Raw genomic sequence first — 144,179 nt, forward strand, 5'->3', positions numbered from 1 at the left:
TCATTAATGTTTTGTATGACAAGGGTGTGTGAGTATCCCATGGTTCAAGTGGAGGCCTCAGAGGCCCCCTGTGTCATGGGAACTGCACCCGTAAGAAACTGCTGGGCAGACAGCCAGGAGCAGGAGATGAGAGCGAACAGAAGTCAGCCGTAGAATGCATCATCCATCTTAGGAAATTTCTGGGAGATGGCAGCCCTGAGGAACCCACAAAAACTTCAAGATTCAGCATTTGGATAACTGCCCCTCACACTTTCACCTCACATGTATACCCTTGGACAGCCTAACTATGTTGAGATGCAAGAGAAATTCAGAAATAGCAGAAAGGCAAATAAGCAGCGAGAATTCAAAAAAAAAAAAAAAAAGGATGGGCAGTGAAAAAGCAAACTATGCTGTCTTTCACTATTGCAGGAACCTCATCACAAGCCAAGATTCAGATTTATAGATAAGAGGTACTTTAATTTGGATATTAAATTAATATTTTGATCAAGACTATGTTTTAAATACTGAAAGGAGTCAGTCTGGGGGATTTTTCTTCAGAGTACAGAGAAAGATTACCAAGTATGGTTAGATGGTGTGATTAATGGAAAAATAAATAATTTTCTTATTGAGACCATTCCTGAATACATTAGTCTATTTCATTGTCTTTCTCCTACAATATTTGAAAAACAGGACACTAGGGAAGTGAGCTGAAGGACCTGGGCTTGGCACGAACGAGGACTGGCCTACAGCTAGGGGAATCCAGACTCAAGGTGATCTGGCAGACCATGTTTATGAGTGGAACTAAAACTGAAAGCCTGATACTCAGTTTAAATGAGGCATCATTACTAAAGGAAGGGAGACAGAGTCCAAGTAGAGGCCAACAGGATGAGAAATGAGAACACCAGATCTTGTAGAAGTTCCAAAGAAGAGAAGGAAGATGGAGCATTGAGATGTTCTGGTCACTGGAACATTGCTGCAGACATATTTTACACTGAGTCCAATAGCCTTAGCTGTTAAGACTGCTGACCCATCTTGGACTCCACCTGGAAAACTTTCTGTTTCTGGCACTGAAATTCCTACCCATTCTTCTAGGATAGTTATAAAGCCACTACCTCTACAAAATATGCTTACCTGCCTCTTCCTATATTCCCTAGCTGGAAATTATCTCTTTTCCCTTGGACTCCGATAACATGTTGACATTCATGTTTACATAAAATTGTGCTCCTATATTTCCCATATGCATGTGAAAATCAGGAGGGTTTGCAGTTACTTATCACAGGGAGTATTTAGGAAGTATTTGTAGGGTGAATACTACTGTGAAAATAAATTCACAATTTAGAATAATTTTAAGCCTGATTTTTTAAACTGCAAAGGACGTTGCACATGAAGTCAACATCAATAAGTGGTATTTATTAAGCAATCACATTTACATATCAATTTGATAAATAGCATGCCAAGTAAGTTATATAAATTGTTCTCAATTCTATGAAAACAACTGGCAACCTTTTGATTTTGTGAGGTCCAGAAACAGATCGACTGGAAATACATGTAGAATGCTATGAAGCTGAGAAAATTTACAAGAGGAGCCGGATGGTTGATGGTGACTAACAGAGAAAGATAAGATGATAGTCAGGAATACAAATTAGCTGTGGGGTCAAATATAATAAGAAATTATTTTTTTTCTTTTTAGCTATCACAAAACAGGTGGCATTGAACTTGCAGACAGAAGACATACTAATTTTTTTCATGTTCTACCTTGCTGGTAATATTGAATACAACCAAGTCACTTATGTCTGAGTTTCCGTTTTTTCCCTGAGAGTATAAAATCGGATGAGTATACTTTATTTATTTTTTAGCAGTAAACCTTTTTTTCCCAAATGAATTCTCATTCAGAATTGCAATAGAAAAAAAAAAAAAAAAGATAAAACTGGAGCCGCTGTGGTTGAATGGGGCATTGAGCCTCAGGGATTCTGGGCTGCAATTTCTGCTTCCGTCAAGCATTTACAACTGATTCTAGACATTTACATATCCACATAATACAAGTAGAAAACTTTTGGTATGGACCTCCTCTTCCATTTGTTTCTGTATTCAGAATCTATGCTTTACAACAGCCATTTCCTTATATGTGAAGAGTGAAATGCACTTTTCAATCAATTTTCTCACCAAATATTTAAAAGAAAAACAAGAATGAGATTTTAGCAAGTGTAATTCCTGAACTAAAGATATAGAACCTGAAGCCCAAAAAGGTCAGGGACACAAGTCGACCCACTTGCCATCCTGGATCTGCAAGTGTATTTAAGGTTTGTTTTGTTTTGTTTCTTTTGTTCTGTTTTTGTCTGCTGGAACTTTCCGAAAATCCTGTGAATATTTTTTTTTTAGTTTAGTCATGTATTTATATATTGGTGATGTCTTAGGGACTTCATTGATGTTCTAAAATGGAAATACCTTATGAGTATATTTGCATACTCGGGTTTATATAAGCTGTAGGATTAGCCAACACCTGCAGGTGGATATATACTATATAGAAGAATATGAGTTCCAGTACCAAATATTCCTTAAAATTAAGACAATGGATTTAATAATTAGAGAAATTGAACTGACATGCTAGCTTACGTGGAAGACCCTTTATGCTAGAAGCTAGTAAGATTTATAACAACAGGGTCTTCCATGCCCCAAATGTTTATTCCACTGCAACATTTATCAGGTTATCTAAAAGAAGGAGAAAGAGTTATGAGAAGTCTGATTTGCAAAGATTGTCCCATGTCTGCATTTGCTCAAGCTCTCTGCCCGGAGAATTTTAGAGTAGAAGAACGGCCGTAGGCATTGATGCGCTTCCGGCAAAACAACATTTGGAAAATCCTTAGTTTTGATCGACTACCACCAAAAACCATGCTCCTTCCTGCACATTCTTTTTGAAATAGGACATACCCCAGATTTGTGAAACGAAGCACAGAAGAATAATGCTTGTTCTCAAGCCAATTGGAGGAGGGCAGTGTTCAAGTCATCACAAATATTGTTATAAACAGAACAATGACATTGGCAACATCATTTGATCTTTGTGCCAGGGATGAAATTAATGTCATATGCTTATTCCGATGGATGACTGGAAGTTAATGTTTCCACCAAGCACACTTAAAAGCAGTGGTGTCCTCTCCCACTTCCATTTTTCTTTCTGATAAGTCAAGAAACTCTCATAAACAATACTGGCTTCTTGAAGATTTGAAATAGCAAAGGAGGCTCAGAAGTTTAAAAATTATTTTAATTTAGAGGTATTTTGTTCTTCCTTGAAAAACAAAGAGACAGACACACAAAGAAAACCCTCCAAAGGTATCATCTTTTACAGTGAGCAGGAACTTCTTCCATTCTCTCTCAATCTCATGAACCTCCCATGATTGAATAAGTTCTTGCAGGTGTTAGGAAAATATATTATGACATGGGTCCTTGGAGGTTGGCCAGATCAACTCTGGCAAATGCCTACCATTCCCAATCTGGGCTACTTTGCATTTATGATTTTCTTCGTGAAACTTCTCCACTTGTGGTTCAGTGCTTTGTGAAAGAGGTTAGTACTGGATAAATGTGGATTTATTTCCCAAGTTATACATTTTCACTTCCAATTTGTACCTCACCAGGTCACCATGAGACAAAAAAAAAAAAAAAGAAGAGAGAGAGAGACGCAGTTGCTCTCAGGTTGGGTAGGCAAAGGCACATAGACAGCTGTGCTCTGTTTGCACTGCAAGCTTTTGATTCTGTTTGATTCTGTTCGGCCAAGCAGAAAGCCAGATTTGGGTGAGGAATCCCTCACGCTTATACTTGAAAAGCCTGAGGAAGAGCAGTGCTACGTTAGCATTTCCACCCTCCCACCTGGGTGGAGCCTTTAAGTTAGGAACTTTCGAAGGAAGAATATGTATCTGGGAATGGGTGAGAACCAAGGCCAATCAATAAGTAAGGTTTGATGGTGATTCCTTACTGAGTTGGATAGAAATAGTGATCTCCTGAGAGGCCTTGGGTATTTCTCTGTTTGAGCACCGATTTCCCCGAGTCTGAAAAACCAGTCTCACTTTTAGTTTTGGCTGTGGTGGCTAGAAATCCGTAAATCCACATGGCTGGGGTTGCATTTTCCTTGAAATATGCATTAAAAGAAGATTTTCCCTTCCTGTGTTGTGGTGGTTCATTATCTTATGCTAGAGCTGGAACAAAATATGGATGTCATAAATTTTGTCATTTTTAAGGTTTAATTGGTCACATTATTACAAAGGTAGTCTTGGGGGAAAAAAACCCCGCATACCACCTTGGCAGTCAATAACAGCCGGAACTGATAACCAAACTTCTTTAATACGGCTCTTCACAAACACTGGCAGAGATTAGGAAGTTGCTGGAGTTGGAAGGATATCACTGGAGGCTCTGGGAGTTTCTTCTGAAGTCATTCTGAATTAGCAGCTAATGGGGAGCTTTCTTTGATAGCGTTATTATAATTAAATGCAGCTGGATGAAAATCAACCACAAAGGGAACTCGTTTGTTTATCATTACTTCTGACTTTGTTAGCAGATGTTTTCGAAGTACCATAGTAGCCAGCTTAATTTGTCTCTGTGTAATGTGAAGCAGGTAAACTCTGATTAATAAACTGACAAGGACATTCCTAATTTCTTCTCTGAAGTTTCCTTCTGTGACTCTTCCATGGCACATATGTCAAATCCGGAAAGCACACGGATAAACATTCAATTTCTTTTTATATATGTCAGGCCAGCTGAAATGGAGGTGTCAGTCGGCGGTGAGCTGGCTTGTCAAATGTTCATCTTGAGAGCTGCTGTAGTATTATCGCATGTAAGTAGGCTAGTGAGAAAGATAAACACATATGGCACATGCGTACCAGCCTAGGGAACGACAGCTCTCTCCGCTGTAATCACTATTGGCTTTCCATACGGGACTCAATAATTTTCAGTAAATTGGATCCTTTATGGGCTTAAACATTAATTCATCTATTTAAAAAGGGTAATTTTGACATATCCTTTGCTTATAATAAATGCCTCCTCCACTTCTTAACAGGCAGACTTCCTCACCGCCCACTTTGTTCAACGCAGGAACTTCAGTGTCTTCATTCAGAATGTACTTTCTACCTGCTTCCCTTTCTGGGCTAGGATGAAGTCTCCTCCCATTTAAAGAATGCTTGAATGTCACACCCCTCTCTCCAAATGGTTCCCACATACCTGGAAAGAATGTGATTTTTTTTAATTGCTCCACAAAGCTTAAATATGCAGCATCTGTGACTCACATTGCATCCATTCCTAATACAACAAAATGCATGTGCTCTATGAGTTTGTGCTTTCTCTAAGATTAGTATTTGCTCAAGATAAAGTTGCATATGTGCCTGCATGTCCTTTGATTTTTTTGTGTGTGTCCCTGTCAATGTTATCAGTTTCACATTGTGGTGTCTACATCTGTTTTTAATTGCCGTAATACCTAGCACAGTACTAAGTACTTCATATTACTTGAAAATCACTTTAAAAAAAAAATGCCTGGGCTATAACACATCTATTGACTCATTTATTGTTTCTGAAAATTGACTTCTATGGAGACATGTGTGAATGTGTATATTTATATGTATGTTTGTGCTGTCACCTGTTTGCTGCCCAGAGTTCATTTGGACTTAGCAAAAGTGATGAAAAAACTGGCTGACTCTGAAGTTCTTTGCAGATAAGCATAGGGAAATGTAATCTTTGGCACTATTCTACTTCCCTTTCTTTAAAGGCCCGATTGAGTTTTAAAAGTGTTCTTCATGTAGGCAGAGTGGAATAGAAGAGTGAGCATGAGCTTTGTGACCAGATGGGACTGAATCCCAACACAGCTCCCTACTAGTTTCCCAAGCCTGAGCTTTGTCATCTGTAGGATTTAGGACAATACCACCTTGTGAAGATTGGAGATAATATAATCTAAAGATCTTGGCACATAACCGGACCTCAGTATACATTGGCCAATGCTGTTAGAAATAAGCAATATGTGAGGCCCCTGGGTGGCTCAGTCAACTAAGCATCAGCCTTCAGCTCAGGTTGTGATCTCAGGGTCCTGGAATCAAACCCCACATCGGGGTCCCTGTTCAGCAGGAAATCTACTTCTTCCTCTCCCCCTTGCTCTGCCCTTTCTCTCATTCTCTCTCTCAAATAAAATAAATAAAATTAAAAAAATAAATAAGCAATATGATATTTCAGTAGAAGAGAAAAAAGTTAAAATCAATCACTGTTGCAGGGAACAGTGTGAGTTGGCCCTTGGTGCTGATCTTCAGGAACGACTGTTCATAGTGTGTCTTGGAACACCAATTTAGATGTTATTTTGTGCAAAAACTAACTTAAAATATTAAATTACAACTAAAAAACAATCGAAATTCATTAATACTGAAACAGTATATCTTGTGAAAAGAGAACATCTATCTGTGACCAGCTGAGTGCTAACTGTACATTCAGCTCCCAACCACTAGTTGTCATTTGATTAAAAATAATCCATTTCTAGCAGGTACATTTTCTAATTGGGAGACTTTTCAAGGAAGCTTCATTAAATGCCCACTCTCTACAAAAATTTTTGAAATAATTGTCCATATTAGAAATGTCAGGATGTTTAGTTAAATCACAATCTTAATTTGGTATATAGTGGGGACCAAATGTGTGTTTTACCTTTATGTCATTTTGGAATACTTGAGAATTTTGTCTGGACTCTTTTAGCCTTTTAAGCTTTTTCTTTAATGGGAATCTGTCTTTCTTTTCCCTCTCTGAGGTGAGGAGAGCAGGGGTAGAGTCTCAATGTTTTAATAGAACCGCAGATTAGTCAATTTTGAAAAAAAAAAAAATCCTTGTTAAGATGATTGCCCTTGAGGAAAATCCTTCATGTGTGAGTAACTATCTTTATTATTTCAACTACTTTGCTAGAGAATAGAATTAACTGAGAACATTTTGAAGGAGGATCATGTGCTAACTGTAGAGTGTGGCTTACAAACAATGTGGCATGGGCTTTCTGGAAAAATCTTCGTGATGGCAAGTCAGAGAATTAAATGAGGGAGTCGTTGCACATGACTCTGATTCTTGGCTCTGTATTTTAATTTATCTCTTAAGATGACCAGATTCATAGACTAGATAAAAACATATATATCCAGCATCCTTTTTAGAGGATGGAGAATGGAAAGCCCACGGGGGACTGTCCTTCACTTGAAAATACCTAGAACTAAATCACATGTGTCTTTCTTAAAGCGGGGATCAGGGATATCTATTGTGCCAGGATGGGGATTTACTCTGAAATCTAGGGAAATGATGCCACATCTTAAAAATCATTCTCAGTGGTTGCAGCATTCATTAGGCTGGTGTGAGTGACTGTGAGATAGTAGTTTGTCAGATAATTTGTGGGTGCAATTGCTTAAAGAATGTCATTCAAGCAGTTAACAATAAAATAGCATTATTTAAGCAGGATGACTGTTTCACTATCACTGGATCGCAACTTGATGCATTGTGAGATTCAGAATAGATACTGCAATTTTGGATGCCATGCCATTATTGTGATATTTGTAGAGTCCCTTTGAGCAATGCTACTTAGAATGTGCTCAGGGAGATCTTTCTAAGTAAAGAAGAGAGTGATCTAAAAATGTGGGTATAAGGAAAGCTGAGGCCAGGTAGACAGTAGATCTCAAGGATCTTGGGAAGGCCCCTTGCAAGGAAGCAGAAGGTCTTCCACCGTCTGCCACTGAAAATGGATGTCCGTGATTTTTATCTAATGTCTGGCATATGAGGGGTTTTTTTTGGATGCAAATCAGAGGGAGTCAGGGAGAGACGGGTGTCAGAGCTGGAAGCCGGGAGTCTGCAAAGGTGATAGGGATTCTGTAAACGCTATCTGTTCAAATCAGGCAAATCTGGCTGCAGGAAGTTGCTGGAATGTGTAGAGCTTAGTCTTTGTGTTAAGGAGAAAAAAAATGTCTAAAGTTAAGGTGACGAATATGAAAATGTGTGTGAGTAGTGCTAATGGTAATTCTTCTGGTGATATGTGTCTGCTTTTCAATTCCGAGAAGCCCTGACCCTGGCTTCAGTCCTCCCAGCTTCTCTCTCAAACTGTTTCTGGGCTTTCATCCGTTTGCTCTCAACCGGCAGTACTCCAACAGACTGGGGTGAACGTGGCAATGAGCTTGTTGAAGCCCTAGAGTCCCATGTCTTTGCCTCAGAGAGATCTGTCAAAGGATGGACCCTCCTAAGAACTGCATCCTTTCTTGAAATTAAAGAGAGAAGGGGGCCTAATTTGAAGGATTGCTTCTAGACTTTTATCTATTTCTGATTTTTACCCAGCATCTTTTGTGAAAAGTTATACTGCAAAAGTCTGCAAAAGAAAATAGAGCAGATGATGGAAACAGATGACTGAAGTCAGCTGTTCCCTAAAAGCAGCAATAATGTCAGAGTGGTAACTGGATAATCCATTTTGTTTTGGGTTTTGTCTTTTTTCTTATATCTGAATTGTCACTTGGTTGTCTCTTATTTATACTTCAGCGAATGGTTCACAATGTGTGTGTGTGGAGACATGTGAAAAGTAGCTGTATTGTAATATTTATCATTAAAGAGCTGCCTTTGTTTCATTTTACAAGCATCACATTGATGATTTGAATAATAAAGCTGACTGGCTTACTCGCTGAAGGTTGCTTCCATAATGGAGCAAATTTATGTACCGAGGTTCTCATTTTCTTTATTAGATAATTGGACAAAATGCTGAGAAACTGCTACTAATTGAGCACTCATTCCAGCTTTTGTCTATTTTGAGGCTGGACAGGTTTTCTGATGTTTGCAAAAGAATTAAATATCCATGAAGGCTTGCAACAGCTTCTCTCATCCCAGTATGTTTTCATTAACTTTAACTGAGTCCCTGGGCTTAAATGTGGTTTATCCCAGAATTTTAACACTCACCTTTTATAAGAATCACATATTGGAGGATGTTTTCATTTTAGGAAAAAAGTGTGATCAAAGACAGGTCATATGTTTCCTTCTTTGAGGCAGCAGGGGCAAATGGGCAAGGTTCAGATCAAATGTTTTTGCTAGCATGACATTCAATAGGTAACAGTTGCCCTGAAGCAGGGCATGAAAGAGTTAGGGGAAAGAATAATAGAAACTGAAAAAGCTTTGAAAATCCATATAATATTAGGTATTTTGAGAATCAGAAGTTGAAAAAATTTTCTTTATAGGAAATGCACAGTAAAGCATAGCTATGCTATTTCAATAAAGCCTTCCTCTCCCCTCCTCCTGCCCCTGTTCAAGTTTGAGACCTCATAGTCGCTCTTTGTCTTTCAGGGGCACTTCCTTAAGGTCCCCTTTGCTGCCACACCACATCTTGGACTTCAAGTCTGTCTTTCGCAGGAAGTCCAGACTAATTTTCTGGAGGCACATCTGATTCTGTTATGGTGACATTGAAAAATAATAAAAAATTCCCCAAATTTAAAATAATAAATGCATCATGTTATTTAACCCTGACCGACTTCAAGGATTATTTTCTAATCACACATTCAGGTTTGCACCAAACTGGAAGAATTACCCATTCCTCTGAAGCAGACGAAGTAGGTACGCATCTCTGCATTTGTGCTCCTTCTCTTCCTGAAACTGGTACTCTTCAACTCTTTGCAGTTCTGCCATTTGAAATTCTACCAAAATTCTACCAATCCTTTAAGGTGTATTCTGGCATGCAGCCTCTGAGATGGCCCCAGTGATCTTGCCTCTTGGCATTCATGACTGTGTAATCCCTTCTCATTAAGTGTGGGCTGGACCTAGTGACTCCTTTCTAAAGAACATAGTAGGGCAGAAAGGATGAAATGTTAGTTGTGAGATGGGATTATTATGCAAAGACTGTGATTTACATCTTGTTCATTCTTGCTTTCTTCGTCTTTCACTTGGAGGGAAGCCAGCTGCCATCATGGGAGCTGTTCTATGGAAGGGCCCTGATGGCAAGGATCTGAGAAAGGCCTTCAGCCAATGACCAGTAAGGACCAGAGGCCTCAGTATAGTAGGTTTTGAGGAACTGAAGCCTGCCAGCCACCATGAGGGTCAGTTAGAAGCAGACTGTTCCCCAGAGGGCCTTCAGAAGACTCTACAACCCAGATGACACTTGGATGGCAAGCTTGTGAGAGATTTTCAGGCAGGGGCATCCAGCTAAGTTCCACCAGGATGTATGACAGAAGCTGTTGAGATGATAGTTTTTGCTTAATCCACGAAATTTGGGGGGTCATTCTATGGTAATTAATAACTAATAGATTTTGGTACCAGGAGTTGGGTTTAAATCCTTGAAACCTATAATTCCTCTGGCAAGAAGTACTATCTCTCTTTTATGCTCCTAGAATACATTGTGGATACTGGTATTTTGGCCCATTTCAAATTCTGCCTTCTTTCATTTCCATTTGTACATGACTTTTCTCCTGTATCAAACTATAAATTTCCTTGAGGTCAGAGGCTATACCATATTAGTCTTTGAACTCTTTTCTCCTAGGATTTTGGCAACAGATTCTATGCAGTAAGTGCTCAATAAATATTTGTTGAATTGAATTCAGTGAATATATTTAGTCATACTTCAGTGAGCCAAAGTTAGTAAATAAGAACAGTTGGCCAATTCGTTCCTAAAGATTTTACAGCTCTTGGGTTTTGTCAATAATTTGTAGGTATGAAGTCTGGTGGTTTATTCAGGGCCATCTTCCCCAAAATTTCAGAAAACTGAACACTATTTCTTTTTGTTAGAGATGTGATTTATAAGAAAACACAATCTTGATGAACTTTCTATAGATTCAATTAGTATTTTCCCAGTTTGAAACATGAAGACTCTTAAATTTTGTTATATGACAACATCTACTGAACTATCAGGATTGTGAGGAGGTTTTAGACTTAATGATGATCTCTTCCTGGATAATACCAGAGCATCAATTTATCTTTAGAAGTTCTCTTTTCTTTGCTAAATGGTTCAGTGTGACATTTGTTTGCTACCCTATGTAGTGGTTGAGAACTCACAAATTGCTTATGAGCTTTGGTATTGCCATGCAGTAGAATGAATGTTGTTTTTGGAGTGATACAGTTCTGACTTGACCTTGGGCAAGTTACTTAGTCTCTCTGAGTGTTCTACATATGTCTAATGGCACATAGATCCCAAGTCATGGGTTTTAAGGAGTAATCGTGACCATATTCATATATATATGTGTATACACATGAATATATGTATATATAGAGAATCTATATATTGAAATATTTCATTTTTTGAAATATATATGTATATATAAAATAATTGAAACTATATATAGATATAATCTATATATAATGTAGAGAGAGAGACTATTTCTCTCTCCATTCTGTCTATCCAAAGAGTTTACTACAATGTATGGGAATTAGAAATTATTAAGTAAATGGTAGCTAAATACCAGCCTATTCCTTCTCTTGCTAGCTGTTTGATCTTAGATGAGTCACTTAATTGGATTAATCATGAGTTTCCTCAACTGTAAAATGGGAAGAATAATGGCACTGCAAAATGCTGCTATGTTGATTAAATATGATACTCACTATAACATCCTAGGATCATTGTACAGCACTGAATGCTCCACATAATTTAGCTATCATGTACATATGATGTGCATATGTCTACTTTCACCTATTCAAAATAATGTAAATGTACTGTAAACTGCAGACTTCACAAAAGCGGGTGATCATTTGTGATAGCATCTAGGATGGGGTCTATTTCTAATATCTCACTGGATTTGTGGGTGTAGAGAAAAAGCTGGGTAATCAGTAGGTGACCAATAAAGGTTTGCTTTTGCGTATGCTAATGAGTAGATAGGACACCAGGCTCCAGGTAGCACTGAACAAGCTGATTCCTTAAGGTACGGGTCTGCCAATGGACTGTTTAATCACCCTCTTGGCCAGTGAGTACTTTTGCTACCAAATATCTTTTGAGTCCCAGAAAAGAGTTTGATTATTTCTCTGAAGGATGCACACAGGATTCATCTCCTGGCTAAAACACACACCATATATTATAGCAGGCTGAGTGGTCTAGGCTCAGGTAGATGGCAGGGTCATTCTTTAGGCCTATTCACCTCCCATCAGAAAAACTGTCAAATATGCTGGGGAACTTGTTGCCCAAGTTTTTGATGTGGTGACCATGGATATGCACAGCTCAGGTCTCTGTCAAGAGAAGAGCCTACTTACTGCTTGGAGCAGAGTTGACAGGCTGTCCCAGCAGTTCCCACTATAAACTCTACGACCAACCTTTCCCTGGTTGCTCCCACCAGTAGCTGAGTATGGTAAGGGGACTAGTGCAGACCGGCTCACTGAGACTTCTTCCTCTGACCTGGCTGACAATTTCTCAGAACTTCCCCGCAGTGTGGGAGGCTTCCTACCCAACTTTACTTTCCCCTGTCTTTTCATAGGTATCAGACCAGACATGTGATCTGAGATCCTGTCCTATTTAGTCCTGTTCCTTTCTCCTTTACCCAAAAGAAAAATTGAACCCCTAGAATCTTACATGTCAAATTCTGCCTTGGCTTCTCAAAAGATCTGCATTGACACAGTTGGTAATATGTTATCATACCGGAAATAGAGCTCCATTCCATAGGGATGCTATCCTGGAGCTATTCTATTGCATGACCTCACATCCAGGAATCTGTGCCCTTCAGTGAAGAGAATATGTTTGTGATCTCTGCCAGGAAAGAACCTGTTAATTCATGCAGGAAGGAAACTAAATGTTTCAAATTCATTACCACAATTGTAGATCCCTCAACTCAGTCTTATAATTTGTACCTTTGTATAAATATATTTATTTAATATGTTTACATGTTCATATACATTAATTCTCCAGTTAGCCTATAATCTTCTTAAAGGTGACCGTTGTATCCAATTTATATCAATTTGTGCTTTCCTTTCTGACATGAACACTTTCGAAACATGACAAGTAATAAATGTAGAATTAGTAGTTCTATAATGAGTCCAAGAAGAATGTTTGAATATTCAGAGCTAGGTTCAAATCCCAGCTGTGCCGCTTCCTGTCTATACAACCTTGGCCATGTTTGCCTCTTTGAGCCTCAGTTTTCTCATCTGAAAAGTGGGTTTTGTGAGGATGAAATGAGAATGTGTAGTGAACACAGTCTTTGGTGAAGCTAGCCATCTCTGGGTGGTATCAAGAGTTAATTTTACAGAAGATAATGTTAACTATTGTTGTACACTGCAAGTTCCCGTAAGCATGTTTCATAACAACATGTACTTCACAAAATACAAATAAATTTGCATAACTTTTTTGGGTCCCAGTTTTAAAGAAAATTAATCTTTATCCTGGACTCTGCTCTCTAGATGCTCAATATTTGTTATATTGCTAAATTAATATAATATGTATAACAAAACATAATTATAACATACCATAATCATAACATAACTGTAGTATATGTGAAAATATAATTATAACACATTATGATGTCCTTCATTATATTGTTATTAATGCTTTTTACTTATAGTAATTATTAATGAAAAACCGATCAGAGTAATCTTGAATTCTTTCAAAACCCAAACAACATATAAGAAAGCTGTGGTTAGTTGAGTTTCTACTATACAAACATTCATCTTATATAGATTTACCTATCTTATTGTCTTTATAAGCTTAGAATATCCTGAGTGACAGGCTTACAGTAAATTGCCCAAGGCCTGTTCTGTTGGCTATTGTGAAACAGGAGGCAAAAGTTTTCCATGATTTACCTATCTCCTTATCTTATCTTCTCAAGGCTGGGCTCCTATGCCTCCCAAGTTTACCCTGGGCTGATGGGAATGAAGTACCCATGTTGATAAGGGATAAGACTGAAGATAGCTCCCAAGGCCTGCCTTCTCTTTTGGGGTAATGTACAGTTTAACAGTGACCTTCAGAAGATGAGAACCTTGTTTTTGTTTTCCAATGAAAATATCCTAGGTGGTGAGAATATTACACTATATAAGCACAAACCACTGGGGAGTAGATTTGGGTGTGTGACTACATTGGTTAGCCCTGAATCACAGCGGAGGCAGCCACATCTTCTAATCACTTCAAGGTGAGCCTGCAGTTTTCACCCTGATATCAGAGCATTTAATATTGCTTGGGAACATACCCTAATTCCTACAGAAACTGGAGTTTTTGATAACTGGATCAAAAGATACGTGTGCTTTCTGTAAGATGTCTAGTCCTTTATTCTGCAATGGTAAAAATATGTTCTTCCTAAGTACCTATAATCTTCTACTTCTTATGGTATATAAGCCTGAATTATCAAAGAATTAATGAAGATGTCCATAAGTGATAAGCTACAGTAAGAAAGATTCTGACTGAGGGGGTATTAAATCTGCCATGTAAACTTTTTGACAGCTAAGAAAAACATGAAACTAAGAGAAGATATTTCAGTGGGTTCTCTGCCCAGATGCAGGCTGAAGCTTTATATCACAGTGAACAGAAACGATTACCTTCTGTGTTAATACATAGTTTTTAACAGTGACTACTCCCAAGGTTCTTTCTGTTAGCTAACCTGAATATTTTATGCTGTAGCTCAGGAACATTTTTCTTGTTTCCATATTTTTAAAGTACTTTTTGATTCATAGCAGAAAGAATTTTCACATAGTATTTTCCCATCTGCTTTTAATTTGCTACTAGAATACCTCTGCCTTCCACTGATCTAATTCCTGTTTTACAGAGAGCTGCTTTACTCGGCCTCACCTTTGTCACCCTGGATTCCCTTCTAGCCTTCCTTTCTGACTAATATGTAGGAATATTCACATGCATATACGTGACAACTGTAACCATTACATCCAAATGAGCAGCCAACTCTGATGCTGTTTGCTCTGAAACATTCCACAATTTTATCTGTATTTCTCCATGGCTAACAACACACTTTTGTCACTCTTATCCAGAACAATGGAGTTTCCCAGCTTTTGTTTTTCAGTATTCCCACTGATAAACATTTTTAAATGTTTTTCAAATATTTTGAAACATCAGCTTCAGTTATATCGCTTATAAGTGGACTGCTCTATCATTTTATTATATACATTAGAAAATGTATAATTTTATACATTATAAAATGAATGCTAAAAGGTGAGACTTTTTGAAGAATAAGAAAAAAAAAATAATGAGAAATAGAATTTCAATTCCTTTTCTTTCTAAATGAATTGCTTAGTATCTCCTTAAGGGAAGTACATCCCATGCACCCATCTTTGGAGACTACTGTCCTAAGAAAGAGCAATAATAGTATCTTAATCCATGTTCTTATCTTTTAATTTGTCCCCTTAAATTCATCTGTATTTAGCTGCCAAGGTGATCCATTTGAAATGTGTACTTGGCCTTGTCATTTCACTGCATAAAGCAATTCAGGGGTAGCCTCTCCCAGGAGCAAGTCCAAGCCCTCTTGTACAAAACTTTTCACATCCCCCACCGGCCACCCCCCACCCCTGCCGTTACATTTTAATCTCTGTCTTTTGCAACAGACTTCCCATTTTTTTTTTAAAGATTTTATTTATTTATTTGTCAGAGAGAGAGCGCCAGCGAAAGCGAGCACAGGCAGACAGAGTGGAAGGCAGAGTCAGAGGGAGAAGCAGGCTCCCTGCGGAGCAAGGAGCCCTATGTGGGACTCGATCCCAGGACGCTGGGATCATGACCTGAGCCGAAGGCAGCTGCTTAACCAACTGAGCCACCCAGGCGTCCCTCAGACTTCCCATTTTAATAACATGAAAAAGTTTGTAGTTTGGCTCTGCACATTCAACTTTTATATCACTCAGTGTTTTTGCTCATTCTATTCCATTCACCTGGAATAACACTCCCAATCTTGAATCACCATTCCCAGATTCATTCTTCAGAAGTCATCTCAAGTGTTTTTTCTCCTTTTTCAAGAATCTTTCCCAGGTGATTTTAATTTCTAGACACTATAGGCATAGGGAAAAAGCCTATGCGGTTAATCAAGATCTACTGTAAGATTTAGCAACCAGAAGGAGGGAAAAAACCTGCAAACTTGAAATGAATATGTGTTTACTCACTTAAGAACATGACATGTCATTATATCAACCAGTCAGCTGCTATTGCAGCTCAATACAAATGTCCTTTATTTGAGTTACACAAAAATTATATTCATCTGTGATGTGTAGCAGCATTTTAGTATGTTTCCTATGATATGGACTAGGACCTCAAAAAGTAGTAGTGTATCCAGGCTACCAATGTCATAGAATATCCTTGTCTTTGTGGTGTAACTATATGGTTCTGAGCACTCAGATCATTCAGATTTTATATTGAAATTATCTTATATGTCTCTTTTCACTTTTTCTAGAATATAGCAATAATCAATTTAGAGCAAAAGGCTCATATACCAGGATTTCATTTCCTCACTGTATTTTGTATAACAAACTGCTCAGTAATCAAAATTTTGACTGAAAAAATTTAGTGAAATAAATAATATACATATATCTCAAATACAAACATTCTAATCATTAAGTAAAATCAAAATTTATAAAACTATAAATATTATAAATATATTCTTACTCTAACATAGAAAATTAAAATGATACATAAAATACATTTAAAAATTAAAAAAAATATACAAATGAAGACAATTACATAAAATTAATAAAAATATTTGCTCTTTTAAAAATAATGATGTGTGATGCCTGGGTGGCTCAGTTGGTTAGGCGTCTGCCTTTGCCTCAGTTCATGACCAGGAGCCTGGGATGGAGCCCCGAATTAAACTCCTGAGCCTTGCTTCTCTCTCTGCCTGCAGCTCCTCTGCTTGTGCTTGTGCTCTTTCTCTCTGTCAAATAAATAAATAAAACCTTTTAAAAAAATTAAAAAATAAAAATACTGTGTTTCATTTCTTGAGTTTTAAGTATTTTTTTTGAAATTTTCTTCAATGGCTGAAATAATTTTTTTTGAAACTATACTAGTTGGAGAAATGTTAAGAAAATAGGTATAAACTAAAACCAAATATATTACTCTAATTACATTATCATCAAATAAAATCATTTTTGTTTGATAACTAGGAGAGCATTGTAATCTTTCTCTCTGGAATTTCATCCAGTCATTTCACTAATAGTGATATAATTTTGTTTCAAAGAAAGCATTTCTAGTTCATCTTCATTTTCTTTTTTGATTGCATATGGATGGAAAATTCAATGCAGGGTTACCTTATCAATGCTAATACTGGTATGTTTACATTACATTTGTTCAGAAGTTCTCTGTGCAATATCAACTTTGCTTTGTTTGATCTCATTTTCTAACTTACCCAGGGTATTATGAAATTGTAGAAAAATATTTTTAAGTGAGAGTGCCTTTATATCACTTATGATTTTAACACTGTATGTAACTCTTTGAGTGGAAATGATGTTCATTTGACAAGTGATTTCACTACAAATTGGTAAGTTTTCATTAATGTTGATCTCAAGATGTTTTTATATTTGTCTATATATTTACCTTTACTAAAGAACTTGATATTTTCATATGGTTTTGAGTTGCTGTCTGGCATCCTTCCATTTCAACCTGAAGGACTCTTTTCAGTATTTCTAGAGGCAGGTCTGATGTTAATGACCTCCCTCAGCTTTGTTTATCTGGCAATATCTTATTCTTCCTTTATTTATTTTTTTAAAAGTAAGCTCCACAACCTTTTGAAGCCCAACATGGGGTTGAACTCATGACCGTGAAATCAAGACCTGAGCTGAGATTAAGAGTTGGATGCTTATCTGACTGAGCCATTCAGGCAAAACCTCCTTTCTGTCATTTTTTTTTTTAATATTTTATTTATTTGACAGAGAGAACTCACAACTAGGCAGAGAGGCAGGCAGAGAGAGAGAGGAGGAAGCAGGCTCCCTGCAGAGCAGAGAGCCTGATGTGGGGCTCAATCCCAGGACCCTGGGATCATGACCTGAGCCGAAGGCAGAAGCCCTAACCTACTAAGCCACCCAGGTACCCCCTCCCTGTCATTTTTAAGGAGAGTTTTGGTAGATAGAGAATTCTTGGTTGCCTTAAAATTTTTTTTTTCTTTCAGTACTTCAAATGTTTTATTCCACTGCCTTCTGGCCTGCAAGGTTACTACTGAGAAATCTCCGACAATTTTATTAAAGATCCCTTGTATGTGCTGAGTCACTTTCCTCTTGCCACTTTCAAAATTCTCTTTTTTTCTTTTAAGAGTTTGATTAGAATGTGTCTTGGTGTTGTTTCTTTGAATGCATTCTACTTGGAGTTCATTGAGTTTCTTATATTTGTCATGTCTTCTGTCAAATCTGGGAGGTTTTGAGCAATTACTTCTTTAAGTAAGCTCTCTAAATACCTTTTGCTTTCTCTTCTCCTTTTAGGACTCTCATAATGTGTGTACTGATCTATTTGATGGTTTCCTATAACTCCTTTAGAATCTGCTCACTTTTCATAATTTCATTTTTCTCTTCAGATTCAATAATTTCAAATGAGCTGTCTTCAAGTTCACTGAATCTTTTTTCCACTTGTTTGAGTTACTGTTGAACCCCTCTTGTGTATCTTTCTATTCAGTTATATTTTTCAGATCCAAAAGTTTTGTTTCCTCCTCCTTTAATCTCTTGATCCCAAGTGTCCATGGGTATGTAGAATTCTTGCAGTTTTCACAAGTCATGGCTGTTGCTTTCTGCACCTCTTCCTAGACTGGGATCTGAGTCACTTTTGTCCATCTGTGCTTTAAGTTGGGTGACACATAGACCAGTGCCTCAGGCAGCTTAAAGCCAGGTTAGAGAGTTTCAAATTTGGCCCACACTCTTCTCCTCAGGTCACTGAATGAAACTGGAGTCTGATTGGACTGTTGCTTGCCCCAACCTGGGGGAGACAAGGGTGAGCAAAAACCTCCTGAAATTTTCTACTATTTTGTATGTGTTTTTTCTTGGTTGGGTGTTTGCCTGGTTTCTGTAGATGTCTGATTGAATTCCAGAGTGTCTGAAAAGTTATTCTTGTCAGTTTCAAAGGTTTGGTTTAGTGTTTTCAGAATTTTTAAAGTACCACAATAAAGAGTCATTTGAGGGGCGCCTGGGTGGCTCAGTGGATTAAGCCGCTGCCTTCGGCTCAGGTCATGATCTCGGGGTCCTGGGATCGAGTCCCACATTGGGCTCTCTGCTCAGCAGGGAGCCTGCTTCCTCCTCTCTCTCTGCCTGCCTCTCCTCTCTCTCTCTGCCTGTCAAATAAATAAATAAAATCTTTAAAAAAAAAAAAATAAAGAGTCATTTGAAATACATCAGTCTGATTTCTTTAGCCTCTATTGGTGTAGTTGTTTCTTTGGGCTTGAGTTTCCTCCTTCATGGCTCACCTATTTGCTATGGCCTCAGATGTAGCTGGTCAATGGGGCTTCAATATCCTTTGTCATGGTTAACTACTCTAAGAAAAATTTCAGAACCACTGACTCTGGCCAGAGGCTGTGTTTGAGAAATTTTTATCTTTCTGCCAGTTGGAGAATGAAAGACCTGTTTAGGTAGAGACACCACCTAATTCAGAGTATTCTTTATATATATATATATATATATATATATATATATATATATATATATTTAGGTAGTATTTAGGTAGGGAAGAAGAGGTAAAGTGGAGTTGGGATGGATTGAGTGAGGGAATTGCAGGAGCAAAATAGAAAAAGGCCTGAATGGGCTTTAAGTGAAGATTTCAGGGATGGGGGGTTGGGAAGGACAGGGAAAGGGGAATGATGAGCAAAATTATTCACTCATGCTCAGAATATGTTATTTCCTCTATTCACCCCTTGCATTCTTAATATTATAAAATAACATGATCTATACCATATGGCAATTTGATCCATCTTTGTAATTCTGGTATCTAACAGGGCATATTAAACACTTAATTGGTACTCAGTGCATGTTGAGCTGAAATGACAATTATTTAGTCTTAAAAGTAGCTCTGAATACAGACCTTTAGTATATATACTTTTCCCACAAGAAAGTTATTTATTATTAAATAATGTTACATGAGTCTGTCCATAAAGTATACAACTACCTAAGATTGAAATATGTGTGAAAAAATTTGTAAATGCATGTTACTTTTATCTCTATGAAGTAAGAAGGAGATTATGGGGATGATGAACATTACTGTTTCCTTAACATAGAAGTTTTTAATTCTTCTATTTTTCTCTTTCTCAATTAGTCAGTCAGCAGTACTGAGGATGTGTTTGCTCAGGATTTTGCGAAGTGTTATCAGGAATATTAAGAATGTCATAGTTATGGTCCTAGGAGAATAATACAATAACTTGCTCTCATCTCATTTGGCAATGAGTTTATTTTTTTCTAAATAAGAATTCTTAAACTTCTGTCCTGTTTTATTTTCATTTTTGATGAGTGAGATATGGAAGAAAGTGGAAGAATAACCAAATTTAATTTTCTTTTGAGAGACAGTCTTGTGTATAGGAAAGGGCCTTGAACTCAGCAGCAGCATATCCAAGTCCTAGCCTTAGCTCTTTCACTCTTCACTGATCAAAGGAATTTAACTCTTCATTTTTTTATGTTAAAATATGTATAACCACAGTTCCCTTACCAAGGTACTCCTAACAGAGTTTTGGGAAGTCTGAGTCAGAATACTTGTGAGAAGAGGCTGTAAAATGGATTGTTGTGGTGGTCTTTCCCTTCACCCTCTGATTTGTCCTGTTTTCTCTGTCGAAGGAAACACTCAAAAAATTGAAGGGCAGAAATTGGCATCACTGAATGCCCAAGGTAGTAGCCCATGGAGAGCGTAAGTTGCCAAGAAATCTTCATATATTGGAAACAGGAATATTTGGAGAATGTGTGTGTGTGTGTGTGTGTGTGTGTGTGTGTGTGTGTGTGTGTGTTATGAGATCATGTCTCCCCCCAAGCCTCACAATTCTCTAAGGGCTTTCCAACCACTTAGTATAAAATCCAACATCCTTCCTATGGCCTTCAAGACCCTTTCTCTTACCTCAGATTTATTTCCTCCTCATTCCTCTCCACTCCTACATCTTTGTTGTTACACAAACATTCCAAGCCCATTTCCTGCTCAGGGCTTGTATATTTTAATTCTTCTTTCATAATTCTGTCATTTGCATGACTCATATTTTCTCTTTATTCAGGCTTCTACTCAAAGGCTACCTCTTCCAAGAAGCTTTCCCTGATAATTCATCTGAAATATTTTCTCTTGTCTTTTTAGACCCATAACCCCACTTTATTTTTGTTCTTAGTACTTAATGTTACTTCTCTATGTTTTTTTATCTGCACTTTCAATTATTCTTATCCTCCACTAGAATGTAAACTTCAGAAAGGCAGGAGCTTTGTCTGTTGTTTTTCCAGATCTGTGTTCAGTGCCTGACACATTATAGATGTTGAATAAATAATTGTTGAATGAATAAATGACTGGCTGGATGAGTGAATAAATGTAAGTGTATATTCTGTGCCCTCTATGTAAGATTTGCAGCCAAGTCTGTATTTTGGGAAGTATTATTTCTTGTTGTAGGTTAAGCACCTGATCGTAGTTAATAGCACTTAGCTTTTCCCACTATTTATAATATCCCACTCTTCTGCTCTTGCCTCAAAAGCCTGAATGGATTCTTTTAAGCCACTGCTTTGAAGGCATTTGTATATTTTTCTAAAGATGTTTAATGAGTTGGAAATAACCATGCATGAAGCACTTTTAGTGTAGCCTTTATAAAGTTAGCCTTTGCATGTAGAAGTCTTGTTAGATAACTCACTGGATAAAAATGTATTCATTTATATCAGATTGTTTCTTTCATGGATGATTTTTGAGGATGCTTTTCAAGTAGTTTAAAATATGAGGTTATAGCAGAATGACAAGACACAGATCCCTAAAACACAGAAATTCAAACTGGGCTCAGGCCGAACTCTATGGGCAGTTTTCCTGGCAGCATCACCACATAGGCAGTTAGAGGCAACTCTTCGTATGAGGCCGTGGCTTGGCCTGCTGGCACAGCTGTCAAGGTTGAGGAAAGCAAAACTAATCGTAATGGGTGAGATTCCAGATTTTAGTGCCCTAAACACTTATGAGAGTAGCTACCCTGTAAGCAGAGGAGAAATTAGAGAACATAGGAAATTATGGAGAACTTAGCACAGTTGTATTGACTCTGACTTGGCTACCACAGTAGTGCTGAGTTTTGTTATGACAGCAGTAATTTTTTTAGCAGTAGGACATGGCAAAGGGTGCTGAGATACAAAGGTGAGGAGCAAAAAGGGGAAGTCTATAATTCCCTATTAGGTAAAGACTGAATGTGCAGACAATGTGTAGGTAAACAGATGCAACCATGTTTACTCCTTAGTTAAGAGTAAAACTGTATAGCACAGGCACCTGGAGACTTTACAGAGGGAAGGAGACACTTTCAAAAAGTCATTCAAAACTATGTAGAGTAAAAGAAGAGGTGACAGGCAAGAATTTTTCTTTGCAGTCTTTCTTCTTATAGTTGAGGAGAACGGTTTATTCCCATTTTGGCCAGGAAAATATTTATCCTAATTTTCTTTGTTTGCTTTCTTCTTTTGGAAAAGACAACTTTGAAAGAAACGTTAGTCTGCTATGCTAGGAAGTTACTTGCTGAGCTCTGATATGACAATGGAGAGCATTGCTGTGAGCCAATCAGGTGCTGCCTGTGGAGATGTTTTTGTTTGCAGCATTTTCACACATACTTATTCAATAAAGCTTTTGTTTTACTGATATTGGAAAACAGTGCACTGCATTATGCTGTGATTTTGAAGTGACAGTGTCAGTGGGACTAGAGTAAAAGATTTGAAGGGAGCTGAGGCTGAAAACGAAAGCTTTGTTTTTGCTTAGTTAAGAAGGAACGTTAAGTTTAAGATTTTTTTCCCCACTCTTGCTTTCACCACTGGAAAGACAAAAACAACCAAATCGTAAGAGAACAACAGCAAAACCAAACTTGTGTCTCCTTGCACTATTTTAAGTGAGAGACTGTAACTCCAAATCCATCTTTGTGTTTCTTGGGGAAATAAAATTCTCACGACTGCTCATGTCACAACTTATGATAGGCAAGACATATTTAATTCTTAATAAGTAATATAGCTCAATTGAGTCAAAACTTGACATTCTGAAAAGTGCCTGTTTAAATACGATAAATTGATATTTAACCAGCAAAGAATGGTGTCTGTTATCAGAGTTCCTGTGATCAATCCAAATCATAATGAATTTCTTGCATATATCTGAGTTGTATGCTTAAAACTTAGACTTTGAAAAGGTAAGGCAACAAGTAATGATGATAAACCCACCATAGGACAAATCGCCGACCTCTGCTACAACTCTGCCACTGGCATTCTGATTGACTTTGGTGTGCTGCCCAACCTCAGCAGGGCTTCCTCTTCCTCATAGGATTGGATGAGAGAACGTAACTGCACTATGTCTAATACGTCTTTGTGTTTGAACACTCTATGAATCACCTTATTTCAGAAAATAAGTCCTTCAAATGTATGCAGTAAATTCAGAGTTAAATTATTATTGACCTTCACATTCACAGAAAGAGGAGGTGATTGTGGTTTTCCTAACAATGTTCCCACAGTTCTATTTTTTGATCATAGTACTCATGTTAATTGGTAATTGTTTCAAATGTCCTTGTCCTCCATTAAATTTTGATTCTTTGCATTCCTGATGTGACGGCTTTTCCCATCTTAAAAAATAATTGCCCCATGATAATGATCATCTTTTATCACCTTTGTTCCTCTTCAAATTCTCGAATAATGTATCATACTGTTTCATTACTTACCCTCCTTATTTGTCTAATTCCCGATGAACAATCACTAGTCATTTTTTTCAAAATACTTCTCAGTGGCACCTGACCTTGTCACTTGCATCCTACCTTATAGGAATTAGTTCTCAGTCATTCCTAATATTCACTGCAAGCTCCCCAGCTGGTATTTTCTGGGAACTGAGGCTTGACCTCTTCTCCTCTTTACACTTTTCCCCCAGGCTCCTAACTGATACATTTGAGTTCTGGAACCATCAGATAACTTATAGTTCTCAAATTATTGCCTGTAGTCAAGTCATTGCTTCTAAACTGTAACTGCCTTCTGGTTAAATTTACTCAGACACTTACTGGCACATCAGGTTCAATGTGTTTAAACCAGAACCAATGGCATCTCTTTCCCAGATCAGGGATTTGGAAGCTTTCCAGATTCTTTTTTTCTGCGTTATCCTCCTAACATGGTCCTAGCCTCTAATGTATCCTAAATCGTAGACTGCACCTTCTTTTTCTCATGGAATCCATCAATATTACTTTCACTTACACTTCCAGCACTTCACACTGGAGTTATTATTTGGTGTTTTATCAGGTAAAGAAACCTGATTTTTTTTCTCGTCCATTCATTCACCACACTGCAGTCATAGGAATTACTTAAAACTGTAGATAGTATCACACATTTTACCTACCTAAAAACTTTCAATGTTTGCTGTTGCCTTCCAGACAAGTTAGAATATCAGGGCATGAAAGGCCCTTTTTTAAGGTATCTCCTTCTGAAAATAAACGATTGAATTTTCACCACCTGCTTTTAGAAGCTTCACTATAGTCATACACACTACTTAAAATTCTCTGAACTTGGCATACTGCTTTATATTTGTATCTCCACAGTTTCCTTACCTGGACCCAACTGCATGAACTTTTCTATGACATGCCCGTAAGCACAATTGGTTGTTTTCCCTTTGAGTTTTTAGTGCGTATCCCCCATACTTTGTCCAGACCTCATTTATCTTCTCTCATTAACCATGTTTTATCTATATCTGAATTCCCAGTACTGAATGCTGCTCCTGATAAATAATAGTTACTGGGTATGAACAAAGCATCCAACATCTCAGAAAATAATTGGGAAGTAATACTAACAATGCAACCATTTTACTAAGGATTCTGTGATCTTTTCTTGTGGCTCTTTCACCCCATAAAAATAATCCATGAGTAAAATAATTAAAGCAGGGGATAGGTTGGTATTAAAATCCTGAAGGATAACGTGGCTGTCGGTGGGGAAAGATCAAGAGGAGGAAGCTGGAGTATTTTGGGCACTTCTGAGGGGGAGATGGAGACCATCTGGAAAGGAGGATGCTGCAGGAATGAGAGCCAGGACGGAGATAAAAGTGAAGGGAAAGGAAATGGTGGCTGAACAACATCAAAGAGGCAACCCAACTGAACAAGTCACTGTGCACTCACTCTGGCAGAGATACAAGTGGGTGGCATTGGACGATGTATCCCAATGGTTAAGACAAGAACGAAGAAACGGGGACATAATTTGGTTTAAGACCACTTCCTCCAGGGTAGCTGGGCTTATGTGCTCAGGACAAAGTAACAGGAAACAACAGAGTAGGGTTCTGATGTTTTCAATTTCTTTTTATGTGCAAATGTATCTAAGTGTGTGTTTTCTCCTCTGAATAGCTCTAACTTAAACTATTAATTTAAAGAAGTCCTTATTAACATGTTTAGCTCTTTTTCCTTTTAAAGAAATCCACCCAACCACCCTGAGTATGAATATGATTTTAGGTAATGCCCCTCATTTCTGAAAGAAATAATTTCTCTGTTCGGCCATGGGGTTTTTTTTTAGCTGAGCTCAGGTAGACCTGTGGATAGGATATTCATGTGATTGAAACAGGATACTGTATTTCTTTGCCTTAGGAAAAAAGATTATAAACATAAACATCCTCTTCAACCATTTGTTTACAATTAATTGCTAATGATAGATAGAATGCTTTGAGAGCAACAGGAAGTATAAATAATATAGGAAGAAAAAAGAGAAAAGAATAGTGTTAACAATAACAGTTGCAGATGGTTAGCGTTTTCCCTGGAAAGTATTGTTTTAAATTTCTGTTAAATCTTGCCAGATTCTGGGAGATTGTTTGATCTTAAGTAAAACATGTTGCCACTACTTCAGTGATAGTAAATGCTGCTGAAACATTTGCAAAATAAAGACCAAGACACTGGAAACGCATGAACTTATGTGTTTAGGTGATAAATCCATAAGTGCCATAAAGAAATTACTTTTTGTGTGGTTGCGTTTTCAGAAAATCAAGTTGGGTCCTTCAAAGTATTCATACAACATCCATGATCTGAACTGTGGGATTTTACTTGGATGGAATTAAAATTTTTAAAAATCTCCCAAAACCCTTTTAAAATGCACATATGCATATACATTTTTCATATACCTGCAATTAATTCTTTTCTTGTTCTGTAAAAAATGAAAACAAAGCCAAGTAATATTCAGTAATTATGCTGGTAGTAATTCTAGATACTGAGAGACTTTAATAGTGTGGTTGAAAGGAAATACTTGAGTATGTTCTGTAGATGCTCGGCTGACTCACAGCTCAGTGTTTCACACAGCAGTGAAATGATGAGACATTTACTATTGTGTTACAGTCAGACTTATTTGACTGTTTATCTTAGGAATTGTAGAAAGAGATGTTGGCTGTGGCATCTCCAACTTGAGGAGTCATTAATCAATGAGAATATGGAACCAAAAGCCAATTAGTATTAATGTGTACGTAATACAAAGCAGCAAACATGGAAAAATAAAAAACACAAGATAAAGAACTACAAAACACTCTCCAGTAATGGTATGACTACTAATATACTAATTTCCTATTGATGTCAGGAGAGGGTTGGTATTTTAAGTCACTTTCACCTTAAGAGCAATTTTACTTTTGTCTATTTGCAAATTCAAATAAAAACAATAGGTTAGTATCAAGTGTAGCTTCAGACACTGATTTACCAAGGAATCTGAGGAAGAATCTGAAAGACTTTAAAAACGGTTTTAGGGTAAGATGGGTTATTCTAAAGAAATTCTTTGGAAGTTGTCCCTCTTGAATTTACAGTCACAAATTTATATTCCCTTTGTGATAAAAGTGGAAATGATCTGTCTTCTGTTCAGATTGCTGGTCAATATGTCAGTCAGATCAAATGCCACTAATAAGACACTAAAAAGTGCTTCTGAGGAAAGGGGGATTTCTTTAACAAGCCATAAAGTGCTTTTTAATCCATTTCTTACTTGTTAAAAGCATTATGACTCTTATAGATTGTTCTATCATGATGTGGTTTTAATCCTTTATGAGAAGGGAAAATGCATTGTGGAATTCTGAAATATAAGTTAAGAACTGAGTCTGGATAGCCTCCAATAGTAGCCTTACCCCAAGTCTGAGGTAATAACATAGTTCTGGAAGTATTGTACCCAATGAAATGTGGAAGATTTTTAAGGAAGGCTATAAGAATTTTTTCATGAATTAAATTTTTAAAACTTACTTTTGACTTCTAAAGAATTTGGTGTCTCATCCTCTGAATCAAGTCCCTTCTAGAATACCAAACCAATGAGTAATCATGGGAACCCTATGAAGAAGCAAAGATAGTGTTGCCTTGTGGATGAAAGAGACTATTTCATTTATTGTGTTAATTTTAGTTACTTCTGGGAGTAAGAGCAAAATTACCAAGCTTTCCTCATTTCCAATTACTTCTTTTATAGGGACCACCTCTTTGATTAAATTAAGTCAGATTTTACTGATAGCTAAATGTAGAGATACAACAGTGAGTAAAATCCTAAAATTAAGGTAGAAGGATAGAGACCAGGGTAGAAGGCGGTGACAAGTTCATATCAATTTGCCTGCTGCATGGAGAATGAGTTGCAGAAGGGCAAGGATATGAGATGAAATACTATTGCAATTGTCTACATATGGAAATATGGTGGTTTGGAGTGGGATGGTAGAATTGATGATAGGTTTGGGACTGAAAAATACCTCATGATTAAAGTTGTAAGACATGATGATGAGGTGGATATAGGGGAGGAAAAGAGGGTGGGATCATGAGCACTGCCTCATATTACTCAGTAGATGGGAGAGAATATTGGAAGTGGGCCAGGCTGGGGATGGAGAGAATGAGAATAAGAATAGTAATTTATCTTGAAACATTGGTGACATATTTAATCTTTTTCACCTTTATATTCTAGACTCAATTTAAACAGTTATATCTCAGTAAAATGTAAATCAGTTAATTAGTGAGGGTATGATCTATGTCCTTTATACAAATATATAAAATCAAATATATACACACACACACGTATATATATTTGATTTTATATATTTGTATAAATATATAAACATATGTATATGTTTATATATTTATACTATATATATATAGTATATTTATACTATATATATATAGTATATTTATACTATATATATATAGTATAAACATATATGTGTGTGTGTGTGTGTGTGTGTGTGTGTGTAGAGAGAGAGAGTGCACACCATGATAAAAAAGTAAAATTTTACATTCCTTAACATGCCATCACTCCTATTTTTTATATTGTGAAGCTTTTCTCAATTAAGATTTATATAGTTGCTTTTATGACTCTCTTAACAAAGTGAAAAGAATTTGAATTTGAATTCTCCTTGTTTCTTGTCTTCTTATGAATACTGTGTTTATTGTCTTTTGGCTAAAGGTCTATATATGGAGATTCTTACAGTTGCCAATAATCCAATAGATCATGATAGGCATTTAATTTTGAATGTTTGGAAGCAAGACTTTCCAAGCATGGTTTTTCTACTCATATATTTTTTTTTAAGATTTCTTTCTCTTGGTCAGAGAGTGTGTGTTTTTGCTTTAAGAACTTTAAAAGAGACTTCTCTGCTTTGTCTCCAAGCCCACTAACTAATCTAAGGATCAGGAAATAGGACTGACACCTCCCCCATACACACACTCACACACACACATGCGTGCGCGCACATACACACACACACACACACACACACACTCATGAATTCTCTTTTAAACAAAAATCGAATTGAAGAACTATACCAAATATATATGACCAAGTTTGGAAAAGAATGTTAATTATTTGGTTGTGTCTATGCGGGCAAATGATTGAATTTTGTGGTAATTATTTGAATATAGCATTAAGATCTGGGTTCTCATTTCCTACTGAATTATATACAAGTTCTTTGGCATAGCGTTTAAAGCGTTCCACAGCACACCACTGAGCCACTTTTCTATCTTTATCCTCCTCTAATCCTCTCTCTCTAAGCTGTGCTCCAGACAAACTAGACTGCTTGTCATTCCCTACTTTTCCTAATACTACTCTCTAGACCTGAAATCTTTTGCTTTCTTACCAGATCGCTTTCCTTCTTGCTTTTCATTTCCTGCCCATGTCCTATTCAAAATTCTCAAAATTTTGATTGCTTTTCTCTCAAGGCCTGTCTCAAATGTTAGCTGTACCATAACTATGCTTGGTTATTTTTCCTGAAGTATTTTTAATGCTTTGCATCCTTCTCTTTTGCTTTAACCTTGTAAAACTCCTACTCATCCTTGTTTTTCTTGTTGTGACTATCATAGTGACTTGCATGTATCATAAAACCAATAAGTATTTTTTTGAATTAAGTTGAATCATCCCCACTGACAGCCACTATTTATGTTAGACATTGGGAAATTATTCAAATCACGAAATCATCTTGTTTGCATAGACAAAGGTACTGTACCAGGCTCTCCCCATTATATTGCCTCATTAGGCCTCATTCACCAAGCATGGGTTGAACACCTACTAATTGCAGTGTGCTGTGTTACTCTGTCCTGGAAACAGGACCAAATATAATTACATAATCATGTGTCAGGAAAAATATGTAATTATGTGCATCTCACATATTCAAAATAAATTTCTAAAATAAAATAATTAGACTAACTTGATATCAATTAAATCTTGTCCAAATAAAGACGGAACATTTAGCTTTGTTCAATCTCATGTAAATGCTGATAAAGAGAGTTAATCCTTCCACTCGAGAAAAACAATTAACACATATCTAACCCAGGCACTCATTTATTCAAGAACTTTCTCAAACAAATTCATAAGTGAAGAAAAATTTTTCCTCTCAGTGCCTCAGTTGTTTTTTCAAAGGTGCTTCCAAGGATTTTGTTTCAGAATCTGATTTTGGTATGTGTCTCAGGGTTGAGGCAACAGAAGGAGAGTTGAAGTCTGGCAGCAGCAAACAATTGTGGAAAATCTGTGAAGTAATATTGTCCTTGCAACATTTTCCGGCCTACTTTTCAGGACCCATGGGCTTTAGATAAGCATTAGGTATGTGTCCAAAATAAACCACTGGCGTTTTAAAGCCACTGTCCATCCTTGGTGTAACTTTCTCACAAATCATCAACTTCATAAGATACACTCTTTTTCCATGATTAAAAAAGTTGGGGGATGGAGGACTACCTGGGCATGTGTGATCTGACAATGCACTGTTTGAACTGAAGAATTTCTGCCCAACAGTGCATTCGTAAAATGACCACATGATGATTTGCAAGCCAAAAAGCATAAGAAATGCATTATGGGTAAGCAGTTTATTTTTGTTATTCTTTTGAAATATTCAGCTGGTATTAAAAACAGATCTTTTGAGCTGGAACAACAGTGGTACAGGTAGACTTCCTACTTTTGGAAAAGATCTGGTCTTTAGCTTATGGGAACCAAGCCGAAGCAGATGTGAAAAGTTCAACTAAAGGAAGAACAGATTAAACGCACTTTTGTGGTTGAAAAACCAAAACAGATGTTATTATTAAACCACAAAAACCTGGGTACATTTAAGTAACACTAGGTGTCTGAATTTTAAATTTGGATTTGAAATAATGAAGACATTTGAAGTTACACAGGCTGTTGTGTGCCACTAAACTCTTAATCTCAAATCAAGCAGTTTGCATATTAAAAAAAAATTTCAAGAACATCGAGTATCTGTCATTGTTCTTATCATCTGAAAATGAGAAAGCATCTGATGATAAAAAAACAAATTCTTTTGGTGATTTTTAAATCATTTTCCAAAGCATTTTGAAAATGTGTGTGTGTGTGTGTGTGTGTATATATATATATATATAGACAGCTAGGACAGGTCTAGACTACTGTTGTTACAATGTAAATCTTAGAGGGATGGATCAAGTCACAGGGGAGTACTAAGGCGGTACCAATACCTGAATGCACAGACCATTGGCCAACTTCCTGGAATACTTCCCATATTTGACCGCTCTACCATGGGATATAAAATGGTATGGAGAAGCAAATAAAATTCAGAATTGCTCTGCAATGGCATGACTACTCTTCGATATTGAATTTTGTCTTTCTCAATAACTTTTGTTCTAATATGACATCCCTTCTACTTCAACACAAAGAGGATAAAAGCCCAAGTTAAAAGGACACAGGCACCAGGTATTATCCAGTGGAAAATCCTGAATTTTTCACTGGAGAAAAGCCAGCAGAGAGAGAGAGGGTGGGAAAGGGAAGGTAGCAGTGATTTGTGTCAGAGCCTCTGATTGTTAATCTAGGTATGTTTTACACATTAGGCCAAAAGGGATGTATTTAGCTAAAATGGACGTTAAGGATGTGGTCTTTCACCTCTATTTAGAAAAATGAGTGTTGTGTGATAGGCAATGATTTAGGACAGGTCTGAAAGGATGCCAAGCTCTCACATCATATGATCTTCAAACACTGGAAGTGAAAGAGTCTCAATTAATTCCTGTTCAAAGAATTCTCTTTTTCACTCTAGTTCCAAATTGGGAGAAGAAATGGGGTGACTCCTAAACTGTTTGAGGCATTTTTTCTAATCACGAATGCTTTTTGTCTCCAAATGAGCCATTTCTATAAAGATCTTAAGATGCTTCCAACTCACACCCTTCATTCTCTCCCTCACTCTGCCTTCACAACCTGGAGAATCAGGTTTGAACATTCTGCATGGGAACGACCCGTGCTCTAGCTTAACGTCTTCGAAGACTCATGATGTAACCAGACTGTTATATCATCCTATTGGTTACTTATTGGACTCATAATGCTCAGATATATGTTTTATTAAGAAAAATATATTATCCCAATTTCCCTTTTTCTTTTTAATTTCAAAGTGTGGTTATTAGAAAATTTAAAATAACTTAAATGACTTGCATTTGTGGCTTGCATTTTATTCCCATTGGACAGTTCTGTCTGGTAAAGAAGACAGAGAGAGAGAGCAAAAGAGAGAGAAAAGAAGAGAGAGAGAGAATGAAACATGTGAGTACTTTGAGAAAATAACATATTACATGCCTTTACTTTATGCTTTACTCAGCCCTTAGCAGCATAGTTTTACCTGTGCATGAATTTCATTTAAAAATAGGGTCAGCAGTAAGTGATTCTGAGATGGTAAGTAATAAGGCAAGATCTGAAAGCATTTACCTCTTGGGTGGCTAGAGCAATATAACAAAGAGGAGAGATGGTGTTTCAGCTCGGATGCATATGAGAGGATGTCTTTGCCTGGCCTGTGCATAAGGGTAGTCAGCTCTGGATGGTGTAAACCACATTCTCCAGGACTGTACATTCTAGGTAAGATGTAGATGTGCATTATTCAGTGGAATTCCTTGGAAAAACTGTGAAAAAGAACATAAATGAAGCAATGAAAATATATGGGAGATATATAACTCTCTAACAATTGGGAATCATTTATTAAATCATTCTTAAGTTACATAAATATCCATTGAGCTTCTCTTGATGTCCATTCATACCTCTTCTAGACAGTAGAATAGGAACCAAAAAAACAAAATCAATGCCTTTCTGATTTTTGCATAAAAAGAGGAATAGAAGGATGACAAACGTGAAGATGAATGGTTAGTACGTCATGTTTTTCTATGAAGAAAGTTGAAGTAGAGCAAAGGGATAAGGGGGCAGAGAGTCTTAATTTAGAAAAGGTGTTTAAGGAATTCCCCTTTGGAGAGGGGACAATTGAAAAGAGACATGGCTGAAGTGAGAAAGCAAGTGAAATGGTAACTGTGGGAAGATTATTCTAGGCCATGATAGTGGATGTTCACATGTCTGAGGCAGAGGCTGTGTGGTATGTATCTGAGGATTTACATGGGAGCAGTGAGGCTAGAGAGGAGTGAGGAACTGGGAGAACTGTAGGAAGTAAGGCTACAGAGGGAACTGGGGTCAGGTGGTGCTGGATCTTGGAGGATAAGATACCCTCCACCTTACTCTTGGAGGGTAAGGCAAGGATTCAGAAGTTTATTTTAAGTGAGATGGCCAACCTTTGTAGAGTTTTAGTTTTGTTTTGTTTTTAAGATTTTATTCATTTATTTGACAGGAAGAGGGAGAGAGATCATGAGCAGGCAAAGAGGCAGGCAGAGTTGGGGGGGGAAGCAGGCTCCCCACTGAACAGAGAGCCCGATGCGGGGCTTGATCCCAGGACCCCGGGATCATGACCTGAGCTGAAGGCAGAGGTTTAACCCACTGAGCCACCCAGGCGCCCCACCTTTGTAGAGTTTTGAGCATGGTACAGATGCCATCTGGTTTTACATTTTAAAGGATCCCTCTGATGGGAAGTAGAACATATATTCTAGTGAGGCAACAAAGGAAAAAGACTGATGAAGAAGCAGTTCAGACAGGCTAAATTAAAGCTGGTTATAGTTTATACTAGAGGACTAAAGTGGAAGTGATTAGGAACGGTTGAATTTTGAATATATTTTGTAAATGAACCAAAGGGTTTTCCTGATAGGTTGTATTTGTGGGAGAAAGAAAGAAAAGAATCAGGGATGACTCCAAGGGTTGGGCTTGTGTAGCTATAAAAATGGAATCACCATTTATGAAGACAAGGAAATCTGTAAGAGACCATAATAAGCAAAAGATGCATATTGTAATCTACATGGACTCCACTAAATGGAAAGCTAGAAAATGTATAGCTAACAAGTTAAAATAAAATGATTAAAATATTTGATTAACTAAAAAGAGAAAATTTTAAAAAAGTATAAAACCAATGATTCAAATAGAAAACAAATAAGGTGACGGCAGACATAAATCCAAATATTAGTGATCAGTTTATTTTTTAAAAAATATTTATTTATTTTAAAGAGAGAAAGAGAACACATGAGTGGGAGGGGCAGAGGGAGAGAGGAACCAAGCAGACTTCCCACTGAGGGTGGAACCAGTGTGGGCCCCATCTCAAGACCCCAAGGTCATGACCTGTTTGGAAACCAATGGGAGCCTTGGCTGCCTGGGCTACCCAGGTGCCCCCAGTAATTATTTTATATGGACTAAAATGTCCATTTAAAACTAGTGGTGGTGGGGGGTGGGAGGTTGGGGGAACCAGGTGGTGGGTATTAGAGAGGGCACGGATTGCATGGAGTACTGGATGTGGTACAAAAACAATGAATACTGTTATGCTGAAAATAAATAAAAAATAAATTAAAAAAATAAAGATGTTAGGGAAAAAAAAAAACACTAAGATGACAGAATGGTTAACAGTAAAAGTTGAAAACCCTGTGATAGGAACTGGTAGGAAAGAATGAAAATTAGAATTCAATTTGGATATGATAAGTGGAGATGGTTAGTTGGCACTTGACTATTGAAGTCTGGAGTTCAAAAGACAGATGGAGACTGAATATGTCAATTTGAATCACAAGAATTTTCAATAGTTAAGAATCCATCTTTCAATTTCATGGTTAAATAGTGACTTAGCTAATTGGCTATTGAGTACTTAGTGGGCATGTTTTAAAGGGTATTCACATACCTTACTGATAATGTATTAATAAACTTATAAGATTTCTTTCCTTCTGGGATTCCATATACTATCAAAAAAATATTTCACTGCCAGGGAATTCAGACCAGATGGTTGCTATAGTCTTTTCCAAATCTAAAGTTCTACCTTTAGAAGGTAAATCCAGGATCAGTGCAGGTGAACCATTTCATTTCTCTACAATAAAATGTTCCTTGTTGTGTTTTATCTAAATCATGTGAAACAACTATGAAGGCTACTAGCTCTTAAACTCCTCGCAAGGAGTTCCAAGTTGCCCTGAGACTAATTTTCCTTGATAAATGCCATCAGGTAATCACTGGTACAATTTATTTTGCTAAAATTTTATTTTGTTAAAAATATTTGGAGATTTGGAGATATATATGTGTGTATATATATACACATATATATATTTGGAACAGTGGGATTCAGATTTTTTTTATTACACTTTATCACTACTTTTCTAAATGTGTGACAAACAAAATCTAAAAAATGCTTTCTTTATGTAGTTGTGTTTTTTTTAAGCCTATACACAATTATTATGGTAAGAATTATAATTCTTACCACTATAGCTCTTGATTTGGGGCTCATATTCAACAGATGGTCTTTTTGATATAAATTTTGGTATTTGTTATACTGAACCTAACTGATATTTGGAATTTAAATCCACAGGTTTATAGTTTGCTGTTAAATGTTAGCTTCATTGGCAATTCTATATTAGAGAAATCTGTTTGCATATTGACTCTGTATTCCAAAATATTAACTCTCCTCCAAGCTTTATGTTATAATAAAAATGAACACAGTTCCTTCTGTATCTCCTAATCTAAGCCATTCACAAAAACTTTCAGGGGAAGTGACAGAACAGAAGCCCATGTATACCGTATCAAATATAGTTCTTCTCAGCTTGATAATTACCAAAAGCCTATATTTACATTTCATCAGAGATAAATCTACCATAAGTTAATTGTGTTATATTTTCTACATGGCACCAATAAGGGCAATTTTAGAATACTGAGAGAGGTCGAAAGAAAAAGTTCTGTACATAGTGGAGTTCTTCCTTCCCTTCATTCTACTGAGAGAGGTAGAAAGAAAGAGAAAGTTCTGTACATAATGGAGTCCTTCCTTCCCTTCATTCTGCTCAAGTGATGCATATTTTCGTTGCACTTCTCATGGGATTCCAAGTGTTCATAAGGTTCTGAGTTTGATCGCTTTGTCCAGCTGAGTGTGATTCTAGTTTTTAAAGATTTGGAGGGATAATCCAATATGGTCTGTAAACATGAGCCATCTACTTCATAAATGCTCAATCACAGAAAAATTATTAGTTCCATATCTGCAGAAAAAAACTGGCTGTGTTCTTCTTACCTAGATAAACATATTAAAATCAATTTCAAAGACAATTTGACCACGTAGTATTATTATCCTACAAATAAAATGTGAAATCTTCAACAAGACTGAAGTCCCCTTGACTGTACCATGATTTAACCCAAATCTCCATTTTTTTTAAAGATTTTATTTATTTATTTGACATACAGAGATCACAAGTAGGCAGAGAGGCAGGCAAAAGGAGAGGAAGGGAAGCAGGCTCCCTTCTGAGCCTGCTGAGCAGAGAACCCCATGCGAGGCTCGATCCCAGGACCCTAGGATCATAACCTGAGCTGAAGGCAGAGGCTTTAACTCACTGAGCCACCCAGGCGCCCCCCAAATCTCCATTTTATCAATGAAGATATGATGTATAACTTCTGATGGGAATAAATATAAATTATTCTTTTGCTTTTCCTGAAACTCTCCTAAAATCTCCTAAACTAGAAACATTTCTGTAAAATTGAAATGTTACTTATTATCTGTGGCTATTCGATATTTTCTAGACTTAAAAAGAAATGGGTGGATTCATGTATACTCAGGTATCCCAGCATGAATGCAGAGGGCAGTACTAGTTACTTAGCGGAGATGTAGTTTCCTCATCTGGCCAGATGCTTAGTACTGGCCTTTCAATCTCTGTTCACGCAGTTCTTCATGTCACTGCCTTCAACGTCCAGCGATGATTCCACATTTTCATAGTTTTCTCTGAACTATATGTCCTCTCCTAGTGTATTCATCACTTCTAAAATAGTCATTCACTGTTTACAAATGTTGTCTGGTAATCATTCGTTTAATATCAGTATTTGTAAATATGCGTTGAACATTTACTACAAATCAGGCATCATTTTAGGTGTTATGAACAGGGAAGTAGCGAATAAACTCCCTTATGGTCTAATCTAGTCGTAAAGATAGTACATTTAAAAATGTATCCGCAATCAAGTCAGGTATGGTTTAAGAGAGAGAAGTCCTACATGTCATAAGAGCGTGTGATTGGGTCTCTTCCCTGGCTGCACATTGTAATCACCCAAGGATCTAAAACAAACAATAGCAAAATTCATGCCGATGGTCTGATTCAGGTGTAGAAGAGACCTGAGGCATTAGTAGCTTTAAAATCGATAATTCCATTGTACAGCCAGAGTTGAGAACCCCAGACCTCTCCTTTCACTGAATGCCTATGGGGGACCTTTAGTGTAGAGGTATTGACACATGTCCCTCCGGCCAACATCAGTACCTTATTGAGTTTTCAACTCTTCACAAAGAACGCTAATAAAGAAGTTTGAAAAAAAAAAAAAAAAAGGCTGGGTTTCCTTTTAACATCTATTTTCGTGGTCCCAGCAATACATTAGAAGACTGTGGATTCTCTGTGATGCAGCTGCCAGGAATAGCAGCAGCCTCTGGAATTCCTTATCTATAACTCATTTAATAAATTAAGTACCAGGCATCAGTGATCATCCTCACAGAATGGGAGTAGCAACCATTTTATTTCCTTCGCCAGCCCCTTTCCATATGATGTCTTCACCTTTATGCTTTATTCCCAGCTTTTCTTTAATTTTAAAGATTTTTCTCTGGGACCAGGCACTTTAATTATTTTTAAACAAAACTGGACAAACTCCATGTCTACTATGGATTAAAAAAGACAAATAATCTTACTAGTTAGCCAACTTTACCCTTACCAAAGAAGAAAATAGAGCATGTATTCTTTTAAGTGAGGCTAAATATAATTTTGTTTATGGTACACAGGTAATTGAAGAAATCAGGTTTTCCCTCCACAGACTATATATCTAGACAATGGCCTCATTCTACCCCCACCACCCCTCATCATGCTGTCCCCTTATTTTTCTGCATAAACAACCTGTCTTTCCCTTTTGTGGTATTTGCTTTTTCTTTAACTATCACCCTTCAAAGGCTAAAAAGAGAGAGAGAGAGAGGGACTATCTAGTCTGCATCACTACTTAAAACTATTAGAAGACAGCAGTTCACTAGTTGGGACAATACAATTCAAAACACCAAAAAGATAACAGGTTTTGAGAAATTGGCATATGTTAGCGATTAAGCAATCATTCATTTCCCACAGATTTCTTTTTATAGGAAACTTTGGAAAATCCCAAAAGAGCTGACCGAGTCATTTAAACCACAACAGGTTTCTTTCAACATCAAAACCATGGGTAGGAGTGGGCGAGGGATAATTTTCTTTCTTTTTTTTTTTCTTTTCTTTTCCTTTCTTTGCTTTTCTCATATTCTCTTTTCTTCCTTCTTTTTCCCTTTTCTTCTCTTCTCTTTTCTCCTCTTTTCTGTTCCTGTCCTGATCTTTCTCTCCTTTTTTAAAGCAAGGATAGCTTGGTCAGACTGTGCAGAGCTGTGGCTTCCCCTCCTGTGGATGCCTTCTGAACAGCAGATCTAACTTCCTCCTCAAACCAAGGCATCCTGAAAACATCCAAGCAGAGGAAGCATTTTTTCACCATGACATGGGAAAGGGCCACAGAGATCCAAATGGAAACGGACATTTCATGTGAGTGACTATTTCTACCCAAGCTTGGCTTCTTGCCTAATTCAACAGACACTTAGGTGGCTGAAGAGGGAAATTTTTGTTAAAGTGAATCCAGCTCTGAGTTGGACACGGAGCCTTTTGACTGGTGGCCGAGTTCCTTATGCTAGCTGGCAAAATTCACAAATTTTTCTTTTGGTTGTTGTTGCTGGTTCTGAAAATACTTCATTTCCTGGCAAGTTTTCTTTCTTTAGTAGATAAAGGGAAAGATCTTTTCCATCTACGCCATGTAACACTCCTATCATCTCAGAAAGTGTTTTCTCAACCAGGCAGGATCCCCTAAAGACTCACTCTCGCTCTCTGTGGCCTCTTGACAGCTGGCTTATAACCAAGTGGTCTCAGAAAAGTCCTCCCTTTCCCTGATTGTGTATGTCAGCAGGAGTCTGTTTGCTGTCATCAGAAGGTTCATCTTACATGTATGACCACGGGAGCTGTGTGTGTGTGTGTGTTTGTGTAAGGGGTGGGCACAGAGCCCAGTTTTAAGCTTTCAGGAATACTCAAAAACTATGATTGAGAAAATTAGAGATTAAGATGGTACTCCTTTCCCTGTTGCTCCCTAGGAAGCAGTGTAACATCTCTTGTTATGGGCCACCTATAAAAACACCGCCATGTTTATCAAAGATAGACAATCTTCTACACTTGTGGCAGAGTGAATGGACACAATCTTTCTGGGTACCATGATGGCATTACATGTCAAAGCTTTAAAAATCGTGTATCTGTACTTAGAAATTGATCTTAAGGAAGTATTCATGAGTGTACAATAACTGATATTAACAAGGATTTTCATTGCAAAGCAAAAAGTGAAAACAATCATCCAACATTGGGGAAATGGTGATGTGTCCATCTAACGGAAGAGTTTATAGTTGCGTTTTTAAAAGATACACAAAGGTATGAAGTAAGGTCTTTGACACGATGTAGAGTGGAGGAAAAAGAAGAGTAAGAAACTGACACAGTTTAATGACATCTTTGTATAAATATGTATGCACAACTGCATAAGTAAATGACTAATAGGAAATACACCAAAGTTGTAGCCGTGATTTTCCCTGTAGCATGCCATTCCATCTAGGATGGGTGGATGGATGGATGGATGATTATGTAGATACACAGAAAACTATTTTTGTAAGAAGGAAAATGAGCTTTGTTAGATACAAAAAAGGAAAATGTTTGTCTAATCTGTAAATAAGTTATGAAAAAATCCATATCAAAATAAAAAGAAGTATTTCATAAGCATAACCATCACAGAAATAGAAATAGCATAAAACAAATGAGAAATTCTAGATAGAGCAGAGGGCTAAGAGAACACCTAGTTCCTTTTTCTGTTTTCCCAGGGGAGAAACAAGAAGCAGAGAGGTGGTATCTCTTTTCTCAAGGTCTGATAGTAACTTTGTGATTAAGGTAGAACTAGTCTTAGCCCTTAGATGATTCGAGTATGCAAGAGATGGCATTTTATTGTCAATGTTGTTCTTTGTTTACATGTAGGTCATTGATTTTAATTAAGTTTGGATTATTTGGTTGGCATATTAACCTCCCAAAGGTCACCTGTTTCTTGATATTGTGGTTGGTTTGATGTTCTAGACTGGAGAAAGTTGTTACAATATTAATAATAGCCCTACATGTTGTATAGACTGTATTTGATAAGTGTTGGTGTGCAGCAAGAGCTTCTGTCTTTGAATCTGTTGCTATTTATGCATGTGACTTTTAATGTGGATGACTTTGAATTTGAGATTAACCTAAAATGCAAGGGAAGTAAACTAAAAGAAATGATTTTCAATCCAGTTACACAAAGTTCCTTCAGTAAGGTATTTTTTTCTGCACCAAGTACAGAAACTTGTAAGAATTCAGTAAATAGTTGTTGACCAAATTAATAAACACACAATGCTTTCAGAAACATTTTCCCAATGGCATGGAATTATATGTAGTTAGAATTGGCAGTATTGTTTAAATAATTCATATAGGTCTGTCCTTAAATAGTATGAAAAAATAAGACTTCTCGAAGTACAAGTGTGGCATCAGTTTGGTTTAAAAGCTTCCTTTTCTCAATGTGTAGATTGTATGTTGCAAATATTAACTGTGAAAACATCAGGTAATACCTACCTGGTATTATAACTTTCTTCTAATTCAGTCAGTGAGTATATATAATTTCTAAGTAGGGGTATTTAAGTTAATTAGTTCTGAATACTGTTTATTAACTATATTTTAATGACCCATTCTTTTTATCAAAAGCATTAAAACCTTTTAGAAATCACTTTATAATTGCGATTTTAATTCTTTGACCATATTCTTAGACCACTGCTTTCTCAGAAGAGATTAAATGATTCAAGTTTAAAGAAACAAATTACTGTGCTAATCTTCAGGTATTTCTCTTCCTGATAGGACTGCTCAGGTCTAATTGTGGCAACACAGGCCCATCACAATGCTGGTTTCTTTGGTGCTTCTTGGAGGTATTTGTCAGAGACTTGAGATTTGGTGTAAGGAAGACTAGCCTTCAGCAGTTTCCGAAACAGACTGGCTCCTCTAAAATAATTCATATAGTTGGCCTCATGAAAACATGCCTGAGTCCACCAGGTAGAAGGACTTCAAATGGAATACAGGAACTTTTAGTAGCATTTGGGCTGGTGTTCGGGATTCTTAGAATTACTCATTCACACGTCTCTGAATGTCGTGGACATTCTGAAAAGCCCAGAGCAGGATTGCTGGAACTGTCCCACAGTGGAAAGGGGTTTAGTTTGACCATGGAAGTTTTGAATAAATTGGGAAGTATTACTTAAAAGCCAGGCGTCCAGCTTCCTTTGATAAATTGCAGGTCTGGTAACTCTGGGTTCTCTTCCTCTCGTGGCACTGACTGGTATGTCGTGTGGGTAGAGGCACCTGCCTGTTGAGATGGGGCAGGGAACCTTCACCAGCCATGCGTCGACTCTGACCTAACCTGTTTTACTCAGACATTAATGCATTTCCAGCCTCATCAGTATGGACATTTGATTTTTTTGACCACCGTCAAAGGACTAAAGCATTGTTGGTGCTGCCTACTGCCCCAGGTGTATTTTGTAATTTGACTCAACATTTAATCCCATCCTGCATTGGAAGGTGTGCTAAAATGTCAGCAGGTAATTCCCTTTTATATCCTTTTATGTGTAAATTGTAGGCTCTCTTTATTCATTTATGTCTTCCTTCTATTTTTAAGGCAATAATACAAGGCTTCCTAACCAGCTTTTCTGGGCTATTGCAGACTTTGCTTTTCTCCCCCTTTTCTGAAGTCTTATGGCATGTTTTATCTCTAAGACTTTAGTTCTTAAGATTGGCACTGTAATATCACTTTGGAATTCAATCCCTTTCAAAGTCAGACATTTTTCTCCACAAAGGGCAAGGATAATGCCTTTTGCCAATATTACATATAATTCCAATATTTTTACTAATATTACTACTAATGAACTGGTGTTAATTTAGTAAAAGTCCCAATATTACCAAACCTAGGAGAGTGCTGGGCACACAGCAGATCTGTAAGTACACTCGTTGACTCAATCAGTATTTCCACTTCTTTACTATTTAACCTAAAACATTAATTTCCTTCAGTATGAAAATTACTTATTGTACTGTAGCACATCACCCATAATACCTAGCAACTCAAATAATATAAACTCCTCCTTTAGATGTTTAGGAAGAAATAGTTCTAACAAAAGCAGAGCACAAAAATGTAAGTGCCTGCCCTGAATTTCTATTGCCTTATACATTTCTTCTTACCACTGCTGAGCCAATGTTTTCCTCTTTTAATTTCTCTATTAACTTTAATTAGGCTCATGAGTTTGCTGGCCAGGTGGGTTTTCCCTAAATACTCACAACTCCATTTTCCAGGCTAACAGTAGAATTAAGTTAAGCTGCAGATTTGTGGCAGAATCTAACATTATAAGCTATGGAAGGTTCCAATGCCACCACAGCTCATTGTATCCACTGAGGATTTCAGCAGGCAGCACTTTTAATAAGCCAGGCTCGACATTTTTCAGGGAATACTTTGGGATCCATTTTTGAAAGCAATATTGGTTATGATTCCACAGCTGGAAGATTTCCGAGGAAATAATGTTTTGTCCTCTTGAAAACATACTTGGTCCATACGGCATACAGAACACAATAACTCCAAGCAACTGGTTCTCAATTTTACTAACACATATCTCAAACATGTAATTTTCCAATGGCCTTGTAGTAGGCAGATGATAGAAGACGAGTAGGATTAGTTCCAATTTACTCTCTTATTTCATTTCATTTTATTTTGTCTTTTAGGGAACATAAATTGCCTACATTATTTATGTATCTTGGTGCATTAACATAGGTAATTTGTAATTTTCATTTGTAATTTTCTTACTAAAAATCTTGAAAAAAGGAACAGAACAGAGCTGAAAATCTTCCTGCGATGATACAGAGCATTAGATCGTCTCAGGTACTGGCTGCTGGCTTAATAAAAGGATAGGATTTCCATTTACTCCAGGCAGGCTTAATGTATTGTTCTCGGAGTGAGACAGTCAGAATGAGTCAGGAGCCAAAGAATACACTTTATAGACACAAATAATCGTAAATTCAGAATGTCACCTTTAGGCAGAGGCATTTTTATTATTGTTAGTGGAGCTGCTGAGTAGGTTTGATGTTTTATTCTCTTGAGGACTCAATGTTCCCGAGTCCTGGAGCCCTGTCTTTATCAGGCTCGCAAGGAGGGAGCCCAGCCAAACTTGCTTCCTATACTTCTCTATGATTGATAGCAGATGGCATGCTTTAAAATAAACCTATCCATTAGCAGTCCTCAGTGTTTTTACTCAAGGCATTTACAACTGTCTCAAGCAGAAAACACATTCACTCCATGAGCTAGTTTCAGTCCACAACAGCTGTACAGGTGCAAATCTCTCATTAACTCTTAAATAGTAGTGAGATAAACAATGGCATTTTCTCTTACTCTATTTAAGGGAGTATACTTCAAAGCTGCTGTAGAATTACTCTCCTCTACAACAGAGCTTCAAAGGAAGGAGTGTTATTAGAACTGAGTAATGTTATGCAATGATACACTAGCCCAAAGAATGTATAGATCATGTGGTGGATGTTATAGTTTTAAAATTTGTTTCTAGGCACACAGATTTAGTGGAAAATCACAGTCTCATAAGAGTGTTTGTGTTGAGGTAGAAAGAAAAAACAATACTCAGTAAAAGTCCTTGGTGGCACTGAGGCCTCTGATTCCCGCGCACTTCTACCAGAATCCTGTTGTCTCCTTTCCCCATCCCCTGTCTCTCCGTGTTTGCAAAGGGAATGTTCACCTGAGCTTTTACCCAACGATGGATCAGTTAATCGTGTCTGTTTAGACAGCCAATCGAATTTCCTTGCATACTAGTAGTTAGAGAAAAGCAGTCATTTTACTTATTTATTTATTTATTTATTTATTTATTTTTTTTTTCTTATTTATTTATTTTTAAGATTTATTTATTTGAGTGGCGGGGAGGGACAGAGGGAGAGAGAATCCTGAAGCAGAATCCCCACTGACCGCAGAGCCCAACCTGGGCTTGAACCCAGGACTGTATAAGATCATGCCCTGAGCCGAAATCAAGAGTTGGATGCTTCACCTACTGAGTCACCCAGGTGCCCCAAGCAAAGTCATTTTGAAAGTTTATTTGTTAACCATACTGAACACAGATAAGAATGTTGATTTGTGCTCAAGGGAAGAAAAAGTGCTATGTAGTATAAAAGAGTATTATTATTAAGATTGGCAAGCACCTAACAGAATTTATCTTATGCCAAGTAATGCTCTATAATCTTACAAAAAAATAGCTTACTATATCTTATCAACAACTCTGGAGAAGACTAATATCAATATCCCTAATTTTATAGGTAAGGAAGCCACTAGGCTATGTTATATTTATTGTAATTAATGATAAGATCCCAGAGTACTTCTGGAAAGGAGCAACTCAGAGCATGGATTCCATGGCCTCACTGGTTTAAATGTGTTTTTTTTTTGTTTTTGTTTGTTTGTTTGTTTGTTTTATTTTTTATTTTTTTTAAAGATTTTATTTATTTATTTGACAGAGAGAAATCACAAGTAGATGGAGAGGCAGGCAGAGAGAGAGAAGCAGGCTCCCTGCTGAGCAGAGAGCCCGATGTGGGCCTCGATCCCAGGACCCTGAGATCATGACCTGAGCCGAAGGCAGCGGCTTAACCCACTGAGCCACCCAGGCGCCCTGTTTGTTTTAAATGTTTGTTTCAGTACTTACTGTCTGTATGATTGTAAGCATGTCCTTTGATGGTCTCTCTCTGTTTGTTCACTTCTTATTTTATAGGCCTACTATGGGCTAATAACTGTTCCTTCCTGATATGGCTATTGTGATGATTGAATGAATTAGTGTATGTATAATGCTTAGAAGAGTGAGACGTAGTAAATGCTATAAAAGTTTTATAAAAGTTTTATAAAAGTTTTAGCTATTGCATTGCAATCATCGTCTTTATGAAGCATATTATACTGATCTTAAGCCCTTAATGTAGTTTTCTCTTATTATCTTCTTTGTCTAAGACTCTGTGTTTTGAAATATTTTAATGTTCAAGCGAACAATTTATTTGTTTTTGTATTATATTTTACTAATCAAACACATACAGTTACCAATCAGAGACTGATAAGCACGAGGTAGTAAGAGTTTTCATATGAAATTGATAAGATGTTAACTGAAAGCAATTTGACACTCTAGCTCTAGCACCCTTATTATTGCTGAGTGTGTTATTCCCATGGGCCTTCTGAAATAATGAAACTGGTTGACAGAGCCCCTCATTACAACCTTCCATGGGTCCCAATTGGCCCATGCTGCCATGATAGGCAAACCTAAACCAAAATGTCTCTTCAGTGAGCAGCTGGAGAGGCAAAGTAGTAACAGTCATAAAATATGCTCTATGCCTATCCTATCCCCTGCTGTAGTTTTTAAAGGTTAGCCTGGGTGACAGGATTTTTCAGAAGAAGGCCCATATGCCATTAACTTCCCAATGACCACCTAATATAGATAGTTTGAAAAAATGTTGAAAAAATCCCAGTGGGCATGAGGCACTTCGTTACAAGCCATCTTCATAGAATCTGTGTGTTTTCTCACAAGGAGCCTTTTGTAGAGATGTTTGCTTTCTTGTCTTTGCAAGTTGCACTCAAGTAAGTTTTAGAATAAATATACCTATACACAAGGTGAATAAAATCCTAAAATAATGCAGGGAAGTTTAAGTGATGAACAACACCTAATAGTGCCGGGTTATTTTATGTTGGTATGGACATTAGATATCCAATTATTGCCATTGTAATAACGATTTGGTTATTCATAACATTTCATTTGGATTTCTGAAATGTAATTCTATATCGGGTGTGGTTATAGAAGGTAAATGTTGGGCCAATGGATATTCCATACTTCTTGCTGTAAGCTTCCAGGGAATATGGCTTGTAATTTGATATTTCTCAAGAGTATCTTGGTGTGCATTTTAGAGGAAGTTGGTATATTAATAGTTCCTCTACACTTCATTACTAGTTTTAGTATCACACTGAATGAGATTAAGTCGGTTAGATTTATACTCTCTACACAGAAAGAAAGAAAGGAAAAAAAGAAAAAGAAACAAGGAATGGGGTCTAGGAAAATCAGTACACTTATTGGATTAAATGTCCTAGAAAGAGAAATTATGTTTTAGTAAGAAGTTATTTTTTTTCAGAAAGATATATATATTAGGAGTTCGAAAAAAAAATTAATACTATATTTAAATATTAAGATTTTTAGGGTAAAATGAACTAAGACTATATTATTACAGAAGTATAACTAAGTGTGGGTTATATCTCCTGTAGAATTCCAAATAATCAGCATTTGTAATGCAATAGTAGAAAGGAATGTAGGGAACTCGACATCAGTGTACCTGCATTCAATAAAAAATAACAACCTAATATCTGTCTACCCTTAGGCCAATTACTTCAGCTCTTTGTTCCTAAATGTAAGTTCCCTATGTCTCAGATTTCTCACCTGTAAGTTAGGAGGGTTGGACTAGATCAGAAAATCAAACAAATGGCAGGTGGATTTGGATTCCCCCCTCCCATAGCCATGACAGGCAGCAATAATTGATTGCAGACTATTCCTGCTGAGCCTATATGAGGCCTTTGAATTTTCAGTGCAGTGACCTGAGCAGCCTTTCTGTGATCCTCCTTGTCCAAAGCGAACTTGAAATGAGACTTGTTGGGTATTTCTGTTAGCCCTTAGATGGTCCCTAAAATGGATTAATGGTTTCCCACCTTGAGGCATTGTCTAGGATTAATAGGTAGATGTGTTAAATGGAGAAATGGATAACATAATTCGTATTTTGGTGAGTATGGTATAAATGCTGGTGTTTTAATATTATGTTCTATTACTCTATTCCTGTGAGGAATGCTTCCTTTTAAGGAAATCTTTTTTTTTTTTTTAATTTTAAAACATTTTTAGGATTTTGTTTGTTTATTCGTCAGAGAAAGAGAGAGGGAGAGAGCAAAAGCTGGGGGAGAGGCAGGCAGAGAGAGAGAAACAGGCTCCCCTCTGAGCAAGGAACCCAACTGGGGCTTGATCCCAGAACCCTGGGATCATAACCAGAGCTGAAGGCAGTTGCTTAGCAGAATGAGCCACACAGGTGCTCCTAGGGAAATCTTGATATTCTTTCACACTGGCTCATTTATTTATTGTTAATGGTTTTAAAACTCCTGAACCTATTGTTTTCATTGCTCACTTGGCCCCTTATTCAGTATAACTTTAAAGTATTTTCTCTAATTTATACCAGTCTCTGTGATTCTAAACTGATCCAAGAATTGTGTTCTCAGTGTTCTCTTTGATAGCTTTTTATTCCTTGAGTCCCCCATTTTCTGTTTATTCTTTTGAAGACTTGTTCCACTTCATTCAATTTGAAATTTCCAAGTAGTGCATATCTGTCTATATCTCCCTCTGAATTCTGTTCAGTTGGAATGTTTTGGAAGTTGAGGTCCATTCCCAATGATGGGTCATGATTGGATTTCTCTGCGTTAGTTGTGTGTCAGACACAACTAATAGCAATTATCCAGAGCTTTCCAATGTGAATAACAGCTCTTGTAAGATCAGGAAATTATCTTTAGTTTACAAAACTTCCTTGATAAATATGTAACTTATTGCAGCATCTAAAAGAATAGCAATTTCTTCAGAATATATTGAGCTCATCCTCATTACTTACAATAGTTCTTCTTTTTCACATACTTTCAGATGGAGGAAATAAACTATCCCATTTCAGAACTTTATTACTATTATACATTTTAGTAGCACTTTACATTTTGTAGAGTGCTTTGTAGTTTCTATTTCTGTAGGTTTTAAGAAAATAAGGTGTTTTGGGTATAATTATGGGCTAGGACTTAGGAGACAGATTTTAGTTTTGTCTCTGTCATTGTGATTTAAGTTGCAATCAATGACCAGTGACCCTATTTCTCCACAATCAAGTTCTCTTCTCTATGAAATGGGTGCAGTATTGCTAATTTTGCTTGTGTGTGTGCTAAAAAGAAACATCTTCCTGGACTATTTTCTTCAAGCTCTTCAAGAGAAGAAATCCATAAGTAGTATGCAAAGTACCACTTACTGTGTCATCTCAGACTCTGTTTCCTACCGTCATGTTCCCCTCCTAACAAAGAAATAATGGAATTGTCCCTGAGACAGAAGAGTGGCTGGATGGTAGCCAAGGATTTGGGTTGCATTCCCAGTAGTGTTTGACATTTGCGTTCATCAGTTGACTTTCTTGTCACCTGGAGTAATGTTAAGTTGAATTTGTATGTTCAGTGCAATAAAACAAGCAAACAGATTTTTAAAATGTTGAATGTTCAGCAAATTAACAATTATAAGCTTTCATATCCAAAGGCAATGAAGTATTGTTATACAATTAAAATTAAACGGAATTTACATTGACAATAAATAAATATATACTTTAAGTTGAGGAAAATGTGAGCAAATATATTAGCAATAATTAACATGTACTACTTTAAGTCATATTTTAATTGTTTACAAAACTAATTTTTCTATTATACATTCACAGCAAGGCAATAGGGGCATTAATCAACTAGGTCTGAATGGCTGACTATCAGAAGTTTGGCAGAAATCAAGTCGAAGTCTTCTTGGTACAATTTCTTCTGTGAAAAATCTTGTGACTATTCCCAGGAAGAGAAGCCAAACACTCACACACACATACACACACAAACACACACACACACAACTTTATAACAAACAAAATAGCAGTATCACTTTATATGGAACCTTTATTTTCAAAAGATCCCAGAATGCTTATAAACTGTTATTCAAACCATATACAGGAACCACTGAAGCACGGCTTTATTTTGAAGCCAGAAGAGGAGCTGAAATGTCAGTTGAAGAGGATGTTCTTGTTCTGGAAGGGGTGTGGCTTATGTGACCTAATAGGAGTTTTCTGGCTCTAATTTCTGCAGTGCCGTGTGGGTGGAATTCCTCTGCTTTGGAGCTGCTTGTATAAGACAAGACTGTATTACTTTGGAAGGTGGGAAGTGAAGGAGAAGCCAGTAGTGGAAAGAGGAGGCATGGGGAATGGACTGTTTATGTTTCTGTTACCAAGTGGCAGTGACTACAGCCTGTCACAAGTTGCTAGGCTCCCTGCCCCTTGGGTAGAAAAACTCTGTCCCAGGTACTAATTGAACCAGGTTATTTGAGTTGCCAAATGAAAAACTCATCTCCTATTTTTGAAGAAAAAATATAATAACAGGTTCAGTTGGCTCACGTATAGTATAGGATCATAGAATGTTGGAATAGGATGGATACCAGAGGTTATCTAGTTAAAAAGCTTTATTTTCTCTTTGAGAAAACTAGGACCCGAGCAGGGGAAGAGATAAGAACACTATCTTAGATCATATCAGAATCTTCCGTTTGGAAGACGCCTTACTGATTAACTAATTTAATCTCCCACACATTATAGAATGACATCTAAACCCTTTCTGAGAGGTATTTCAGCAATTCTGTTGACTGATAGGGACTAGGATGTCAGAGAGCAATGGATTCCATTGTTGGTCTTCTCTTAGGAATATTCTTCAGAATATTCATTCTTTCATTTCTTTAATGCACATTTATTAAGTGCCAGTTATGTGCCAGGAATTAAGCTAGGCTTTGGAACACAAAGGAAGGTAATACAAAACAACAACACCTAATATTTATTGGGATCGCCCTGCAGGTTGGTTACCATGTGTTTTATGCATATTACCTCATTTATTCCTTCTAACAAACCTGTGAAGAAGCTTTTATTTTCCCCATTTACAGGTAAGGAAGAGGGTGTAACTTGCCAAAAAGAAACAGCTAGTAAGTGGCAGAGCAGGGATTTAAGGCAGGTGTGATGGTATTAGAGGTCATGCTCTTTACCCTAACACAATTCCACTCTTTAAGTCACCAGCTAAACAAATAAATGAACAACACAGTAACTGATTCTTAGTAGAGCTATGAAGCAAAGGAGCAGAGTTCTACAAAAGGCTTAATGAGCTCCACTAGCCACATTGGTTGGGAAGACTTTGAAGGAAAACCAGCCATCAGAATAGCTTTGTCCAGAGAAGAGCAAACTTTCTTCTTCTAAAGTTCTCCCATTTAAATCTATTCTTGAAATTATAAAAAGAAGATTGAATCCCTCTGTCATATACATTTGTTTGGAGTAAGTGAGGCTCTTTTTCTTGAGGAGTACTATATAAATCATCAATCACTGATTTTATAAACAGACCTCTACATTTTAATAAAGGCCTTTGTAGAAACTATTACTTTTATCCTTAATCTCTGGTCCTTTTATTTTATTGTATCTATCACCTCACTCCCTTCTCCCACCTTTATGATAATCATGTTTGCTAAAAAATGATCTCCATTGATCCTTGGCACTTTAATGGGAAAGCAACTAAAATATATTTAGTGTTTACTATGTATCAAGTTTCAGGGGAAGACTCTTATATACGTTATCTCATTTAGATCTCAAACTTTAATAAGTTGTATTACAAAATAGTCTAACACATTAAGGTTGGGGAGATTAAATTTGCCTAAAACCACTCTACTGGTTAGTAGCAAGCCCCAAGTTTAAAAAAAAAAAAAAAAGTTTGCATGATTCCAAAAAGTGCTCTTTTCTTCCCATAACTCCCCTTGGTAATTTGATAAATATTCTAATTTTTAAAAAATTTGTTTGCTTGTTTTGTTATGCTGACTACAAATCCAACTTAAGGTTACTCCAGGTGATAAGAAAGTCAACTGATTAATGTCGAACACTGCTGGAGATGCAACCCAAATCTGTGGCTACCATCCAGACACTCCTCTGTCTCAGGGACAATCTCATTATTTCTTTGTTAAGAAAGTGACCTGAAAAAAAAAAAAAAAAAAAAAAAAAAAGAAGGTGACCTGAGGGTGGAAACACAATAGTTTCCTATGATAGCATGGGAAATATCAATAGGGTTAGGGCCGCTTTTTGTTGTTGTTCTCTGATCTCAGGATGGGTCTTATAATGGATAGCATTTTATAAGCCAATCATGGCATAGTTTTCATTGTTTGTTTATGAATGTGCTTGGTCATAGATAATTATATTGTTGTTTCAGTTATATGTGGATTGTTGCAACTACATATATTTGTTTCCTATTTTATTTTTTTATCAAAGTATAATTGACATGTGATAGCCTATTATTTTCAGGTGTATATCATACTGATTTGATATTTTTATACATTACAAAATGATCACCACAATAAGTTTAATTATCATCTGTCACCATACAAAGTTATTGCAATTGTGTTGATTCTTTTCCCTATGCCATACGTTATATCCCCATGACTTATTTTGTAACTTGAAGTTTGTACCTCTTAATCTATTTCACCTATTTCACTCTCCCCCCCCATAATTGCTTTTTAAAATGTTTTTCTGATTATTGTCTCAAAACTTGCTCTTGACTCCTCATGATCAGATAAAAAAAATAAAATCAAGACTTGCAGAATAATTTAAAGTGATGTGGAAGAAAAATTAGAGACAATGGTATAGCACTCTTATGGAACTGAAATAGCATTGGTATTTTGCTGGCATATATCATGGTACTATGTCAAAAAATTCCATGTATCATGTCATCTTTTAATTAGCATTGCTTTTTTTTCTTAATCACACGCAAAATAATCCTCAGCGTTACTATCCATGATGTCTTAGAACCAATAAAATATGATGAATAACTTGACCAAATTCACATAGAGAGTAACTGGTAGAGTCCACAATCACAAAACTTGTAAAGGGTCCATACTCCAGACTCTTATTTGCTAAACTATCCCCCCTTTTGGCAGAATGGTGAGAAATTATTTTTTCTCACCCTGCATATCAAAGATGGGCAACTTATTATATGCATTAAAAATTAAAATGCATCCTGCATTATGCCTAGAAAATACTATATAACAGACTGACATAATAAAAATACGTATTCTATCAGTGTCGATTATAATTTTCGCATAAGATGGTATACTTTCAAATAGTAACATTGAATTGATCTCTTATAATTAGCCTTCAAGGACAGTGGATTGAGATGGTAGCCATTCAAGAACACACACTGGGTTCATTCTTCATTTGAGGTTTCTCTCACATTGTATCTCTTTTCCTGAGGTATGGAACTGGTACTTTAACATGTACAAAGAAACTGAAACACTACATTATTTTAGGAAAGAATGAAGATAAAAAAAAAAAACAAAGCTACTTAGGGAAGAGTTAAAGCAATGGTGGAGTATCCTTGAAATTAAATATTTCTCTATACCAGTTGACATTTAAAATGTGTGACTTAAGAGATATAAGAAGAAAATTGTGAGAAACATAACCTTAAATATTTTGGATCACATTTTCGTGAATTATGCAGCATTTGGCACAAACTTTAGGAAACAGAAACACTCTAGGGTAATGATGAGTATGTCTATGTGCTCCGTGTGAACATATAGGCACTGACACAGTGTATTTGGGGTATAATGTACTAGACACATAGACTATGTCTATGGCCAAATTGCTTTTCCTGTCACTGTTCCATCCCTGGGACTAAATGTTGGCTCTTTAAAATTTGCCTTTATGGATGCTTCCATGCTGAACTTATGGAACGTAGTTGTTGCATAGCACAGATGTTGTTTTAATTCTTCACGGGCAGTCGGATGTCCTCTGAGAAGTCACCCCGCAGCCATCCTTAGAGATGGCATGTTGTAGACGGGACAGAACAAAGCGGTAAAAGAAATAAAATGAAGCTATGTTATCATTGGCTACCCTTTAAACATATTAAAAACTCTCAGAAGAGATAATCTACAGTGGGGAATAGTGCTGTGTTGGCACAGGGTGCGCAGGATGACCTAATGGGTCTTTTCAGTCTCTAATTCCTGTGATATTGCAGATCTAAGAGATGGAGCCAGTCATTGTTTACAACATAACAGATTTCTGTCTCCCCCCACCCCCCATCTCTTTCACCCTCCCCCCGCCCCGGTCCCTGGAGTTCAACAGAGAATCTCTTAAAATAAACAAAAACTGTGAGAAACTAAGAAAAGTCAGGGACTGGCCCACTTTTTTTGGTGGCAGAGTATGGAAAGTATGAAGCGCTGATGTGACTGCACGGGCTGGAAAGCACAGGGGTCTGAGCCATTTACACTACAGGCAGTAGTTTAAAAAGGAAAACACACACACACACACAAACCAACTTGAAAAAATGGGTGTAACCCTGGGCTTTGATACAGCTGGCCTTTCAGCCCCCACTTGAGATTTGAACATCCCCAAGGGAAGCTGTGGTTTGGAATAAGATCGTGCATTTAATTTCACTCAGAGAACTTATTGGACTTGGCACCAAAAGAAAGAATTTGCAGTATATTTTTTGTCATGATTAGTGGCCCCCTCACCACAACATTTGATTATTTTGGAAAGGGAAAAGTTAAATCCTTGTAAAGTTGTGATTTACAATTTGCGAGCATCCAGGTAGGGAGCAGGACTTCGGCCAGCTTGATCATGGGATCCACATTTTATTCTAGCTCATTGATGTGAGAAAACAAAACAGTTCTGTGGGGGGAACTAGACTTGGAAATATATCCCTTGATTATCCTGGGAGATTTTCTCTCTGCACTACATCTTCTCTCAGTCACGTTGATTTTGGTCTCGGCTGGAACTTGTAGCGAGAAACTGGCATGTGGCTGGTTTACTTTTCATTTCTAATCTGTAGTATCTGGTATTTTTATCGTTTGATTTCTTGGCCCTCATGGTTATGCAAATCTTGAGGCAAAGGAGTTAAAAGGAGCTTCTAATTTTATACCTGAAAATAACTTTCCCTGGACATCTTTTTTTCTCAAGCTTTATGATTAAGAGTGGAGATCTTGTGGATATTTTAATACAGACTAAAATATGTCCAGATAGCCAAAGGGAAAGGGAATGACCAACTGGGTAGGCTGATGAATATTTTCCTGGTAGATGCACAACTTTCCCCACAACTGTGATGCTTTCTCCTCTGACATTAAGAAAGCAGTTTGCAGAAGTAACATTCCTTTGAACACTCAGCTTTCTGAATTGGTGTCCTGCCGCAAGGACTGAAGTAGGGTAAGTTTGAACATCGATGCTGACTAACAGCCAAGCAAATGAGATTCTGTTCTATCGTCCAAAAGTCAGTCGGGTCTTGAAGTAAATCTCAAAGCAGAATTAATACCAATTACATGCCACCTCTTTTACTACTTTTGAAATTTGTGGTCTATTTCTAGTTGGATTTGTGCTTGCTGGGAAACAGTCTGTAATGTTCAGGCAGAGAGTTCTCACCATGATTACTAAGGGAAAGCTATTTGCTGAATAATGTCAATGTAGCAATGTTAGTGGTATTGTTGGCAGAGGGAAAACACTTTTTTTCTCTCGTTCTGGACTTGGACAGGAGATAAAGATAAATACAAGAATTTCTTTGGTGTTTGGGAAGTATTCCATTTGGTATACTTGTCCCAAGTTGGGCATGGTGGTTAAGGGAATAGGCATTAAGGACAAGGAGCTCAGGGTCCAGTCCTAGCTGGCTGGGTGACCTTGGGCGAATTGTCTATCTTCTCTAAGTCTGTTTTCCCATCTGCACAATGGTACAAGTAAAAATGGTTTCATCTGGTTGTTGCGGGGATGGGAAGGTTAATAGAAATATATCATTAATGTTGTATAATGATTGGCACATATTAAGAATTCAGTAAGTGTTAGTTATTATGGCTGTTTGGTATTGACCTCAGGATCAGGATAGTTCCTGGTTGCATATCCTGGTGAACTTAGATTCCATTTCTCTGTGGGAATGAGATACAAAATCTGCTTCCTCTTTCTACTCTCACTGACTTAATGACAGGGAGTCAATAAGAGTGTTCTTATATGACCCCACCTTTGCAAAGCTATTATGAAATTTGAATCAAAAGCCAATTCATTCTGTATTAATGAGGACCTTTTCAATTGACTGTGACAGAAAACCAACTTGAATTTTTTTTTTTTTTTTTGTATTCTCTTATGTTTCTAGGAATTCTGATTTCTGGGTGCCTGTTATCTCCTTTTCCTTGCCCGCCCCCCACCATCCTTCTTACTCTCTCCCTTCCTTCTCCAGCTTTTACTTTCTTCTGTGACGATTTTATTCTAGGCAAGCTGTCTACACATGACGGCAAATATGCCCTCCAGCATAGGTGATCTGACAGCTAGAATTCTTAAAGGATACATGGGGATATAATGTGGCACAGAGATAATTCTCATAGTGAAGACTAGATTTTCTCCCAAATATCTCTGGTGGATATATACTTACTAGTTATCCCTTGTGGTCCATTTTTCCCTACATATACTCTTTCACCTGTGCACTATTTTGTAATGCCCTTCCTTAAAATAACCCAACCCACTTCTCTACTATGAACACATTCTCTTCTTTCAAAAGAGATACAAACCCATATCTCACTTTGTTACCGCATCCCAATGCAAGTTCAGGATCTTTGATGGAGATGTATTGGCTGATGTCGATGTGGCAATTTCATAAGCTACTCACAAAGCTCTACATGGTATTTTCTATTACCATCTCCATCGACAATGGAGGAGGAATGAGGGGATAAATTCATCAAGATTACCATTTAGAAAAGGTGAGAAGGAGAAACAGCTTATAGTGGCCATGAGTTTGGGGTATATAACATATTCTGTGGGACTAGAGTAATAGGATCTCTTCCTTCTGGTGGTGGAAAGCCTTCCAGTCACCACTCTGGCTGCTCTGAGATATGCTTCTTGTCCATTGTTTTTCATAACCTCATTTGAGAGGGCAAAAGTTCTGCTGTGACAAAGTGACTTTAAGCAACTCATGTCATCTTGACATGGTCTGCGTGCCCTGGGGAATAATGTGGGGATTGCCCATTCGCTACCTTTATTTGTTGGTCTTTGAGTTTCTTTGATAAACATCTTTAAAACCTTAGGAGGCTGCCTATCTATCTGTTCATTTCACTGTAAGAGTTCTACATATTACCAATTCGAAGATGCATATTCTTTTGCACCTTTTAACATTACTGGAATGTTCCTAAAGCTAGTGAATACATGAAGTCCAGGGCTGTGCAATCAAATGCTCTACCACTGAGCTATACCCCCAAGTCCAGGGCTGTGAAGGGCTGTATTCTAGACCCTGTTCTGGGCGTTTTGTTTTGTTTTTCTTTTAGTAAGAGCCTTGATGTGTTACCCAACACCTCTTGTACTGCCAATGGTGCTAACAAGTACCTTAAAGAAGGCAAACAAAACAAAACAAAACAAAACAAAAAAACCAAAAAACTCTACAATATTTACTGTTTCAAGTGGCTAGAAATGTGGAGGGACAAAATGGACGAATCAAACACATTAACGTACCTATTTATTACCTTTATGATGTGTAAAATTTGACTGTTTACTATTATAAAAACAAAATATATATGATGTTCACTAAGGTCATTTACGCTAGTATTGACATCATCTAGGGCATCTACCCACTTTCTTCCAAAATACCTCTTCACGCCTTTGCAGAGTCATGGTCAAGGCTGGATTTGATCAGATGATTATGATCCAGTCTGGCATTCAAAAGTTTTTCTATGTGCTATCAAATTCACCAACATGGTCTCTATTCATAATTTCTATGGAAGTATTAAATTGTCATTTGCATTTTAAAAATTAGCATCCACAAAGTCCACATCATCTTTTGCAGACTAAGTCTATTCTCAGACAACTGTTGGATTTAGTTTATTTGCAAGGAGCGGAGCTTAGACTCATTTAGGACATGGTTGACTTAGCAGTTTCCTCTCCATCCAGCCCCCTTGATTCTGTGTCCATTTATTGTGTCCACTTCCTTTTCAATCTGCACTTGAGTAACTCATATCTTCCTGTTTCTTAACGCACACCTCTGTCAATACCTTCTTTAAGGAACAGATCTGGTATCAATTAGTTTTATTTTGGTATGACTTAAAGTCAGCCCTAGTTGTGCTTTTTTTTAATGCTGACACTGTTAGACAGTGTATTTCTCAGTGAACATGTTGGAGAGGAGATTTTACCCTTTTCCCCTGAAGTACAACTAGTGAATATAGTGCTCACACTGATTAAGAACAAGATTGAGCTTAGAGAATATGTTAGATGAAGGCCTAGAACCATACTTACTAAACTTAATCATAAAAATTATCTGGAGCTTTAAAAAAAAAAAAAAAGTTTCCTGGGCCCTGTTCCAGACTTATCGGGTCAGACTCTCTGAAATAAGGTCTTGAGAATTGTTCTTTAATGAACTCCCCAGGCAGTTCCTACGATCAGGCAAGTTGGTCTAAAATAAGCCAATAATGGGAGCGGGTATAAACATAAGAGAACACAGTAGATCCCACAAGGTACTACATGACACATGCAAGGGCACAACTTTGATCCACCTTCTTCAAATACCTTTATAAACAGTATAATCTTAATGAAATGTTATGGTTCCTCTTACTGTTTATCTTTCTTATATCGTAAACTTTAACATATCCCAAAGCTAAAAAGTTATATGTAGTTTGAAAACGGGGAGAATAAATGACTAAATCCCACAGGATCTGAACGTGTGGATTGTATGGAAGTGATATAAAAGGCAGCATGCTCAAACAGAAACAATCACTTGCTTTCATCTTATTTATCTCCTGAAGAGTAGCATTTCTTTGCTTTCATTTCTTCATATAATTTAATCTTCCTTTAAAAAAAATTATTTATGTATTTTCTAACTTCATTGAGGAATAACTGACAATCATAACTGTATATATTTAAAGGGTACAGCCCGATTATATTTATCAGTATAACATATATGTTTTATATAATATATGCAGACACACATATACAGTGGAATGATTACCAAGATCAAGATAAAGATAATTAACATATCTTATTCTCACACAGTTAACTCTGTATGTGTGCAGTGAGAGAGCACTTATGATCCATTCTCAGCAGCTTTTAAGTATACAACACCATATATTATTAACTACGATCGCCATGCTGTACATTAGGTCCTCAGAAGTTATTCTTCTTATAAATGAAAGTTTGTACCCTTTGACCTACATCTTCCCATTTTCCCTCACCATAGCCCTAACAAAGATCATTCTGAGAGCATTATGGTAGGTGAAATAAGCCAGACGGAGAAAGGTAAATGCTGTATGGTATCATTTACATGTGAAACAAACAAGCAACTGAACACGAAATAATTTGATAGAAACAGAGAATTGAATGGTGAGTACTTTAGTCTTTCTAATCTGAGGCAATTTTGCAAGTATTTTATTACTTTAGAAAAGTGTTATATTATATGTAAAAATTACAAATAAGATATACATGATCTTTTATAATTTTTTCTATTTAGTATTTCTATATTAGGAAATCCAATTAGAAGTATTGTAACATCGACTTCTGAATTAAATCAATATCTACATAGATGATATTGAAATGGTTAAAATATAGTTCTTTATATAATTTAAATAGTGCTATGCTGCAAATATCTTGGCAGAGAGATAAAACTATGAAGATCAACGGTTTTGACAAAAGATATATTCTAAAGTGTGACATATTCTAATATCTCTTATTTAACTACACCTTACTGCAACAGATATTTAAAACACTCAGCCTCATTCAGAATTTCTAATGTTAATTATTTAGTTCGTGTTGTCTAGATAGGCTGTAAACTGGCTTAGGTGCATACATTCTACATTCCATTTAGTCTCTACTTTGTAAATCTGTGGCCAGTTAACTAGCGGCATTTCTGTTAGTCTAAAAACAGAGACCAAACTGCCCCAGATCTGAGATCATCTGTCCTCTTGCTTTCCAGATCTCCTCCAGCAAGGATTTGAGAACCCAGCAAAGAGAAAGAGTTAAGCCTGTTCTCCTAGTTGGCAGAAACTTTGTAGTTTAAAATTACATACTGACTCTGGTGTAGAGACACAAGAAATTATAGAGCAGACACTGTCCAGGACAACGTATAATTTACAATGTACTAAAGAATGTATACCGCATGGCAAAGTAAGTGAAGTGCTTCTTCAAATATAAGTGTTTTGCATAGAAAGGCAGTAATTATCCACTCCTAGGGAAATGTTTGCATTCATTCTAAATCAATATTTACTATTCATTTCTTGTGTTCAACAAAACAGGGATTTAACTTTTTTTTTTAATTTTAATGAAGCACTAAGACTATAATAATTCTACAATGTAATTGTCTTGATATGAAATATTGCTAAATGGTGTTGCTATTTCAAGAAAGAGCAGTGTGAAATGGAAGGGTATCCCTGTTTGTGAAATGTTACTTTGGGAACATTCAATTCAAACTCAGCCAAGCAGGGCGACTCACCAGTTTTCAAAGATAACTTCAGCTGTCTCTTTGGTAAGACCCTTAACTAGGATCATTCAGATGAGTCTTTGCCTTTATATCTTTTCTCTTTCTCTCACAGGCTTTCTGATAACGATTCTGTTTCAACTCAGCTATTGCTTTTTGGGGTGTGCATGTGTGTGTGTGAAATTCTTCTATACAATTATTCTTTTCTGCAAGAGGAAAAGATTTCTTTCCCTTTTACCTTCCCAATTCTCCCTGATTATTTTGTTCAAAGGGACCTCAAGGAAAATGCCAGAGGAAAAAAATAAGAAAATAGTACCCCTGAAATACTGTATTCTGAGGCAGGACTGAGGGTCTCTGGCATATTTTTATTTATAGAGCTTATGATCTGATCATTCTATGACTCTTCTTTGGAAAATGACTACAATTTTTTATTTTAAAGGCTAAAAAAGAACTGGACAATATAACAATATGTTATATTACAACACAAATACTCTTTTTTTCTCAGCAACAGAAACAATAATGGCTTTGCCCCTGAGTTGCAGGTCAAAGCAGTGCCCTTCAGTGAACACCATTGCATTACCAAATGCTTCATAAATGCCCATGTTTTCTGCAAGCTTATATTTCTGTCTTCCACGTCTGTGTGTAGTTTAGGACCTAAGGTTTTTCTCTTGTTCTTGTCTTGCTGTTTCTGTTTTTTGTTTTAGGGGTGGGTGGAGTCAAGGGGACATCTTTTTTGAAAGTCCCATCATTCCTAAGAGATTTTTCAGATTCTATATTGATTAGTTTATGTGATTTAAAATTTAATCAGTGTTGTATCTTCGGATTCACAGCTTATGCAGCATCCTTATATTATTTAAAATGAGATTTAGAGCAGAAGAGGAATCAAAAGTAAATTATATACCTTCACAATCTCATTACATAGTTTGTGTAGCTTCTCTGACTTTAAACTGTTCGTGTATGAGCAGTGGGGAGTGGGTCTGGACTGAGGTTCCCTCTCTGTGCTTTCCTGCCTATTTATAATTCATGCAAGCTCTTTGAGTGAATTACTACTTGGTATGTACTCTGGGGACAAATAATATCATTTATGTATTGTGATTGCTACTCTATCCTATCTGGCTTTTTATTGACAAGAAACAAGGGTGTTGCTTGTAGTTTTAAAACTAAATGGGGTGCAGAAATTGTCCTTCTTGTTCTGAGAAAGGCACCTTCTTTCTGCAGGAAATGCTATTGTAAACTGTACTGTTATAAATGGTGTGTTAGTTTTCAAGATATTCCTGTCTTGGTGTATGAAGTAACAAAGTGTTCCTTTAGCTTTGAGTAGAGAGAGCCAATGGAAAAGCAGGCAGTTAAGGACACGTTCCTAAAGTCTGGAAAATCAATGGGACACTAAAAAGGGAACTGAAGTGGACCGGAAGGAACCTCTTGAGGGTCATTTTAAAAACCAGAAACTGATTATGAACAGAGCTTTTACCCAAGAACTGGAGGGGGCCAGAAAACCCATTCTACTGCACTCAGTTAAATGTCTAATAGTTGAGATGTTTTCTGCACAGCCCATAAAGGATAATGAGGAAAGCTTTGATAGCTTTAAAGAAAGTCACTCTGTGGCCTCTCAGAAAAACATGATCTGAGTGCAAGTGGCAAATGCTTACAGACCCCAAAATGAAAAGGGGCAATGCCAGCTAGGTAAGGCAGTTACCTTGCTAATTGCATAAGAAAGAGATCCTGATGTGAGTTTGCACCTGAGGGAAAAATAAAAGCAAGGGATGTCAGAGTATAAAATCTAAGATCTCATTTACTTAAGCTGAATCCTTTTGGAGACCTTGAAATTATCTATGAGTTTACCTCTACATCATAATTATTTAATGTAGGTCAAATTAAGGACTAACCTGAATTCTTAGTTTTATTGTATCATATTTTTTTGAATTACAAATTGTCCTTATATTAGTTGGGGATCAAAAATATTATATTACTGCTTTCCTAATTGCAATCATTTCTGAGATTATTCTTGTATATCACCACCCCCCAACTCAAGCAAAGACTTCATGAATAATTTAAAAAAGAAAAAAAAAAAGAGAAGAACATTCATGTTGAAGTATTTATATTAAGTTTGGTAATGAAGAAAACAAGTTTCGTTAACTGTTCTTTTTATGGTGCCTTTGCTACTCTTAGCAAAAGTCTATTAAAAAGAGCAACCCTAAAATCCTCTCCCAAGGCACTGAGGACACTTACACTGACCTTGTATTCATTCTTTCAGAATATGAGACAGTTACATTGAATAAGAGAGTAGTTGAATACTTCTATTCATAGAAGTAATCTGTCACATGGTTAATAGACTAGACCACCGAGAATGAAGTAATGCTTTCTGCAGATCTTTAGGCAAGATTATTGATCAATCAGTCTGTAACTGGATAAACATTGATCACACACCTGCTTGGCATGACATGCAAAACAAGAGTTTGGAGAGTCACCTGAAGAAGGATACCTACAAACAGACTAGAGACTCGAAGGTCTATTCATTTTTGTCATACTTCAACTAAAATTTACTGCACTGTAGAGATATGTCCAGTGATGTAAACTTTCATAGGAATCAAATGATGATGCTTTCTGAATCAATGATCAGAAAAAGAAAGGGGCAACAGAATGTCCTACAAGGCATGTGCTCAACAACTCAGAGAAAGACTACTGCTGATATTTACATGTATGTACTGGATACCTCTCCTTATCTTAGTACTGGGGTCCTAGAAGACTGACCGACACATGGCAGAATCTGCCCTTTGCCATACCTGGTCATCACTCAACTGCCATGTCAGCAGTTCTCAAACTTTTTGGTCCCAGAACCTTTTTTCACACGAAAAATGACTGAGGACATTTAATAGTTGGGTATTAGATCTATGAATATTGACCTGACCAAAAACTAAAACTGAAGTTAAAAAATATTTACCAATTTATTTTTGAAAACAATAATAAACCTATTACTTTACCATAAATAGGTTTTTCATGAAAGAGCTACATTTTCCAAAGCAAAATATTTAGTGAGAAGAATGACACTGTTTTACATTTCAGCAAATCTCTTTAATATGTAGGTTCACCTATAAGCTTCTTCATTCAATGAGTCGTCATATCAAATATTATGTAGCCTTTGGTAAACCCCATTGCAAGCACATGAGAGAATGAGAGTAAAATAGGCAAAAATGTCTTAACAATATTAAGCAAATACTTTGGTTCTTCAAACCCCTTGAGAGGGTCTCAGGACCTTTCAAGAAGCCTCATTTATCACAAAGTTGGACTATAATGTGCTGAATTCATGTCTATCTACCTTCCACCAAATGATGAGTTCAGTGGAACACTTGAAACCTACTAGGTGCTCAATATAATTGCTTTTCCAATTATTCTTTTCCTCCTCAAAGAAAGTCTTTCAGATTTGTGCCTCAGAGTTCAGATTATGAGGATCTTTTTTTTTAAAGATTTTATTTATTTATTTATTTTAGAGCTCATGAGAGAGAGCTAGCCTGTGTTTACATGAGTTGGGGAGGGTCAGAGGGAGAGAGAGAGAGAGAGAGAAAGAATCTCAAGCAGACTTTGTGCTGAGCAGAGAGTCCATGTGGGGTCAGTCTCATAACCCTGAGACCATTACCGGAGCCAATGCTTAATGACTAAGCCACCCAGATGCCCCGCTGACAATCTTTATGTATTCCTGCATGAGCAGAAAGAAAAGAGCAGAAAGAATGGAAATAATTCTGGATCTTTTTGTAATGTCACTTCTGTTTAACTTTGAAGAAGGTTAAGGAAGAAATGGGGAAGAAAATAAGAATAGCGGGGGGTGGGAAATAGCCTCCTGGGATCCATATGAGGAACAAAATCACATACCTGGGATTCTCAATTTCTGTTTCGTCATCTGATAAATGATGCCATGTAACAAAGCTTATAAACAAAAGTGCCATTAAAAAAAAAAAAAAAAAAAAAAAAGTGCCATAATTATCAGATAGATGTAACTACCTGTCAACAATCAAACCAATCTATCCAAAGTATTTAAAGCCTAGAAAAAAAGCAGCACAAGTATTTTCATAGCTTGATATTGAGTTTTTGATAATGTGAAAACTAAAATTCATTTTTTTTATCCTGTGTTTACTGATCTGCTGTGCGCTACAGATAAAGCAATGTGGAGAGGCATATGATTTCAGTTTTCAAATGTCTTTTTTTTTTTAAGATTTTATTTATTTGAGAGAGAGAGAGAGAGATCACAAGTAGGCAGAAAGGCAAGCAGAGAGAGAGAGAGAGAGAGAGAGAGAGGAAGCAGGCTCCCTGTGGAGCAGAGAGCCCAATGTGGGACTCGATCCCCGGACCCCGGTATCATGACCTGAGCCGAAGGCAGAAGCTTTAACCCGCTAAGCCACCCAGGCGCCCCCCGTTTTCAAATGTCTTATAGTGTAATGAAATCTACTCATACACCATGGCAATTAATGCTACAGAGTTATGAATGTTAGGATGTGAAGAGTCAAGATGTTTTAAAAACTCATAAATAGAGACATAACCCAGTCTTGTAGGAAGAGTAAGGCTTCCTAGGGAAAATGACCTAAGGGATGAGTGGAACTGGCATTCTGGTGCAATTGGGAACATATTCTAAATAGGAGATTTAAAAGAGACCACAGTTAATTTGCTGGTTCATTTACATAAATAATTTTGAGATTATTATGGAGTCTTTGAAAGGTTTTGATCAAGATATACAAATAAGCTTGAATTTTCTCAAGATCATTCTGATAGCAATTTGGACAAACACAGTGACAGTAGTGTTGTGTTGATTCTGGAGAGAAGGGAGAGGGAGGCCTATATAGATAGGACATCAGCAGAAATGATAACGGTGAGAAAATTCTAGAGATATTGAGAAAGTTCCCCAACCAGGATTTTATAATTCTTGCAGAGATGGGGATGGAATGAAGAGGAACATTTAGTTTGAGTCTCAGGTTCTTGGTGTAAGCAACTGAATATTTTCATTCAAACAGGGAGCCCAGTAGGAGGACTATACAAGTGCAGATGTCAGGGAAACATAAAGAATTCACTCTTTTTGAGACATCCAGGTGGAGATATTGAATATTACATGGCATCTATGAGATCCACCAGACTATTGACATCCAGTAGATTAAAGTTTTGTGGGATTATGGAGTTTACAGGATTATGGAATCCACTAGACTAATGATCATGAAATGGAAAAACTCATACTTTGTTTCTTATTGTTATCCTATGGCCTATCATATTTGCTGCATAGTCGAAGTTCACTCAATATTTATAGAATAAACAGAAGTACAAGTGGAATGAATAAAGAAGTATGAGGATCAGAGGAGAGATTTGGAATGGCTGAATGGATTTTGAAGTCATTAGCATGTGGGTGACAGTTGAAGTCTAGGAAGTAGTTGAAATACTCCAGATAGAGAGTTTAAGATGAACTGATAAGGGACATTAACAAATATCTGGAAGACTTGCAACATATGAAGAATAGACAGAGGGAAATGAATCTCCAGAAGCTATAAAAGAGAGCCTCCAAAGAATGGAAATTAGAGCAAGCTACATTCTTTTTATAAGTAATAGAAGACTGACTATCTATCTTAAGGAAAATTTAAATTTATCAAAATATATCCAGAGAGAGAACAGAAATGAAGAAAACATGGGGAGCCACATTTGGAAAATGGGCATTAACAAAGTGAGATCTGGAAACCTGGATAGCATAAACTAGAATAAACTTAAATTAGTGGTGGTGTCAGAGGAGATCTTCTGTCATGGCCATTAAATGAATAAGACTTTTAATCATCCCTACACCCTGACTTGACCAAGCTTTAAAATCCCAGAAGAAAGTGTCTGATTGGCTGAGCCTTGCTGATAGCCCTTCTCCCTAAGCTGGTGAAAAAAAAAAAAAAAAAAGTTGTACGCCTCCAGCTTCCATAATGGGAAGCAACAATGCCCTCTCTTTCAGACTCCACACAGATGGAACATTCTCCAAAAGGCAAATAGAGATGACAATAAGAATGGGGGGTGGGGTTGGGTACTAGGTAGAATGAAAAATGACAGGGATTATTATAAGACAGGGTAAGAAAACACTGGTAATCTTATAAGTAGAGATAAATTTGGATAAAAGAGAAAAGCAAAGGCGTCTTCATTGACAGCAGCAGCAAGGAGGTCATTGTGACTTTGGCAAGAGCAGTGTGAGCAGAGCAGTGGTGCTAGAAACCAGACTGGAATAGATGCAGGTGTGAGAGCTGAGTGACAGAGTGAAAATAGCTAGCATAGATGACCATTTGAGAAGTTAGATTAATACAAGGGGAAATTTGCTTTTATCATTTGGAAACATTGAGAATGACAGAGGAAACAGTTTTGCCCTTAAGCAGAGATTTTCAAATTCTGATGACCAGGGAAAGAGTTCTAAATCTTGCATGACCCTAGATGGGTAAATTTCCACATCTGGGCAATTGGCCATGCATTGGAATCTCGCTCTTTTTGCAGGGCGCCAGGGAGTTGCACAACTCTGTAAGTGGCTTTTCTTCTGCCTCTGAAAGTCTCAGCCACATGATTATCACTTTAATGTTTCAATGTATGTTGCTGTTACGCTTAATATTGTTGTCTTTGTATTTTTCTCTAACCAGAATTTCAAGCATATTGGGCAAGGAGCTCTTTTATTACTCAAAGTACCTGCCACAATATTACCATGAAATAGTGCCCATGCTTAGGGAGTATTGACTGATTAGTTGATTGATTTTTAAGAACTTTGACTAAAATGACATCTAACTATAAATCTTCATAAGAAAAAAATATTTTAAATTGTTTTCCACCTTGAAGTTCCATTGGATATCTCTCCTACCTTCTTTTTACCATCTTCCCTATGAATAGCTGTTACGAAAATACAGGAAAAACAAAACAAAACATTGTTGCATTTTAAGATAGAATAAACCTTTAGATTAGACACTTCCAAAACAAACTGAAACAAATGAAGAGTGAGTTTTACTGCTTTATATCTAAAAATGGCACTGCCTAATTTAAACTATTTTTAAAAACTGTATACTCATGCTGCTTGCATACCAAAATGAAAATTGGTGAGTTATAAACCTTTGAAAAACAGGGTTTATAATGGAAACAGTAATTGGCCCTTAAGTACAACATCAAAAATACAATACTATATAATACAAAGCCCAGGGCTTGGGATCTCATCTGTGCTCTAACCTCAGACTGGCACACTAACCCAACACCACAAAGCCAACTAATACTTATATTCCAAGATGTTTTCTTCTTACAGGGCAGGGAAGTGGATATGTGATCCAATGGCCACATGCATCTAAGCTTCACAGAACCAGTACTCCAAATATCTTTAATGAACTCACAACTCCAGAGATACAACACACCACGAAAACATTAGACTTGCTTGGAGAAATCATTTAATTAAAAATAAAGAAACAAACAAAATTCACAAAACTACTACTACCCTTGAACTTGTGTTGCATCATGGACTTTGGGTATGTAATGTTACACCACAGAATAAAGGGAGGTTAGAGTGACCAACTGTCAGGAAAGTTCATGAAAATACCGAAAATACTCTTGAAATATTTAGCTGTCTTCAGCTTTGCTCTAGTTCACGGTTGATCCAGTTTCCCATTTTCTAAGCCACAACTATCCTTTTTTGTCATGAGAAAATGCAATCTAAATGAAAGAAGAAAATAAAAGTATTCAATTTGACTAAGATATGAAGGGTAAATGCAGATTCTGAGTTATATAGGCTAAGAGGTGGATATCTGTGTATATACACACACACACATGCTCACATGTGCCCTAACAATATTAACTTATACTGTTTTTTTTCTTTTGTTTATGGAAGGGAGGGAAAGGGTTAAGGGAGTTTGTTGCTAAAGAAGGAAAGTTCAGAGATTCCTTTCATTTTAAAGTTGAAATGTGAGAGCATTGCCAGCTTATTCCTTTAAGAAGCTTCCAAAGAATTTGTCAGCTAAGAATAGTCAAGATTTTGCCTTTTAAAAATGTCATCTATTCACACAAGTTTTCAATGACTTATGTTTATCAAGGGACAATTAGCAGGACTCTCTGGTGTTTTCTTGCTGGTTCTTACATTTCTCTTGCTACCTTAACAACTAGTGAACTTGGTAAAATGAAAATGAGTGAAAAATTATTGACTCTGTGTATATTATATCTTCATCTACACTCTGTGACCAAGACACTAAGTGAGCTTTGGAGAAAGAACCAAAGGAAGAAGAACCAAAGGAAGAACATTAGAATTGAGACAGAGGGGTATTTTTCTTACAATCTTCTTTTTAGAAGATTGTAGAAGTGACAGTGTCGGTTCTGGCACTCAGCAATTGTTCTAATTGCAGTTAAAATGTTCTCTTTATATAGTGATATGAAAAACTCTTGTGCATAAAAATAAATAAAATCACTCTGAGGTCACAATAGGCTACTTCTATGGTATTTCAGATACTGAGATCTATCTCAGATAACTTCACGGTGTATACTAGCAATTATGCTTACTCAATGTCATACCAAAGAACACAGACCTCTTCCACACACATATTTGAATATAGATACACACTTCCTTCCTTATTTTCTTTCTTTTTTGTTCCTTCTTTCTTTCCTCATATTATTTCAAATACTGAGTTTGTTCTGCCCTAGTTTATACTCCCTGTGAATTCTGTAATTATATTCATGGCTTATTATATATATATATATATATATATATATATATATATATATATAATGCGGTGTGTATATAATAATGTGGTAGGTTAAAAGTTTTGAACTATTAACTGATGCTTTCCCTTTTCCTTATACCCCTTGGCCCTTTCCAGAAAAGTTAGGGAAGAGATAACACATCAAAATGCAAAGGAAAAATTAGTAAAGTTTTAGCCTTGGAGTTTCAAGAGACAACTCCTTGTGAGAAGCATAGACAACTCAGGGCATGAGGAAAATATTTGAGAAACTACCTAATAAATAAAGAGCCAAGATGTTCTCTTGGTCATTAGATAAAACTGTGTTGGGCTGGGGGCATGAAGAGAGTTGGAAAATAAACATGAAGAGATTAGGATAGAAGGGTACCCAAGGGGAGGGGTGAAGACTCATGTGCGGGTCACTTTGGCCGACTCTACGTGGGTGGGGAGAAGGATGTGTAAGGGAGGGAATGTGGGACAAAAACCCAAGAAGCTTACACAGATCAAAGGCTTCAGACAAGAGCCCTGAGGATCAGGGTCATGTCAAGTAGAAAAACTTTTGAGATAGCCTGTGTCTCACCTTTATCCCATAGGTTCATACAGGTTTCTTGAGTCTTGCCTGCTAAGCCCATTTAAAATTGGTGACTTTCTCTTTCTAACTTTCCAGCTTTTTCTCAGACCCCTGAGAGAAATCCTGCTGGTCCGGTGGCCCACTGGGGTCATGGGAATCTCTGAGAGGCATTTTGCTATAGCTTTAACACATGAGAATTATTCTATTGTCATGAGATGCAAAAAACTCTCCCGAGCTGACCTGGATCCACCTGCTTTGCCTCATCTCTCAGCCTGTGGTCTGAGGACATCTCAGATTCCACTGGAGGGGGAAGTGGTCTCCTCACACTCAATTCCCAGCCCACTCTAGGATTTCTCTTCTGACAGGAAACTGACCATGTAGAGAAGGAAACAGGGAGCTGGAGATCTTTGTTAGGGACTCATTCATATCTTTGCTTTCAAAGTATACTCTCTTTGATTTTAGGGAATTTTGTCTTTCAACCTAAAGTATGATAGCTTGGTTCTAACTCATTAATTAATACATTTTCTATTATTTAGGGTTTATTTACCTGCTTCCTCCTGAAGAACAATGTAAGAAAATAGTGTTTGGTTTCATGATTTTTTTTCTTTAAGTGTTGGATACCTTTCCAGAAGTAAAACCCTAGAAGGTTTTAATTGATTAAGTTAGACAAACCCTAGGGCCCCATGAAAATATATCAAAAATATGAGTTAACATTTCAAGATATCCCCCCCCCCAACTCTCTGTGCAGTTTCATTTAATGCTGTCTCTCCTACTGAAATATAAGCTTGATGAAGGCACAGATATCTTTTTGCTTATTGATCTATCCCTAGCACCTTGTACATTGTCTGAAATATACTCAATAAATATTGTTAAATAAATGGAGAAATAAAGCAATAAATGAAATGCCTAAAATATTGTTACTATTTTGTGGCATGCCCTGCCATTTCCTCAAGAAGAAATGTAGGTGATTTATTTTATCCATTACTAACTCTGAAAACTACTGGTTGCAACCAAGACCTTTCTTTCCTCCCTGGTTTTGCGCACTTAATACATTCTTTTTTTTTTTTTTTTATTTGACAGAGAGAAATCACAAGTAAGATGGAGAGGCAGGCAGAGAGAGAGAGAGGGAAGCAGGCTCCCCGCTGAGCAGAGAGCCCGATGCGGGACTCCATCCCAGGACCCCGAGATCATGACCTGAGCCAAAGGCAGCGGCCTAACCCACTGAGCCACCCAGGCGCCCCAATACATTCTTAATACAAAAGTAAGTGAGATCCAGACAGTCTGATTAACAGAGACAAATATTTCCATTCTGGTCAGTTATTCCATAGAGACAGACTGGTAGCTTGCGAGAGAGACTGCACATGAGTGTGAGTGTGCATGTGTGTGCGTATAAGTGTGACTGCTGATTTGTGTCCAATCTATATGATTAGAATCAAAGTGATACAGATTGCAGCAAAAGAGGAAAGGTGCATTTCCCATAAATGGCATAAATGATGGTTGCTTACTCTCCTTTATTGTGGATATAATTTGGATATTTTTCTCAAAGTAAATGTCAATTTAGTCAACCAGGCATAACTTTATCAAATAATGTAAAATGCAACTTTGATAAAACATTAAACATTTATGGAACACAATTAGATAAAACTGTAGCTAGTCAACATGTATTAATTACTAAGCCATGTTAGTAATTTCCTTTTTGATAGTTTCTTTTTGATAGTTCCTTGAAACAGTTCAAAGCTCATGTCTAGAAAAAAATCAGGTGGAATATTGAGCACTCAGCAAAAACATTTAATTTATAGCAGAAGTCAGTCAACATGATTTGATATTTCTAAAATAATTGCCTAATAGCTTTACTTCAGTTTAAGTAGACACAAAGTAATAGCTTTCCTAGATGTTTCCATTGATGTTTATATGTTAAGGATAATTCCAGAGGCTGCTTCTCAGTGTTGGGAAAATAGCACTTTGTTTTAAATTCCTGCATATCTTTCTCACATTGGTCATTCAAAAGGGAAAAGTATACTAATTATTCACTCATATTTGGAATTCTTTAAATCCTAGAAGCAATCAGTTTATTAAAAGAAATGAGAACAGATGAATGCCACATCAGTCTTGGGCAATAGATCAAATTTTAAAAGTTTGAGGCTGTTGTGGCAGTGACATTTCTAAAGCAGTCACCATGAAGTAAAACTCAAAATGCAGGTTTTAGCAAAGACCACAAAATACATATTTATATTGTAGTTTCCTAACTGTTCCCTATTGTTACGGGCATTTGTCCTGCCTTTCAAATCTCTAAAGAGAAAAGCCAAGAAGAAAGCCGTGGTTTTTGAGGTGTAGGTGGATTTTTTTTTTTTTTTAAATAAGGCATGTTCCTCTCCTTTCTGTATTTCTTTATTTTGTTTTCGTGCCTGTAAGAGTATTATCATTTCAGGAACACAACTGCAACCCTTACCATGAGCTGAAAGTTAAGTATCACTTTGTAGGCTGGTCCTGTAATAAAAAATAAAATTCTCAATAAATTGGGTGTGCTCATATTCTTTCTCTTCCACAGAAAAGCTTCCTTAATCTTTGGAGTGGAGCCTTATCAAATGTTATCAAGATTGGGCAAATCACATGCTGCTAATGTGTTGAAATCTCTACTAATTTGCTCATTTCCACCTTTTTCTTTTTAAAATTTTCCCTTCTATCGTCTTCACCTCCCTCTCCTCACATTGCTACCCAAGTTCTGTAAGTACAACAACCAGAACTTTAGTCTTCAGTACCCATGGCTCTAGGAATCTGTGATTATTCTAGTGAACATGTAAGTGGAATTTAAATAAGTCAGTCGACCCTCTGAACATGTGTCACTGACGTTTTCTTGCTAATAAGAGATGGGGAGAAGATTGAAACCAGAAGCTATAAGATACATTTGACCTTTTCCCAAAGATATAAAATTCAGATATTCATATTGATAATTATGACAGGATCACTAAGATCCATGCAGTATGTCTTCTATGTGGTGAAGTAGAGAACATTTGTTTTGGCTAGAACATAACCAAATCCCATTAAATAAAGTTGACTATATTCTTAGCCATGATATATGGTGCTAAGAAATGCCTGCATTTATGATAGAATTATTTTAATTTAACTTTAAAAAATTTGATTAAGAATGTGATCAGAAAGACCTATATTTGATTTATGTCAGGAAATATTCATTTTCTTTTTGGGCTGAACTGAATGCATATATGTCTTTGACTCACATGCACTGTCTACATTTACTGGGAAGAAAATCTAGTTCACTTAGGCTCATTTAATGTTAAGGAGAACAAAGTGATATCAAATTCAGGTTTGAATTCAGCCTGGACACTGTTCATTAATTCACCTAAGTATTTAAGGACCTATTCTGTACCTAACACTCTTCTGGGATTTGAAGGCCCGAAGGAAAGGAGAGAGCCTCTGTGCGTGTGTGTGTGTGTGTGTGTGTGTGTGTGTGTGGTGTGTATTGTATGTGCACATGCATGCATATATGCAAGTAAAAGAGACTCCCTGCCTCTAGAGCCCGTGTTTAGAAGCCTCACAGCATCATTCAAAGGCTTACAGGGATCTATATGAAAATATGAAACAGTGTTGGCATAAGGACTTTAAAGAGGACTACTGAGAATATTGCCTAGTGAGGGTCAGGGATTACCCCTCAGAGGAAGTCAGAACTGAACTGAGATTTGAAATGAACAGTAGGAGTTCTTGTCTGAAAGAGGATAAGAGACAGGAAGAAGGAGCAACAACCGAGGCCTGGAGATAAGGAAATGTAAGTCGTGAGAAGCAGGCAGGGGCCAGGCTATGGATCTTAGGCTTCACACTAAGTGCAATGGGCAGTCACTGACATTTTTAATCAGAAGAGGAAAGGACCAAGGAATAAATATAGCATTTTGCATTTGCATTTTGGAAAGAATATTCTGGCTGTGGTATGGGAAACCACACTGACAGTAGGAGATTGCTACAGGAGTCTAAGAAAGAGGGGATGAGAGTTTGTGTTGGAATGACAGAGCGAAAAAGAAGAGAGAAGAAATGAGTTAATGCATATTTATTTATGACGGGATAATAAACTAATATTATTAATTATAAATAACAACATTTATATTTATTACTTATAAACAATATCTCTATTATTAATATAAATATTAATATATATTATTCAAGGGAGTTTTATTTGGATACAAAGGAGTTTGGGAGAGGACATTTTTTTTAAGACAGGGACAGAGTGCAAGTGAGTAAGCAGGGGAGATGAGCAGGGGGAAAGAGAAAATCTCAAGGAGGCTCTTCATGGGGCTCAACCTCAGAACCCTGGGGTTATGACCTGAGCCGAAATCAAGAGTCAGATGCTTACCTGACTGAACCACCCAGGTGCCCCTGGGAGAGGACATCTTATAAGAAGCTGCTGAGTCACTGATTGTACAATTGGTATTCTGTGATGCTCTTCAATGGAGAAAGAGATTGGTGCTGAGAAAGAGGGCCAGGATTGAAAAGAAACCATATGCTTGGTTTTGCCTATGGCCTTTGAAATATCCAGGTGAAAATACCCAGAGAGCAGTGGGAGACATGATCTGGAGCTCAGAGGAGAGAGCTAGACTGCAGATAAACATGTGTGCAGCTATTGTGCGCAGTTGGCATGGAAGCCTATAGAGATTGGATAGGTTGTCTAAGGGGAGGATGGAGGGCAGAGAAGAGGGGCCACAACCTGCCGAGGAAACTGTGATATTGAAATTATAAGGAAGAGGTAAAGGCTAAAAAATCAAACCAATGATCAGGAAGGTGGGAAGAAAAGAAAAAAAAAAGGAAAAAAAAAAGCATGATATGAAAACAGAGGTAAGAGACTGCTCCAAATGGGAGAAAATAAAAATACAAGGTAATAAATACCTCTGTAGTATCTTGAGGCAAAAGTGAATTCATATTTCTTTACTGGCTCTGTCAATAATACTAATAGATGCTAAAAAATTTCTAATGACGCCATTATAACTTGAGAGAGACAAACAGAAATAGGTATGCAGTGTGTGGAAGAATGCATTCAATATTTTTGGTGAACAAATGAATGCATATTGAACATGAAAGCTCTAATTTAGGGGAAAAAAAAAAGACTTCCATCTTGTCCTGTTCTGAGTCATGTGGTATTAAAACATCTAGGAGCTTCTTTTTCGTAATATAGAAGAGCTGATGCCATGGAAGACTTCTAAGATCTTTTCATCTAAAGTTCTGTGAATCTTTTTACCTAACTCTGCTGAAAACATTGAGGTACATCTCTCTGGGGGGGGGGCGGGGAAGTGGCCTTCTCTAAGTCCTATTGCCGTCCAAGTTGATTTTACACTGTGTCAATAATATTTGAAGAAGGGAAACATCTTCCAGAAATTGTACCCTATCTCCCATCCTCCAGCAGCGTACCTGCTTGCCATTGCTGTGATATCCAGCCAGGTGCACCTGGTTATATCTAGTGTCAGCTGAATCCTGTATCTTGTTTTCTGTCCTAGGACTTCTTTACAACCTCAGAGTTTTTGGCTGGGCTTGTGAACATCTAGAATGGTAGGCAAGTCATATCCTTGCAGGACCTTTGCCTAATAGGGAGTGGGAACCATAAAGAAATACCCTCCTCTACACTGGTCTCAGGTAAGCAATCCCATGGTGAACTCATGCTACATGATTTCTCTCAGGGTTCCCCAAAACACTGAGCCCCAATATCCACCATGGTATCAGTTCAATGCTTCTTTTCTCCCCCCACTTCTGTTTTGCTTTCTCCAGTCCCCACCCTTAGTTGTTCTTTGAGAGAAATTTACCAAAATAAAGGATTTTCCCTCAAACCCTTCTCAGGAGGCTGCTTTTTGGAAGTACCCAAATTAAGGAAAATTCTGTTGGGTCAATATAGGTACTTCACCTGATTAAGAAATTTCTGAAATTTTATGAGTAATTCCAATTATTCTAAACAATATTTGTCTCATTGGTTTACATTTCAATTTCAGGAATGCTATTTCATTATTTTGCTACAAAACTTTAGTTGGCATAGTCTTTTAACTCTTTAGCATCTCACCTGGGATATCTTCCAGCTTTTATACCAAACAAAGAATCATCTGTAAGTAAATATTCAAATGTAATAGCCATATAGTTATTTAAGGAACTCTTTATTAAGAAATAATTTCTTTGCTGGTCAAAGCACAATTACTTGCTAGCATGCATATTTTCATAAAATTTATCTTGGATTATTGTTTTGTTATGTCAAGTTTATATAGATCTTAGTCCTTATCTCTACTGCCCTTCATTAGGAGTTGAAAATTGTGTTCCCATTTTTATAGTAATGTTAATGCTTTTTCCCGATCCACAAATTTGTTTAAGTAAAACGTATACACACATAGATATTTCTCTTTTTATTGGGAAAAAAAAAGAAAAGATTTTTCTTCTGCTGTTTTTACAACTCATTAATCACAATACAATATATGCTATTAATTATGCTTAAATGCAGTTTGCTTATATAATTTGTGAACATCCAATAACTCAAGACTTTCAAAGTATTTGTCTTCCATGTAGACATTTTGATTACGGAAACATTCCTAAAGCTAGAAGAAGGAATAATAACATAGGATTAAAACTATGAATCACCTTTTGATTAAACACTCTGCAGTCTTTGTTGCTAAATGTTCACTCAGAGGATAACTCTAAGTCTCACTTGAACTTGTAGATTTTAATTCCGTATTGATCACCATAACCTAGTAAAAGCAATACATATTCACTCACATCACAGTTTGACTTTAAACAGGATATTGATGCTTTATTATAGCAACAGTGGTCTCTAAGTGTGCAGCTACAGTAGCTAAGACTGAGGGGACAAAATAGGCAACATAAAGTGGACAGTGGTACTTGGTGACAATCTTTGTTCAATGTTAAATTTGCTATATCTCTTGATCCGTGTGTTCACTCAGCTACATGTCTATGGGAGTAACTTAGACTTCAGCTCATAAAGTTTTTATAGTGGCAATAATAGAAATAATAGATGTGTAAATATAAAGATGTATATATTTTAAAGTCTTTCACATGCATTATCTCATTTGACTTGAAAAGTTATCTTTTAGTACAGGTGAAGGAGGTATTAATATTTCCATTCAGGTTCAGAGAAATGATGTCATGTATGACCGAATTAAAGCAACTGTTAAATGCAAGGTCAGGAACTAGGTGTTCTGGTTCCTGGCCCAGTGATCTTCTTGGTGGATACCTATGTCCTGCTTTGTACTCTAACTAGGCCATTGTCTTCTCAATTTGTGTCTTGTCCTTTTTTCCCACTCTTACATTCTTCCCTCCTCTACCTTCTTGAATAAATGGTAAGATGTATACTGGGAGCTACTTTGGACCAGCTATGTTCTTTGCCTTCTTATTCAACCTGAACTTTGCATATAATCATTCTGTGATGGTTCATTTTATTTGTCTACTTGGCAAGACTATGGTACCTAGTCATTTAATTAAAACCAAATCTAGATATTGCTAGACTGTGGTTAACTTCCATGAGCAGTTGACTTTGAGTAAAGCACATCACCCTTGATAATGTGGATGGGCCTCATGATAAGTTGGTCTTAAAAGCAGAAACTGAGATTTCCTGAGGAAGAAAAAGAAATTCTGTCTCAGTATTGCTGCATCAATCCCTGTCTGGGTTTCTGGCCTTCTGGCCTACCCTGTGGCTTTCAAACTTCCCAGCCCTTACAATCATGTGAGCCAATTTCTTAAAATAAATTTCTTGATATAGGGTAAAATATATTTCTGTATATTCTACCTAGAAATATCTGTATACCCTATATTAGAAATATATTTATATTTTTATATAAAAAGAAATATAAATATTTTATATAGATATAGGTACACAAATGGAAATATGGGAATAATTCTCTGGAGAATCCTAGCTAATACATTTGTCTCATATTTGTTCTAGAATATTAATATAAAATTGTGCTCTATCGATTTTTTTCTGTTCCTTAAAGGACTTCTATATATTTGGTCTCATCTCTGTTTTCCCTCCTCCTCGCCAAAATTTAATTTTTTACTCATGCTCCTAGATTCCATAATTCTCTTCATTATAGGACTTATTTCATCAATCTCTTCTCTCTTGCAATACTAGTCTTTCCATTTCTCAGTTAGTGAACTTAATCCTAACGTATAGGACAAATATTTGTCATTAGCTAGCTCATTTCAATTTTCTTATTGGTAAAATGAAGGGCGCTTTAAATCATTACTCCAAATATCTTACTCTTAGCCAGATGAACACGCACACATATATATAAACACTAAGTTCTAAAGAATATATCCTATTTTATTTTTGATTTCAATCCTGTATTCCAACCTACTTATATTTTTGCAACAGAAGGCTAAAAAGCAAGATATCAACTATGAACTCAATCACAAATACTAGCTTTCATCATGAGGTATTGAATACTTTGATCCTTATGGCTTTGCATATAAGTTAATTCTTAGGTAGCTAGGAATTTTTGGTTGCCTACTGAGATCCAGGTGGATGTTCTACATGCAACGTAAATTAAACCTTTGCAAAATTTAAGTACCAGTTTTTCTCATCAAACTTTCTTTCTCTTTTCTTGTATTACCTATATGGCTATTGGCAATATCATTCCATTTTCTCAATGACTCTTGAATGCACATTTTCCTTTATGTGTCCAGTTTAACCCCAATCCTGACAATTACTTTTCATTACTAAATGCACTATATTCTCTTCAGCCTTATGCTTTTTTTTTTTTTTCAAATCCAATCCTTTCATTTAATAAGTATCTGTTGAATCTGTAAGCTGTGTCATACATGGTTGTACGTACTCAGGATACTTCAGGGTATAAAGCAAAACAGTGGACCTTACTACATTCCAGAAGGCTGAGACAGATAATTACCTATTAATATAATTAATAAGTAAATTATGTTAGAAGATGATTTTTCCCTCCAGAGAAAGAAAGAAGGAAGGAAGGAAGGAAAGAAATAGAACACAGCAAACCCCTCTGAGAATTGCGTAGCTAAATATGTGTTTAATAAACATTCATTATATTAGTGGTTGACTGAATGAATAGTCCTTTAAATTTCAGTTTGTCTGGTGTTCAATGTCCTGGAAGACAGGAGTTATACATAATTAGGAGTTAGTTCCTCTGTTTGTTTGCTTTGGTTGTGTTAAAGATTTGTTGTGTTTTGTTGTCTGTTTTCTTCTGTCTTTGGGAGAATAAATGGGTGAGGTGAGGGCTCAGAAGATGCCGACAGTTTAATATAACAAGTGAGTCATTAAAAAACAAAAAGATAATGTGTTTCTCTAATTCTCCCTCCCTCCTTTTCTTCCCCTTTCCTTCCTTTCATTTAATTTAGCAAGAAACTAGTTCCTATTATGATGCAGGAAGTATGCTTGATACTGGAGTTGCTCCTTTGTATAAAGAGCCATTGAACTTGAGGGTATCTCATACAGACAGAGGTCAGGGAAGGCACCCTGGTGGGTGAGAGCCAGGGTTCTAGAGCTATGCTTTAGCTGGGTTACTGTCTCTAAGCCTCTGTCTACTCTTGTGAGGAATAGAGGAAAGAAAAGCACCAAAGAGGAGGCTGCGTTAGGATTCAGTGAGTTATTACTTGTAAGCTGCATAGAAGAGTACTTGGTATACTATAATTACTTTGTAAGTTTTCACTTGCTTTATTTTTTATTATAAGGACAATATGCTGTAGTAAACTGAAAGAGAGAAGCATGCCTGGAGATTATGGAAGCCTACGCTCAGTAGAACGAAATGTGGAGGGATGATTTTTTTGTGTTCTATAAACTCAGAAGTGAAACGAGGTTCCTGGAGATGGCGTGGGGATCAGGTTAGTCAGGAGGCTCTACGAGACAGGGAGTTTGGGAATAATCCTCTGTAAGGAATGAAAACAAGAACTGTTGAAGGGCAAGAGCTATGCTTGAAATTTCTAGACAAAACATGTTGCAGAGGGCGCCTGGGTGGCTCAGTGGGTTAAGCCGCTGCCTTCGGCTCAGGTCATGATCTCAGGGTCCTGGGATCGAGTCCCGCATCGGGCTCTCTGCTCAGCAGGGAGCCTGCTTCCTCCTCTCTCTCTCTGCCTGCCTCTCTGCCTACTTGTGATCGCTCTCTGTAAAATAAATAAATAAAAATCTTAAAAAAAAAAAAAAACATGTTGCAGAATATTGGTAGCACTTTATGGACAATATATTTGGCAAGGAAGCAGACTGTCTGTAAAGTCGTAAATAAAATAGTGGAGTTTTTACTTCAGTGGTTGATCTAGAACATGATCATTAATGGATTATCACAAAATGTCATTGTTAGCACTTTAATTTTTTTTTTAATATTTTATTTATTTATTTGACAGAGAGAGATCACAAATAGGCGGAGAGGCAGGGAGAGAGAGAGGCAGAAGCAGGCTCCCCACTGAGCAGAGAGCCCGATGCGGGGCTCCATCCCAGGACCCTGAGAGATCATGACCTGAGCCAAAGGCAGAGGCTTTAACCTACTCAGCCACCCAGGTGCCCCAGCACTTTAAATTGTTATCATTAACATTAAAGTGCTAGTTCTTTGAGATTTGAAAAATTTGAAGTTCGTAATTTAATAATTATAGCAATTTTGTGAATTTTAGTAGATTTTTATGTTTATTCTACAAACATATGTTTTCTTACCTGTAAATTGGTTTGGATACTATTAAACCAAGTATATTCTCAATTTAATCTTGTTTCTAGTTAAATTTTCAAGCTGTAGAATTTCATGTGTAATGATTGCTGCTTGGCAGGTTTTCTTTCAGGGGTTATAGTTGAATTCATGCACACTTTTATATAATGTGCAGTTGTTAACACTAATTTCAATAAATTAGATAAGATATGGCATTGCTTCATTTCATTTGTTAACATAGGACTGTAAATAATTTTTTTCCCTAAAAAATAAAGGGAATAGTGATTTGCTTCTTGACATAGAGTAGTCTTAACACACACACACACATGCACATGCACACACACACACACACACACACACACACACACAGGTCCATGAAAGCATATATTTGTCTTCAAAGAGCAAAAAAAAAGATTTAGAAAAGAGGGCAAACTTGCTAGGATTTTAAATCAATATTTGTATGACACCTTTTTATCTACTGCCTGGAAGAAATAAAAACACATTAAACTTTTTAATAAAAGTAAGTTAGAGTAACTGAGAACATTTTCAATCACATAATAAAGATTTGTTTCAGACATAAACAATGACTTTTTGTGAGCTCTGCCCTGACATCTAAAGAATTCAGAATGACATTTGCTATCCAACAGGGTTTTTCCTTCCGAAAACACAGCCCACTAAGAATCTCTAAACTACTCCGCCTCTTTGGTTCCTGTGTAAAACACCAGGCAAGCATGAGAAACCGAAAACGGACTGGCTGAGGCTTTGTAAAGAAGACAGTGCAATAGGAAGGTTTAATGCAGAATTTTCCTAGACGCTCATAGCTGCCAAATCAGGCCTTCAGATTCTGACACTTTTCTAGTCCGGAACAGGTAGGAGCTGGGTAAGGATAAAGAAAAAAGATGGTAGGAGATCTTCAGGGAACAAATAGACCACATCCCCAACCTCTACTGTTACAGTAGAGAGTAATAGTAGATAATAATTATCAACACTCCATTCATCCAATCATTCATTCATTTGTATATTCATTCATTCACCAAATCTTTGCCTGCCAGGCATTGTTGTTGGCGATAAGATAAAATACTGAATAAAACAAAGTCCCTAACCTCAGTTTAATTCAAGAGACAGACGAGAAACAAATGAAGATGTAATAAGTCAAGTGGTGATGTATACTACAGAGAAAACTAAAATAAAAGAGGAAATATTGGGGTGGGTTTAGACTTGCCAGAGCATTAAGTTAAATTTTAATTTCAGATAGACACCAAGTATTTTTTTAGTATAAGCATGTCCCATGCAATATTGGGATTTTTTGTTTTTAGTATAAATATGTCTTCTGCAATATTTGGAGTATAAAATTTATACTAAAAAATGAAATATTTGTTTTTTATCTGAAATATAAATATAACTAGCTCTGTGCTCTTGCACCCCTATCTAGCAACCTTGTTAGAATAAGAAGCAGGAGAGAGAGTCTATTTTTATTTTGAGTAGTCAAGGAAGACTTCTGATCATAAAACAGAAAAACAGAGACCTAAAGGAAGTAAGTTATTTGAAGGAGGAGTTTCCCTCAGAGAGACAGGCTATGAGTGAAAATGTCCTGAGGTTAGAGATGTTCCTGAGAGGCTGGTGTAGACACTGGAGGCTAAAAGATGAGGTTGGAAAATGCAAGGGGATGAGCTCAGATGGTTGGATAGGGAGCCATATCCTGTAGGTTTTGTAGGATAGCAGAAGAACTTTGGCATTTACTCCAAATAGGATGAGAAGTCATTGGAAAAGTTAGGTCAGGAAATGCCATAATTTACATTGAATTTTAAATGGGTACACCTGCAAAGAAGCCTGGGACTAAGAAGTAAGGTGGAAGTAGGAAAACAAGTTAGGACACAATTGCAAAAAATCCAAAACAGACACGGCTGTGTTTTTGTATGAGTATGGTAGCAATGGAGGAAGAGAAAAGTAGACATTTTCTGAATAAGTTTTGAAGGTAGAACCCATAGGTTTTGTTGACAGTCTGGATGTTATGAGATCTGTGGGAAAGAAGGCAAGGTCCTTGTCCAGTTTGGGGCCAGAGCAATTAGAATGAGAGAACAGAACGGCTGAGGCCTTGGGAGCAGGCTGCAGAAGGCATGAGTGTCAGAGGGCAGTCTGAAGTGTGTTTTTAAGGAGCTAGTTTTGTCTTGGCTTTGTTATTCACAAGGAGATGGCTAACAGGTGATGGCATATGGAGAGATCAGGATTGCAGACATGTTTGTGAGTATATGAAGTCATAAAACTAGATGGAATTACCTAGAGAAGAAAGAGGATCCAAGGATTAACCCCTGGACACTATTATGGGTAGAAGCTCAGTAAACAAAAGAAACATTGGAGAAGGAACATTTAAAGACATAAAAGGGGGAACGCCTGGGTAGCTCAGTCAGGTAAGCATCTGACTTCAGCTCAGGTCATAATCCCAGGGCCCTGGGATGGAGTCCCATATCGGGCTCCCTGCTCAGCGGGAAGGCAGTTTCTCCCTCTCCCACTCCTCCTGCTTGTGTCCCCTATCTCGCTGTATGTCTGTCAAATAATGAATAAAATCTTAAAAAAATAAAAATAAAAATAAAGACATGAAAGGAAAACTGAGGCAGAAAAATGTCAAAGAAAGTAAGGGGAAAATAGTGTCTGAAGGAAGAAAGATAATCAGTTATGTTATATTGACTTTTTTAAAGATTATTTACTTATTTATTAGAGAGTGTGAGTGGGGAGGGGGCAGAGGGAGAGGGAGAATCTCAAGCAGACTCCTGCTGAGCAGCAAGCCTGACTAGGTGCTTAATCCCAGGACCCTGAGATTATGACCTGAGCAGAAACCAAGAGTCAGATGTTCAAAAGACTGAGCCACCCATGCACTCAAGATGCTATCGATATTTTGAATAATTGTAACAATAACCTCAAGGTCTTTTATCTATGTTAGTTTCACTGAAAATACAATAAAAGATGAAGACATGATAATTATGATGGGGCTTCTAATTCCTTCTTTCTTTCCTTAGCTCCATCTTTCTAGACTGGAAGTGTTTTGATAAATAATTCAGTAATATAAGAAGGCAGGTATGAGTCAGTGTTGGCAGTTCCTGGCTTTTAATTCACTGTACTTATATTTCTTTTATATTCAGTTAACTTTCACCATGTCCTAGACTCTCTGGGTCTTTGGCTAATATGTCCGTTTTTTGTTTTGTTTTGTTTTGTTTTGTTTTCTGAATCTCTATTTTGAATCTACCTATCTTTTATTTGATTTTATTTATTTTTTTTGTATGCTCAACCCAAAGACATTTACATTGGTAAATATATGAATGCAAGGCCAACCTAAAGTTTTCCTTCCCTGACCATGCCTCTCCTTATTATAGCTAATAACACACCTAGATCTAAAAAGCATTGAGCCTTATTCCTCATAAATAAAAACCTCATCTATTCTGTGATCTACTCCCTCAGTGTTCTGCTAACTAATCTGAAAAACACGTCCAAATCAATGTGTTGAACACCTAGCAGCCTAGTCTCCTTTTCAAAGTACTACAGTAAAAAAAAAAAAAAAAAAAAAAAAAAAAAAATATATATATATATATATATATATATATATATATATATATATATATTTTATTCCTTGTATGTGTATGTGTGAGAGACAGAGAGAGAGAGAGAGAGAGAAAGTGAGCACACAGGCAGGGGGAGGGATAAGCAGGCTCCCTGCTGAACAAGGAACCTGATGTGGGACTCAGTCCCAAGACCCTGGAATCATGACCTGAGCTGAAAGCAGACGCTTACCCGACTGAGCCACCAAGGCATCCCTCAAAATACTACATTTTAAAAGAAGTTTTTAGGGGCGCCTGGGTGGTTCAGTGGGTTAAAACTTCTGCCTTCAGCTCAGGTCATGATCTAGGGTCCTAGGATCAAGGCCCACATCGGGCTCTCTGCTTCGTGGGGAGCCTGCCCCCACCCCCAACCTGCCTCTCTGCCTACTTGTGATCTCTGTCAAATAAATTAAATAAAATCTTAAAAAAAAAAGAAGTTTTTATAGCACATAGAAGTTACTGGGAAAAACAAAAAAAGGTTGAATGATTTCTCTATGAGAATTTAGGTATGAGGACCGAGAGGATGGGGAGATAAGAGTAGGTCTTCCAAAAGTCATCCTCAACTCACTGAAAATAAGCGCCCCAGCTTTCAGCATTGCATTTCCCTTTTTATATATGAAAGGATTACCTCATTCTTTTCCTCAGTTCAAGCTAAACATATAATTTGCGACATGTTTGGGGATTATTTTTTGTTGTTGTTTTATTTAGAAAAAAAATCAATGAAATATTTTCTCTACAAACTCCTACAGTTCCTGTTTATTTTGTTTCCTTGTATTCTGCTAACAAGAATATACTTCTTTAATCAAAAGTTGCAGTTAAAAGTTAAGTCATATTCACAGTTGTGTTCCCAAACAAAGCAACCACAGAGCAGGATTGTCAAACATCTGATGTGTTTAGATGTGACCAGATAATCGTTTACTAGACTCATCAAGCCACCAGCAAATCCTCTTCTAGCTCTGCGGGTTGTCTGTGCCTAGCATGGGGCATCCGCGTTGCTTGCAAATTCACCCCTGACTGGTCAATGGAGTCAGGCAGTTGGACTGTACAAGCGGCAAAAATTCCACCTTCGTTGAACCCAGAGACCCTTAGTGTCTGGGTTCTATTTAAATAAAATCTGATGCTGAGCTGCTTATCTGTTTCCTTCCAAATGCTCCGAACCTCACAAGTTAGTCCGCAAAATAGGGTTGAAAATTTGGCCACGTTTCTAGAACATCCACCCCTGGTGTTCGCCAAAAATATCAAAACAGCGGACTTTCTTGTGGTACTCAGGCTCTTCTGATTTCAGGCCCAGTTAAATACCAGGCACTTTCTTCTTCCTTTTTGGGCGGGAAAGTAGGATATGAGAAAACTAGGAGGAAGATGGAATATCTAGACATCTAACGATTAATCTTCTTATATTTTCAGATTCTTGACTGAAAGTCATGTAAACTAATGAGTTTGATTTTTGTGTGTGTGTGTATGAAATAAAAAGAACAGCATAGGAAAAAAAAAAAAAAAAGTAATCTCTGTGCCAAGACCAAAGGGTAATTTTGTGTCCTGGCAGTTCAGGTTGTGGGCTGCTTTTCCACAACTATGCTTCCACTGCTATTACTTAGTCTGCTCAGAGTTCTACCCTGACTAGTGCCCACATAATTTAATAATGAGCAGATGCTCCTGCTGTGGACATTGCTTTTATATGATGATTTTGGAGGAGATTTAACTGTTTCATGATCCCAGGAGACAAAGGAATAGAAAGGAAGGAAAAAAAAAAAAAAAGAGGAAGAGTAACCCAACTTCTTAAATTAATAATATAACTTGCAGACTTACCCAGTATACAGAAAGGGACATGAGACAACAATAAAACCAAACAAAACCGGGGCACCTGGGTAGCTCAGTCAGTTAAATGTCTGCCTTTGGCTCAGGTCATGATCCCAGGGTCCTGGGATATAGCCCCACATTGGGCTCCCTAGGGAGTCTGCTTCTCCCTCTGACTCTGCTGACTCCCCTGCCTGTTCTCTTTCCCTGCCAAATAAATAAATAAAATCTTTAAAAAAAAAAAAAAAAAAACAAGATGGGATTGGGAGGGAGACAAACCATAAGTGACTCTTAATCTCACAAAACAAACTGAGGGTTGCAGGGGGGAGGGGGGTTGGCAGAAGAGGGGTGGGATTATGGACATTGGGGAGGGTATGTGCTATGGTGAGTGCTGTGAAGTGTGTAAACCTGGCGATTCACAGACCTGTACCCTTGGGGATAAAACTATATTATATGTTTATAAAAAATAAAAAAATTTACAAAAAAGAATAAAAAGTTGAAATTAAGCAAATATTTTATCTCCAAAAAAAAAAAAGGAAACAACAAAACAAAACAAAATAACCTCACAAGAGAGAATAGTGTTTTAGAAAGCTTTCTCTTTTGGTTTCTTTAATGTTTAAGGGTCTTGGTGACATTATTCCAAGTACCTGGGTTTTATTAGGTACCATTAAGTAAAGATACCACATAGTTTGTTGGAGGTCAGATACATCCGTGTCATATGTAGTTGAGTGATACATGTTCAAATATTAATGTCTTGCAGGAAATGTTACCTGGCTAAGTGATGGCTCTAGGAGCAAGGAGCAAGGTTTTGATTTTGAGGAAGCAAAAATGCAGGGAAAATGATACATAGCTAGAACATTTTTTCTTTAACTAGAAATCTAAGGATACCTCAGGGGCCATAGGTATTTCAGAAATCTAGAGAATAAACTATGCTTAAGTAGTTTGATCAAGAAAAGTCTCCTTAGGGTATAAATTGTGAATTTTGATTGGGTTAGCTCTTTCATCTACTCTGCTGGAATCCACTCCATAACCGTAGAAGAGAGGGTAGAGAGCTCCACCCTGCAGAAGGTGGCAGATCCTTAGTTTGATTAACAATTAAGATATTTGATAATCTCAAACATTTTTAATGATTTTAAAGTAATGAATGAAACATAAGGAGAATCTCCAAAATATTTAGAATAAAATAAACATTTATTTTCATTACCCATAATTAAACATTATTGACATTTGGGTTTTTTCCTTCATATCTTTTTCTTTATATCTTTTCAAAAGCTATACATATATATATATATTCATTTGTTTTATTTTCCTGTAAAGATTTATTTTCCTATAAAATGGTGTTATTTCCTATGAAATGTCGTTCTATAGTTTTTGCTGCTGTTTTGCATTTAGCATTACATTTTGTGTAGATTCCAAGCTATTCAATATTCTCAAAAGCATGCTGTTCAGTGATTGCATATTATTCTGATATATAATGGGTCAAAATTTGTTAAATTCTTTTACTTTGAAGCAATAATGATGACCCCAAAGTTCTACCATCATAAATGACCATTCAATAAACAACTATACACATATAATTTTACGAACATTTCTCATGATATATTTTGGAAGATTTTTTTTTCTGATATAGCTTCCAGATAAAAATATATTGTAAATTTTAAGATTTGATGCCTACTAACAAATTGCTATCCAGAAACATTATGTACATTGCAAAATCACAGTGTGTGTGTGTGTATGTGTGTGTGTGTGTGTGTGTGTCTGTGTACCCACACATGTGCACATTTTTAACCTTTCACAGTGTGGTCTGTTTTCTTAGTTTTTTTTCTTACTGGGGCTTTGATGTTTCATAAGGTTTGTATTTGTGTCCCAATGATTAACTTTATAATTATACCTCATTATAAGACCCTTGGTCTCCTCCTTTTTTAGACAGCATAATATCTTTATACTATGGATATTCTGGTAATCTCTCACTGCTAAACAAAACATCCTAAAACTTAGTGGCATAGAACAGTAGTTTCATTAAATCTCACAATTTTGTGGCTAGATATTCATGTAGGAATCAGGTCGGTGATTCTTCTACTCTGTATTTTGTCAAGTTTCCCTTGCTGGTATTCACCTAATTGCTTCGCTGTCTGAAGGCTTCAGAATGGGTTAACTTACCTGGTGATGGTTTGATGGAAGATGGCCAGGAGGTTAGGCTCTGTTGGGATCCTCTCCTTTCCCATGTCATTCATCTCAGGGCGTAGTCAAATATATGGCAACACATGGTACAAACATTAAGTAAGACATGAGGCCTGGGTAGAAGCTGAACGGCTCTTGTGACCTAGCTTGAGCCTCCTTCTATCGAGGAGGGAAATCACTAGAGTCAGGCCTGATGTAAGGAGAAGGAAATTATACTCAAACTTCCAGTGAAAAGATTAGAAAATAATCCGCGACTATCTTTAATCTACACCATTCATACTTGGGCCACAAATTATTTACTTTCCTAAAACATATGAAATACTTTCTTCCTCTCCCAAGATTTGCAAAACTCTCATCCCCTTATTGCATCAGTATGTAGTCCAGGATTTCGTCCTCTAAATTAGGTCCAGGTGTTCTCTGTCTCCATCCTCACACACAATGTTGGAATAGAGATAGAGTCAATAGAGCCTCAAATTGAAAAAGGAGAATAGGATAGATATACCTCATGGTTCACAGTAATTCTGAAATCCAGCAGTTTTCATAATCTAATTCAGCTCCCTAAAGTAAAAGTGAATCTTTGGAGTTGTGGCTATATCCTCTGGGTTCCTGGTTCTTGCCTTTAAGTCATCTTTCCTTTTTCATTAGAAATTACCAATGTTAGTATCTATGTGGCTTTCTCAACATGCTTTGTAGCACTATAACTTTTTTTAAATTTAATTTTTTTTAGTGTTCCAAGATTCATTGTTTATGCACCACACCCAGTGCTCCATGCAGTATGTGCCCTCCATAATACCCACTGCCAGGCCCACCCATCCCCCCACCCCTCTCCCTTCCAAAACCCTCAGTTTCTCAGAGTCCACAGTCTCTCATGAACTTTTGAAGTTCAAAGATCTCTTTTTACTTTGTACAGTTTTTGTACATTGTAGTTTCAGTCCAATCTAATATAATTACTTTTCAAAAAGCCTTTTTAAAAAAAATTATCAATTAATCATCTACTCCATTAGATGAAAGCCATGTTCACAAATCTCTTTGAGATTCATTCCTTCTTTATCTTAGGCTTTCTGTGACATTGCTGAGAAACAACAGCTTTAAAAGTCTCAAAATTTGTCTACAGATGGGAGTTTCTTAATATGGATGAGGGTAAGAGTTGTCTTATCCTTGCTGCAGTCCATGCCTCTTCTACCTCTCAGAACCTAACTCATTCCCGCACTGCTTTTGCAGTCACCGGCTCTTTAATTAGCCAAGAACTTCCCAACATTATCGTGCAATAATATGATATTATTGCACGATACTGATGATGATGGGTAGTCTTCCCTTGTCCCTCAGTTTAATGGGAATATCTCTAGTAATTTAAAATAAGGTACAGCTGATTAATGATTTAAAAGCTATTCTATACCATGCTTAATAAGTAATGGATTGCATTTATCCAATTGAACGTCTTTATAATGGTGAGTTTGATTGCTGGTACTTGTATTTGGTATTTTCACATCTATATAGCTGAGATAAATGTACAATTTCCTTATTGTTATTCTTATCAGGTCTTGATTTTAGATATTTCACTTTTAAAATTAAAAGACTAGCTTGTATCCTTTAGAGGCTCTAGAAAAAATGACACAGAGCTGGTTTTGTTCTCTGAAAATTTAAAAACAAATGCTCATTAGTTAAAATAAAATATTATGTTGGCCTAGAGCCATCTTTAGAGATTTTCTTTTTTTTTTTTTTGTAACATTTCCAATTTATTCAATGGTTACTTGCATATAAAGGTTGCCTATTTAAAATTGATATGATTGAAAATGTATATAGTATCAGAAAATTGCCCAGTTCTTCTAATTTATCAAACTGATTAAGAATTATGCATTCTTGCCTTTTATAACCATTTTATCATGTGATTTTGTTAGAAATAATGTAACTCTTAGGAGCACAAATCTTGGTAAAGTTAAAGAGAGGAAGTGCTGCATTAAAATCCATCTTTGAGATGTACAGAGCTTTATGATAATAGTAAATTAATTCCACAGCTTCAGTAACTCCATTTGTAAAAAAGGGAAATAAATAAACATTTTAGAGTTTTGCTTTAAGGATTAACTGAACTGATGTACAAAACTCTAAGGAGAGCATCTGCTACAGAGAGAGTATGCAATACATCATAGATATTTATCATTATAGTTATCATCATCATCATTTCATTTCGTGTCTATTTTATTTGCAAGAAGTTTTTTCTGTTTTTTTATACTTCCTGAATTTATTTATAATATTATCTTCCTCTTTTATAATAAATTAATTTCTACCTTTATCTTTAGTGTTTTAGTTCTCCTATTTTCCTTAAGTGTGTTTTCTTTTTCTTATGTCTTTAATTAGATGCTTAGTTTATTTTTTTATTTTTTTTCTTGTGTAATTATAAAAATATTCCAAGGCTGTGATTTTGTCTCTGGATACTACCTTGGCTGCATTTCATAAGAGTTGAAAAGTAATAAACTGATTTATTTTCTAAAATAATCTATAACTGTTAATTTTTATTCCTTCTTGGTCTAAATGTATTTTGAAAGATTACTGGCAATGTCCCAATAGAATTTTTCTGGTTTTGTTTGTTTCTTTGGCTTTTTATTATTATTTCTTATTGCATGGTGGTTAGATAATGTATGCTGCATAATTTGTGCTTTGTAGAACATATTGAAATATTTTCTGACACTATAGATGACTATTTTTTCTCCATGTTACAAGAATATTATATATTTTATACTTTTGTAGAGTTTATCATTAAATATATTTATGAATTCAACCATTTAACTTTTTTGAATAATTTATATTTTTTTCTTGACCTACTAGAAACATCAAAGAGAACTGTGTTGAAGTTTTAAAAAATCAAAATTCGATGGATTAATTTGAAGATCTCATTGGTTTTATTAAGTGATTCATGAATCAGGCAAGTAGAAGGAAAACTCATCTGGCAAGTAGAAGGGAAACTCCTGGGAGTTGTACAAAATGGAAGGTGTTTATAGGAAGGAGCGTGGGGCAAGAAGTTATAAGCAAAAGAAAAGACTATTTTAGCCCAGGACACCTTTTCTGGGGAGAAGGGATCAGGAGGGTTTCTATCATGCAGCTAACCCCACAGATGTTGATCAGGAAATTTCAGATTGACTGTTAAAAGGTCGCATTCCTTGAAGAGGTTGAAACTGTAATCAAGACTTGATTTGCTGTCTTGGAGGGAAATGACTCCATTTTGGGCTTGTTTTTTCTTTTTTAACAAAGTCTTCTACAGAAGTTCTGTCTCTGTCCATTTTCTACATAATGTTTTTCGAGCTATTTATTTAGCACATAAAGATTTATGATATTTTCACAACTTTATTGTGAAGTCCACTTTTTCTGTATAAATGGCCTTTTGTAATCTGATTACTTTTTCCTTTAAACACATGTTGGTTTTGCACTTGTATTTTCATCCCTACAGTTGAACTTATGAACAATTTTTCTTGGTAAAAATAAAAGTTATGTGAAAAGAACTGAAAGATCAAAGTCCCTCATGATATATTTAGAGCAAGGTAACTGCCCTTGTTTTTTTCTGGAGGGAAAAATCTTTGCTTAAAGAATTTTCTCCTGACATGTGGGTGATAACATGCAATATTAGCATGAAAAAGTATGAGAAAGAAGGATTTGCTCTTGACTAGTTAAGAAATAGGCTTAACAATTCACAAATTTCTTATGGGATTAGACTTTAATACCTAATAATCACCTTTGTCAAGGAAAATGTATTCGACACTGTGGGAAGTAATTGCAATTTATGGAAATGTTTTGAACCAAAGGAAAATCAAAATATTGCTATCGAGAATAGTAATATAAAGTTGGTTCGCTGTGCTAGAAGGAAGACCAATCTTGACCAGTGTCCTCTGGTCTTCCTCTCAGGCAAGACTGCATGTCAGGAAGAACTTCCCCGCTCTGGTTCATTGAACTCATACTTCATCATTCCAATTAAAACCCCCTTTCCACAACACTCTGGAAGAAAAATTGCAATTGATTCTCCAGGTAGCTTTTCCCCTTTAATACTTAATTTCACATTACTATCCCCCCTCTTTTTTCTTTCTTCTATCTAATTATACCAATCCTTGCTTAATGCCTTCTTGTTTGTTTTTAATTTTTAAAGATTTATTTTTTATTTGAGAGAGAAAGAGAGCATGAGTGCAGGCACAGGGAGTGGGAAAGGGGCGGAAGGAGGAGAAGAGGGAAAGGAGAGAGAGAATCTGGAGCAGATGCTACCCTGAGGTCAGAGCCTGAGGCTGGGCTTCAAAGACCCCAAGAACATGAACATGAGCTGAACATGACCCAGAGCTTAACTGACTGAGCCACCCAAGTGCCCCAATTTTTTATTTGTTTATTCTTCCTTCCCCAGTGACAGGTGGTAAGCTCCTAGAAGACAAAAATCTTCTTGAGTTTAGTTTGCTCTGTAGTAGGCAGAGCACAGACACAGACTTCAAACTCTTATCGTTATGTGCCTGCCATTTCCTTTTACTGACATTATCCATCCATACCTCTGTCTACATTTTTTTTACCCTAAGAGCATAATCACTGATGCAAGCCCACCCCACGTGTTAAAGAAGTAAGGTAAAAAGGTGAAAGAAGTTTTAATTTTCTTTTAAAATCTTTATTTTTTGCCTACAGTGATTGAAATACTATATTTGACATGGCCTAGAATATAAATTTAGTTTGAAATGTTTTTATAAATTTGCAATTGCATAGTTAATTGGGTGAGAGGGAGTAGCAGTTAGGTTAGATGTAAGTTGCTGTATCATCTCATCAAAGGAATCTAAGTAGCCTCTTGTCTCAATCTATCCATTAATTTTCATTTACGTTTCAACCACTTCATAATCTACTGATTACTGAATGAGCTATTATCAATGCAGTTTGATATTTGGGGGTCTTAAAGAGAAAATTGTCTGAAACATGCAGTACCTGGTGGAGGTTGGAAGAAGACAATGCTGAAATCCACCAGCTCCATCTCAGGACATCCTTGAATGGTCTGTAATTAAGGAGGAGTTGTGTAGGAGTGGTGCTTCTATTATGTAAATGAGGGTCCCTAACTGAGTTAGCAGTGGGGGGAGGGGAAGAAAACAAAGATCAAAGCTCAAATAGCACCAGTTCCTCTTCTTGGCTATGACATTGATGATGAAAAGATTTCTTTGTTCTTTTGTCTATTCTATCACACTACTTAAAATGAACACACTATTGGGACACCTGGGTGGCTCAGTGAGTTAAGCCTCTGCCTTCAGCTCAGGTCCTGGTCTCACGGTCCTGGAATCAAGCCCTGCCATCAGGCTCTCTGCTTTGCAGAGAGTCTTTCTCTCTTCGTGCCTCTCTGCCTCCTTGTCATCTCTCTCTCTCTCTATTAAATAAATAAAATCTTTAAAAATAAAATAAAATAAAATGAACACACTATTGCAAAGTTTGCAATTTGCCCAGAAATCCTGATTGTTGTGAATGTTAAAGGAAACCTTGAACAGGTTAAGCTCTTGGAGTTTTAGAAATCTCCTCCTAATACTTCCTATGTGGAGGTTTAAGGCTGTCCGTGAAAGCAGCTGACAATGTCAAAAGAAAGAAAACCCTTAAAAGTGAAAACCGTTATTGGTGTCCTACACATAAACTGCAGTTAGGAATAGCCTCGGGGGGCCATTTCCAGGGAAAGCCTCACCTGGTGAGGTCAGAACCTCAGGAGTTTAAAAGCAAGGGTCATGCTTCATTACAGTGTAGACTGGAGGTGAGCAAACAGATCCCATCACTCTTTAGAGAAAGCTATTTCGAGGCTTGCCCAAGTGCTCAGGCATAAATACACTAGCAGGAGGCCCTTTAGAAGGGGTTCAGACAAGTTATAGTACCATCTGAACGTGAGCCAGGCCAAACTTCTAGGGCCTGAATTAAAAGGAAACAGTTTATAGGCTGTGGGACCTCTTACCAATCCATCTTTTTCACTGAGGAGAAAAAAACGTGTCTTTTGCGGAGGTGATGAAAACCTGTATTAAAAGGTGACACAGCAGAAGAATAAAAAGGAGGCTAAGCCAACTGGTGGAGTATTTCGAAAAACAACAAAAAAAAGCCAACATGATTTTAAAAGTATTGACGTGGGGAAGGGAGAAAATGAGGAAAAATCATGGTGTATTCTATGATTAGCAGTTCCAGGACAAATGACAATGACAGTAAAGAACATTTAGAAAACTCAAAAATTATGTTTTCTTTAAGTAAACCACTGCTCTTTTTAATAGCTGCGTATACAAGAATGTTGATGAACACTTCAGTATGGTGTAAGATGTGACATTTGTAAAATTTAAACATAGCCAATTAAGTAGGACCATAGCTAAAGCTAGTGATCTTGGTCAGTCTAGGAGGGAGCAATCCAGCCAAAGCACAGCTTATGAATCTGATAATTGTTCTTCCGTACTGTAAATATTAGCATGTAAATGAACTTTCGCATACTCCAACTCTTTTTCTTATCCCACAAGCCTGTGGGCACTTGTACATACATGAATACTTCAATATAGATCATGAAGGCTTATTATCATTGCCCACTACAGGTTGAAAAACTAGAATGCATGGTAATATACAGATTACTAAGCTAATCATCTTTCAAAATGTGCCCACATAGGACATACCTTAATTCTTTGGTGTTAATATAAATGGTATAAGAGGAATTGGTAGATGGCACAATGAGCAGAAAGAAGGGAAATGTGTCACTCAGATCCCCCTATAAGAAGGGACTTACTGCCCTAACTTCCAGTAGACAGTCTTCATCTGTCAGTTCCTTCAGGGTTTGCCAAAGTTTCTGTGGGCGCTTCCTCTGAGACATGCGTTTCCTGCCCCAACCCCTCCCTACCTGATGACTGACTGAGGCAGGTATGAATATCCAGTCATTTCTGCCCAAGACAGAGCAACTCTGAAGGGCTATATACTCACAAGAGCTACCCTGAGCTTTTGACTAATGGTTTATTGGGCTTCTATGGCTGTTCAACTTCTCCCTCTGCCCAACCTTGCCTCCTCTTCTGACATATTCTAATTGACAAATTCACTCTTAGTTCCTACTTCCAGAGAAACCAACCTGTGAATATGACCGTATTAAGAGAATTTCTAATAAATGATCTGTGCATGGAACTTATTATAAAGATTAAGCAATTATAATACAAACTAAAGAGAAAATGCTTGGAACAAATACTGAATTACATATTAGGTGTCATGGCTGTGATTTTCTAATCACCATATTAGTCTCTCTTTTACCTAACTCTAAAGATTTCCAATTTCCAGGGATATTCAGTAAGAAAGCCAATTTTGTAAGTCGCAGTGTCATTGGTTAGTATAAATCTTGGCTGTCAGGTGACATTATCTGTATATTAAAATTATGTATATGGTAGCTGATGAACGAAAACAATCTTTTTCTAAAATATTTGTCTTTCACAGTTTTAGTAAAATTATGTAATTAGAGGAGATCTTGGAGATTATGTAGTTCACCTTTTCAGTTGATATACAAGTAGAACTTGAAACTACTATCTTAGAGTTAAATAGGAAAAGTAGACAAGATGATTTGATTGGGCCACGAGTAGATAAACCCAAGGACAGCCAAGATATTATTATGTGGTACTGAAGGTCAGTATGAACCATGAAAGTTGTAAACAATCAAGGTGTAACCATCTTCATGCTAATTAGTCAGTTTTCAATAACTGGTTATTGCAATACATATACTTCTTTAATATATAAAGTGGGTAATGAAACTATATGATATATCCTACCATTTATCTTATTTTCATATGTTTCAAACTTTAAAATTGAATAAAAAATATCCACCTAGATGTGAATGTTTATATAGTATCTGCTATGTTCTAGGCAACATTTTAAGCACTGGGGGTATAACGGCAAGCAAACACACAAACTCTCGGATGTCATAGATCTTATATTTCTGGTAGAGGAAGTAACAATAATTAAGAAAGTAATGAAATAAGTAAATATAATTCATTAGTATATATTTTAATTAAGGCAAGTTTTAAGAATTAGAATGAAGGGGCACCTGGGTGGCTCAGTGGGTTAAGGCCTCTGCCTTCGGCTCAGGTCATGGTCGCAGATTCCTGGGATCGAGCCCCACATTGGGCTCTCTGCTCAGAGGGGATCCTGCTTCTCGTCTCTCTCTGCCTGCCTCTCCACCTACTTGTGATCAGTCTGTCAAATAAATAAATTTAAAAAAAGAATCTTAAAAAAAAAAGAATTAGAATGAAGTAGGATAAAAAGATAGTGACAATATAGACAAACATAGGCTGCTCTATATAGGATTATAAAGGTTGAGTTCTGGGAAGTTAACTGTGCACAGAGTGAATAAAGTAAGAAAATGGGTCATACAAATATCTAGACACAAGTTTTCCAAGCAGAGAGTAAAAGCCCTGAGATGGGAAGGTAAGTGTTGTTGGAGTGCAATGAGTAAGCTGAAATATATAGGAAATCAACTCAGAGTGGTTCCAGGAGATGGCTTTTGTGTGGGCTTAGAAGCCATGGTAAGGATTTTAAATCTTATCCTAAGTATAACGGGAAGGCTTTGGTAGATTGAGGTCAGGGACATCATATGATCTGATTTTTCTTTTGAAAGGATCACCAACAACAGTGTGGAGGTAAAACTGAAGGAACAGCAGTAGAAGCAAGTAGTGTGAGGACTATTGCTTATGGTAGTAGCTCATCATTCACTGCTATTGCGATGGTACAGACAAATGATTATAATGGCTTGGTGATAGTTCTGGAGATGATAAGTTGTTGGATTTGGATGTGGGGTGTGAGAGAAAGAGAGCAATCAATAATGACTCTCAGGGTTTGTTTTGAGCATCTAACTGGTTCACAGGACCATTTACAGAGATAGAGGCCACTATTGCAAGAAATAAAATGGTGCCATAAGTAAACACTGACCTATTGCCAATGGCTCATGCACAAGATAATGAAGTTTCCAAATCTTTTCTTATCCAGTTATGGCTCTGCTTTTGGTTTTAGTCCTTCATCATTTAGTTGGGGTGCAAACAAGCATAAGTTCAGAATGTGACATGGCAGAATGCCAAATGAGGAAAAATGACAACGAGAAAGTACAAGATTGTAGGATGGTGGCGAGCAATTCCTGTGGCAGAACATTTGCGTGTGTGTGCATAAGTGTGTGTGTGTGTGTGTGTTTCTTCCTGGAATGGTTACAACAAAGCAAAAGAGATGTTCTGCCCCTCTATTGAGAGTATAAAAAAGACAACACAAGGGTTCTCTAAAATTCTATAATATCCTCGATTTTTAAATGGAAATTTTGTTCTAAAACACGATAGGACAGAATACGCAAATGACCTTTTTGTTGGCAATTTTCACTTCTACTTCTTAAATTGTAATGCCTCACTCATGCCTATGTATTTAGTCACCAAACAGGCCAATGTCAGTCACTCTCTCAGTAATCCTCCTTTCCTTCAGCATTTCCTTGCTGCCTTTGGCGGAGAACTGCTTTCACTGTGACTTCATGTATGTTAGGGGAAAGGAACTTTGGTTGCGGGTATTTGAAAAATTGTGTTCATTCAAGTTGCCTTTTAAATTTTGGTCATAGTGATTAAAGTCTGTTTGTTTCAAGAAATGCTCGTAAGATCACAGCTATGGTTCCAGCTAGGATCCCCTGAGAATTTGAAGCCACACTAAACCTCAGTGCCAGGAGATTAATGGTTGAGATGTTGAAGTTAACTAATTCTACCACCTACCATACCAACCTTCATCCAACCAGCAACAAACACCTAAAGAATAAAGTCTTTGTTAGTTCTGCTAAGACAAACGTGCATTTGCCTTGAGAAGGTTTTGCCGAAAGCAGAAGATCTTGGTGAGAAGTCCTTACCAAATCATCTGATCATCATGGACATTGTCACTGATCATCATTAACATGGGGTGGGAGGTAAGGAACATTTGTGGTAAAGTGATACATTTCTTGGGCACAGAGATTTCTAATCTCTTTTCCACATACCTCATAGACTCCTGTGTCTTGAGATTTTTTTTTTTTAATATGCATGTTCAGAGACTAGTGGTGATAATAATAAAGCTAAACGTAATTGATGTCCTGCGGTAATACGTAGTTCCAACTAACTCTTATAAAGTGGCAACCAACCTATAGAGAAGAATTTCAATCCTTAATTATTATGATACAGCTACCTTGTGATTTATCTCTGAAGACTTTTCAATGGGCATTGAATTTTCAATATAGGTCAATTAATGTCATATTAATTGCTGTTATTATGTTGCCCCAATTGACCTATTTCGTATTTGCAGGACTCCAGTGAGAAGGAGGGAAAGACAACAGAATAAACCTTTCCTTTTAAGCTGCTGAAATGTCCCATCTTTCTGGAATTGCATTCAGAGTAAGGATTTTGCATGAAAGAGCTTCAGGAAGTTACAAAACTCCTTTACATGGGCTGTTGGATCTGTGTACAATTTCCAGCATTACCCAGAATAAATACCAGGAGACTGGTGTGGTTTATACAAGAGTTTATAGAGAAAAAAAATCCACCCACTAGCTCCCATGCTGAGGATTACAACCAGGTCCCTGCTGCCAAGTTTTGTGTTTAGGTAAAGCATGAGAAAATCTGCCATTTTTTTAAAGTCACAAAAGGGTTTCTATAGTAAGGAGTGGTAAGAAGCTGACAGCTTTTTATGCATAAAAGGCAGCTGTTCCTTCTCAGGTAATATTATTAATAAACCCTAAGGTAATGTTTGCTCTGAAATATGTCTAATTGAAATAATTTACTCTGACCCTTGGAGAATTATGAAACTGTTTTCATCATGTTCACACACAGCAAAATAATTATGAGATGCCATATGGAAAAGCCATCATGTGGTAGATATCTTTCTGAATCTATATTTTTGAAATGTTTCCCACAGATAAATCTTATAGCTAATTTACAAAGTAGAGGTGAACAGTCCCTTTCCACGTGGAGATTTGATGTGAAATGTTTGCAGTTCCAGAATATTAACAGGGGTGTTGACATCAGTAATTATGACAGTTATGAGACATTTTTCACAAAGTATTATGAGAGCAATATTTGGTCATACTGGGAGAAAAAAATAGGTATGGGACTTTATACACAGCATTTGAAATATCTAGGAACCTTTAGACTCAGAAAACTGTGGGCATATTGGTGACTGAGGTACTTTTTGCCTGTAGCATAAAATCTGTCTGGAAAGTTCCAGCAGTTTCCACTGAGATAGCACAATTGGCAAGATGAGGCTAAGCGTGGTATGTAAGGACTTTCGGGAAAACTTGTCAGCTTTCACAGGGAAAGGTCCAAGTGTTTATGGGAACTATGAAGTGGTGTTGGGTGGCTCTCAAAGGGATTTGTGGGGTCATTTGGGACAGGGATTTGAAAGCTTTTTGATTGAAGCTCTTCTGAACTTATCAAAATGGTTAAAAGTCTGGCTGTGAGTCTCATGAGAGCAGACTTTCTTGTGAAATTTCTGGTATGGTACTTTCCTGCTGGGGTGAGAAAATCTTAGTAGGACAGACTTTCTCACCGTATTTTAAATCTTGAGATCCATGTCCCTGTTAAACCCAGGAAATGGAGAGTCACAGGAAACTGAGCTTTACTTTAAACCTCTGGTAAGTTAAGATTCAGATTCTCTAGAGTTTCAATTGTTTAAATTGACTTGTCCAATTTCCTGACCATACCCCTCCACTTTTTCACCCCCCACCAAAAAAAGTGGGGTGCAGGAAAGAAAAGGCATGTAAAAGAAGATTTTTTAAAAGTGTCATTCACTTTTCCATAACATTCCTGTTTGTCCAGATTTCTATTAAAGAAAAAAAAAAAGGAAACATTGATAGGTGAAGTGCAGCTTGTTCACCCTGTGTGTTTCCTACCAGGAGTGGTCTCAGAAGCCTCTTTGACCCTCAGCACTGTTGGTAGTAGAGGGATCTCCATTTCCAGAGCCCACGTTTGGATTTCAGAGTATTTGGTCTCAGCTGAAACAAATGAGCCTTTTCTTCTCACAACAGCTCTTTTGAGGCAGACACTGGGATGCAGATTGTGAGGCTAGCCAGGCAGTGTCATCCTCACAATTAGCTAATATTTGGCACATGGAGATCTGAGTACCGTCCCCTTGGGTCCTGGCGGGAGCCTCCCATTTGTTGACAGCCTCTCAGTTCTCAGTGTTCAACTACCCTAGAACTTTCAAAAGAAAAACAAATTTACATAAAAGCTCATGTATGTATACATGACTTACAAATATTTATAAGGTTTTTAGGGAAACGCATGAGAGACACTTTTTCACTTCTCCAAAGCTGCTGTTCTACCTTCAACAACAGAACGTGGGATTAAAAAAGAGTGAAATGCAAAACTGGCAACCTGACAAAATGATGAAACTGCTGTTGTTTTCTAATATATTTTAGGTCAGATTCTCGTACTTCCCATTTTTAAACAACTGCCAAGCATTTGTTTTTATATCTCCTAGACATCTGTGGTATTGGTGAGCACTATTTCTAGCTATTGACTGTCCTAAAATAAAGGTAACATTTCTGGGTGATTTATAGTCTATCATTATTATAGTGCAGCCTCTGAATGCACGAACTAGAGATTTACTGCTCACTTGTGTCTTATCCCCGACTCACGTAACAGAGGAAAGGTAAAATGTCTTGGCTTGGTGAGGGCTCCCTTCTTTAAGCAGCTGTCTTTTTTGGTGTGGTGCTTGTAGCTTGATTAAACTACATCGAGAAGGTCAGTGACCAAAGTTTGCCTTTAACAGTTTCCCATAACATGTATTCCTCATAGGGAGCAGTGCTCAGCGCAGGTTATTTCCAGCAATGTTCTCAAACCCAAAGAATGGTCTTTGCAGTAAACCAACACATTCCCACTTTGTATCCTTTATCTCACACATAAGTGATGACAGCATTTATATTTCATCTGCAGACCCAGCCAAGAACAACTGGATTAAGGCTGTCTCTTTTTCATAAGTGTATTATACTCTTTCTTTGACCTTTCAAGACATGGGAATCTTCGGTTTCATAAGACCTCTCAGGGGGGAATTCCGCACCCCCATGCCTCTCTATTTCTCATTGCTTTCCCCCCTACACAGCCAGCTGTCAGAGAGAATAATGCAGCCATTACACACACACACACACACACACACACACACACACACACACACACACCAATCTCAAACACATTTACTGGAAATTTAGAGTATATAGCAGAAGTATAAAGAAACGCTTTGCTATAAGATTGAATTTCCACCTTATGTCACACTCCACAAATGTTTTTGGAAGACACAATCGCTAAAAGATTAGCTAAATTGTACAAAGTTTCAAGAAAACATAGTAGCTAACCCTAAATGAGTGAAACTTTGGAAGTGACATTTTGACACCTAATTTCCTTTTCTAAAATAGAGCAGTGATATTTCCATGTTTTGTTACCCATTCTTTAATAATAATTCCTGATTTCAGATTATGTTTTATATGTGAATGTCTGATGATTATTTAGGAATAGAAATATAAGAATATTACTAAACTGACAAAGTCCAAACCTAATGAGTACTTTTTTTACTTCCTTCCATTGGGTACCAATGGAAGAAAGAAATCCCCCCCCCCCCACTGCAGGTTTGGAACCAGAAAAAGAGATAGCATATGACCACTCAGACATGAACTGCAAGTGAAAAAGAGGGCTTAGAACTAAAGGATGACATTCTAGAGGCTAGGTCTTTCCACAGATCTCTAGGTTCCACTAACCATCTGCCATTTAAAGAAATCCATTTGGCAATCCTACAGGGATCTCATGATGAACCTGTCAAAAGTGAAATGTTTTTTACCTTCCGTTGTCCCTCCACCTACCAAGTGCATTTTTTTAAAATTTTTTATTTTTTATAAACATATAATATATTTTTATCCCCCAGGGTACAGGTCTGTGAATCACCAGGTTTACACACTTCACAGCATTCACCATAGCACATACCCTCCCCAATGTCCATAACCCCACCCCCCTTCCCCCAACCCCTCTACCCCCAGCAACCCTCAGTTTGTTTTGTGAGATTAAGAGTCACTTATTGTTTGTCTCCCTCCCAATCCCATCTTGTTTCATTTATTCTTCTCCTAACCCCATAACCCCCCCCCCCATGTTGCATCTCCACTTCCTCATATCAGGGAGATCATATGATAGTTGTCTTTCTCTGCTTGGCTTATTTTGCTAAGCATGATACCCTCTAATTCCATCCATGTCATCACAAATGGCAAGATTTCTTTTCTTTTGATGGCTGCATAGTATTCCATTGTGTATATATAACACATCTTCTTTATCCATTCATCTGTGGATGGACTTCTAGGTTCTTTCCATAGTTTGGCTATTGTGGACATTGCTGCTAAAAACATTCGGGTGCACGTGCCCCTTCGGATCACTACGTTTGTATCTTTAGGGTAAATACCCAGTAGTGTTATTGCTGGGTCATAGGATAGTTCTATTTTCAACATTTTGAGGAATCTCCATGTTGTTTTCCAGAGAGGTTGAACCAGCTTGCATTCCCACCAACAGTGTAGGAGGGTTCCCCTTTTTCCGCATCCTCGCCAGCATCTGTCATTTCCTGACTTGTTAATTTTAGCCATTCTGACTGGAGTGAGGTGGTATCTCATTGTGATTTTGATTTGTATTTCCCTGATGCCGAGTGATATGGAGCACTTTTTCATGTGTCTGTTGGCCATCTGGATGTCTCCTTTGCAGAAATGTCTGTTCATGTCTTCTGCCCATTTCTTGATTAGATTATTTGTTCTTTGGGTGTTGAGTTTGCTAAGTTCTTTATAAATTTTGGACACTAGCCTTTATCTGATATGTCATTTGCAAATATCTTCTCCCATTCTGTCAGTTGCCTTTTGGTTTTGTAAACTGTTTCCTTCGTTGTGCAAAAGCTTTTAATCTTGATGAAATCCCAATAGTTCATTTTTGCCCTTGCTTCCCTTGCCTTTGGCGATGTTCCTAGGAAGATGTTGCTGCAGCTGAGGTCGAAGAGGTTGCTGCCTGTGTTCTCCTCAAGGATTTTGATGGATTCCTTTCTCACATTGAGGCCCTTCATCCATTTTGAGTCTATTTTTGTGTGTGGTGTAAGGAAATGGTCCAATTTCATTTTTCTGCATGTGGCTGTCCAATTTTCCCAGCACCATTTATTGAAGAGGCTGTCTTTTTTCCACTGGACATTCTTTCCTGCTTTGTTGAAGATTAGATGACCATAGTGTTGAGGGTCTATTTCTGGGCTGTCTATTATATTCCATTGATCTATGTGTCTGTTTTTGTGCCAGTACCATGCTGTCTTGATGATGATGGCTTTGTAATAAAGCTTGAAGTCTGGAATATTCCTTTGGCTATTCAAGATCTTTTCTGGTTCCATATAAATTTTAGGATTAATTGTTCCATTTCTTTGAAAAAGATGGATGGTACTTTGATAGGAATTGCATTAAATGTGTAGATTGCTTTAGGTAGCATAGACATTTTCACAATATTTATTCTTCCAATCCAGGAGCATGGAACATTTTTCCATTTCTTTGTGTCTTCCTCAATTTCTTTCATGAGTACTTTATAGTTTTCTGCGTATAGATTCTGTGCCTCTTTGGTTAGGTTTATTCCTAGGTATCTTATGGTTTTCGGTGCAATTGAAAATTGGATTGACTCCTTAACTTCTCTTTCTTCTGTCTTGTTGTTGGTGTAGAGAAATGCAACTGATTTCTGTGCATTGATTTTATATCCTGACCCTTTACTGAATTCCTGTAAAAGTTGTAGCAGTTTTGGAGTCGAGTCTTTTGGGTTTTCCACATATAGTATAGGACTTCTAGTACTATGTTGAATAGCAGTGGTGATAATGGACATCCCTGCCGTGTTCCTGACCTTAGCGGAAAAGCTTTCAGTTTTTCTCCATTGAGAATGATATTTGCGGTAGGTTTTTGGGTTTGATGGCTTTGATGGCTTTGATAATATTGACATATGTGCCCTCTATCCCTACACTTTGAAGAGTTTTGATCAGGAAGGGATGCTGTACTTTGTCAAATGCTTTTTCAACATCTATTGAGAGTATCATATGGTTCTTGTTCTTTCTTTTATTAATGTGTTGTATCACATTGATTGATTTGTGGATGTTGAACCAACCTTGCAGCCCTGGAATAAATTCCCCTTGGTCGTGGTGAATGATCCTTTTAATGTACTGTTGAATCCTATTGGCTAGTATTTTGGTGAGAACTTTCGCATCTGTGTTCATCAAGGATATTGGTCTATAGCTCTCTTTTTTGATGGGATCCTTGTCTGGTTTTGGGATCAAGGTGATGCTGGCCTCATAAAATGACTTTGGAAGTTTTCCTTCCATTTCTATTTTTTGGAACAGTTTCAGGAGAATAGGAATTAGTTCTTCTTTAAACGTTTGGTAGAATTCCCCCGGGAAGCTGTCTGGCCCTGGGCTTTTGTTTGTTTGGAGATTTTTAATGACTGTTTCAATCTCCTTACTGGTTATGGGTCTGTTCAGGCTTTCTATTTCTTCCTGGTTCAGTTGTGGTAGTTTATATGTCTCTGAGAATGCATCCAATTCTTCCAGGTTGTCAAATTTGTTGGCGTAGAGTTGCTCATAGTATGCTCTTATAATAGTTTGTATTTCTTTGGTGTTGGTTGTGATCTCTCCTCTTTCATTCATGATTTTATTTATTTGAGTCCTTTCTCTTTTCTTTTTGATAAGTCTGGCCAGGGATTTATCAATCTTATTAATTCTTTCAAAGAACCAGTTCCTAGTTTCTTTGATTTGTTCTATTGCTTTTTGGTTTCTATTTCTATTTCTATTGTTATTTGGTTTCTGCTCTGATCTTTATAATTTCTCTTCTCCTGCTGGGTTTAGGGTTTCTTTCTTGTTCTTTCTACAGCTCCTTTAGGTGTAGGGTTAGGTTGTGTACCCGAGACCTTTCTTGTTTCTTGAGAAAGGCTTGTACCGCTATATATTTTCCTCTCAGGACTGCCTTTGCTGTGTCCCACAGATTTTGAACTGTTGTGTTTTCATTATCATTTGTTTCCATGATTTTTTTCAATTCTTCTTCAATTTCCTGGTTGACTCATTCATTCTTCAGAAGGATGCTGTTTAGTCTCCATGTATTTGGGTTCTTTCCAAATTTCCTCTTGTGATTGAGTTCCAGCTTCAGAGCATTTTGGTCTGAAAACATGCAGGGAATGATCCCAATCTTTTGATACTGGCTGAGACCTGATTTAGGACTGAGGATGTAATCTATTCTGGAGAATGTTCCATGTGCACTAGAGAAGAATGTGTATTCAGTGGCTTTGGGATGAAATATTCTGAATATATCTATGATGTCCATCTGGTCCAGTGTGTCATTTAAGGCCTTTATTTCCTTGTTGATCTTTTGCTTGGATGATCTGTCCATTTCAGTGAGGGGGGTGTTAAAGTCCCCTGCTATTATTGTATTATTTTTGATGTGTTTCTTTGACTTTGTTATTAATAGGTTTATATAGTTGACTGCTCCCACATTGGGGGCATAGATATTTAAAATTGTTAGATCTTCTAGTTGGACATATCCTTTGAGTATGATATAGTGTCCTTCCTCTTCTCTTATTATAGTCTTTGGCTTGAAATCTAACTGATGTGTTATAAGGATTGCCACTCCTGCTTTCTTCTGATGTCCATTAGCATGGTAGCTTCTTTTCCATCCCCTCACTTTAAATCTGGAGGTGTCTTCGGGTTTAAAATGAGTTTCTTGTAGGCAACATATAGATGGGTTTTGTTTTTTTATCCATTCTGATACCCTGTGTCTTTTGATTGGGGCATTTAGCCCATTAACATTCATGGCAACTATTGAGAGACATGAATTTAGTGCCATTGTATTGCCTGTAAGGTGACTGTTACTGTATATTGTCTCTGTTCCTTTCTGATCTACTACTTTTAGGCTCTCTCTATGCTTTGAGGACCCTTTTCAATATTTACTGTAGAGCTGGTTTGGTGCTTGCAAATTCTTTCAGTTTTTGTTTGTCCTGGAAGCTTTTAATCTCTCCTTCTATTTTCAATGATAGCCTAGCTGTATATAGTATTCTTGGCTGCAGGTTTTTCTCATTTAGTGCTCTGAATATATCATGCCAGCTCTTTCTGGCCTGCCAGGTCTCCGTGGATAAGTCAGCTGCCAATCTAATATTTTTACCATTGTATGTTACAGACTTCTTTTCCCGGGCTGCTTTCAGGATTTTCTCTTTGTCACTAAGGCTTGTAAATTTTACTATTAGGTGACAGGGTGTGGACCTACTCTTATTGATTTTGAGGGGCGTTCTCTGCACCTCCTGAATTTTGATGCTTGTTCCCTTTGCCATATTGGGGAAATTCTCTCCAATAATTCTCTCCAGTATACCTTCTGCTCCCCTGTCTCTTTCTTCTTCTTCTGGAATCCCAATTATTCTAATGTTGTTTCATCTTATGGTGTCACTTATCTCTCGAATTCTCCCCTTGTGGTCCTGTAGCTGTTTGTCCCTCTTTTGTTCAGCTTCTTTATTCTCTGTCATTTGGTCTTCTATATCACTAATTCTTTCTTCTGCCTCATTTATCCTAGCCGTGAGAGCCTTCATTTTTTATTGCACTTCATTAATAGCTTTTTTAATTTCAACTTGGTTATACTTTAGTTTTTTTATTTCTCCAGAAAGGGCTTTTATATCTCAAGTGTCTTTGCCCCAGGCAGAATTGCACCACCCTTACCAGGGGCTGGGCTGAGTAAGCCGCTCAGGTTTGCTTTCAGGAGCTTTTGTTCCCTGAGCGCTTTCCGTAGAGTTCCGGACGATGGGAATACAAATGGCGGCCTCCCGTTCTCTGGCCTGGAGGAGCCGAGAGCCCAGGGCCCCACTCCTCAGTGCGCCCTCAGAGAACCGCGCCCAATTACTCCGGTCCCTGTGGCCTCCGGCCGCGCTCCAAGCTCACCAAGCCTCCAACCTTTTCAAGGTAACCCCGAGATGGGAGCTCACTCCTTGGCTCTGTCTGTGTAGCCAGCTTCCCCGTTCTAATACCAGTAAGCTCTGTGACACTCAGACACCCACGATCCTTCTGTGACCCTGCGGGACCTGAGGCCACGCTGACCCCGTGTGGGCTTCACCCCGGTTTAGCCTCTGGAGTGAGGTCCCTCAGTGGAACAGACTTTTAAAAGTCCTGATTTTGTCCTCTGTTGCTCTGCCGCTTGCCGGGAGCCAGGGTCTATCCCCCCCCCCCCACGGTCTATCTTCCCATCGCCTTGGATTCACTTCTCCGCCAGTCCTACCTTTCAGAAAGTGGTTGTTTTTCTGTTTCTAGAATTGCTGTTCTTCTTCTCTTCGATCTGCCGTTGGATTTATAGGTGCTTGCAATCTTTAGATAAGCTATCTAGCTGATCACCTGCTAGCTGAAGTAGTCTCAGCCTGCTACTTATCCTCCATCTTGACTCTACCTCAAGTGCATCTTAATAAATAATGCCATTACTAATGCAGTTGTTTAAAACAGAAACCAAGCATGCTCCTTGATGCCTCCTTTCCTCAATACCTACAATGTATACATCAGCACATCTTCTATCCTGTCCAAATCTTTTGAGCCCTACAGCCACCACCCTAGTACCTTAATTTAAATCACCATCATCTTTCACCTGATCTACTGAGATTGCTTCAGTCAGGGTCAAGTGACGAAAATAGTCAATGCCTGTTAGTAGGACACTACCAGGGTAAAATCTATTATAAAGTTATTAGAAAGCTAAGAAGCCAAAAAAGGATGAAATACCAACCCCAAAACTATCTATACCAGCAAAGCACTTCCATCCTGAGACTGCGATTAAAAGACTTGAGGGGGTGCCTGGGTAGCTCAGTCGTTAAGCATCTGAAGCATCTGCCTTCAGCTCAGGTCATGATCCCAGGGTCCTGGCAGAAAGCCCTCCATTGGGCTTTCTGCTCAACAGGGAGCCTGCTTCCTCCTCTCTCTCTGCCTGCCTCTCTGCCTACTTGTGATCTCTGTCTGTCAAATAAATAAATAAAATCTTAAAAAAAAAAAAAAAAAAAGACTTGAGGGGCTCTGGTCACCAGGTGGTAAAATCAGAGTAGGAGGGTCTGTTTAGAGCCCTGATGAGAATTAGAATCATGATACAATGAGAGGGTTGTTGTGGTGGGCTTGATTTTGCCCTTCCTTGGGCCCCATTTTGCCCTTCCTTGGGCCCCAAACTCATATCATAGCATCCCATTTACCCTACATAGCAAGAGGGTAGTTGACAAAAGCCTTGAAGATGTTGTTTGCAAAAAGCCAATTCCAGGGCGCCTGGGTGGCTCAGTGGTTAGAGCCTCTGCCTTCGGCTCGGGTCGTGATCCCAGGGTTCTGGGATCGAGCCCCACATCGGGCTCTCAGCTCAGTGGGAGGCCTGCTTTCCTCCTCTCTCTCTGCCTGCCTCTCTGCCTACTTGCAATCTCTGTCTGTCAAATAAATAAATAAAATCTTTAAAAAAAAAAAAAAAGCCAATTCCTGGAGAGCAGAGTAAGGGTGGGGAATGAATCTGTGAGCAAAGGTGCAAATATGTGCCACAGTCCACCTCTTCTTTTGTGCAACATGTATTCTCCCCGACCATATACAACTTCTCCCCACACAGCAACTTCATGCTTCCACCTAATATAAATATGATCCAAATACAAATGGAAATTCTCCCACACCTCACCACGAAAAGGGTACACAAAGTCTCATTGTTCACTCTTCACTCTCGAAGTTGAAAGTGTCCAGGTGACAAAATTCCTTCTTCATCAGGTCTGGATATGTGTGGTTCCTTGAAGTATGGTGACTTATGAATTAAAATGCAAGTTTAGGGGCACCTGGGTGGCTCAGTGGGTTAAAGTCTCTGCCTTCAGCTCAGGTCATGATCTCAGGGTCCTGGGATTGAGCCCCGTGTTGGGCTCTCTGCTCAGCGGGGAGCCTGCTTCCCTCACTGTCTCTGCCTGCCTCTCTGCCTACTTGTGATCTCTCTCTCTGTCAAATAAATAAATAAAATCTTTAAAAAAATGCAAGTTTAAGCATCCACAACACTCTTCACATAGATAGTAAAAAAAAAAAAATAAATAACTCCTCTTTCAGGAAGGATACATATGAATAATTTGTTAATATATACATAACAAAACTGAACAGAGCTGGCCTAGCCCTTATTTCTGTCTCCAGTCATGAGAATTATTCCCTCATTCACTCATATATGTTCCTTTTGCCCTCAACCAGAATTTAAGTTGGTCAGGGTTCTATATCTGGTTGGTGATGCAAGACTTCTTTTTCAGAGTCTGAAACTTAGTCCGACTTTATTGGGTAGTTGTTGTGCATTTTACAATGGGTCTGGAATTATTAATGTAGGAAGGGTATCCCAGTTAATTCCATCATGTTTAAGAAAACTGGCATCTTCTTGGTAAGCAGGATCAATACCCCCCATCACTTTTCTTTGGCTGATGATTAGTAGCAGGAGAAACCCAAGTTATCCAGGTATTGCTGTCAACTTATAATTCAATGGGACAATTACTGTGTAATTAATGAAAGCATTTGTCTTTTGGGAACTAAGACCTCTAAACTTGCAGAATGTGAAGTTATAGAGACAGGAAGCAAAAATGATGCAAATATAAATAATTTGGTGTTATAGTGAAAACAATAATTCTTACTTCTACTTCTTTGTTCCCAAACTCTAATGTACTGGTTGTGGGAGAAATAACACCCAATACTAGCCCCTTGTTCAAAGTACCCAACACTACCTGGATGTGATCTCACAGATGACATCGTAAGAGAATCATCACTAAGCCATTAACTATTTGGTGAGGTCAGTTTCCTTTGGGCATTGCAATACAAATGAATTTCATGGTTGTAAACCCATCAGTGCACTTTTTGTTGTAAAAGGAGCTCCAATGTGTTGTGTATTTCTATGGTGAATAACAAAGTATTTCTATAAGTTCATGGATGGTAGTAATGGCAGATGTATAGAAAATCCATATACAGAGTAGGTGTATATTCTAAAGGGAATAGATGCCCCTTCAAAATTGTAGAGGTTCACTATCTTCAATCTGCTATCAGGGAGTTGCTCTCTTTGGGAATCATGTTATGTCAGGTGTTAAGCATTGGCCATTACTATGTTGTGGGGATAAAGGAGAAATAAAATCTATGCCATTGAGCCTTCATGAAGCCTTTGTTTCTGGCATGATGGTAACTTTATACATGGACCTTTGAATAAGCACTGTAGTATCTAGGGAAGGGTGTTTCTGATGTCCATTGTCTGAATTATTTTAACCTGCTGATATGAGCACCACTTCAACAGTGGATGTCTTTCACTGAGCATTTCACATGGAATAAAAACAACCTCATGCATTGTGTCTATCCATACTTGGTGCCTTCGTCTATTTTGCCTCAGACAATGCACACCAGTTTTCAAGTGCTGTGCTTCTAATTCCTGGCCAGCTAGCCTAATGACCAGTGACTGCTTATGAGTCCCTTTATTCCTTAGGCCATTTCCCTCCCCAAGCAAATGAGGGAACCAGATTTATTATCCTGAATTGTGCCCACAAGAGAGAATATCCCTTTATCATAGTCTTTAAGTGGGAATTCATTCTCCAGGAGCCACTTACGAGTGGGTCTGCGGTGGGACATCCATCCATGGGTGGCTCGTACCAGTATGTCATGTAGCTCATCTGTAATCAGAGCTGAGTTTTTCTTCCTCAGTCAACTGGTCATAGGAACTTCCCAAAACGTGTGTTATTGTTTTTAGAGTGGGTAGATTGAGAGAGGCAGAGATAGTGCACGTATTGGAGGTAAAAATGAAAGCAGTTTTATTTGACTTCTTAAATGGCTATCTTTTTAATTTGTTCTTTAGAATTGCCTACTTATCTACTCTTCTCAGTCATCACATCATTGCAGTGTTGGCACATTTTGGGGTAGTAATAGCTTTATCACTTCACATGGGAACTTCTTATAGAGCCACAGGGAACTGGAGCAAAGTATCATCTTTGAAACTCTTAGTTGTTCCCCATTCTGAATGAATAAACCTGTATCTCGCAAAGTGTTCTTTTTTTTTTTCTGAATATTTTTAAAGATTATTTATTTATTTATTTGACAGAGAGAAGGATCATAAGTAGTCAGAGAGGCAGGCGGAGAGACAAGAGAGGAGGAAGCAGGATCCCTGCCGAGCAGAAAGCCCAATGTAGGACTCGATCCCAGGACTCTGAGATCATGACCTGAGCTGAAGGCAGAGGTTTAACCCACTAAGCCACCCAGGCATTCCTCACAAAGTGTTTTTTCTTCTACTACTTCCTCTTCTTCTTCTTCTTCTTCTTTTTCTTCTTTTTAAGATTTATTTATTTATTTGAGAGACAGAGAGGAGGGGCAGATGGAGAAGGAGAAAGAATCTCAAGCAGACTCTGTGCTGAGTGTGGAGCCCCAGCACACAAGACTGTGACTTGACCTCAGAATCCTGAGATCGTGACCTGAGCCAAAATCAAGATTTGTAAATGTAACCGACTGAGTCACCAAGGTGCCCATGAAGTATTTCTTAAATCTGGATCTCAACTTTGAAATTGCATTGCTCTGAAGAATTCTTTCAGTAGAGATAGTTGTTGCCTCTACTAGTCATAGTATGCATTGGGTAGGACCTAAGGAATCCAGTTTTTAGCAGTTCCCTTATTTTTTCCATAGTTCCATTTTATCTTAGTAATTTCTCACTGTCTCTGCTGTGGAAACTCAACATTTTATCTTTGGGTGGAGAATTTGCATTTTATAGTTCCATAAATCATGGGAATAATTTACTCTAATTGTTTAAAATGATGACCCAGGCCTCTTTCCCTGTATGCTCCCAAAAGGCTGGCTTGAGCAAAGCTTTACTGAAGCTTTGACTTTACTAAAGGCTCTAAGGAGGACCTGTATCTTCAGGATCCTTAGTGCAGGCCATAGAAATAAGCTCTGGATATTTTAAGCAGAAAACGGAGTTAACTAAAGGACATTGCAGTGTTTACTGATGGCCAAGGAACCAGGCTCCTACTTAGAACAATATCCAGAATCACACCAGAATTCTGTCTTAAGAGGACATGGTGTTGCTTCTTTTCCCCTTCACTACTGATGCTTTTGGTGCTGACAGAATACAGCTGAGAGAAATGTTGCACGTTAACATTATTTTTGTGAAGTTTTAGAAATTTATTTGTTTTATATATTAACATAAAATGTGTTGTTTCCCCCAGGGGTAGAGGTGTGAATAATCAGGCTTACACATCTCAGAACACTCACTATAGCATATACCCTCCCCAATGTCCATAATCCAGCCACCCTATCCCTAACCCCCAACCTCCCAGCAACCCTCAGTTTGTTTTGTGAGATTAAGAGTCTTATGGTTTGTCACCCACCCAGTCTCAACTTGTTTCCCTACCCTCCACGACCCCCCACCCAACTATGTGGATGGAACTAGAGGGTATTATGCTAAGCAAAATAAGTCAATCAGAGAAAGACAATTATCATATGATCTCTCTTATATGAGGAATTTAAGATGTATGTTATCATTTTATTTGTGTTTTTGTTTTTCCCTAGGACCTTCTTAAAGGGGACATATATTTTTGTTTCTGTACAAAATAGGATATATTTTTTTAAAGTTAGCAATACATGACAAATATATTCTTGGCATGCTCAGGAAATTTTTCCTACAAAACAATTTACCATAGAGCATAATAATTTATTATGCAGCTCTACCATAGCTTATTTAACAAATCTCATATTGCTTGTGCTGTTTAGAACTCTTTATTATCTTACATAATGCTTTAGTGAACATCTTTGCATTTGTATTTTATACGAATTTCAGACTATTTCTTTAGGTTAAAATTCATGAAGATTGAATTGCTGGTTCAAAAAAGTATGGTGGTTTTTCAAGCCTTTGGATTGATGTTGCCAAACTGCAATTGTGAGAATTATCTTGAGAAATGGAGTGCAGACCTAAGGTCATTTTTGGGGAAACAATTTGTTATAGGAAACAGAATAGGCTAAAGGATTCTTTATTCTTTCATTCTCACTGACATTCTATTGTGGGAATGTATGGAACATCTTGGTGTTTCACTTATCTGGATTCCAATTCCAATTCTGACCTTCCTCTCTTTTTGTAAGATTGTTAGGATAATTAAATTAGATACTGCATAAATTGCTACTTACCATTTGCCTTGCACAAACTAAGAACTTGTTAGAAGCTAATTATTATCATAACTGTTAATATTAGTCAGTTTTTTCATCCTTCTCATCACTGAGAGTCAACTTGTTATTAAAATGATGACCCAGGCCTCTTCCCTGTATGCTCCCAAAAGGCTGGCTTGAGCAAAGCTTTACTGAAGCTTTGACTTTACTAAAGGCTCTAAGAAGGACCTGTATCTTCAGGATCCTTAGTGCAGGCCATAGAAATAAGCTCTGGATATTTTAAGCAGAAAATGGAGTTAACTAAAGGACATTGCATTATTATTAATTATATTCTTATTGCTACGTTACTTCTCTGTTACTTTTCCAAGGACTCCTGATACTCACATATATGCATAAGAAATTTTGCCTCTTGAAGATAATGAGGTATAAATTCAAAACTATGTTGTTAAAATGAAAGAATTGTAGGTATAAAAACATTTTTTTTTCTGAACTGTATCTCACATTATCCTTAAAGCCTTTATAGAAACTAATGAAGTGGACTCATAAACTGAAAAATATTATTTGCATGGATATTCTTAGAAATATTTAAGATAAAAATGTATTTAAAATTTATCTTGACAGACACAATTTGTTGCGATTACATCACCAACACATATAGATATTATATATATGTCGCCTTGGCTTAATAGTGACCTGAGAAGGAAATTTGTAGTTTTAGCAAATCCCTTCTAGTAACACCCACAGAACTGAAAGCTTATCCTACTTCTTGGTGGTCTTCTGCCCATCCAAAGCTCCAGAGGACCGTAAAAAATATTGGTTCCTCTCCTAAACTGCTGTAAAACAAATCCTGTGAGACCCAGGGGAAAATCTTTCTGAGGTTGGGCAGTCCATGGACACTCAATATTCCATATTTTGAAATGTAGCTAGAAGTGGAAGTGGATTTACTTCTCATGATCTCTTTGTTCATAATTAGGGTTATAAAAAGTAGAATTCAGAACATGAATGAAATATGATTGAAAAGAAAAACCTTGATTTTACATATAAAATTTCTTTACCAGATGGGTGAACTGAGGTAACTTGAGATACTTAAAACTGAATAGCAAAATTAATTGAAACTAAGAAATATAAAACTTCTGACACCCATGAGCTAGTTCCTTAAAAAGTTATCATGTATTGTTAATGTGCTCACACATTTAATGCATATTAATGTGTTCATTATATATAAGGCATAAGGCTTATAAGAACTTGAAATTATAGATCATTCAGTGATTATAATAATAATTCAGTAATTATTAATGACAGTAATGGTGTTAGTAACCACAAGGCAGGTTATTTAGTTTTGGGTTTTGGTTTTTTTTTTCCTGTTCTCTCTTGTTTCTCTTGAATTTCCTTAAATTGATTTTACTCTCCCATTTAAATATAACCTCCCTTGTCGCCAAAATTACTTATGACAGATATATTTTTATTTGTTATATAGAATTTGTTAATAATTTGACATTGTCCTAGCAGTCTTGTGTTCCATTTTTCACTCTATTATTTGGGACTAATTGCTGTGATTTCTCTTTCCCTTCTTTAAAGACTTCATATATAGAATACTGTCCCGTGTGTGTTCAATTCAATATGGATATGAATTCACAATCCTTGATAACACCTAGCTTGGGCTTGAGTCACAGTGATATAGACTTAGTCAACACATTGACACTGGATTAATTAGAACATTCTACATGGTTGAGAAACTTGGTCATTTGGGTTCTATGGACTGTTGCAGCAGAGAAACCCCAATCTTATTTTATGGGCTCTGGAAATCATATTCTTTAATTGTATTCTGGAGGAAAGGGAAGGCAGTAAGTTTGTGAGCTTCTACCATCTCAAGTCAATTCTTTTCTTTTCTCAGTAATCCCCACAGCAGGCTTCCCTTTTATTATTCTTCCCATTTTAAAGATGGCAGAAAAAAGTATAGCACTAAATGGTAAAGCCATATTTAAAATCCAGGTTTGCCTTCATTTATTGCAACAAGAAACATGTAGCATGTTTCACTGTTTCAGGCATCGGTGTAATGGAAATTGTTGAAAGTTACAGAAGAGTTACCACGGTGGGCGATATCCAAAAATGCTTATATTCTATTACAGTTGCTGAAAGAGTTTTAGGTGCATTCTTAGTATTTCTTGAAGATTAAAATCCTAATGTAGTAAGTCAAATTTAAATTATAATCAAATCATGTGCAGACTAAAAAGTGGCAGTCAAATACACTGATTGTGTCTACATATGCTGGCATTGTCATCAACAATGACAAGGTCTTGATAGAGTCTTGTTCAGTCTGCAAATCTGTAGGATCTGGAATATGCAATGTGAACTTAAGATAAATACTCAGCTAGTATGCTTCAGTGTGGTCATAGCCAGCAGTGGATTTTCATAAAACTAATCATGTTAAAACTTCCAAGTTCCCAAGAGAGATCCCAGTAATGATCGTTTTATTTTCCTTTTTCTCATATTTATTTGAGAAACCAAGGCAATTTTTATTCACTTTCTTCATGGGTATATTCCAAATTACATGAATTCTAGTCAGAATAAATTCTTCAACCACCTCTAGTTTTACCAATATTTAAAATGTTTACCTACCCATATAATTGGTTATTTACTAGCTCCAACCCAGGTCTTTAGGAGCCATACCTCCCACTCAAGCAATAGGGGCTTCTTGTATATCCGCAGGCTCTCTGTATGTTCTGGTATTGAGAGTTTATGCCAGTGCAACAGGGAGGCTGAGAACAGCACTCGAGGCCCATGGTAGGGTTGTTTGGATTGGTTGTTTCTTGGGCTGTTATTGATGATGGAATACAGTGAATATCATCCCATACAAACCTGAAGATCCAGCTGAATTTCGGAAGTCTCTAACTATTGAAGGAGAGTTGTAAAACAATGTCAGCTATTTTGTCACAATCCAATTACTTTGACTTTGTAACCTGTCTTGAACCTGTCTGAATGCCCGGAGTTTCCTAAGTAATCAGCCTAACTTCAATTAGGTATAAAGTCAAATAATAATTTCATTCTTTATATTTGTTACATTGTGATGTTTTGACTCTCAAGATCTTGAGGGAGAGGGAAAAGAAGAAAGACTGCATTATAGCTAAATCTTCTCCCTTTCACCTCCTTTCCTGAATTAGATTGCATTATAGGAAATTGTTGTTCTCTTTCATCCTTCTCATTCATGCCCCCAAGGATTAGTTTTAAGGCCCATGCCACTAAATAATTAACATTTTTAATTTGACAAAGGATTATTTATATATGGACCTCAGATGTTTCCTGAATTGAATCAATCATAATTCCTTGGTTCATAACACATTAAAATCATTGGTCATGAAAGTCCCTCTTTAATTTATATCAATCGATCAATTAATTAATTAATTAAAATAGAAGGAATGCCCAATGAACTTACCAGTCAACTAAAGCACTGTTTATCAATAACTAGGGTGACCCTACGTCCAGATTTGCCTTGGGACAGTTGCTCTTTACTACTACTTTCCTGCTTTAGTTATTAATAGTGCCCTTTGGGGCTCAAAAATCACTCTAGCCTCAATGATAGATTGCACCCTAACTCACCTCTCCCTTACCTAAAAGAAAAACACTATTCTTAATGTTGTGTTTATTGTTTTTTTTAATTTGTATTTGCTTGTTTCCTTTATATATTCATATATGCCTAAGTATTATGTTGTTCATTTTAAAATATTATAAAGGGGGGTGTCATACAATTCTATTTTTCCGAAATTTGCTTTTTTCAAGTAAGCATTATGTTTCTAATATTTATGTTTCTAAGATTTATCTATGTTGTTGTGTTTAGAGGTAGTTGATTCATTTTAATTTTCTCTGCTGTATACTACATGTTATTATTTCCAAGTGAATGGTACATGGATGATTATATGCAATCTTAAGCTATTATAAGCAAGTTTTTTAAAAAAAGATTTATTTATTATATAAAGAGAGAGAGCAGGAAAGTGGACAGAATGAGAGGGAGAGAGAGAGAAGCTCAAGCAGACTCCTCAATGAGCATGGAACCTGATATGGGGCTCAAACCCATGACCTGGATATCATGACCTGAGTAGAAACCAAGTCAGATGCCCAACTGTCTGAGCCATTCAGGCACCCCTAACTAATTTTGTTCTGAACATTCTGGTACAATTCTGGGAGTTGCATGTAAAAATTTATATTTTATGTGTGTGTGTGTGTGTATACACACACATATGTATATATATACATATGTGTGTGTATACATATATGTGTATGTATATATACATATATATGTATATATATATATATTACTAGAATTACCACTTTATATATATGCACAACATCTCTGTGTGTGTGCATATGAGTAGAATTACTATAGGGTTAGTGAATGTTTAACTTTAAAAATACAACATCAAAGCACGTTCTGAATTATTGGTATTTTTCTGTTTCTTGATCCTAGTGCTAACTACAGAAGTGTGTTAAGTTTGTAAAAATTCAGAGAACTGTACACTTATGTGCAATTTTGGCATGACATTATTACTAAATAAAAAAATTTTTAAAAATAAATGGTAATGATTTTCCAAAGTGTACTGCTTTACATGCCCACCAGCAATGTATTTCATTGGCCTTTAAAGGAAAATTTTAAAAAGAATATACTGAGATCCAATAGCTCAGGGATTAGGGCATTGGCCTTGTAAACCAGGAGTCATGAGTTCAAGAGTCTTACTGGGGCCTGACAATTATTTCTTACAGCGTAGCTGGATGGCTCAGTCTGTTAAGTGTCTGACTCCTGATCTCGGCTCAGATCTTGATCTCAGGGTCATGAGTTCAAGCCCCATGTTGGGCTCCACACCTAGTGTGGAGCTTACTTAAGAAAAAAAATATATAACTATCAAAAAGTTTGCTAATAAAATATACTTGTTTTAAATTTTCTTGTATCCCTTAGACATTTTACGCATTTTTTAAGTATCTTTTGTGTGTGTGTGTGTGATAAGAAGGGGGTATAAGGGCTCATTAGATAAATCATAGCTCATTAAACATGTGCATGCAAAAAATCTTTGTTAATGGAATAATAAATTAACATTTTGTTAACTTGATCATATCCTAGATACATTTACATGAAATTTGAAGTCTAGGTTTAAGATGGTTTGACCTAAAAGTATAGGTTACCTGGCATACAAGAATTCCTTTTGTAAACAATGCAGTTTTACCAAGAGAAATATGTGTTTTCCAGGAAAGCTCATGTGACACCAGTTGGGAGAAAAATGGCATATAAATGCAGGCATTAGGGATAGAGAAAGCAACCTGCCTTTTGACCACAAACTCCCCACTGGAATGATCCAAGGCAGACACCTGAATAGAAGGTAGTGGCAGTCAACAGGTGGGGACCTTCTGGATTCTCTGCCCTAGAGCTTCTTCACACTCTACTCCCCACTTTCCTTCTGTTGCCTCTGTGTTATTTGTTCTCTGTGTCACCTTGACCTGTTTGGAATTCTTCCAGTTTCTGCCCTGGGTCCTCTCCTCTCCTCCCCACTTTCTCTCTCCCTAAGTGATAGTTCCAGTCCAGTTTGCAAATGCTCTCCGCATTTGCAGAGACTCCTAAACCATCTTAAAAAAAAAAAAAAAAAAATCTCTTTTAAGCTCCAGATCTGCCCAGCTGCTTGTTCAACACGTCCACTCTGATACCTCAGGGTCTGCCTCTACATTTGTTCTTTCTAATTACATTTTACCTCTCTGTTAACTAAGTCATTATTTTCTGTGCAGGCAGAATTATCTTAAAAAGTCTTATCATACCACTGCCTGGCTGAGAGCCCTGAATGTCTTCACAGAAGTTCAAAATTCTCACCATAGACCATAAGGATCAACATGGCCACTGCTGACTTTCCAGAATCGTCTTATATTCCCCCAATATTTGTTACTCTCCATAGCACTGGTCTTACTTCAGTTCTTGAACATAACCTGCATTTTACTCTTCCCAAGATGTTTCTATTTCTCTTCCCTTGATAATTTGTACTTACCCTTTGGGGCTTACAATAAATTATCAGTTGCTCAGAAAATTTTGCCTCCTCCCTATCCCCTCTTGACATCAGAGCCCCATATGGACTCTCTCAGCAAGTGGTATTCTTCCTTCACAGCTTGTATCACTGGCTATAATTTTACTTGTGTTTCTGGGATTCTTGGCCTCATGTCTCTTCCTTTACTGGAAATACATGTGCTACCTGAGGGCAAATGGATCATGGAATATTTAAAATCTGGCCCAGAGAAGATGCTTAATACCATTAATTGAATGAATCAATGAGTTGATTAAATATTTATCAAGTATCTTCTATTCATCACAGCAATCATCTTGAAGGAGGAAGAATACAAATTAATTCAAAATAAGTACAAAAAAAAAAAATCAAAACAAAACAAAAAAACCCACTAAATCTCCAAACAATTAAAGAAGAAAAGAAGACAACATGCAATTAAGTGTGAAAATGTGTAATACAGCATGAAACTGCTACAGGAATGCAAGCAAGGAAGAGATACTCTGGGCCTCCAGCCGGTGGGGTGACTCTTTGGACTGGGTAGAATTTCTATGAAACAAGTTTTGGTCACTTCAAATAATAGATATACATTTTTATTCTCCCATAGCCAAACCTCAATTATAACAATTATAGATTTTTTTTACAGCCATTCTTTTGCTGTGTAAAGGGCCTCATAAATATGTTATTATTTAAAATTCCTTTTTTCATCTTGACATAGTCATATGTTTCTCTGCTGCTTACCACCCGTTTGAGTGACATCAAGCAATTCAGCATTTGCTCTAGAGGGGCTGTCCCAAATCAGAGCCTTCAGAAGGAATGGTGTTCATGGCACCAAAGTGACACTTCCCCCACCCCCAGCAGCAGATGAAATATTTCAAAGAGGACATCTGCCACCACCACTGAGATTTTATGGAGTACCCACACATGTAGACTCACTAAAGTGGGCATGACAGCTGAAAAATATTAAAAGTGTGTGTGTGTTTTTAAAAACAACTTATGGTTAGGAATTAAGAAATGACTTTTAAATAAGAACAGATTTTTTTTTTTTTTTGCAAGTGTGTACTTTTTTTCTTTTTCCTTCTTTTTTTTTCTTTTTTTTTGAAGACCCCACACTTGCAAAATCTTTTAGGTCATGTGTTTGCTTTACGAAACATTTGGCAAGTAATAGGTGCCATGGGAATATATCCACTCCATCTGGAATCAACAGATCCTCCTGGTTTCCTTGTACCTGTGTTACCACCAGTCCCCATGGCTCACAAATGTTTTTGTTTTCTTTCTTTAATAAATTTTGGATGCAATAATTAAATGGAGGAGCCCTAGTGAAGAGACTTCTTCCTTAAATTTTGTAAAGCAAATCTTGGGGAAGAAAGTCAATGTATACTTGCCAACCTCATGTTTATAAAAGTGAAACCTGTGGAGAATGTCATTACTTCTTTCCTTGATAGAGTATTTTTCTTTTATAAAACAAGGTCCAATGAACACATTATTTCTTTTTTTTTTTTTTTTAAGATTTTATTTATTTATTTGACAGAGAGAGATCACAAGTAGGCAGAGAGGCAGGAGAGAGAGAGGAGGAAGCAGGCTCCCTGCTGAGCAGAGAGCCCGATGTGGGACTCGATCCCAGGACCCTGAGATCATGACCTGAGCCGAAAGCAGCAGCTTAACCCACTGAGCCACCCAGGCGCCCTGAACACATTATTTCTGACCTGGTTTGTTTTCTACCCCTCACCCCTCCAATGCAAAACTTTTTAAAAGCATTTAATTTTATTTAGATAACAACAAGTTATGGGTCATGTTGTCCTAACTTCTGTGTTCCTTTTAAAATTTGAACAAATACTGTAACTGGAAAAATGATTTGGTTATCTGATCCATTCACTGTCAGAGTAAGATGTTTCTTGCTCTATCTTCTTTTTAATTTTCATTTTCTGTCATCAACTGAGGATGGTTATATCATTTCACAAAAAAACCTTCTGGGTTTCTACTCCTCCAATTACTTTATTTTGTTTTATTTTATTTTAAAGGGGAGGTCATGTAGAAAATCAAGCTTATAATCTCACAAATACAGCATCCCTTGTTTGATATTTGGATCTTTCTTCTTTCATTTTGGCAAGAAATACTGTGGGAATAAATGTTTCTGCCAAGTATCAGTTATTTAAATATTTCATTACCTCACAAAATAAAAAAGAAGACAGAAAAAAAAATAGCTTCTCTAAGACAATTGGACAAAGACAAATTCCTGATTTATCTGAAGACTGAGTTTCTGCCCTTTCTTTAGAATAAACACTAATTTTTAAAAATTCCTCTAAAAATTTCTGGAGGTATTCATATTATTAAATTAATTCATATGTTGACATTTGAAGACACTGTTTTCTGAGAAGGAAACAATTTAGTTTAAGAAAAAAAGAATTTTTCTCACAAAAGCAAAGCCAACACAGGGTAAGGACAACCAAAAAGTATAATAATAAAGTATCACATTAAATACCTTATTAGGAGAAAGAACATACATTCACACATATATCCGTACACGTAGAAATGTCTTTCATTTATTTTAATGCCTCTTGCCATTTTCTTGTTTTACATATATTCCTTTTTTTAATTGTTAGTTAGTCACCATAAAATACATCATTAATTTTTAATGCAATGTTGTATACACATATCTCTAATTAAAAATATTTGAGGAAATAGTAGTCATGAGAAGAGATTAGTGTGATGTGTGTGTCTGTGCCTGTGTGTGTGTGTCTATGCAAGTAGAGACTGAGCAAAACCAGAGATACTATGTAGAAATGAATTATTTTGCATGTGTTAAAACTTTTGTTTGCTTAATTGCTGCAAAATACAATTTTGTTTTTGGTAGAGAGCCATAAACCTAAATTTAGTAGAAAGCCAAGTAGATCTAAGGAACTCTAATTTTGCTATCAAAAATATATTGTCTCATTTATTTGGCAAGAAACAATCAAATCAATTTTAGTAAAACACATTTCTAGTTTCATATTTATTTCTCCCATCACTTTATAAATGTGTCTTCAATGTTGTTATTGACTAACTTGCCAAAATATGAATTTCAAATAAAAAGAAAAAGAAGAGAAGAGAGCAGTAAAGGGCTAATAGACTTTTCAGAGAGAATCTTATTAGAACATTGCCCATAATGGTGGGGCATTTGACTCAAGATTGTTTCTTTTGGACCTAGATCCAGGGTCTTTATTATTGATAGATTCAGATTGACCTTGCTTTTAATCCATGGCAGCAGCCCGACAAACCCATAGCATGGCTGTAAGGGAAGCATATTGTCGAGTTTCAGTATCTTATTATTTAATCATATTTTAACTTCCTAATGACAGATGGAATCCCCTTTATGCAGCCTGTTGCTCCATGCCTGGTTTTAAATTTCCATGTTAAAATAAAGTGAATGCCTCCATTTCAACCTAAAACAATTGATTTCTGAATTAAAATACCACACCTCTGATAAGCTAGAGATAGTCAAAACTGTAGGACACACTTCTCTGCGAGCAATTATATATAATTTGAACACCAGTAGCTTACGCATTTGTTATATGTCAAATATGAGGCTCTGATTTTAATGAATGGAAAGGTAATATTTTCAGACATTATTATTTTTTTAAAGACCTTATTTATTTGACTGAGAGAGAGACTGGGACTGGTCCTTTTGGAGACTTTTATCATCACTTCTTCACTGCAGGTTTTAGATTGAGACATGTCTTAAGAAAATCTGGAGGGAATGATGACATTCTCCTTATTGAGTAAGAAGCTCTTACTTTCCTCCCTCCCTTTTGAAGTCCTTTGTACTCATTCCTTGCCACTGATGTTTTCAGATATAGAGGGCAAAGCCAGGTAGGTAGTGAACATGAACAAAGACGATTTGCCATAAGAGCTACAGACAATGAGGCAAAGACCGGAAGTCTTCTTTCATGGAGAGAATAACCAAGCTTCAACTCTGGAAAAATGGCCACAGATAGGCAAATATTCCCAGGAGTGCAGATCTTTTTTTGTTTTCCCCAGAAAAACAGCAATCTTGCGTTTTAAAGCAAGGGATGCGTAGAGAGGAGCTGTCCATCCATTGGGCTGTAGGCTCCATAAGTCTGCGTCTGGTTTAGGGAAGAGGAGTCTTTTAAGTCCATGCTAGGTGTTTGGGTTTTTTCCTACTCCATCAGAGGAATGAAGAACACGTATTTGCTTAGCCATATCTACTGTGCATATATCTCTTCTCTAGTGACATTGTGTTGGTCACTAGATGAACTGATGAGATTTTAATGGAATTAAATTCACTAGATGAAGATGGAGATAGGAATTGTGACCTAGTGGCTAGTGGCAGGGCAAGCCAGGAATTCATGATCCTGATCCCTAATCAAGTATTTCTGTTCTTAAATATTATTAATATAGCATGCACTGTCCTTTCAGGGAATTTCTGTAACTTTTTCTTGGGCTTCAGTCTATCGAAGCTGTTCTTAGCTCTGTAGCTGTGGCATTTTGTGGTTTCAAATCCATCCAGGAATGCTGTGCTGTTGAGGATATTCCTATTCCCACATTAAACATGAGAGCAGCCTGATTCTACCAAATGCATTTCCTGTCACTTGGCCTCTTGACATTTGCAGTATGTTCTATAGCTGAGCCTGGAAGGGGTTTTGTATGTAGTTTAAATCACTTGCAAAAAAAAAAAAAAAAGAAAATGCAGGTCTGGAATCTCATTTCTTTTTTCTCTAGGGAACATGCATGCACTAAATTGACATCAACACATGATAGAAATTGGTCACTCCCTGATATAGTCATTCAGGAATTTTTGCTATTTTAAGGCCTATTATTATTTCCAGCAGTTGCTACTTCATCATTCAGCAAAATACAGTCATCCAGAACTTCCTGACATATCAGTAGTCCTGTTCCAGGCCTTAACTCCCCAGTAGCCGGCTTTGCCACTTACAGACAGTGGGGCATGAGCTTCTGGGTGTGGCTCCAAGAAGACACGGAGTACGCTGTCCTCCATGCCTCCCTCTTGACTGTCCCAGCAGTCTTATCTGAATGAAATCAAGCTGATTTTGAGACTGCATCCTGCCTCTGCTAGTCCAATGGCATCTGCAATTTCTTTTTATGCAAAATGAGGGACATGAACAATGAAGGAAGTGAAAAGAGAGCAGAAACATAAAGCATGTATAGTTTGTTGCATAAACACAGCCTCAAAGAACAGAAAAGATAAGGAAGAAAAAAAATGTGAGACCATAAGAATGAATAAATAGGAGGGAATTGGGGAAAAATGTATGCTCAGTTATAAAACTGTTCTTTCTTTTTCATCTTCTGTATTTGAGTGTTTTACAGAATTTCTTCTAGAAGGAAGAAATTTCTTCATTTTCCATGCAGGAACTCAATAGACTATCTGTTCCCTTTTCTTCTCTTTTCTTCCTTTCCCTTCCCTTCCCTTCTCTGTTCATTAGGCTGGTTCACTATAGATTTTACATCTGTGGAGTTGCCAGATTCATGCTTCCTAGGACATGATGTCTGCCATCGCCTGATCTTACATTCTTTCTAGAAATGCCCTTGTTTTATTTTTGAGGTTTTGAATTTCCAAGTTTTCAAAGCATGGATAACTGAAGATTGATTGACTTCAGCACAAATGAATTTCTAAAAAAAAGGTTTGTCTAGATGTACCTTACATATATAAAAATTTAACCAACTTTTAGAACAAATCAGCATAGCATGGCAGGAAAAGCATGTGAGGTCTGCAGCTGTGAGAACTTTTTATAAAAATATTGAAAAGAATCATTTTGAACCATAGTTTACTGCATTATTGGTTTATATTAGGTAGTATGGACTGATTGTGTGCTATTGTTTGCCTAGATGACTAGGTTTTCAGCTTTAATTAGCTTTTGTTTTTCTTAAAGGCTAATTGCTTTTAAAAAATCAAGATTTCTTGATTGCCAATGGCAAGAGTAATAAGTAATATGGTTACATACTTTTAAAAGAATATTCACAAACCTTTCTAATTGTACAGAACTAGATTCCCTTTGCATTTTTTAAAAATAAGCTATGTATTCTTAAAACCAGAAAAACACATATTTACTAATAATATTAGTAAAATAAAATGTCTTGTTTTTGGCAAGTGAATCGCTGCTAACATATTTCATAAAACATAAACAAACATTTCTGGTTCTACTTGGCTTTGAAATGTATTTTATATCTTCATTTCCTTATAACTATCATATCTTTCTGGACTAATGCACTATACTATCTAAATAAATATGCCATATATAAAAGTGCTTTGGGGACACCTGAGTGGTTCAGTTGATTACGCATCTGCCTTCAGTTCAGGTCACGGTCCCAGGGTTCTGGGATTGAGCACTGGGTAGGGTTCCACACTCAGCAGTCTGTTCTTCCTTCTCCCTCTGCCCCTTCCCTGTTCGTGCTCCCTCTCTCTGTCTTTCAAATAAAGAAAACCTTTTTAAAAAAAGAGTTTTTACTGATATCCCCTATTAATAGGTATGTGCTATAAGGATTTTTCCTTGTTCAGATCTCATTCTGAATTGCACGGTATCATCAATATTTTCTTATCGTTGTAACTTACCATATACAATGTTCAGGTGGAGGGGAAATACTAAGGTGTTGTCTTTGTTGTAGAATGCAGATTTCCCTTCTGCGGGGCTAACTGATTCACAGATGAAACAGATGATTAACCTTCTTCACATGCTAAGAAGCTATTGGCTAAATTAAAACACTTTAGATCTTCCAACAGGTTTTATGGACTACTTGCAGGGCGTACATGTTTTGAGCATCTACTGTATTCTAGTCACTGTTCATAACAGTGAACGAGGCAGACAAAAAGCCCTGTCCATGGGCTTTTATTCTCATGGGAGAAAGACAGATGATAAATAAGATGAATAAGTAAACTAAGTGGAATATTAGTAAGTGATATGGAGAGAAAGTGAAACAGGAAGGGTAAGTTTCAGGTAAGTGTAGGAGAGTTGCACTTTTAAATAGGGAGGCCAGAGATGACTTTCCTAAGAAGATGATATTTGAACAAAGATTTCAAGGAAGTGAGGAGGTGAGCCCTAGGGTGTGTGTTTATCAGGGGGAGGTGGGACAGGGAAGCACAGTAAGTAAAGACAAGAACTAATGGAAGGGCCGAGGGACGTGGATGTGCCTGGTGTCCTCATGGAGGAGTAGGGCCTATAGGAGAGGTCGGTAGGAGAAAGAACCCAAGAAACTTTGTTAGGGTGTTAAGGTGGAATGGATCTTATAGGGCCTCCCGGACCCCTGAAAGATTTTGGATTTTGCTCACAAGAGAAGGGAAGGAGGGGATGCTAGCCAGAATGGTCAGGATCACACTTAGGATCTCATGAGAACATTCTGCTGAAGGCACTGATGTAGGAGGGCAAAGCTAGGGGCTGAAGGATCATTGACGAGGCTAGTGTAATTGTCCGTGTGCAAAGAATGCCAGCTATCTTTAATGTTTCTCCAGTTAGCACAGTTGAGAACTTTAGTTCACCACCCTTATGGAGAAAATGATGGTCAACCATTGAGAAGTCACCCAGAGCCCTCCCTGCGACTCCCTCCTTCACGTATTCCCCTATCACAGAAACGGACACAGGGAAAGCTTCTATCAAACTCTGGGACATTTTGCTAAATATGTAATTATACATGCAGTATCTTCACATGTTCTTTTCAGCAACCGATTAATAGAAACCAGATGTGTGGTGAGCTGGAATATGCTCTGGAGGTTGTCCCGAGAAAGTAAAGACATATTGATGGAGAGAACACACCTGCAGTCCTTGCTGCTGTGGGCTGCTTCTGCCTCGGCTGTGACGTCACCTGCTGAAGGGAAGACTTTGCTTCCCAAATCGTCTCTTGCTGATTAAGCAGAGGAACTCTGGGTCAATAAGATCATCTAAGCACCTCATTGCAAAGCACAGAGCATTAGGAAATGGCATCTTCTTAGAAGGGGTCACTAGACCCCACCTGGTGTTGAACACGATCTACTTGTTTTCTAGAGAGCTCGAAGCAATCACTTCTGGTTGTTTGTGAAAAGAGAGACACAGAAAATGTAAGAATAGGTAGAAGTATTTGAAAGGTTGTGAGAAAAATGTAACCTCGCTCAATGCTCTCCATAAGCCAAGGAAGAGGAGTTTTCGCTTTAAGCAAGATCATGTGCTTAAGACATCTAAAAAAGAGATGAACTAAAATGGAATTGTTAAGTCCACAAATAGTTAAAAAAAGAAAGGAAGGAAATCTTGGGATTTAAATTATTTATGAGAATAATCTGGAACTATAGCCAAACAAAGCACTAAACATGGCTTAGATCAAAAGTGTTTTGTTTTGTTTTTTTAATTTCCCTGTTTTGCTGCTTAAGCGCAGAGTGGAAATTTACTTTACTATTGGTAAAATATGCATAGTTAGAACATTCTTCTTAAAGATTAAATGTTCAATAATTATTGAAGATACTGGCAATAATTCCATCTCAACTTGAGGCTTGATTTTTTTCCCCCAGATTTCAGTTATGTGCACCCAAATTATTACAACCAGATTTTACTATGAAATCTTTACTTCTATTATTATTATAATTTTATTAATAAATATTTTGTTAATCCATCATCTATATTTCATTATCAATTGCTCTTCTCTTGTATAAAGAAATCCAATCCTGATTTTTAGAAATCATACAATACTCAAGGTGGAATAGTTCATGTACCCAGTAAGGCAGACAATTTGGATTGTTTTTCTCTTGGTCAGGATAAACTTGGACTTCCTCTTTAATTAATAGAATAAGAATATTTTGGTAATGGAATTTTGATAGGTTCCCAAGAGACTTTGATAGTTAAAGTCAGGGGAGAAAACATACCCGTATAGAGAAAAGTTGTAAATGGAGGTTGTAGGTTAGTCATTCTCTTATGATAGGAAAGTTAGAAATCTCTTTAGTGCTGGCTACTTCTTCCCTTGATGTAGCCGTGGATCCCAAGAATACTCAGCTCTGCTGAATTTCTCTACTTCTGTTATAACGCAGGAATCAGTTGGATTCTGTGTTCTTCCATCTCCTCTTTTAACAAAATAGAATAGCAGCATTTTCTTCCACAAATATAAAGGTTAATATAAATGACAATATTTTATTTTTTAATCTCCAGACAAGATAAATGATTTGAGGGCAAGGAAATACCTATCTTCCTTCCTTCCTTTCTTTCTTTCTCTTATTCTTTTAAAGAAAAAAAAAAGAATAAATTAATTTCATCTGAAGAAAGCCAGATGTCCTCAAGATAAGTCCTGTCTGCCAAAAGAGTTCTTTAGAAATTCTCTGATGAGTCAAAATTCCAAGGTTCTTTCCCATGTTGGCTGTGTGGTTGAGTTAGGTCAGAGCGATAAGGCGTCTCTCCCTAAAATGTCCCTATAATACTCTCAATTGTCAGTTGATTCCCTGAATCCAAAAATCTTATCCCAACAAGTCACTTTATTTCTCACTGATTCCTTAGCAGAGCCATTAACTAAACAATGAAGGAAACAACATTTGTATGAACGCTGATTGATTCAAATACTAATTGGTAATATCTGTGTGCAGTAGTTTCCTTCAATATATGTTCTATTATACTTAACTGGTCTACTGTCTAGGATATCAGATATCATGCATTTGGACAATATTTCTTATACTTTGTTTAATTGTCTTTTATAGATTATCAATAGAACATTTAAAAGAGATGAATGGAAAATATATGCAGAGTGCTGCTCCGTAACTGAATGGGTGTGTATTATATTATCCTTGGTCAAATTTCCCAGAGACCCTTCCCTGAAGTAGTCATTTAAATGATAGTGATCTCCGGATGATGCTGTTAGGATTAGATAATAAGAGTATGACTCATAAACATGTTATTTAAACATGGGGACAAGTAACTAGAGCCACTCTTTTTAGCCAAAAACCTCTCATTTTTATGGGTTTTCCACCCCCACACAAATGGCATACACCTCCAGTCTTTAAACTGGCAGGTTTTCTTAGAAAAATTACCCATTCTATGATGAAGAATACCTAAATCCCACAAGTAAAAGAAGCAGTCTGTTATTACTCTTCCTGTTCGGTGCATGAAAAGCAGAAGTATGTGAGAACCAGACCCAACCTGTAATTTGGTAGCCAAACAACAGTTCTGTGCTGTCACAGGAAAAATAAAAATATAGCTCTACTTTGGTATTCTTGGCTGGTCTTCGCTGGAGGAGTGAAACCTTTGCTTGATTTTTCTCTCTTCTAGAACAATGTTCTTGTCTACTGCTAGATTCCCACTAAAGAAGCTTGTGCACATGGGGAGTTAGACGTTTGCTTCCATTCCAAGGACTGAGATTGAGGAGTATAGGGTTTGTGTTTCCTCTGTTATATGCAAGGCTTTCCTTTACTAATGCACATGCTTTCTCCTAAGTACCTTTTAGGATCGAGTTGTTTTAGGCTATATATATAATTTTTTCTCTCTATGCAAGTGATAAAAGATAAACTGAGATACAATAACATTTTCAAAAGTTTCTTGAGTGTATATCAATTCAAATCGGATAGTGCCAAATAGAAAGTGGTTAGGAGGACTCCACCGAAGGGAGCTAGGAGAGATTTTTACAGACAAGGTGGAGAGCAGGGTGAGGAAATGAATTGATTGGCTTGTAGTTTAAACAGGTTCCTTATTTGGGAACATCTATGTGGCTGTTTGTGATTGGTTGTACTTAACTGTCATTTTTGTGGATTCAAGTGCATGGCTTTAGCTTGGGTTTTGGTTTACTTTCATGGGCTGCCAAGATGTTAGAGCCTTCTCAGTCTAATGGCCTCCCTGTTCAATTATTTTAGCACAAGGGACATAGTTATCTCACTACTGAAGTGATCAGAGCTCCTCACATCCAAGAATGATTATGTCTTGCTTAGTGACAAAAAGAGCAGATCTTCCTAGTGCAGTCCATACTGCAGTAAAAAGGAGATTGATATTAGTCCTTTTATAATCAGTATCACTGGCACATGTTGACCCTTTTAAGTAAGATAATACCATATTTGGATCTATAATTTTCATAATGGGAAACTATATGTGTAAGAACATGTGTGTGTGTCTCTGTGTGTATGTATATATACTCTCACATACATGCATACTTATACATATATATACACAGAGAAATAGACATGTATGTATGAATATATATACGTGTGTATATAATTTAACACAGAACATTCATATTTGTCTTGGTCCCTATAAAAACAACAACAAAAATAATGAAGACAGTGTTATTTTTCTACAGCTACCGTTGAAAACAAGATCTTGTCATAGGTCAGTAAGGAAAGGGGAATTTGACACAGTTGTAAGAGAAATAGCTTTTAATCCACACAGATTCCCCAAAGCACAAATCATTCCACCAAATTGCTGGGAATCTGAAGCACAAAGATAAGCTCAGTGCCTTGACAATAGGCATCTTGCTTTCTTTATTTAGTACATGATCTGGGGTCAAATCAGTGACTTGATTTTAGACCACTGAGTTTCCCTTATTCCAGGTTGCCTTGTCACCTGAGGTGTTTAGATCCCAGGTGTTATTAGTTTCTTACTTCCTTAGTGTTCAGTTCCACTGCCTTTTTATTGAGTAATGTATATATACTAATAGAATTTGACACTCTGAAAAAATGTACAGATTTGCTTCCATCATGAAAAGGAATCCAATCAATATCATGGTAAACTTTTGTGTGCAGTAGGCATTTATAAGGCAGTATCTTAAAATAGATATTAAAGTATTTTTTGGTAGATGAAAAATCTGAAGAAACTTTTGGTGGGTTCATTTGTTATGGGAAGGAATAAAATGTTACTCATTGCTGTGAACCTCTGAATTTAACATGTGTGTAGTAAGATGAGCCAAAAGCTTGCTTTTTCTATTCTTTCCTTAGCCTCACCCTAAGTTGGTAGAGTTAACCTCTGTGTTTCTGAAGGGCTACGTTGCCATTATTTCCCTGTTCACCTCCAGGACAGGGAAGGGGAAGGATGAAAAGGACAAGATTTCCATGTTTTAGGACCACTGAAGGGGATTATTGAGAGTGCCGGAGCTGAGCTAGTGCTTTGAGTTGATGAGGCTGTGTTGCAAGGGAATTGGGAAAAGAGGAGTGCTTTTAGAGTGTTGAAAGTCATTCTGATACTAGAGGGTAGACTTTATATGTCCTCAACCCATGCACTGGTAGATAGTGTTAAACCTAAGAGATGCCAATATCACTCTTGAGGTGGTTTAGGGCTTCTGAAGGTGGGGGTGAAAAACATTAGTAACCATGGCCATCACCGTGAAAGGTGCCTGTGCCCAGCAGAGAAAGCTCCTCATGATCTCATCTGGCATACATAACAGCAAAGTCCCATGTATGCTGATGGCCAGAGTGCCCAGATCCAAATGTTCTGGAATGACCCAAGAGGAAATCGTGACTAAATCACAACTTCCTTTCTAAAACACAGGAGGGAATTCTGAGCACATTGTTTGATGAGTAAGAGAAAAGTTAAAAAACGAAAAAAAAAAAAAAAAGAACCAAATTTCATTCACATGACAAAAAAACCTAGCCCACTCAGATGGATTCTTTCCCTTTTTTGTCTATGCGCATATCCTTTATTCAAACTTTGAGGTGAGGAGGATGAGTTGGGAAAAAAAGAAAAGAAAAACCATGAAAGTTATTTCCTGGCATTTCACCCAGGAATGAGTGATGAATAGAGCCTGGAAACAACTTTAAAAGCCATTTTCTTTGCTCATGTGAGGTCATGAGGTTGCTCCGTGAAACTCTCTGGGCACTAGAATGAATGAAAATGGCACAAAACACACCCAAGGTCTATCATTGATTTAAAGTGATTGATGGCTGGTCTTGTCTGATTGTGCTATATTGTCAAACCATTCATCATTCCAAACAAACCCGTATCTATACTCCATAGTCTAATATACAGTTACATGTGGCCAAAGAGTTAAGGAGTTGTTATTTTTATTTTTTTTCTACAGAGCAGTTGCTAGTGAGGTGGGGGCAAGGGAAAGGAAAGAAAACATGTTGCTTCCTATCACAGAACTGTAAAATCATTGTCTGTTAAGAAGAAAGTGCTCTGATGACACATGCTACATTCTTGTTAAGTTTATGTAGGAGCGTGTTCATTTCTATTGAGCAAACTGTATTTTCCACAGTTCCCACTCTTTCTTCAAGCTGTGTCTTCCCAGGATTTTTCACAAGACCTGGTATTTGTCCTACTTAGGAAGTCAGCTGTTCCTAATTCCTGGACCAATCCTGGTTTGAGACAGGAAGTTCATTTTTTAGAATACCTAAAAAATGAGTATAAAAGTATTTCATACTCATTACTTAAAACATATAAGATAAAAAGTATGAAGAAATAAAAGTAACACATTATCCCTATATCCCACATCTTAAAGCATATCTTCATGCTTTCTTTCCATGTGGTTTCCTAAGTGTTATTATTTATATATAGTTAGCTATGATTGCATATTTTCTTAAAAGTAAGATTACACTATATATGTAGTTTTGTGTCCTTTTATTTCCACACAATATTGTATCTTGAGCCTTTTAACCAGGTTATTGCAAAACCTTCCGATGCATGACTCTTGAGGCAGACAGGGAGTGTTAGCGTCTCCTGACTCACTCTATTGGGTTAGCAGGACTGTGTAGGGGTGCACTACTAGAGCATTAGAGGTGATGCTGCCTAATCTGAGTCACCACTGCAGCTTATCTCACCCATGACATGGCATCATCTCTTGCTTACCTCTAGGCTCCAAGGTTGAGCCCAGAATCAAACCTGCCCCTTAAACCCTGAAGTGCCTTTAGTCATACACAATCTCAGGTCAAATTCTGCTCTAGGTGCCATAGTTCCTAGAGCTTGGCTTTTCCTTAATCATCATTCAGGCCTCTATCTTTACACAGCAATGAGGACCAGATTTTGCTTTTGTGTGAACCTGTACTTCTCTAATTTAGAGAAGAATGGTGTTCTGATATCAAAATCTGAGTACCACTACATTAGACCCCATCCCATCCACCCCAACTTCCCTGATGCTACATTATGACTATCTCTTAGGAAGTTCCACTGCATCTTGGACCCTGAGACCAAGCCTGTATAATGAATATGTATAGCTGTATTTTATGGGCAAACCTGTTAACCTCAGCCAGGTCTTCTATTGTTAATGAGCTCCTAAGTCCTACAGAAACAGACTTGTGGCTTCAGAAGTTATAAACTAGTTGGGTGAAAGAATCGCTCTAGTGAGCACCCAGGTGGCTTAGTTCATAAAGCGTCTGCCTCAGCTGAGGTCATGATCCCACGGTCCTGAGATGGGGTCCTGCATTGGCCTCCCTGCTCACCAGGAAACCTGCTTCTCCCTCTCCTTCTCCCCCTGCTTATGTGTTCTCTCTCTCTCAAATAAATAAATAAAAGCTTGAGGGAAAAAAAAGTAACTGCTCTAGGCTTCACTTCCTATCCATTCTCTTCAAAACATTACCTCCAACTGGTTGGGTTTTGTTTTGTTTGGTACCTGGATTTTCCTTCTTGGGAAGCTCTTTCAAAGTGACATTTCATCTGGGTGGTTTATATGAATTTAGGAATTCAAATCTCCCAAGATGCTTTGATTGGCTCATTTTATTAAGCCAGTGGTTCTCAACTGGGTGTGATTTTTGGCCCACCCAGAATGGGATCTATTGGAAATGTCTGGAGATATTTTCCTCTAGTCATAACTAGAGGAATGCTATTGGCATCTAGTGAGTGGATGCAACTAAATGTCCTACAAAGTACAAAACTAATCCACATGACAAAGAATGAACTGTCCCCAAATGTAAATAGAGCCAAATTTGAGAAACCTGCCTTAAGCTGTCCACATCATGGCCCATAAGATTATGAAGCCATGACCAACTCTAGCTAAGACATGCTATGCCTCCCCTTTTTTGAAGATATACCCAATGTTCCTCCACCTGCCTAACTTACCACTTGTAGGTGAATGTAATACTTGGCTCTGAATCCTCTGTGTTGAAAATATACTGTCAGTGAATTCTGAACCCTGCATTAATATATGAAAAGTACTAAGCTAAACACTTTGAATAAGACAGGCTTCATGTTCTAGAAATTTTTAGGCTAACATGGAAAGTAAAATGTGTTCATGGAGGACTACATAAATCCCTATCAATATATTATGACATGAATCTGTCCAAATAATTAATTATGTGGAATATGACTATTGCAGGTCACTTCCCTCCCTCCTAATTCCCAGGGAAGTATTCAAGCCTGGATAGGCACTCAAAAAAAAAAAAAAATCTTAAAAACAAACAAACAAACACCCCAAACAACAACAACAATAACAACAACAAACATCCAGAAGTAAAGTATCAAAAATAGCAAGCCAGTAATTTCAAATGGAAGCCAAAATACTTATGTTGCCAAAATTTTTATCTGACAATCTCCTTCACTTCACCTAATAACTCCTATGTTCTGACAAATGGGAAAATGAAAAGAGAAATGGTTTCTCCTTCACTGAAATGCATTTCTACTGTCCATTACCATCTTCCTCCTCATTGCTCTTGGGTTTTCCTTTACTTGTCTACTTCAGCTGAACCCAGAGAGGCTTACCAGCTCAGCCATCTGTAAGCTTTTCTGTAAAACTCTCTTCCCTTTATATACTTCTATTTCACATCTCTTTGGTATTTAGTTATTCTCTTTTTTTCTCAACATTTTACTATAAAAATTTTTAGACATAAAAATAAGTTGCAAGGACTCTACAGTGAACACCTATAGACACACCATGTGGATTTTACAATGATGCTCTTTGCATTATCACATAACTGTTTTCCATCTATCTACTTCCCTTTTTGATGTGTTTCAAATTACATCCTAGTCATCCATACACTTCACTCTTAAAGACTTCAACATGCATATAATTGCTAGAATTTATATCTAGTATGTCCAGTATATCTCTTCACATATTTTTATGATAAAATTTTTGTACAGTGAAATGTTCAAATCTTAGGTGTACCATTTAATGAGTTTAAACACATGCATACACCAGTGTCACCCAAACCAGAAAGACATTTCCCTTCTCCTTCCTTCCTTCCTTCTGTCTTTCATTAAACATAGGTGCTGAATGCCTAATGTATGTCAGGTACCTGGACACTTCTAGGCTTTGGGCAAGTGTGGAAATCACTCTATCAAACATCAAAATAATGTCAAGTTTGGAGATAGAAGATGACCTGGAAATTTGGAGTGGTAGCTTTAACCATCATTTCTCTCCTAGCCCTCTCTCTCTCCTTTCAGTGACTGTTGCTACAATCAACTATGTAATGAAGGCAATGCACCTAAGAAGTGAAATTCTTTTTTTTTTTTTTTTTTTTTTTTGGCTTAAACAACAAATTTATTTTCTCACAGTTATGGATACTGAAAGTCCAAGGACAAATGCCAGCAGATTTGGGTTCCTCTGAGGTGTCTCTCCTTGGCTTGCAGCTGTCTGCCTCTTGCTCTTTTTTTACATCATTGTCCCTCAGTGCACCTGCACCCTAGTGTCTCTCTGTGACTCTTATTTTCCTCTTACAGGCACCAGTCAGATTGAATCAGAATCTACAATAACAGCCTTACTGTTAAGGCTTACTTTAACTACCTATTTGAAAGCATATCACTAAATATACTCACATATTTGGTAAGGGGGGGTTAGGGCTTCAAAATATACGTTTGGGAAGATGTAATTCAGCCTATAACACTTTTATTTCCTCTTTTTGTCTTTTGCATCACCAAAGACTATCAAAGGGTTATAAAGGTGTTATAAAGGTGAGGTGAGAGGAGACATCCTTGCTTTGCTCCTATCATAACAGGAAATCTTCTAGTTTACACCATTAAACAGTCTACACTGTAGGTTTTTTTTTTTTTTTTTTTAAATTTATTTTTTATTTTCAGCATAACAGTATTCATTATTTTTCACCACACCCAGTGCTCCATGCAATTCGTGCCCTTTATAATACCCACCAAGAAGTGAAATTCTATCCAGAGTCAGCCACCACTCAGCCACTAGCTGGGAGATTGAGTTAGGAGAAAGGAATTCTACTGTCAGATTACAGAAGCATAATCCTGGAGCCTTTGGGCCACATCCACGGTCTCAGTATTTTCAGACTTTTTAAAGTACTTGTGTCCCTAATAAATGCATGGGCCACATAATCTCTCAAACCCTTGCAAAAGACTCTGTAGTGTTTTTCTAATCACTTGGCCATGCAATTGATGTTAATATAACAATTTCCATGATCCATTTAAAGCCTTTGCCTCCCGTCATCTTAATGTAAGCCCATGAAAGGGCAAGATGGACCTAGAGCCTCCTGTGGCTGCACTGGTGGTATCCATAGACTAGGTGTCTTCACTTGGACTTACTGAAATTGTTTTTTTCCCCAATAGGGGGGAAAAAGGTTGCAAGATACCTCTTTACTTTGATGGATCCCTTATCAGAGCAGCTTATTAGGTAGGTAATACAGAAGGGCATGTGGATCCTCCCAGCACTTCCAAATATTCACCAACCCAGAAGCATTGGCATTTATTTTACATTAAGGATAAAGATGATAACTCCTATGGGAGAGCAGAGGAGGGGATTTTACATCTATCTGAGATTTAAGGCACTTATGGTGGAGGTAGCACTGGATAGCAGAAGATTCTAGTAGAAGGGACAGAAGACATGTGCAAAGGAATCCTTGCAAGGAAGTACATGACATACTTGCAAATGAAAAGTTATATGTTTTGATTGGAGTGTAGTGGGTGTGAGAAGGATCAATGAGTAGAGAGGCTGGAAATGGAGATTTGGGCCAGATTATAGTAGGCTTTGAATTTTAAAGCTAAGAGTTTAGGCTTTATTTTATGGGCAATAAGGACCCATTGAGCTGAGTGTGTTATAATCAAAGCTGCACTATGACAAAATTACTTTGGCAGCAGCCTGAAGGATAAGCAGCAGCATGGACTAAAGGCTCAGACCAAGTCTGTGTGCTAGACCTGTCAGGTATTAGCTGAGCAAACTGGAGTGAGAGATCACCAAATCTTTCCTCACCCATTTCCTCATTTATAAAATGGATATGGCAATACTTACCCTGTAGGACTCTGATACTGATCTGACATACTGGATTTAAAAGACAAGTACCAAGCCTGGCATATTCAGGCACAGGATTTAGTTCTTCAGCAGGTTATTTATATTATATTAGTAGATAAGGACCAAATGACAATTGTCATATAATTCTTTATGGTAGGTACATAAGAAACTGAGATCCAAAGTAATTGCCTAAGTAATTGCCTAAGTGCCCAATACTACTAAGTAGCTGATCCAGGCATTAATTCCTGGCGCTCTGTCTCCAGAATCGGGAAGCATTACCTCTATGTTATACAGAAAGGGCTTAACATCTTAGAAGAATTTCTAGGTAATTCAGCTTTGCTGAAGGACTCTTCAGGCATGGCTGGTCTACTGTGGAGAATTATAAAGATGTAGAATGTCAATGACTTCCTACAAATTTTAGTCAACAAAGAAGTTTATCCGTAACTTCTTTAAATCAATTCACATCTAAGAAAGCCACTGTTCTACCATGGATTCTAGGTAAAGTTAAAATGTTGGGGAGTTACTCCAGACATTAGTCATAAATCTATATTATGTATTACTGAGGATCCATTTGTATCATGTACCATTTGGATCCATTTGACTCTACGGCTTCCAGGATCTCTAGAGGCAGGAGAAAGTTCAAGATTGTGGGAGTCCAAACTTCATGTCCAATATCTTTAGTTGGTCACATCCCTGCTATGAATTATTGGCTCCTCCCTAGGACTATGCCACAAATTATGCCTGATACACCTACTCTTTCCCCAGTTAAGGGAAGTCTTTACATGCTTATTTGGAGGAATTCTCTTTATTCTCCTCCCTTATCATGAAACAAAAGATAAAGTTTCAGTGAGTTTTAGCTCTTACAAATAAGTGAAAATGCCTCCACTTTTAAAATTGCAAAAATACTCAGGGCAACATATAACAAGAGATTGACTCAGGAATTGAAAGCCCTCCTACAAGGAAAAACCCAAACACAGATGGCTTTACTAGTGAATTCTACCATTTATAAGAATTAGTGTCAATTTTTTATGAATTCATCAATAAATTAGAATAGGAGAAAATACTCCCCAACTCATTCTAAAAGGCCAGTATTATCCTGATAGGAAAACAAAGACATCACAAATAAACTGCAGAACGAAAACAGTTTTCCTTATAGAAACAAAACTCCTTGATAAAATCCTGCAAGCCATATCCAGCAACATATAGAAAGGATTATATACTAAACAAGTGAAATTTATCCCAGGAATGCAAGGATGGTTTAACTTCTCAAAAATCAGTTAATAGAATACACAAAGCCAATAAAGGATAAAACTACATGATCATCTCAGAAGATGCAGAAAAAGCATTTGAAAAAATCTAAAATTTTGTCTTGATAAAAGCACTAAGTTAACTGGGAATTGAAGAGATCGTCCTCAACATCTATGACAAAACTCATGAGCTACCATTATACTTAAGGATGAAAGACTGAATGTTTTCTCCCTCAGATCAAAACAATGATGTTCTTCTTGCCATGTACATTAACCACTTCACTGGAGGTTATAGCCAGAGCAATTAGGCAAGAAAAAGAAATAAAAGACATCGTGAATGGAGAAGAAAAATTAAAGCTTTCTGTATTTGTAGCAATCATGGTCTTATATATAGAAAATCCTAAAGAATCCACTAAAAAATTTAGAGCCAATAAGAGTTCAACAAGGGTGCAGAGTATAAAATCAAAATCAAAATTCAATTATATTTCTATTCACTAGCAATGTACAATCTGAAAACAAAATTAAGAAAGCAGTTCCATGGAAAAGAATAAAAACCTCAGAAGTAAATTCCATAGATTCAACACAATCCTTATCGGTAGCTGAGTTGTCTATTCTGCAGAACTTGCTATGCTGTCCTAAAATTCATTTAAAGGACCCAGAATAGTCAAAATAATCTTGGAAAAGAAGAACAAAGTTAAAGGACTCGCAATCCCTCTTTTAAAAACTTAGTATAAAGCTACAGTAATCAAGACAGTTTGGTGCTGGCATAAGGACAAACATATAGATAAATGGAATAACTAAAATTCAATTAAAAAAAAAAAACCTTACTTGTTGATTTTAGCCATTCTGACTGGTGTGAGGTGATATCTCATTGTGGCTTTGATTTGTATTTCCCTGATGCCGAATGATATGGAGCACTTTTTCATGTGCCTGTTGGCCATCTGGATGTCTTCTTTGCAGAAATGTCTGTTCATGTCTTATGCCCATTTCTTGATTAGATTATTTGTTCTTTGGGTGTTGAGTTTGTTAAGTTCTTTATAGATTTTGGACACTAGCCTTTATCTGAATGGATCAAGAAGATGTGGTATATATACACAATGGAATACTATGCAGCCATCAAAAGAAATGAAATCTTGCCATTTGCAACAACATGGATGGAACTAGAGTGTATCGTGCTTAGTGAAATAAGTCAAGCAGAGAAAGACAACTATCATATGATCTCCCTGATATGAGGAAGTGGTGATGCAACATGGGGGCTTAAGTGGGTAGAAGAAGAATCAATGAAACAAGATGGAATTGGGAGGGAGAAAAACCATAAATGACTCTTAATCTCACAAAACAAACTGAGGGTTGCTGGGGGGTGGGGGGTTTGGAGAAGGGAGTGGGATTATGGACATTGGGGAGGGTATGTGCTTTGGTGAGTGCTGTGAAGTGTGTAAACCTGGTGATTCACAGACCTGTACCCCTGGGGATAAAAATATATGTTTATAAAAAATTAAAAATTAAAAATAAAAACCCTTCAAGAAAAAGGATGGGAGAAAAACACAAAGGAAAATCCAAATTTCTATCTTAAGAGAAATAATTCAATATATTATCTATCTGTCTATCCTTTTATAATATTGGTTTTCATGATTCCGTATGAAATCATTTTGGAATGAATATAATCAATTGGAATGAATATTTTCTTTCTTCTTTAAGATTTTGTTTATTTATTTGACAGAGAGAGAGAGACAGCGAGAGCGGGAACACAAGCACAGGGAGTGGGAGAGGGAGAAGCAAGCTTCCCACTGAGCAGGGAGCCTGACATAGGGCTCGATCCCAGGACCCTGGGATCATGACCTGAGCTAAAGGCAGACACTTAATGACTGAGCCACCCAGGCATGCCCAGAATGAATATTTTCTAATTGAACACTGACAGTCAAATCTTTTTGTCACTGCAGAGAAAACAATTGGTATTTCTCTTTTCCATTCCATGATAGTATCCCCTATCCACCTCCCTCACTCCTAGCCCCATTTCTTCACCCCCATCCCCATGGCCAGCCACCTGGTGAAGTCTCTAGAAAGGAAAAACCCTAGTTGATTTAAATACACACTGAGGTACAAACGATTCATATCCCAAATTTTTCTGAGGCTCAAAGGTCCTTGGAGGGTTAGTGAGCCACAGTATTCCAAAAGCTCTTCTGCAACCTCTGAAGACAGACCCAACCAAGTTACCATGTCACTTAGGATCAGGATTTAGAGCAAGGCAGTCAACTTGGTAAGAGAGACTGTCTAAGCTCCAGTAATAAGACTATAGTCCAGTCCTTAGAATTACTATAAAGTAGCGACTGTTGAAAATTGTGTTAAGTTCAGAGAGTTGAGAGGATTCAGTTAAAATTTAGGAGGATGTAGGGAACATCCAGAGGTATCAAATTGGAGAGAGTATTCAAAAAGGAAAAATATTCTTTGTAAGAGATTTTAAGTAGGAAAGTGAGGCTGTTTCAGAAGGGGTAGGGAGGAGACAGAACAAAACCAATAATTAATCTTACAATATAGGAGAGTGAAGGAAATTAAAGTTAAATGAATTCTAGTAACTTGAGTTTGTTTTGGAATAGAGAAACCTATTTAATAATGAGGCCATTGCCCAGACTGAAAAGAAATGCTTGAGGTGGGATGAAGAGAAGTTTATAAATTTATTGAGCTCTTAAAATGTGATCATGTTGGAGCGAATTTCAGAAGTTGTGATTATTAAAATTACTTACTATTTCTCTTCATTTTTATTCTGCCAAATCCTGGTAGTGAAAGAGCACACAACTCACCCTATTGTAACAGAATTTAGAGAATCCAGAAACCTTCATCAATCCACAAAAAACACACTGAATCTAGCAAAAATCAGTTTTGCCTACCTTTCAAATATTAGTTTCATTTGAAGAGTCCATATGCCAAATACACGTGGTAGTGAAAAGAAGAGCTACTAAGTTGCAAATGTTCTGAAGACATTGTGATATTAGTCTTCAATATATATATTGCATTCTCAGCTGTGTCCCTCTCTACCCCCTCAGTATTCTGGCACAGTCAGATGATATGTGCTACAGAATTAGAAAATCTCAATGAAATAATAATCTAAACATCTAATCGTAATTCTTAAAAAAAAAAAAACCACAGAGCTTTTTCCTCTAAATTAACAAATACAAGCAGGTGAATTTCAATGTTGGATATTATCATTAAACAGCTTAACAAGTTTGGTGGTGAGAGATGGGGTAGGAAGGATAGGCAGAACTGGGCAGCAGCACCACTGGAAATACACTGATAGATTAACAATTAAAGAATTAAGTGGAAGGAAATTGCCTACACATTTTTACAAGAGAAGGTTAATCTAAAATGACATTGGTCCTGAAAAGGTTAGCTGTCACTTTCGGGGGCAGGGACATACAACATTCACCTGCTACCTAAAGGAAGAAGCTAGTGAATTCCTCCAGGTCACATACTATCTGGAAAGATTAGCTCTTCTGTGTCTTCGGCTGGCTGCTTTAGGGTTTCCCATTCTGTGGAAGGTTTTGTGAACCCAGCTAGCAGCAGGTCCCGATTGGTCATGGGAGAATCTAGGCTAAATGGTATACATTTCTGATGATGTAAAAGTAAATTAGAGAACAGGGCAAGTTATTACACCAGAGAACGGGGGGCATTGGGGAATAATAAAATTCAGGCTACTCTAATTTCCTTTGAACAACTAAATATATACAGGTCATTATTTCCTGTAATCCACAGGCCTCCCAGTGCAAGTCCTGGCCCTGTGTTAAAGCCTCTGAGACAAAAACAACAAAATGCAGTGTGGAGAGGAAAAAAAAAAAAAAGGCTGTAATGCTATTTAAAGAATGGATTAAGTACAGTTTTCAGTCTCCAGATTGCTTCTCAGTTTGGAATGTTGAATTAGTCAACCAAGAGGAAAATTCACCTTGTTTGAAAAATTCAGAAGTTTCCCTACCAGTAATTTCCATTCATATTTTCTATAGTCTGCTCCTGCACATCATTGAGGTGGCTGGGCCACATTTTTACTTTTCTTTGCCAAGGCTGTATCATAAAGGGAGTCACAGGTTCTCTTTGAGTGGGGTTTAGGCTATACTTAACATTATTTCTCTAGAGATTGATCTTAGTCCTTAATTTCAAGTCTATGCCAAAAGTGGTCTGTTTTTCCAGGCCATATACCACACCTCTTTTATAGGAATGAGGAAGTCTCTTTTCCAGGCACAGGTAGGTCTGAGCAGCCCTCCTAATGCATGAGGACATGCAGACAACTAGAAGAAGCTACCAAGAGGCCCACAGCATCCTGTGCATTGACAAGGGGAAGACTGAAAAAAATGAAGACTTTTTTCCCAGTGCTTTTGACCATGTGGACCCCTGATACACAAATCACCTGATGGGCTTATTATACATACTTCTTGGGCATCTAATCCAATTTGCTGAAGGATGGAACTCAGGAATCATTACAAATGAATTCAGATGATTCTTATATATACTAAAGTTTGAAAATGACTGCTAGCCATTCTTTACATTTTCACAAAACTTATCCAAAGGAACTGCTAGGGATTTTTTTTTTTTTTTAACAGTCTTAATTTGTACCTGGAGACAAGTACAACTAAATTCATCGTGACCATGCCAGGGTTTGTTTTTTTGTTGTTGTTTTTTGTTTTGTTTTGTTTTTGTTTTTGTTTTTTCCTATGCACTCTAATATTACGGCAAATAGGATTTCTTCCCATGGTACTGTGTTTTTGTCCTACTAAGTCAGCTTGTGATAGAGTTCTACTTCATTTCACATGTCCTAATTGTTTCACCCATGCAACCATACACAAACCATGAAGCTTTTCTTGCATCGGGATTCTTGGCTCCCAGCTGGCCTGAGACAGAGAGTCTGAGTGATGGTAGAGAGCTCTCACTTTGAGAAGCTGGCCTGGAGACACCAAAGTCTCACCTGATCCTAGCAAATCTATCTAGAAAGACTAGAGAATATCTGGAGATGGCAGAGGTTGAATTGAGACTCTAGGAAGCTAGTGGTGTTGATCCAGGAGTTCAGCTTAAAGGATGAGGCAGTATGTGGAAGAAGAAGGAGGAGTTGTCTGGTAAGGAAAAAGACAGCATACAGCCATCTAATGTATGTCTAAACATGGGTTTCTTTACTATCAAATATTTACATAAATACATAAGATGGCCCATTTCCCTGGGATAGTTTTGGCTTGGGCTTCTTGTCCCAGTGCAATAGTTAATTGCTTGGATGTTCAGTTTGGTTAAAGATGGTATACCTCAACAGTAATATCTAGTCCGCCCATTACCTTTGCTGGTCCTAAAGGAGACCACATATCCAAGTTCTCTAGTTAAAAGATAACTAAGACCCTTTAAGGCTTTCTCATTGCTTGGACTTAGGACAAGTTTTAATAAGATAAAGAGAGAAATAACAGATTCCATTGGTATTAGGCATGTGGTGGGGGAAGGGTGGCATCCAAGGGAATGGTGTAGAATACAAAAAGTGAGGACAGGTTTTCTTCAGGCCATCTCGTACAACAAGAAACCTTGTTACCTCAGATACTATTTTTTCTTTAAAAGTTCTATTTGATATTCAAAACACACAAAATGTTAAGACTTTATCTTTTTATCAAACCATTGAATGTACTTATTTTTGTTACTTTTCTTGATTATCAATTCCCTTGAATATTAAATACTAACATACTTGAAAATCACACATTTACTATGATTTACCTGGAAATAACATTTCTAGCAATCTTTTCCAGCTATTTTTCCCCATTATCTTTTGTAACAGTTTAAATATTATTGATGTATTAGAAAAAAAATCCCTACCTTTCCAGGAAATGTTGTTATTCCAGAACCATAGAAAATTGGACATCTCTATTTAAAGAAAATAATTGTCATAGGTTCACTTAGGTCTGAGAGGCAGAAGAGGAAGTTAAACAAAATAGGGGACTGATATTTATTATTTTAAAATTGGGGGAAAAAAGAAGATACTTGAATAGAACTGAGTTCTGTTGTCACTGCCAGAAAGTGTCCTGAGAAAATACACATATACACTCCCTTCTAAAAAAAAAAAAAAAAAAAGTGACAACAGGAGTTTTTTCCCCCTTCTTAATTTGCTGTTTGTTTCTAAAAAAAATCCACCCCCACATAGGTCACTTGGAATTCATTTTGTCTACATCCTGGACTGCACGTAGGGAGACAAAAAAAAATGCCTGGGATCTGAAAAGAGGAATGTGGTAGGGCATGGGAATCACAGTGTCGTGGTGGTCACCGAGCATATTTTGGCTTGTCTTAAAACAAGCAAGCACCGTTGGGCCTTTGGAATACTAGCAAGTTAGTCCCCCGATCACCCTACCTATCAGAGGCTGGCTGCCTGAGAAAAAGTGTGTGGGTTTGAGGCTGCTGCCTGAGGCGTTGGCAGGCTCTGAGTCAGCCCCTGCCCGATTTCTGACTTTCAGAACTGTTTCAGCGACCTCTGCCCCTTTCTGGTGTACTGTTACAGTTCATTTCAATAATTAAACAGTTCGGGGATGGCAAGACTTTTGTGTTGTCAAGAGAAAATCAGGGCAATGGCTTTTTCTTAATACTGAAATCAGAAGTATTTGGGTTTAATTATATTAGCCAGTGACTGTTCATTAATTTTCGCAATCATAGACAGGCATGGTTGCCGGCAAGATTGGCAATGGGTTCAAGCGGTTATTAAGGCAGGGCATTTCAAAGGAAAGGGAACCGAACTCTGACAAAATCCGATGCCTGAAATTTCAATCAAGTGCCCTGAGTTCCAGTGGCAGCTTTACTCCTTGAAATAAGACAGCTTCTCTCCTGTCTGGAATCCCAACTCGCTCAGGGAATGGGACTAAGCCATTGGATGCCGGCTCCAAATATGCTGATTTCTCAATGCCAGAAAAGTCAACTGCTCCCTTCAAACTCCCAGTAATCGGTTAATGTACAACTTTCGAAAAGTCTCTTACATCCTCACGATTGCTCAGTGCAGCTTTACCGCCTCCCCACTTCAAGAAAATTTAAAAAAAAAAAGGCAATATAATGTACTTAGTGAAACCAGCAAATCTGTTATTTTTGCTACTTTAGCAAAAATGT

General features: G+C 37.1%; 1 long non-coding RNA gene across 1 annotated transcript; it reads left to right on the forward strand.

The window, feature by feature from the left end:
- Positions 1–38,207: 38,207 nt before the first annotated feature.
- On the forward strand, positions 38,208–78,844 carry LOC309844563. Its single transcript, XR_014300761.1, has 3 exons — positions 38,208–38,309; positions 73,908–74,043; positions 78,766–78,844. It is a non-coding gene; the product is annotated as an uncharacterized lncRNA (long non-coding RNA).
- Positions 78,845–144,179: the final 65,335 nt, after the last annotated feature.

The sequence above is a fragment of the Mustela nivalis genome, assembly GCF_964662115.1.
Source record: "Mustela nivalis genome assembly, chromosome: 11".
In the NCBI taxonomy this organism is placed as follows: domain Eukaryota; kingdom Metazoa; phylum Chordata; class Mammalia; order Carnivora; family Mustelidae; genus Mustela; species Mustela nivalis.